The 144,179-nt window shown below is 45.8% G+C and overlaps 2 protein-coding genes across 2 annotated transcripts; both read right to left on the reverse strand.

Moving 5' to 3' along the window:
* Positions 1–19,717: 19,717 nt before the first annotated feature.
* On the reverse strand, positions 19,718–42,348 carry LOC148506080 (uncharacterized). Its single transcript, XM_088447285.1, has 9 exons — positions 41,993–42,348; positions 39,661–41,410; positions 38,168–38,229; positions 35,987–36,141; positions 32,592–32,819; positions 32,281–32,338; positions 30,087–30,976; positions 29,780–29,877; positions 19,718–19,777 (listed from the first exon to the last, which is right to left on the reverse strand). The coding sequence occupies exons 1-9, from the start codon at positions 42,346–42,348 to the stop codon at positions 19,718–19,720; spliced, it is 3,657 nt and encodes a 1,218-aa protein (XP_088303411.1).
* Positions 42,349–42,493: 145 nt separating this feature from the next.
* On the reverse strand, positions 42,494–95,787 carry LOC148506081 (uncharacterized). Its single transcript, XM_088447286.1, has 25 exons — positions 95,741–95,787; positions 95,211–95,551; positions 92,347–92,596; positions 90,538–91,029; positions 89,592–89,982; positions 86,281–86,420; positions 84,934–85,806; positions 84,070–84,237; positions 83,643–83,973; positions 82,370–82,550; positions 81,373–81,826; positions 81,009–81,192; positions 80,685–80,820; positions 79,506–79,741; positions 77,482–78,254; positions 77,185–77,358; positions 76,997–77,067; positions 70,708–71,323; positions 70,319–70,608; positions 68,964–69,412; positions 56,183–56,244; positions 50,027–50,184; positions 49,057–49,265; positions 48,814–48,860; positions 42,494–42,572 (listed from the first exon to the last, which is right to left on the reverse strand). The coding sequence occupies exons 1-25, from the start codon at positions 95,785–95,787 to the stop codon at positions 42,494–42,496; spliced, it is 7,152 nt and encodes a 2,383-aa protein (XP_088303412.1).
* Positions 95,788–144,179: the final 48,392 nt, after the last annotated feature.

The following is a 144,179-nucleotide window of genomic DNA, read 5'->3' on the forward strand; positions in this document are numbered from 1 at the left end:
AGGCATGACCAAGGTCGGATAACCCGGGTTGCACCGTTTACACTGCACCATTACCTGGGTCCATCCTGGGTCCAACCCTGGTAACCCAGGTTATTTTTCAGGGACCCTTTTACACTGAGCTGCGACCCGGGTAGACCCAGCAAAAACCCAGGTTTTTGCTCTGGTGTAAAAGGGGTATAACTGACAATTTCCCCATGTACACAGGGCAATCTGACTATATAAACCAACAAGTTTATACAGCAATCTGTATAATTAGTCATTTTAATATGCGTGTGTGTTTGTGTTTCTCTATCAAACTCTGGGCCTGATTCACTATGTAACGCAGCTGCGAATGCAATAGCGATTATGCACACAGTTGAACTGTGATAGTATGCTAATCCACTGCGATTGCAATGCCGCAGCACAACATAAGGACGCTTACTGTAACTTACACACTAGTAATGTTTAGCAAGACTGCGAAACCATCGGTACAATCGAGTACCATCCCAGCCTCACGCACACTTGCACAAGCCCTGACCTTACTCAGGAATTGCTAACTTCCTCGCAGGCTGCTAGGGTGTCGCAGTGGATAATTTATGCACGCCCCTGCAGCGGCGTTCAAACGCACTGGCACGCCTGCGTTTTCGCCGACCACCCCCTGTCACCACCCACAAACGGCACTTCCTGTCAATCACTCTGCAATGGGTCTGCGTAGTCACTGCGATCGCAGTCCCGATCGCAATGGCTAGTTCGCGCACTGCGATACATGCGCAGTATGCAACAATCGGACCATTGCATTCGTATTAGCAACTGCGATACTTGCTGAATCAGGCCCTCTATATATTTATATCTATATAATAATGCTGTAAGCTCTGTACCATCTTCAGCATGCACGCGCAGTGGGATATGCAAGGCGCACTGCCCCTTCAACAGTTCCCATTGCTGAGGAGACAGGACAGACCTAGCCGTGGAGAAAGAGGTCCAGCTAGCCTGCCGGGAACGTATTAAGTATGGGGTGGGGGGCAGAACAGAAGAGAGGGGAGTGGGACAGAGCAGCAGCAGATATAGGGGGCAGACTGAGGTAACTTGGCATATACTGGATCCATACCCTCCAACATGACCCCTTCCACCGGGTACAGAGTGCTCTGCTCCTGGACTTCCCTCTAAATGTATGATTGCCGTCAACTGTGAGAAACTAATTAATGAGAAGGGTGTTTTTAACACAGGTGCCTGCAATCATAAATAAGGTGAGATATCCTGGATATCCTCTCCTATGGTGCATACACACGGTCAGATTTTTCCTTCAGATATGAACGATAACGATTTAAAAATCGTTCAGTCGTTCATATCTGAAGGAAAATCTGACATATCTGACATGCCTGAACGATGGACGATTTACAATGCGCGTTCCCGTTTGTCAGATAACGATATCTGACATCTGATGTGTTTGCAGTCAGACTTGGACGTTTCCATTCATTTTATGCAGTCAAAAATCGTTCATCTGACAAGTCTGACAAATCTGACCGTGTGTATGCTCCATTAAGCTGCATACACACACAACAATTTTGTTACCAACGATTTTATGAACGATTTTTTAAAGTGTAATGAACGATTTTTATGAACTACAAATGATTTTTGCATATTCCCTTAATGAAAATCATTCAGTTGACAAGTCTGACTGAACTACAAACGTGAACGCGCATGAACGATAATCGTTCATCATTTGACTCAGAAAGTGAACGATTTTTTCAAACGATTATCATTAAACGATATCGTTTAACGATAATCGTTCAAAAAATCATTGTGTGTGTATGCAGCTTTAGAGCCAGAAGCTCACTGGGGCTTGCGGGAACGAGACCCTACCACAAGGGTCTCATCGCAAGCTCGATGGTCGCGACCATCACCTGGCCACTCGCAAAAGCTGTGGGTGGTCACCCACAGCTATGCGAGCGGCCAGGAGGCCGGATTCAGGGCAAACGCTCGCTTTTTGCGAGCGGCTCTGAATCAGGCCCAGTGTTCTGTTCTCTCAGTGGGGGTGGGGAGGGGGAACCGGTGGACATATGTCCTGGGCTTTCCAGCTGCCAACCCTTGGGCCAGAGAATCAGGGTAGCCCTGCCCATCACAAGGGCTAAGTCTGCACTCTATTATCATTATAGTCAGGGCAGTGTTATTAAGAGGGTGTAATATCATTTGCACACACCATGCCCTATCACACTAGGCCACACCCATTTACTTGTCACTTTCTACTTGACTGTACCCAGTTGGCCACTCCCCTTTGGCAGATGGAAAATTAAGAGTGCTGTATGATGTATACAAACTTTTTCTCGAGTTACATTGCAAACAGCAATGAACACCGCCAGGAAAATAGTGCAGCATTGTGATTCATTGATCTTAGTCATGGTGCCTATGCTTTCCCACTGGCAACAATGACATTCTCGTCTCAGAGTTTACTGCGAGAAGATAATGACATAATCGTCATTTCACAATCTCCTCTACTCTGCGCTATTTAATTGCTACACGCGTTATAGGCGGCACGGCTTACATTTAAAGATTTGCTGTAATAATTCTGCATTCCTCATGTTCTCTCATATATGCCAACATACTGACTGTCCCCAGCATTGTAAAGCGAGAGGAGGGACCTCGATGTCCAGAGCACGAATCGCATCATTAAGCCGCCTGGACTAGGTTACCAGCAGGGCGCTGATTGCTACTCTTCCCGGGGTCCAGCAGAGCCAGACTGTATTCTGGAGTCTGACGGATGTTCAGGGAGATCAGGTCGTTATCCATCCCTTCACCACCCAAGAATTGGACACCTCAGCTTTATTATTAGTGCGAACATAGGGCCTGATTCAGTAAGGATCGCAACTGCGATTACGCAACGCAATTGGCTGACTGTTGAGTTCCGCGCATGCCTATGCATCGTAGCGCAAAACACTCCACTGCAATCGGGACTGCGATCGCGGTCACTACGCAGACCCATCGCAGAGTGATTGACAGGAAGCACTGTTTGGGAGGTGGTGACGGGGGTGGTCGGCGAAAAGCAGGCGTGCCAGTGCGTTTGAATGCCGTTGCATGGGCGTGCATAAATTAACCACTGCAATGCCATTCACACTGTGTGCGACAAGGTTAGCAATTCCTGAGAAAGGTCAGACCTCGTGCCAGTGTGCGTGAGGCTGCGATGGTGCTCAATGTTACCGATGGTTTCACAGTCTTGCTGAGTATTACGGATGTGTGTAAAGTAAGGTGGGCGTCCGTATGTTATGCTGCAACGGCATAGCGATTGCAGTGGATTAGCGTATGGCAGTGAGACTGCGTGCGTAATCGCAGCTGCGATCCGTACTGAACCAGGCCCATAGTGCACAGCGCTATACAAGGGTGTTATATCACATAAATATTATGTGCAATGAAATATGGAAACAGGTATAAGAAGGTAGAAGTGGCTTTGTGCATACAATAATACTTTGTAACAGTAAAGGGAAATACGTGACACATTTTAATGGAGAAAAAATTTAACTCGGAGAGCGCTACTGTGCATACTCCATGTTGGCTTCTTTAGCGAGGCTTCAATCCCCTACCAAGATGGCCACCGTCTGTACTTCTGCGCACATGCGGCGCCATTTTGTTGTTCTTTACTGTGTTGGAGTGCTGCAGTGGGGCACAGACGTGTCCTACTTCTCTCCAGAGAGACCCTGCTATACCCATCCTGATACAACCCATACACAGTCACCGGCCAGTGACCTGAACACTCCGTACAAGCTCCGCCCCATTCAGAAAGTGTGTGCATGCATAACTATAAGTACCAATCTGAATGAACCACCACTGGTTAAGTACTGGGCTGTTCATTGACTCAGGGCATCCGCTGGTGTGCACAACTAATCCGCCATACCACCGCCAATAGTACACATTCCAACATATAAATGTCAGCCAGTAACATGCTATATGAGAGCAGTACATGTGAAGTGCCCATTCAAGAGCAGGCCACTCAGCGTGTGCATCTGGATGGGATGCGGTCAGGAAGCCGACGGTCGAAATGCCGACCGATGGCTTCCCAACTGTCTAATCCCGGCAGGGGTCTAATGACAGGCGTCGAGATCCCGACGCCTGTCATGTTACCTACGCTGGGAGCCCGACACCTGGCATACCGATCGAAGGTAAGCTGGGCTTCGGGCGAAGACAGCCGTGAGAGGGTGGGTTAGGTTAGGGGCACCTGGGGGGGACTTAGGGTTAGGCACCCCCTGTGAGGGTTAGGCCAGTGAAAGGGGGTTGTTAGGAGGTTAGATTTAGGCACCCACCCGGGAGGGTTAGGTTTAGGCAGCGGGGAAGGGGGTGTTAGGTTTAGGCACTTAGAGGGGGGTTAGGGTTAAGCACTAGGGAGCAAGGTTAGGGTTAGGCACCCCTAAAGGAGGGTTAGGGGGGGTGGTTAGGTTAGTTAGTACTTACCTTTAGCACAGTCGAGTTCTTCACTGGTGCCGGGCTTGCAGCATCCAGATTTGAACCGCCGGACATGGGTCCAGTGGTATTTCATACTGATCCCATCTGGATTTATGTCCAATTAGGATTTACATGTGTGTCCAAATCTCAAATTACTGAACTGATCCTACAGGGCACTGTTCACGTGGTTGGATGAAGACCATACAAATGATTTATTTATTACCAGTTATTTATATAGTGCACACATATTCCGCAGCGCTATACAGAGAATATTTGGCCATTCACATCAGTCCCTGCTCCAGTGGAGCTTACAATCTATATTCCCAATCACATGCTCACACATACACACGAGGGTTAATTTTGGTGGGAGCCAATTAACCTACCAGTATATTTTTGGACATAATACAGTAGATCGTGGAGCGTCATACATTGGACAGCAAATGGAGACCCAATTCACAGGTGCAGAGCTTTCATGTAGACACAAACCAGCCTTTAAGGTCCAGCAGTCTTTTCAGTAGATTTTGTGCATATGTGCTTAAGAAATCTAAACTATGTGCCAGTTGTCCAAAATAAAGTGTAGTAATTGTTTATTTAGATATGTATTACCAGTGTATTGGAGAGCTGTATGCATGCACTGTATAATACCTGTGTATTGGCAAGGTGTATCGCAGTGTATTGCCTGTGTATGTGTGTGTATTACCTGTATATTGGATGGGTGTACGGTGAGCTTTATATGTCTATTGGTGAGATGTATAGGTTTGTAACATATGTGTATTGGAGCCCTGTGTATTAATAAGGTGTATGGGTGTGTATTACCTGTGTATTAATGAGGTGTATGGGTGTGTATTACCTGTGTATTAATGAGGCGTATGGGTGTGTATTACTTGTGTATTGGTATGGTGTATGGGTGTGTATTACCTGTGTATTAGTGAGGTGTATGGGTGAGTTTTACCTGTGTATTGATGAGGTGTATTGGTGTGTATTACCTGTGTATTGATGATGTGTGTGGGTGTGTATTACCTGTGTATTGATGAGGTGTATGGGTGTGTATTACCTGTGTATTGATGAGGTGTATATTACCTGTTTATTGGTGAGGTGTATGGGTGCGTATTACCTGTGTATTAATGAGGTGTATGGGTGTGTATTACCTGTGTATTGGTGAACCTTATGGGTGTGTATTACCTGTGTATTGGTGAGATGTATAGGTGTGTATTACCTGTGTATTAGTGAGGTGTATAAGTGTGTATTACCTGTGTAATGATGAGGTGTATGGGTGTGTATTACCTGTGTATTAGTGAGGTGTATAGGTGTGTATTACCTGTGTATTAATGAGGTATATGGGTGTGTATTACCTGTGTATTAATGAGGTGTATGGGTGTGTATTACCTGTGTATTAATGAGGTGTATGGGTGTGTATTACCTGTGTATATGTGAGGTGTATGGGTGTGTATTACCTGTGTATTAATGAGGTGTATGGGTGTGTATTACCTGTGTAATGATGAGGTGTATAGGTGTGTATTACCTGTGTATTAGTGAGGTGTATAAGTGTGTATTACCTGTGTAATGATGAGGTGTATGGGTGTGTATTACCTGTGTATTAGTGAGGTGTATAGGTGTGTATTACCTGTGTATTAATGAGGTATATGGGTGTGTATTACCTGTGTATTAATGAGGTGTATGGGTGTGTATTACCTGTGTATTAGTGAGGTGTATAGGTGTGTATTACCTGTGTAATGATGAGGTGTATAGGTTTGTATTACCTGTGTATTAGTGAGGTGTAGAGGTGTGTATTACCTGTGTATTAGTGAGGTGTATAGGTGTGTATTACCTGTGTATTAATGAGGTGTATAGGTGTGTATTACCTGTGTATTAGTGAGGTGTATAGGTGTGTATTACCTGTGTATTAGTGAGGTGTATAGGTGTGTATTACCTGTGTATTAATTAGGTGTATAGGTGTCTATTACCTGTGATTTATCTGTGTACACTTTGTATTGTGTATGACATTTTGTATGTCATAAACTTGATGTGCAAGTGTGGGCAGTGTGCTGATTCTGGTGAGATCTGCCGTAATTGGAAGAGTGATTTTAACTTTTGAACATACAGATGATCTATGTCATAGTGATTCCTGAAAACCTATATTTCACCATTAATAAGGTCGGGAAAGTAGAGTATGAATTCTCAGAAAGAGAAGTCCTATGCAATGATCCTGGACAGGATAAAGTATATTCCTTAAAAAAGTGGTGTTTCCTACCACATTGGGTTACATTGTGGGACTATAAGGAATTGATTTGTTAAACAAATTATGGCACAAGGAAGTTATTGCTGGAGATTAATTACTGAGGCTAGTTATGTAAGTTATATAAATTGTATGAATGGAGTAATGAATGTGAAATACCAGAATGTGGGGATACCAGAAGTTCTGAAATACCATTAGAAGAAAAATGTAACAGTAGTAAATATCCTGCGTATCCAGAAGAGCAGGAAGCATAGTCAGGGCACGATTCAGAGTTGCACACATGGCCGATATTCACGCAAATCGCTGATGTTTGTCAACCGCACATGTCTAAGTTACTAAGAGTTGCACAATGCATACTGCCAAAGATTTCTAAGCAATCATTTTTTCCTTTTTTATTTTCTTAAATGTACTGTGTAATAATGCTATTGTTTTTTTTGTTAGAAGTGTGTGTGTTTGTGTGTGTGTGTGTGTGTGTGTGTCTGGGTCGATTGTGTTTAAAATAGTTTAAGAAGACTGGTATCTATTGTCATCACTATCGATGAGGATGTGTCTGAATATGTATATTGTTACTGTATCATAGCATCTGCAGATGGTCCCAGCATTTGAACTCATTATTAACGGTAGAGTTTATTGGTATATATATGACGGGTTAATTTAAATGTTTTAACGTGTGCATATTTTTTATCTAGTTTTTATGTATTAATTTTTTTTATTTTTATTTTTTTATGGACACAGGATCTTGAACATTCCTGATTTAATCTGATTATTGTTTCCTTTATTTTTCAGTGTTTAAAGCGATTAATTTCAATATGACTTAACATAGCATATGGAAAAGTTTTAACATCTTGAAATACATAAAATGATGTCTGAGCTGTTTTTCTTTGTGTTATGTTGTACAATAATTATAGTGTCGTTTTTTTAAGTGAACATGTATCAAAATCATTAGAGTTAATTATGTGTTAATTTTTGTGTACATATTAGGTTTATATAAGGAAAAATATATTATTTATGTTTTATTGAGATACAATATATAACTTTTTATAGTCAGATTTGCAAAATGGAAAATTTTCATTTTACTGTCTCCATATGTTGATCTCATTAGGTGTAATGTATTAAATCTTGACAATAACTAATGATGCTTTTAGTGAGTATCAGAGACAGGAAATAAGTAGATTATTTGGGGATGTGACTTCTGTTTTTTCTTTATTTTTATTTTTCTTGCAAAATTATGGGGTGTTATACATTCCAGGTTTTCCCCTCTCACCAAAATGACGCTGGCCTGGTTTGTGTTTGCAAGCAGAATCCGGGCTAATTTGTATGGACATAGGAACTGACCAGTGACCTCAGGCCGCTGTGTGTGATGGGGATGGGATCTGACACCCAGATAGGGATAAACACCATAACCACATCAGTGGTGTAACTCCCAGAGGTATTGGAAGCATTGAGCTCCGGGCACCTGCTGTCGGGGTGGCACTTAGGACTTATCTCCGTCCATGCCTCCTCCTGCTTCATTCATTCTGCCTCCCACTTCTACATTCTCCCACTTCTGGGGTGGGGGCTGCCTGATGACTCTTCATATTTCTCAGCCAGTGATCCGAGGAGTCTGAAATAAGTTGAACTACCCATTACTTCAGACTTCTCAGATCACTGGCTGATAGATCTGAGGAGTCTTCAGGCATCGTTGCCCTCACCCCAGTGCTCAGCGCCTCCATCCCAGCAGCAAACCCCAGGGGCGCCTTTCCAGCTGTCGTACAGAGGTCAACCAAGTGTACCCCAGTGGGAGTTTGAGCTGTGTGATGATGATGAAGAGCCAGGGGGAATCACATTACATACAATCACTTTATTTTCTACTTTGCCCCCTCAGTTGTGCTACTACGCATGCTCAGACGGACATTGGTGCATGCTCAAGCTGGAGCCACCAGGGAGGGGGAACCACTGTCTATTTCGCTTTTAGGCACCTGGTATGAACTTATTCCCTTATCCCACATACAAACTTTGTACAATTCTTGGGAGCCAGTCTGACATTGGGAATTGCTCCATCTTCTTGATTCTCCCAGAAAACAGGATCATGTCAGTGAGACTGTTCTGTTGTTTTTCTCCTTTTTTTTATATTTTATTTATTCGGCTTAAACTATCTTTGTATGTCATTCTAATTAATTGTTTTTCTATATACTTTAAGTATGATGAGTGTCTTTCTCATATTAAACTTCATTTAATAAGATAGGTCTCTGTGATTCTTATCGGATCCATTTTACCTCTGGATTTGGCTAATTAATGCTACATATCTGTACTAAAGGTACTGATTTGGGTAATGATAACTGGGACTGACTGAAGGTCTAATTGTAGTGTGTAGGGAGAACTTGAGACTTCATATTTGGAGTGTGCCGATCCTAAAACAAACTTAAAATCAACAACTAGCACTTTTGTTGTAGCAGCATTTAGGAGCAAATGATTATTCCTGCTCTACTCTGCCAACTTTATAGTTGGAGGTATGGGTGTGTGTAAGTGATAAGTAACTGTAAATTTTGTTGTGCGTACAAAAAATTATTCCAGACTGATCTTTTGCATGGTGTAATGGTGGGTACACACTATACAGATATATCTGCAGATGATGGTTGTTCGTACAGACTGAACAACCATCATCTGTGTCTGCCCGCAGGTCCCGGGGACCAGGGGGCATGTCCTGCCGCTGTGTGTGTATGGGCTGTCTGCCGACTGCCCGTACTCATCTGCCGATGGACAGATATGTCTGCAGACATATCTGTCTATCGGCTGTGCAGCACAGCCAATGCGATATGTCGGTGAATGCCGACGTTCACCGACATATCACGGGTACACACTGCCCGACAGGCAGCAGATACATTGGCCGATCAATTGATCGGCCAATGTATCTGTCAGTGTGTACCCAGCTTAAGTGCGTACTGATGATGATGGCTATGAAACCAAATATACAGATGGGGTGGCCTGGCGTAAGAGGTGTGTGTAACTAGACATGTAGGCAAATATACTCATTTAGTTCTGTGCACGCAAAGTGGGAGGAATTACCGCTGAATTGCGTTTTACTGTGCATCAGTGTCAGTATGTCTTAGGACTATGGGAGAGTCTCTGGTCTATTTATTTTTAAACAACATACTTTATTAAAAATTGTCTCTTAGTGTCTGCAAGTTCTCCAATATTAGTGTTGTCTTTTTGAAGTGTTATCACAACTCATAATTGGATTATAACATACCAGTTTTGTAGAAATAATCTTAGATATTTGTTGTAACTTCAGAGCAGCCCAGTAGCAGTGTTAATATTAGATTTTAAATGGGGCAGGGTGCCGATAATGAAAGAAGGCGTTCAGAAAGGGGGCATGGCCTCTCAGGAGTGGGCTGCCCCCAAGTTCTCCCCACACTGTGAACAGATGGTGTGTGCATGTGAGTGTTCATCCACAACTCCCTTAATTATAGATATTTTTGCGCATCCATTCCATTTTCCAGGGTCGGACTGACCATCGGGCACTTCTGGCAAATGCCAGAAGGGACGATGGCTGCGTGGGCCGGTCTGTCCGTCTACATGGATACAGTACTATTGAAATTGTCTCCCCCAAAATGGCCGCCGCCTCATAGGAGACATCGTAGCACATTGACATTTGATAGGTCTTCATTTGCCATGTTCTGCTGCCAGACGCTAGAGGACCAGCTGTACCTCTAGTAACAGGGAGCAGCTAGTTCGGCAAAATCCCGGGCAAGACCTGCATGCTGCCTCCCCTGCCTTTCAGGTAAGTGTTTTTTTTTTCATTATGTGTGTGTCTACTGGGGGGTGGCACTACTGTGGGGGGATTACTACTAGGGGGACTACTACTACAAGGGGGGGGACACCTACTAGGGACCCTGCATCGGGGGTGGTACTACTGTAGGGGGATTACTACTAGGGGGATTACTACTACAAGGAGGGGGGACAACTACTAGGGACACTGCATCGGGGGTGGTACTACTGTGGGGGGATTACTACTAGGGGCACTACTATTACAAGGGAGGGGACAACTACTAGGGGTACTACTGTGGGGGGATTACTACTAGGGGGGACTACTACTACAAGGGGGGGCTACTAGTAGGGGCACTGCATCGGGGGACCACTACTGGGGGTACTGCATATGGGGGATCTACTAATAGGGGAACTACAAGGGGGGACTACTACTAGGGGCAACACAAGGGCTACAAGGGGGGACTACGACTAGGGGCACTACAAGGGGAGGGGACTACTACTAGGGGCACTGCATAGGGGGGAGACTACCACTGGGATCACTGCACCACTACTGGGAGCTCTATATAAAGGGCAATACTGGGGGCACTACATTGGGGGATCACTACTGGGGCCTCTATATAAAAGGCAATACTGGGGGTACTGCATAGGGGGGACTACCACTGGGGGGACTGCATCGTGGGACCACTACTGGGGGCTCTATATAAAGGGCAATACTGGGGATACTGCATAGAGGGGGGACTACAACTGGGGCCACTATTTAAAGGGCACTGCATAAGGGGTTCCACTATTGGGGGCACTGCATGGGGGGACTACCACTGGGGGCACTGCATAGGGTGTACCACTACTGGGGGCACTGCATAGGGGGCACTACTACTGGGGACACTATATAAGGGGCTTACTACTGGGGGCACAAGGGGCACTGCACAAGGGGGACCACTACTGGGGCACTGCATAGGGGGGATCACTACTGGGGGCACTGAATAGGGAGGATCACTACAGGGGGTGCTGTATAAGGGGTACTGTATAGGGGGGACCATTGCTGGGGGCACTGCATAGGGAGGGACTACTACTGGGGGTATTATATAAGGGGCACTACTGGGAGACTGCATAAGGGGGACCACTCTGGGGGCACTGCATTGCACAGGGGGGGACAACTACTGGGGGCACAGTATAAGGGGGATCACTACTGGGGGCCTGCATAAGGGTGACCACTACTGGGGGCATTGCATACTGGGAGTACTGTATAACGGGAACTACTGGGGGGACTGCATTAAGGTACATATGGAAAGGACTGTTCCCAGAGTGACGAGAAAGGGGTATGTGTAATGATTATGGCTTTTTCCATGAGACCACGGCCCCTTAATTTGTTTGGGCACGTGCAATAATATGCCTGGGGACACCAAAAAATATATTTGCTTACCAAAAAATTTTGGCTAGGGCCGCCCCTGTCTATATGGCTGGGATTCTACAAGCTGCTGGTGACTGGGCAGGATAGAGGAGGAGGCGTGTGTACTGTACCATATGGTTATTTATGTATCCACAACATGTTCTATTGGATTGCTGCAACAGCCCTCTCTGAGTGTTGGTTACTGTGTGCCTTGGACACATTACAGCTAGTGTGAACTATATATATACATATTGTTTCCCATATTTATCTCACTTTTCCCCAAATTTTTTTTGTTTGTTAAAAACTGAGCTTTTCATACTTACCCTCCCCCCTTCTTCCCCTACCCCTCCCCATTAGTGCCTAAACCTACCCCCCCTTCGTGCCTAGACTTAACCCTCCACCCTTCGTACCTAACCCCCCCCTTCGTGCCTAGACCTAACCCTCCACCCTTCGTACCTAAATCTAACCCTCCCCCTATTTCTGTACTCATTCTGCTCTCCAGCTCCATTATGCCCCCTGTTCCCCTCTCCCCATGTCTGTACATGTTCTGCTCTCCCCTCCCACCTGTGCCCCCTGTTCCCCTCTCCCCATATCTGTACATGTTCTGCTCTCCCATGTACTCTGCCCTCCCACCTGTGCCCCCTATTCCCCTCTCCCCATGTCTCTACATGTTCAGCTCTCCCGTGTACTCTGCTCTCCCATCTTTGTGCCCCCTGGTCCCCTCTCCCCATGTCTGTACCCCTTCTGCTCTCCCGTGTACTCTGCCCTCCAACTCTGTGCCCCCCTCTCCCCATGTCTGTACCCCTTCTGCTCTCCCGTATACTCTGCCTCCCACCTCTGTGACCACTGTTCCCTTCTCCCCATGTCTGTACCCCTTCTGCTCTTCCGTGTATTCTGCCCTCCCACCTTTGTGACCCCTGTTCCCCTCTCCCCATGCCTGTACCCCTTCTGCTCTTCTGTGTACTAAATACCCCCTATTCTCCTCATGTCTGTACCCTTTATGTTGTTCTGTGCTTTTTTATGTGCTACACGCAGTGAGGCATAAATTGTCATAGGACCCAGACACTATGGAGTAGGACCCCATTTTTGTTAAAGTGAGGGGTCCCTGGGACCCACACTTTTCATTTTGCGCGATCACCGGGTGTAAGGGGCATTACTGTGTGTAACTTGAATGAGGGGCACTACTCTGCAGTGTAATATGACAAAGGGGCACTATGGTATGGAATCATTTGAATTGGGGGTACTATTGTGTGCTCATGCCCCTTCTCAGCGAACACACAACTGTTTTTTTCTATGCGCACACTACCATATTCTTTTGTGTCGGGGGAAACCAAAGCTCTTTATGTCTACAGGGCATCAAAATGTGTAGTACCAGCTCTGCTTTGGTGGCACAGACGTGTCCTCCTCTGCTCAGCTCCCCTGCCCTAAAAAATTCCTATAGTGATCACCATCTAATCCTCTACAACTGCTAGGCTAGGCCTTGGTCATTTGGGAAAATGCCTTTCCTTTACTTTGTGCGTGACATATACCAATGTAGCGCCAGCTTTACCTAACAGAACTAACCAAATACCAAATGTTTAAATGGCACATGTATGAATCCCCTGCAGGATGTGCTCTTTTGTGTGTATTTTAATACAGAGAATGATGTACACTTTTATGTTCTAATATTAATTATATGTGTAAGCGCATAGATTAAGATGTGGGAGGAGTCAGGATTAGTAAGGGGAGGAGTCTATGCCAGGAGCCAGGTGCTGACGCGAGGTGGGCCTGTGTGCTTTAAAATGCCAGGGCCTATTTTTAGTCCCAGTCCGGCCCTGCCGTTTTCTATTTCATAGCTCCACCTTCTGCTCAATGAGTCCTGCGGCTATTCAGTAAACGTATTTATTGTATATCTGTAATGTCGTCATGATTTCCTGCAATAAGTGTTTTACTTTTATGCTGTGAATTTTTGTATAAATCTGGTTTCACTAATATCCGGTTGGCCAAGCTGGTATTTACCAATCTAATGTTTGTAAAGATAATGTCGTCTTTACACAACATCATTGAAAGGGGGTTTCTGTTACTCTATAGACTACAAGCCTGCCTCTCCCACTTCTGCACAGACCAATATGGATAGATATTCTGTACATACAGTTTGGCATAGGCAGTGATAGCAACAGTTTTAAAATCGAGCGCTGGTTTTATAATCTTTAATATATTTTTGCGCTGCAGTGAGATATCAAAGAGGCTTTTCTCAGTAATAAAGATACTGGCCCTCATTCAGAGCCACTCGCTAGCGGCAGTACGCTCGTTCCGAGCGATGTTCGCACATCTGCGCATGCATACGGTTTTTAGTACGCATGCACAAACCAGTCAGTGCGGCCGAAAATCGTTAGTACGCAATATAGCGAGGGCCTGCTATTTTGAGGGACAGAATGAGGCGTATGTGGGTGGTAACAGGGGAAGGTGCTTGAAAACGGGGAGTGGAGATCCGAACGCAGGCGTGCTTAAAGGTCAAAACGGGCGTTTTAAGGGAGTGCATAATTAATACAGCAGCGTCATTGACCACGTCACTTGGTTTTTTTTAACTCAGAACTGCTCGCAAAATAGCGGTTGAAAACACCAACCACAAGAATAGCGAGCAGTTCATACGCTGTACGATGTACTCGATTAATCTAATAAATAGCGGACATGACGTATGGTGCGTGCGGCCAGGGGGCGTTTTTATCAAATAAACGAGCGTATGTTTTGCTCGCTCGTTCAGACTTAGAGGTGGGAACAGACTGCAATTTGCGAACGGATCATTTGAATAGCCACCCCTTGTTTTTGAACGAACGACCACAAATAGCGAACGGCTCTGAATCAGGCCCACTGTCATTAGTGTTCTATTTTAAATATATAATTTTTAGTGTGCTTAGCAATTAGAAACTAGCAATATATTATATAACCAGCTTTGTTTTCAGTTCCATTGTGTAAAGATGTGGACATTTTTATTTATTTATTAATTTATAAACAAATATTAGTTTTAATTATACATTTCTGGGGAAAAAAATATTAAGGAAAATAAAACATATAGTTGCAATTTGTTATATAAATATTATAAATATAAATATATTGTTTTAATAAATTAATATAGCGACTCAGATTGTGTAACATGGCAGTAACGGGCACCAGGAGGAAAGAGGGGAGATTGTGGTCCTTTGTAAGAACATGTAATTTTCTCGGGAGGTCTCCTTTGTGGAACATATGGGACTGAGTTCATTCTGAAAAAATACCATGATATAATGTATTTATTAGTACCTGAATCCATCAGAAAAACAAAAGGATATTTTCTATTTATATAGATCAAATTCTATTCAACTAGATGTAGTCAGTAATGGGATGTCACCCCCAACTTACGCCCTCTGTCCGCTTCCTACCTAGTTTGTGGGTTTATTACTCAACTTACACTGTACCTATAATGTGTCACTGTTACATTGTATATTTGCTTTACGGCATTGTGGAAACTATTTGGGATCTTAAGAATAAAATTATAATAATAATGGAAAAGTTGCACACCTAAAAGTATTTAAGTAAAGTTTTGCAACAGTGTTTCACATTAATGTTACATTGTATACACTGGGCTTTGTGGTATTGTGTAATATTATACACTGCAGCTGTGTGAATGTACCTCACTTCAATTTTCATCTATTCATTTATTTTTATCTATTTAAAAATAGGAATTAAGGGGCTGATTGAGAGCTGCACCCAAATCGCCCGTGTTGGATGCACGGAACTAAGGGCCTGATTCAGAGCCGGACGCTATTTGCGGTCGTTCGTTCAGAAAAAAGGGGTGGCTATTCAAATGAACCGTTCGCTCTTTGCGGTCTGTTCACGCCTCTAGGTCTGAACGAGCGAACAAAACTTGCGGTCGTTTTTGGGATAATTACACCCCCTGGCCGCTCGCATCCTACGTCATGTCCGCTATTTATTAGATTAATCGAGTACATCGACCAGCGTATGAACTGCTCGCTATTCTTGTGGTTGGTTTTTCCTACCACAATCTTGCGAGCAGTTCTGACTATAAAATAACCCAGTGACGTGGTCAATGACGCTGCTGTATTAATTATGCACACCCATAAAACGCCCGTTTTGACCTTTAAGCACGCCTGCGTTCGGATCTCCACTCCCCGTTTTCAAGCACCTTCCCCTGTTACCACCCACATACGCCTCCTCCTGTCACTCAAAATAGCAGGCATTCGCTATTTAGCGAACAAACGATTTTTGGCCGCACTGACTGGTTCGCGCATGCGTATTACGATCCGTACGCATGCGCAGTTGGGCAAACATCGCTCGGAACGAACGAGCGGCCGCTTACGAGCGGCTCCGAATCAGGCCCTAAAGCCGGATATTCACTAATACAGATGGGTCCTCATACACTTCTCCTTTTTGCGCCATCTGGCGCGAGATGTTTGGCATGATTGCTGTGCAATGTACTTTTTTCTCAATTTTGCTACTTTTTCCTCAAATTTTAATCTTGGGGCCTGATTCAGAAATGGACAGTATTGCACAGCATACCAGGCCTGTCCTGCTCACTATTTCATCAGCTTTGCTACTTTTTCTTCACATTTGCTTATTAATTTGCTTATAGTGTCCTAGGTACTTCTTAGGATTAAGTATTTTTGTAGCAAAGGAATCGGTATAAAGTGTCAGATTAAGCATAAGGGATGCATGGCACGGGTCACTCGTATCGGACCTGTCTTTTACCTTTTTACCATGTCTTTTTCAACCGGTGTGCCGCGAGCAGTCCCTAAGTGTGCCGCGAGAGAATCGCCGCCCCGGAGATGCCCCCCGCAGCTTATCTTTTAACTTTGTGCTCGGGCAACGCTGAGCTATTCCAGGTGGCTCAGCCGCTACCCGAGTCGTACCAATGGAGACGTGGCGGCGTGACATCATAGGTCACGCACGCCGCCTTGCTACCCCGCCTGCACAGTACTGCTCACTGCTGATAAGCAGTAAATGTGACAGGCTGCTGCAAGCCTGCACCAACCGTGCCTGAAGGACTGAAGGTGTCAGATCTGCCCAGAAAAAGGGCATCCAGGTAGGGGGGCAATGTATATTATTTTGCTGTCTGTGGGGGCCAGTGTAATTGTGTTATTTATGTGGGGGCAATGTATATTATTTTGCTGTCTTTGGGGGCCAGTGTAATTGTGTTATTTATGTGGGGGCAATGTATATTATTTTGCTGTCTGTGGGGGCCAATGTAATTGTGTTATTTATGTGGGGGCAATGTATATTATTTTGCTGTCTGTGGGGGCCAATGTAATTGTGTTATTTATGTGGGGGCAATGTATATTATTTTGCTGTCTGTGGGGGCCAGTGTAATTGTGTTATTTATGTGGGGGCAATGTATATTATTTTGCTGTCTTTGGGGGCCAGTGTAATTGTGTTATTTATGTGGGGGCAATGTATATTATTTTGCTGTCTGTGGGGGCCAATGTAATTGTGTTATTTATGTGGGGGCAATGTATATTATTTTGCTGTCTGTGGGGGCCAATGTAATTGTGTTATTTATGTGGGGGCAATGTATATTATTTTGCTGTCTGTGGGGGCCAATGTAATTGTGTTATTTATGTGGGGGCAATGTATATTATTTTGCTGTCTGTGGGGGCCAATGTAATTGTGTTATTTATGTGGGGACAATGTATATTATTTTGCTTTCTGAAGGGGATAGGTTGATTTTTTTTTTTTTTAATCATTTGTGGACCAGTGTCTTTTATTCTGTCTGGGCGACCAGTGTATTACAGTGGCAAACACAGGATTTCTAGAGGGGGTTTCCAAATGCTTGATTTTAGAGTGAGTGTGGCCTGTCCATGAAGAGAGCATAATCAGCACGTATCCAGCTTTAATATGTTACATACAAAGTATATTGTGTTGCATAATTCCAGCATATACAGGATCACTGTAAGCCATTAGATGCGGCAGTACATCCATCCTGTCTGAGCAGAATGTATTTTTCAGATGTGGGCACCATTCCAGAGCATTGGCGCAAGTCCGGGAGTCTGGGGTAACAGCAGAAGAACCTAGCACTGCCCTGGACATATATGTACATATTGGTCTCCTTATGTACTGGATAGTGTATAATTATACAGTTTTAATTATTAACCCTATTGATGGTCTATAGCAGTGCACCCCTAACAGTGCATGTTTTCCACATCTCCTAGTTGGTGCACAGGTATATTTATTACTGGCTGACACATTAAAAGATTCACAGGTGGTTCTAATAATTTCATTTGTGATACTAAGAAAAACATGCAGCACTAGTAACATTCTATTATATTACTATTTCTATTGTGGTCATGGTGTGTGCTGGGCAGGGGGGTTTCCAGGCAGACGGAAACCCCCCCCTGCATTTGCCTATGTATTATTTTGCCTTCTGTGGGGGCCAGTGTGATTGTTTGTTTTTTTTTTAAATGGGGGCAAATGTGTTTTATTTTTGTTTTATATGGAGGCCAATGTGCTTAATTTTGTTTTCTGGGGAGGCCAAAGAATGTGTTTTTCCCCCCCGTGGGGACCAATTTGAGTGTTTTTCTCCATGGGGGACAGATGGTGTGCCTTGGCAATTTTAAAATCTTGTTCGGTATGCCGTGAGTTCAAAAAGGTTGAAAATCACTGCCCTAGATGTGTACGTCTTCCTCCATTGTGCTACTTTTTATTCCGTTTTTCTTAGCTCACTCCTGGGTACTTAGGATTAGTGATTTTGGGCGGCTAAATGGTAAAGTCTGTAGCGTGCTAAATGGGGCTATTTTTCGTGATTTGAGGATAGGTGCACGTGGACACATCTGTATGCCGGGTTGTACGCCTCTTTCCTACCAATACGCTCAGTTTAATAAGCCTTGTTATTATCACCGTGCAGTTTTACCAACCCTGCTCTTGGTGCAGATGATCAGTCTGACATCAGGTATAATTACACATACTCACTACCCTTCATGGCCCGCAGATCCATCAACACGCCCCCACTGAAATCAGATGGATCTCTGCGTACAGACAACTCAGCATAGGCCGAAATTCTGCCTACACGCTCTTGACGGCTACTTAGCCTATGTGCGAACGTCCCTTTACCACCCAGTTATACCCCTTCAGCCACAAGTGGTGAGGCAACTAATATGCCTACCCTTGGTTAAGAAGCACGAGCAGTGTGAAATATCACAAGATCCGCCCGCAGACTGGACTTATGTACAATTCTTCATCAGCCTCTAATGCTGGGCACACACTTAATGATGTGTACCCAGCCGATGTCACGTGCCGCGGGCCACGGCATCGACACGTGCGTACACGCTTGATGATGCCGGGAGCAACGACGGTGCAACAGCATTGGGCAGCATGGCCCCCGCAGCCGATATCACCCGTCGGACCCGCATGCGGGTCCGACGGGCGATGTAGCTGACAACACACAGGAGCGCACATCCTCAGCGACATAGCAGGTACACGCTGCCAGATGTGGATGGTATGTCATCTAATTAATCAGATTGGACAACATATCGACTAGTATGTACCTAGCTTAAAGGGGAAGTCAATTAGCTGTGGGACTCACTGTGGGTTTTTATCTCCCAATTTAAGAGCCCAGGGCTATGCTACTGCCTCAGGAGGGTGCGATCAGAAATCTGTGTTAAGTGCACCCTCGGGGCTTACAGCGGGCTTATGGAGCGCAGTAATTGCATAGGTCCAGGCACTTAACCCAGAATCTATGCTTTACCGTGCATTACCGCAGAATATAATTGATTAGCTCCGGCCACTTAACTCGGGAGCTATAAGCCCACAGTAATTACTGCAGCTAATTGAATTCTCCCCTAAGAGTGGAAATTACTACTAATATGGAGGATCACAGCTTCCAAGCGGTCATCACTTCTTCAACCTCAGATAATTTGCTGCTGATTTTTTCCTACTCACCCTCTCGCCATTTTCATGTTGATTTTTTTTCAAACGTTTAATCCTCCATTGATATTCACAACAGCGCTAAAACTCCTGGTCTGCGCAGCCTGAAGGGAAAAATCAGGTATCATGAGCCATTTGTTAGAACTGGTGTTTTAATTATACCACCAGGGGTCAGTAAGGGGTTTGCCTCCTGTTACCTGCCCCTGGTAGCGCACTTTATGCCAAAGGCACAGGAAAACTCTGTATAGGATTAGGCAATAGCGTCTAACAGAATAATGGCAAGTAATAGTGGTCTTAGTGGATGGTGGTAATAATGGAGGGTCCCCGCTTGCTACATGGAGGAGCTGGACGAGCAACATGGGATTATCTAAAAACAGAAACCTCTTTAAGAAAAACATAAGAAGGATGTGTTTTTGCTTAATTTAAAGGGGTAATATACTTTCTTATTGAGGCAGGATCGGAATGTAAACTACTGTGAAATGGTTGCTATCATAGGGGCGAGAACAGGATTTTCAAGGACATAGGACCTCATTCAGAGGCGGTCGCAAGAAGCAATCGCTCTCTCTGAATGAGGGCGGGCGCTTCTGTTTTTTTGCTGCGGCCTCCTGGTCGCAAGCTAAGCTGTGGCTTACCACCCACAGTTTAGCTAGCGACCAGGGTCATGGTCGTGATGGTGATCACCATCGCGACCATCGGGGCTTGCGACCAGACCCTATAGTTGGGTCTGGGCACTCGCAAGCCCCAGGGAGCTTCCTGCTCTGATCGAGCAGAAAGCTCCCCACTGACATCAGTGCGGCCGCCCACAAAATGGTAGGCGTTCCTTAAGGAATGCCTCCATTTTGGAAACCACCCCCCTGGCCCGCCTACAAAAAGGGGCGAGCTGTCGATCAACATCGACAACCGCCACTTTTGTAGCGAGCTCTGGAGCCAGAGAGAGTTTCTCTCTCGCTCCGGGGCTTGCGCACGTGCAGTGCGGCCGCTAGGGCCACCCATCGACCCGGTTGCGAGCACATCGGTACTTGCGACCGGTTCTGAATGACCCCCATAGTCCCCCTCTTACACAAGTGCCACATAATATTTACATAGAATACATAGAACATACACAATAGCAGGGCTGTAACTAGTGTGGTGTGACATGCCGCGGCACAGGGGGTCGCAGGGCAGGGGGCACTGTTTGGAGGCACTTGTAGATTTTCTGTTTATAATCAATCTCACTTGTAGCTTCATCTTCTTTTATCCCAGGCATCTCCTGGCTGCTGATCTATGTAGTGTGTGGCTGCAGGGGATTGGATGTGTGGTTGCAGCCACTACATATATCTGCAGAGCTGCAATGGTTTTAAACTGACAATTATAAGTAGCTTTATATAGTTAGAAGAATACACATGCTTACTTTGTAGGAGCAGATAGCTTCAATGTGCCTGACTGCAATGTGAGAGGTGATGGGTTTTAGTCCTGGGTATGCCAGTTTTGAGAAATGTGTGTCTAAAATAAATGGGTTTGTAACTAGAGGTGCACATATGCTTCTGTGCTTACAGGAGTCTTCCTGTCTGTCAATGTGAGAGGTGCTTGGTTAAAGTCCTGGGTATGAGTGCTAAGAAATCTGTGATTTACAATAAAGGATAATATGACTAAATGACCAGGATCTCTCAAGTTAAGTGTATTAATGTGTTATAAGAGGATTGGTGTCCAAATCCACTTTTTTAAAGTATAGCGGGGGAATTCAATTGTTAGCGCTGGGCGTCTAACTAATGGGCGTCTACTGGAGCAATTCAGTTGCTCCAATCAGATGCCCATTACTATTTTACATGCCCGAAAGAGCAGGGTTTAGCCACATAAAGCGGTGATCCTCGTCTAAAATCCTTCTTTGGGTAAAGTCCTGGTTTGGGCGCCAAAAGTAGGGACTTTTCACACACTTTCCTAACACCTACTGAGGCTGCGAGAAAAATGTGATCGCCGCGGCTAATGGGCGTCTGATTACAGCAACAATTGAATTGCTCCGATAGACGCTCATTAGTTAGATGCCCAGCACTAATAATTGAACTCCCCCCTAGGTGTTACACACACACACACAACACATATATATATATATATATATATATACCTGCAGGACGGCGGCACTCACAGGACTTGATATCACAGGAACACTAGGTCAATATATTCCAACGTTTCAATCCCTGAGGAAAGTCTTGATTAAAAGATTGAAATGTTGGAATATATTAACCTAGTGTTCCTGTGATTTCAAGTCCTGTGAGTGCCACCGTCCCGCAGATTTATACATACTGAGTGAGTTGTCTTACCCAGGGAGAGCACCAAGGTAAGCTTTCCTTTACAATATTGGATTAGTGCCGGTCTTTTGGACAGATATATATATATATACCACATAGAGAGATACTGCTGAAGCATGATCGCATCAACCCGCGATCACATGACAAAATACAACTGTCAATCAACCAAAAGTAAAAAACTATAGATGCTAATACCACATCAGATACTGTATAAATATATACCCCTCTGCATATCAAGGGAACTCTGGGCAAGTCAGGACCATAACTAAATAGCGGTATAACCTGCACATTAGCAACCCTAAACACCCTTAAAGCCATGCTTATGTTATATACAATACAAACACATATAAATAAAGTTAATTAGATTGAAAAAGCCAGCCAGCCAGCCCTATAACCAAAATAAATGTAACAATCTATGATGTTTCAAATACCCAGAACACCCAAAAACAATATTAAAGAAATATATATATATATATATATATATATATATATATATGTTGACTTGCCCGTGTTCATTGGTCTATATGTGGCTTACTACTCGGCCGTTTCGGGAACGAATGGCCAATCACAGATGTTCGGTTCGACAAGCCTTGGCCACGGGAGCCACGAATAAACCAGTAGCGCACCATTTTCTCCAGGAAAGGGCACTCACCGGAAACATTAAGGTGCATGGTGATTGACTGGCAACCCCCACTAACATGGGTGGAGATAGAGAACTGGCACTGAAACGCTGGGAGGCTAAATTGATTTTTGATCTTGGTACAGTAGCCCCAAGGGGTATAAATTAACAAATTTCATTTAGTGTATTTTTGTAATGAGTCTATGTTTTATTTCTTTAATATTGTTGTTGGGTGTTCTTGGTATTTGAAACATCATAGATTATTATATTTATTTTGGTTATAGGGCTGGCTTTTTAAATGTTATTAACTTTATATATGTTTGTATTATATAATTCACAGGCTTACTTTGTAGGAGCAGATAACTCCAAGGGTGTGAGAGGTGATGGGTTTTAGTCTTGGGTATGACAGTTTTGTGTGTTAAATAAAGGGGTATAGCTTGGTAAGCTATGCTTATGTTTTATTTAAGGGGGTTGTTTTGAGCAGTTGTTGAGTATTTCTGATGGCTGTGGCTTCTTCTTGACATAATTCTGCCTTGACAAAGATCTGACATATAGACCAAACGTCAGACAATATGCTCTGACACTGGTGGTACGTAACTAATAAGGGATGTTTTATTGTTGCAATGGGGAGTGCCCTCCAAGTACTATATTTTTTCTGCATGTGAATCTCATTAATTTGGTTGTTACACTGAGGTCGCACCTCAGCTTGATGGATACAGGGGGGGGAGAGAGAGAGAGAGACACAGACACACCTTGGGGTAAGTAGCTCAGTAGAGAGGTCAGTGGTGCGGTGAGTGCATAATAAAATAATACAGATCCACACGTGTCATGTGCATTTCATCCTCCTGATGAAGTCCAGCCAGTGCACATGTGATGAAACGCGTTGAGGTGGTACCGTGATGACCTACACACTTTGCTGCCTGGATTATGCATTTGGGCTTCAGCAGATAAGCCCTATTTTCTGATCTTACATGTATGTTTGGATATTATTTATTAAATGTTATTTTTTATATACTACTTCATGGTCGCTTTCTCCATTTTTTTATAACCCCAATCTGAGTAGCATTGTGGACGTCAGGACAAAGTGAATTACGTCCTTGGTACGAGCACATGTACTTTATCTCTGGGACTATGGTTCTCTATTGATCACAGAAAGTTTTCACAAGCACTTAACTCATCACCTTGAGTGGTTTTTCTTTGGGTTACACAAGAGTGCAATGCATTGTTCTCATGCGCCAATAAATTATATAACGTGGGAGTCACCCTAAAGGTTATTTGTCTAAGGACATTTTTTTCAAATGCTTATATATATTTTTTGTTTCCTGGATGTTGTTATCGGGATCCTCTAGGAAAAGACCTGAAAAAAAAAATCTCCACAAATACACAGAGACTCTTTCGTATATTTTATAGTTTTTGTATCTTTTTAAATCACCATTTAAGAATGAACATGCTGCACTAGATGTCGCTGTTTTCTCACACTTTTTTAGATATCTTACCTTTGGACGGCTTGCACAACGGTCCTGTTTGAAGAAATAAGAGCTGACACCCTTATCAGGGGAAGTGTTTGCGCATTGTGTGGACCCAAAGTACTGTAGTCACCACATTTAAGGACTTTCCAAAGATTGGGTCACATTATAAGGATTAAGCGCTGGTCACTATTATTATTGTTTTATAATTTGTTTTATAATAATTTATGTTTTATAAATTTATTTAAAATTATTTATTTTATAAATTATTGTTTAATAATTTATTATTGATTCACAGCTCCCTGATATTTGTAAGTGCAGGAATTTGGGTTTATGTTGGGTGAAAGTGGTGACCTCATCATTAGGTGTCCATGGCCTCATGAGGTCTGCTCCACACTCGAACCCTACCATCAGCCTGAAATAAATGGAACCGTGACTCATCGCAGCACACCACATGTTGCCAGTTCTTCAGGGTCCAATTAGCGACCAGGTGAGGCGCTGTGTCCAGTGTCGTAGTGTTAACAGGGGCACTCTGATGGGTCTTCTGCTCCCATATTCCATAGAAGCTATACAACGCTGCACTGACCTGCTGTATATGCGTCTGGTACCCCCTGCACTGAATGTGGATGTGAGCCAGTGTCGCTTGTCTGCTACCACAGACAGTTGTGGTCACACGCCACTTGTCACGAACATTAAGCACCCGTGGTTGGCCACTGCGCTGTCCACGGTGGGTGGTAATACCTTCCATTCCCGGTACACACATGACACCATAGATTGAGGAATGTTGAATGTCCGCACAATATCGGAAATGGAATGTCCCATCCGTCGGGCACCCACTATCATGCCCCGTTCAAACCCCGATATTTCACATCACCTTTCCATGAGCAGCCTAGCCGGTGCTCAAATTGACTCACGAGATGTCAGATTACAACTGATGCAGGTCTGGGCATTTCCAAAAATCACAGTATGGTGACTTCACCTACCTTTACCTTTACATACTGCTATCCCATGACTTTTGGCACTCCAGTGTATATATATATATATATATATATATATATATATATATATAAATATATATATATGTATATATTTTGACAAGGATAACATACACTGGGTAAAGGCCAAAACGGCAGGTTTTTTATTTTCCACAAGTCAAGTCGTTCACGTGGTACAACAGCAGTTCACAGCAGGTTACAGCATAACACTTGTTCTGGCAAAGTTGTTACAGACTCCAGCGGCTCCTAACGTAACCCCGCACCCCCAGCCTATCACCCGGGCAGCTGGTCTTAGCTGCAGTTCATCTCTGACCTTAACGAAAACCTGGACTGGATCCATGTTCAACTGCTGTTCCACATTTAAACAGGTGAAATCCTGCTGTCCCTGCCACAATATATGTGTTCTGATATTTTTGGGGGGAATTTATATATCTACAGTATATGGTCGGGTTGGGTACGGGATGCCGGCAGTCAGAATCTGGTCACCAGCATCTCCACAGGGATAGTATACTGACACCTGTTGGTCTGTAGATTCCTAACCAGAGGCGGATTCACCGCTATGTAATGCAGGCGCGCGCTTAGGGCCCGGCGGGTCCCAGGGGGCCCAGCCGCGGCCGCCGACAGGGATGTATAATAAATCAGATGGCATTTTGCTTGCTGCCACCGCCGGGAGCTAGATACAGTAGCACCAGCACACTGCCTAGTCAGTGACATGTCCGTCTCCTCCTCCCCTGCACTATGTACACGTGACACGCACGAAGAAGCGGGAGAGAGAGGAGAGGAGCCGGCAACACAGGATGGAAGAAGACAGCGAGGTCACACAGTGCGCGCTGCTCGGCTACTTAATAAAAGGTGAGGTGGCTGCTGTCAGTACCTTTAGTTTTTACGATCTGAGGAGAGCTTATCGCAGGGGGTGTAATTATTATTAATAGTTCTGCTGTTTAACAAATTCCTGGGGGAGGGGAGAACTGCCTTCAGACCCAGCTAGAGCAGGGGCATGGCATGCTCCCTATTAGTTTGCTATAGTGCATTCATAAACCCTACTTTTTCCCCGCATGGTGTGAGCCAGACAGTGGATCTTCCACCTTCCTCTGCACAGCAAGCACGTCCCTCTCCTTCCTCCATGGCCACACTGCCATACTGCCCTGTGTGACTGCACACCTCCCCTTTTCCTGTGCTCACCAGGATTAGGGCTTTACTGCGTAAATCTGTGAGTATGCTGATGTACTTTTGACTGTGCACTGTTATATACTGTAGTAAGAGAGAGGAGGGTGGATTTATTGCTATGCCATGTACAAGGGGAGTACTATTAGCATATGATCTGCTTCCCCACACGTATGTGTAGCTCTATATCGCTGCTCTGATTTATATCTCTGCAGCAGGGAAAGCTACACAAAGGCATTCGTCTCTGTGAAAGGTAGTGATAAGGTTCTGCTAAACTGCTGTCTGTGTATTTATGAGAGTTATACCCCTTTTACACCGGAGCTAAAACCCGGGTTTTTGAAGGGTTAACCCGGGCAGCTCCCTGGTGTAAAAGGGCAGAGGGTTGGATCGCCGGGTCGAGTGACCCGGCAATCCAACCCAGGTAACTAGCAGGGTTTAACACGGGCGTAGCCCGTGAAACCCTGCTATGGGAACAGCGCTCTCCGGGTCACGAAGACCAGGAGTGCGCTGCTAGCTGGCCGATTGGTCCGGCTTCAGTGGCACTTGGAGATGACGTCATCTCCAAGCGTCCACTTTCACTCCACAAAAGCCGGGTCTATGCAGACCCGACTGCGGTGTGAGCGGCGCTGACTCGGGTCAGCGCCGGCAAAATTCCGGGTCTAATCCGGATAGGAACTTTGTTCTAACTCCGGGTCAGACCCGGAATTTAGGTGGAAAAGGGGTATTACTGACCTCAGACCTGCCCCCTCATCTCCTCCCCATCACACCCCTTCTACTTTCCATCCTCTTCTCTTCCCCTGCTTTTATTAATTGATGACTGCCACCCTTAAGCTGCCCATCCACTACTAGATGCGGGGACGACGGCACTATTACGACATCATAATCGTGCCGTCGTCCCCCTAAGGGGTGAAGTGCAGACACTGAACGTTCAGACGTTAAGTCTATGCAGATCAATCATCCCCGAACATGGCAACCTGATGGCAGTCGTCAGGTTGACCATCATGTTCGGGCGATGACAGATGTTAAAAATGACCAGCGGGCACGCGCATTGCTGGTCGTTTTTAACATTTTACTGCCCGATTTGCGGACGATTTGCAAGCGATTGCACGATAACAACGTCGTTATCTTGCAATCGCCTGTCAAAATCACCTAGTGGATGGGCGGCATTATACTAACAAAATGGATTTACCTTTTAGCAGAGCCGTAACTAGACTTTTTGGTGCCCTGTGCCAGAAAGAGCATTGGTGCCCCCCTCATTTTTCAAAGGTTCGGGACATAATGCACCCAAAAAAGGGCCATGGTTCATGGGGAAGGGCCAGGGAAGAGATAGGAGAGGCCAGGAGATGCTGGGGATGAAATTTGAGGAAGCTACAAGCAAGAATGACAATGAACAGAAATTTGACAGGCCCAAACAGCGCCCCCTGACCTGTGGTGCCCTGTGTGATGGCACCGGCCGCACTACCCTAGCTACGGCCCTGCCTTTTAGTGTGGAGCCTAGACAGGTAATAAGGGCTCAATTTAACAACAATCCATATTATCAGTGGCATATTATGTTTAGTATCGCAGTAATGCTAGCAAATATGCTATTGGTATTTAACATTATTGACCCCTCCGGCAAGGTCCAGCGACGTCCTCCACGCTGTTGCTGGCAGCCTAATGCTGCCAGCGATGGGCTGTCGTGTATTGCATATGCCAGGTGGCCAGTCTGTGCATGGGCATTACACTTTCACCTGGCGGTGATTCGGGTAACAAACAGAAGTATACTAAGTTTACTGCTGTTTATTAAATACTGAAAGGATGACATAACCCCTTTAACACCAAATATTAAGTTTCCCCCAGATGTATCACAGAGGGACCAGAGCAGATATCTCCGATACCTGCTGCTATACCTCCATTCCCGCTGGCAGCCGCATCCCCCATAGGTTTCTATGGGGAGATGGTTAGCCCACATCTCCAATTGTTAAAGGACTGCACATGCACAGCTTTCCATCTGCGAGTCCAATGGTCATGATGGTTGCGATGGTGATGCCAGGCTGCAACCACGGTCGCAATGCTGGGATCACAGATGCAGCAGGAGGTGCCTGTTTCCCACAGACACCATGTGCTGCATTTGCATCTGAGATGGACAGAATTGCACAGCTGCTTGTGTGCGGCTCTGCCGTTCCGTCCATCTATGAATCAGGCCCCCTGTCCATGCAGAAAGCATTCAGATGTTACCTATTGGGTAGTTCCCATACTTTTTTGAATCACAGCACCCTAGAGTATCAGCATTTTTTTCACGGCACCCCTAATGTTTAATATTTTAAAAAGTTGAACATAAGGAGGAAAAATTACAAATAATGCAAGGGGAATAACTCAGGAACGTAAATAGTGTTCAGGATTGTTTAAGGAAGGGGGGCCCCAAATCGGTGTCTTGCTTAGGGCCCCATGAGGTCTAAATCCGCCTCTGATCCTAACCCTCCCCCTCTCCCTACCCCTAACCTTCCCTCCCCGCAACCTAAACCTAACTCTCCTCCTTGCAGCCTAAACCTAACCTTCCCTCCCCGCAAACTAAACCTAACTCTCCTCCTTGCAGCCTAAACCTAACCTTACCTCCCCGCAACCTAAACCTAACTCTCCTCCTTGCAGCCTAAACCTAACCTTCCCTCCCCGCAACCTAAACCTCGCTCTCCTCCCTGCAGCCTAAACCTAACCTTCCCTCCCCGCAACCTAAACCTCGCTCTCCTCCCTGCAGCCTAAACCTAACCTTTCATCCCCGCAGCCTAAACCTAATCTCCTTCCCCCCCGCAGCCTAAACCTAACCCTCCCCCTCTCCCAAATACTTACCGTTGGGATGCTGGCGGTCGGAATGCCGAAACCGGGATTTTGACAGGTGTCAGGCTTCCGGCATTGGCATTCTGAGTGCCGGAATCCCTTTCGGTCAGTATTATGACCGTATCCCATATGGTCTAGCCATCACTGAAATAACTATTTCTGTATACAGATTTTATAATAATATATTTTTCTTAGAGTTTGATGTAAATTCAAGACAAATACCAGATTTATTTTTACTTTACAGTAGGTGAGAATATTTTAATCTTTCTCCACTTCTATGACATATTGCACAGTATTTGTGTGAGCAGTGTTTTTCAGAACTTCACTCGCTCCGGGGCTCGCTACAAGACGGGGCGGCTGTCGATGTTGATCGACAGCTCGCCCCGTTTTGTATGCGGGTAGGGGGGTGGCTGGACAAACGGAGGCGTTCCCGAAGAAACGCTTGCCGTTTGTGGGCGGCCCTACTGACATCACTCGTGATGTCAGTAGTGGACTTCCTGCTCTATTAGAGCAGGAAGTCCACTCGGGCTTGCGAGACCTGAGACCCTACCACAAGGGTCTGCTCGCAAGCCCGATGGTCGCGATAATCACAACCATCGCCAAGCTGCCCGCTAAAGCTGCGGGTGGTCACCCACAGCTTAGTGAGCGGCTTGGAGGCTGGGTTACAAAAAAAAAAAAACGCCCTGATTCAGAGCCCCTCTGAATCAGGGCCATAGTTCATTTTACATTATCAGTTTGTATTCTGAAGTTTACAGTCACTTACCAAGCAGATAATAAGGGGCATCACGACCACTACTGCAACTAACAAGCCAATCAGAGCTCTGGCGTAGACCGGGATTGACTCCTCTGCAGCCACAATGCCTGTTCAAAGACAATAACATATAAACACAATGCAGCAGTTTTGTAACATCCGCAATGTGTCTGTGTTGTGTTTTCTTCACAATAATCTGCAGACATCAGTACAGAGAACTTTACAGTGTTTCCTCTTCTACATTACATTGGTTCCCTCTGTCAATAAAGCATCTTAAAGCAATCATTCCCCATTTCACAGAAATTCATTAGTCTCTTACCTGCAGTTGTCTCTGATGATAAACTTGGTTTCTGGGGAGTAGTGGAAAGTGCATTGTTTACTTGGGTTGTGCGCCTATTCATTTCACTAGTAGCTGTTGTTGTGGTACCGGGATACATGGATGTGAAATTAGGGAGTGCGTTACTTACAGAAGAAGTGCTAGCAGGTGTAGTGATTGCAGTATAAGGCGTAATTGCTTTGTTGTTATTGGTAACAGGCAAAAGTTCAGTTGCCCCAGAGATAGTGGTGAAACGGGCAGGATTCTCTGGTGTAGTAGTTCCTGTAATAGGAGAAGTTGTCGAAGATAGCTGTTCACCTGGTTCCCGTAAAGGAGTAGTTAAGCCAGGTGTAGTGGTACCAGTGAATGGAACAATTGTGCCAGGTGTATTGGTACTAGTGAAAGGGACAGTTGTGCCAGGTGTAGTGGTACCAGTGAAAGGAACAGTTGTGCTAGGTGTAGTGGTACCATTGAAAGGGACAGTTGTTCCAGACGTGGTACCAGTTAAAGGGATGTTTGTGCCAGGTGTAGTGATACTAGTGAGAGGGACAGTTGTGCCAGGTGTAGTGGTACTAGTGAGAGGGACAGTTGTGCCAGGTGTAGTGGTACTAGTGAGAGGGACAGTTGTGCCAGGTGTAGTGGTACTAGTGAAAGGGACAGTTGTGCCAGGTGTAGTGGTACTAGTGAAAGGGACAGTTGTGCCAGGTATAGTGGTACTAGTGAAAGGGACAGTTGTGCCAGGTGTAGTGGTACCAGTTAAAGGGACAGTTGTTCCAGATGTGGTGGTACCAGTGAAAGGAACAGTTGTGCTAGGTGTAGTGGTACCATTGAAAGGGACAGTTGTTCCAGACGTGGTACCAGTGAAAGGGATGTTTGTGCCAGGTGTAGTGATACTAGTGAGAGGGACAGTTGTGCCAGGTGTAGTGGTACTAGTGAGAGGGACAGTTGTGCCAGGTGTAGTGGTACTAGTGAGAGGGACAGTTGTGCCAGGTGTAGTGGTACTAGTGAAAGGGACAGTTGTGCCAGGTGTAGTAGTACCAGTAAAAGGAACAGTTATGCCAGGTGTAATGGTACTAGTAAAAGGGATGGTTGTGCCAGGTGTAGTGGTACCAGTGAGAGGGACGGTTGTGCCAGGTGTAGTGGTACTAGTGAAAGGGACAGTTGTGCCAGGTGTAGTGGTACTAGTGAAAGGGACAGTTGTACCAGGTGTAGTGGTACTAGGGAAATTGACGGTTGTACCAGGTGTAATGGTACTAGCGAAAGGGACAGTTGTGCCAGGTGTAGTGGTACTATTGAAAGGGACGGTTGTGCCATGTATAGTGATACTAGTGAAAGGGATGGTTATGTCAAGTGTAGTAGTACTAGTGAAAGGAACAGTTATGCCAGGTGTAATGGTACTAGTAAAAGGGATGGTTGTGCCAGGTGTAGTGGTACCAGTGAGAGGGACGGTTGTGCCAGGTGTAGTGGTACTAGTGAAAGGGACAGTTGTTCCAGGTGTAGTGGTACTAGTGAAAGGTATGGTTATGTCAAGTGTAGTGGTACCAGTGAAAGGGACAGTTGTGCCAGGTGTAGTGGTACCAGTGAAAGGAACAGTTGTGCTAGGTGTAGTGGTACTATTGAAAGGGACAGTTGTTCCAGATGTGGTACCAGTGAAAGGGATGTTTGTGCCAGGTGTAGTGATACTAATGAGAGGGACAGTTGTGCCATGTGTAGTGGTACTAGTGAGAGGGACAGTTGTGCCAGGTGTAGTGGTACCAGTTAAAGGGACAGTTGTTCCAGATGTGGTACCAGTGAAAGGAACAGTTGTGCCAGGTGTAGTGGTACTAGTAAAAGGGATGGTTGTGCCAGGTGTAGTGGTACCAGTGAAAGGGACGTTTGTGCCAGGTGTAGTGGTACCAGTGAGAGGGACGGTTGTGCCAGGTGTAGTGGAACCAGTGAAAGGGACAGTTGTGCCAGGTGTAGTGGTACTAGTGAAAGGGACGGTTGTGCCAGGTGTAGTGGAACCAGTGAAAGGGACAGTTGTGCCAGGTGTAGTGGTACTAGTGAAAGGTATGGTTATGTCAAGTTTAGTGGTACCAGTGAAAGGGACAGTTGTGCCAGGTGTAGTGGTACTAGTGAAAGGGACAGTTGTACCAGGTGTAGTGGTACTAGTGAAAGGGATGGTTGTGCCAGGTGTAGTGGTACTAGTGAAAGGGACGGTTGTGCCAGGTGTAGTGGTACCAGTGAAAGGGACAGTTGTGCCAGGTGTAGTGGTACTAGTGAAAGGTATGGTTATGTCAAGTTTAGTGGTACCAGTGAAAGGGACAGTTGTGCCAGGTGTAGTGGTACTATTGAAAGGGCCAGTTGTGCCAGGTGTAGTGCTACTAGTGAAAGGGACAGTTGTGCCAGGTGTAGTGGTACTAGTGAAAGGGACAGTTGTGCCAGGTGTAGTGGTACTAGTGAAAGGGACAGTTGTGCCAGGTGTAGTGGTACTAGTGAAAGGGATAGTTGTGCCAGGTGTAGTGGTACTAGTGAAAGGGATAGTTGTGCCAGATGTAGTGATACTAGGTATAAGTGTGGTGGGAGAGCTAAGGGTACCAGTTGGAGATACAGCGGTTGTACTGGTTGTTTTTCCTATCATGGTGGTTCCAGGGCTTATTATTGTAGTAGATGTAGATGGTGAAGTTGTTGAAGTCAGTCTGGTAGATCCAGATGTGCTCATTTCTGTATCTGTAGTTTGCATAGATGTTGTTGGAGCTTTAAAAGTAAAGATACAATATTTTGTTATCCACAATGCCACGTACTATGAGCTCTCTTATCTCATCTAAATTACAAGAGGTTCATTTTTAAATTTATGAATAAAGCGTATATATCGCAGGCACAAAGGCATTCTATATCAAATGACATTTCTGGTAGTTGCCCAAAATGTAATTTTTCCTCTGCAACATTTATACACAATGTATGGCATTGTTCCAAGGTTAAAAAGTTTTGGCGTAAACTCCATAATTTTATTGTAGATATAACTAAAATTAATCTCCCTTTTTCTTGGGCCTCATTGTTACTAGTAGATTTCACTTTGTGGATTGATGCATCTTTACCTAATAAATATATACCGATTATTTCCATTATAATCACAATAGCCAAAAAGAATATTTTACAAAAGTGGTTATATCCTAACCCGCCATCAATTACAATGGTAAGAACTGAATTATTAGCTACTGTATATTATATTTTGAGAGGAGGAGAGCATTGACTAATATAGAGCAAGGAGTTGCCCGATTCCATAAGAAATGGGAATTATATATAGATTATCTTCCATTAGATAAATCTACATATATAATGGAAATTTTCGAAAACACATCATGGTCATTGATGCGTGACCTTACTTGAAAGATATAAAGTATTATACTGTATGATATATAACAGTGTTGGCTAACCTTGACACTCCAGCTGTTATGGAACTACATAACCCAGCATGCACTGCTACAGTTTTGCTATTAGGGCATGCTAAAACTGTGGCAGGGCATGCTGGGATATATAGTTCCACAACAGCTGGAGTGTCAAGGTTAGCCAACACTGATATAAAATATATTTCTCCCTGCTCCACACCTCCTTTATTTATTTATTTATTTTTTATTTTTATTTTTTTCTCTTTCTTTCTTTTTTTTTTCTTTTCTCTGTTATAAATAAAATGTTGGTATAGTACTTCTATTATTTTGAAATTAGTAAATTGTTTATTATAATATAATTATATTAAAATCTCTTTGTTTGGTGTATTGAGATTATTTATATTTTACTATGTGAAATTATATTTCAAGTTGTATTCTCAATATGTTTACTTTTACAATGCTAATAAAAAATTGTTTAAAAAAAAAAAAAGTAAAGATACATTCTTGTTACACATTTATAGCTGTGACACCTCTGGCAATCATTACATCGTTACTCTTGTTTAACCCCATCACCAATGAGGTGGTTTTAACTCCTATACTTAGTGCCTGATTCGGAGATGGACGGACTTGCTCAGCCACACACAAGCGACAGATCAAATACCGTCAGCGGCAGCACGATGGGTCGAAATCCCTACTGCAGCAGGTAAGTACTCTAACCCTCCCCTCTCCCTACCCTAACCCTCCCTTAGTAGTGTCTAACCCTAACCTCCCCCCCAGTGCCTAACCTTAACCTCCCCCCAGTGCCTAACCCTAACCTCCCCCCCGTTAGTGCCTAAACCTAACCCTCCCAGGGTGGTCCCTAACCCCCCCTAGTGATGCCTAACCCTAACCACCCCCTTTCCCTACACTAACCCTCCCTGGGGGTGCCTAATCCTAAATCCCCCCAGGGTCCCTAAAGCTAACCCTCCCACCCCCCCCCCCGCAGCTAGACACTAAAACACCTGGCTTACCTTCGTTCGGTATGCTGGGTTTCGGGATTTCGGTGTGGTGCTAATGAGAGGCATCGGGATTTCGACACCTATCTTTGGTCCCATGCCGGGATGTGAGTGTCAGGATATCGTCAGGCGGGATAGAGCTCGCCGGTATCCTGACCGCATCCCTTATTATTATTACCCTTTATATGGCACCACAAGGAGTCCACGCCTTGCATAGTATGTAAGCAGAAGCAGTGCAAACAACAGAAACAAAAATGCAATAGACATACAGAAGACACATTGCGAAACATTGGGTACAAGCTAACTAACCATTGCTGCACATGGAGTCATAATATCCACAAAGGCAGCGCTGGCTGAACACAAAGGTGTGGTGCTGTTGTTAGCAATGGGGAAGAGATGATGGGAGACTAAAAAACACATGAGGGAAGAGGGCCCTGCTCGTGACAGCTTACAGTTTGGTGAGGAGGGGCCCACTGACTGAGGTGACACAGAGGGGAGAGACAGTGAGTGAGGCGTATAGAGTTGTGGGTTAGGATGAGAGCTGGAAGGCTTTAATAAAGAATTGGTTTTTGAGAACCTGTTTGAAGCTTTGGATAGATTTTGAGAGGAAGAGAGTCCAAGAGGTTCCAGCCGTCTCTCTCTGGCACCTCGCGACCACCAACAGTGCAGGAAATCGTCGATATTAGGTTATCATAGATAGCTGTGATGTGAGTAGTTGCATTTATCACCGCTAATTGAATACCCCCTTAAATTGTAGTGTATTAAAAAGATTTTTCAGTACTATCTACCCCTCACTCAATCATTCATGGGCATAGGGTCACAGCTAAATTGTGACAACAACGCAGACATTGCACAATTTGAAATTTTTAAATGTAACAGAGCATCATATTTTATTAGTTGTATTTTATTTAATAGTTATCAAACCAACTACCCCTACCCGGGCAATTCAGCCCATTTCACCATGCTCATGATTGCCCAGTAAACAGATGTCTGTACATACCAGACTGAGGGGTCTATTTACTAAGCAGTGTTAGGAGACAGAGTGAAAAGTGATAAGGTGCCAGCCAATCAGCTCCTAACTGCCATCTCACAGGCTGTGTCTGAAAAATGACAGTTGGGAGCTGATTGGCTGGCACCTCATCACTTTTCACTCTGTCTCCTAACACTGCTGATGACATCACACAGTGGGGTAGATGTATTGTATGTCGATATGGGGAAAAAGTGGTATCAGCGCACGTTATGTGGGCTGATACCTATTCTCCCCCATGTATTACTGAGGGGTTGGGCAGTAAATACATCCACCTCATTATATCATAAATCACTCTCCAAAAATGATACAGTGATCAAATACAATATGCCAGTACAGCGACCTTAAAGCCTATTCCTATAATATAGACCTCTTTCTACACTAGTGTACAACATAACACATTCCCAAAGGTCAGATAAGGAGCAATGGTGCTGCCAGCCATTAGTATGCAGCAGGAGCTGTATGCAGGTGTGCTCATGGATGTAAACTGTGTATGGGACTCTGATATCTCACCATTAGTTGTGGTATTGGAAGAGACGATAACAAGGTCCATCCTTCCACCATTCTTCTTCACTTGATTCAAAAATTCTTCCTGCAGGATTTCGCTTGATGGCACCACTGAGTTATTTGGGAACGCTGCTTGATTTACTGTTTTCACCGAGCCATTCCTGGGGGGATAAAAACCACAAACGCTTGTTATTATGTACAACTAGTTTCTTGGGGCTCTATTCATCATGTTAATTATCAGGGTCCCCGATAATTAACATTCCATCTCGCAGCAAATCATCATTGCTCCGGTGAGGAGACAGCTGATGCGAAAATCATCTGTCTCTCCCGAGTCCTTCGGAGCAGTGACACTAGTCACTCATACGTGTCTTGTAGGTCATGCATGTGTACAAGAGCCCCAGCAGCCGGCGGAAAAAGCAGGACAAGGAGGGATCTGAAAGTATCCCTTTTTGCGACCCGGGACTCCTTCCCTTAGGGAAGGAGCAGGTAGCGGGAGCACTCACCATCTGAAGATGGCGAATGTTCCCGCAATTAATCTCTGAAAATATTGTATTTTCGGAGCATGATGAATTTCTAGTGTATGGGGACAGCGGGCCATTCCAATAAGCAGGAGATACCCATGATATCTCCTGCTTTACCTTCTTGTTGAATGGCCCAAAAACTTATTTTCTACAATAGCAGGTGAAAATGGTCATTTGTTCATAGAAATGAAGTGATGATGAATAGAGCCCTTGGGCCTGATTCTCTATGGATCGCGGCTGCGATTATGCCCGCAGTCTCACTGCGATAGTATTTTAATCCATTGCGATCGATATGCCATAGCAGCATTACACAAGGACCCCCACCTTACCTTACACACATCCGTAAACATTAGCAAGACTGCAAAACCATCGGTAACATGGAGTACCATCGCAGCCTCACGCACACTTGCACAAGCTCTGACCTTACTCAGGAATTTCTAACTTCATCGCACGCTACGTGTACTCTAGCTGTGTATGGCATCGCGGTGGCTACTTTATGCACGCCCCTGTAACAGCGTTTGAATGCACTGGCACGCCTGCGTTTCGCTGACCACCACCCACAAACGGCAATTCCTGTCAATCACTCTGCGATGGGTCTGCGTAGTCACTGGCCGGTTCGATGAATGCCCAGAATGCAACAATCGGCCGATTTCATGCGTAATCGCAGTAGCGATCCTTGCTGAATCAGGCCCTTAGTCCCTTGCAGCAGTGAGCTCCCCAGTCTGTACTCTTGGCTTAGCACTCGCTAACGTTTCATACATCTGTGTTTTACTGAGTAAACTGAACATAAAGATATTTCACAGTACAAACTGTAGCCTATATTCCCTGGTGCGCAATGCGGCAATTCAGTCTATTGGGTAGCGGAGTGCAGGGACACATTTTCTGAAACAACTTATGTGTGCTTGTGACGGACTCTCTGAAAGTTGGTTGAACATTGGCCTTAGGGGTCAATTCAATTAGCCGTGAGGGGGGCAAGTTGCCGCTGCAACGGCATGGAAACGCTGCCAAAGGCACCGCAACTCAGCCCCTTTGCGACCCAATCTCACCTCAGACTCATGGATTTTTGTACACAGCTGCACTTACACTGTAGGGGGACTTGAATGGACCCCTTAGAGTTGGATGTATGACTGTTATGTCAGATATGTATTTTCGTGCAGTGTATGCACATAACAGAAGTAGGCATTTGGCCATATACCTTATTAGTAGTTTGTGTATGTGTGATGTCCGGGATAATGTCGGGAGTTATGATTTAGTGGCCGTTGTATCATGTACAAACTTAATTGGTGTATCTATAATGGGTGCAGGGTTTGCGGTGCACACAGGCCCCTGGGTCCAGGGGGACCCACTCCGCACACCCTGCACCCATATAATTATTATACTTACCTCTCTGGAATCCCGCATCAGCCGGTGTTGCAGATTGAATTTACTGGAAAATGCTGTGGGTGCCATGTTACCGGAGACCTGTGCATGCGCAGAGTCTACTGCGCTGCCAGATTTATGGGGGGGCCGCACAGAGGCTGCACACAGACCCTCCTCTTATTTTAAACCACCCCTGACACACTTATAAGATAAAATAGTATGGAACCAGAAGACCTATTTAATACAGGTGGAATATAAATTAACAATGATGAATTACTGTTTAAATTGTTACAAAGAACATACTTACATGAACGCAGTTGTTACCACATACTGACACAGGGGGTAAATCTCTATTATCACTTGTAGTCCCTGCACGAGAATAATTATATAGAAAATCAGTTATCAGTTACCTGGTAATACAATTGTACCACACAACAACTCTATATAATATATATTGTACATATCGCTATTGTACCACACAACAACTCTATATAATATATATTGTACATATCGCTATTGTACCACACAACAACTCTATATAATATATATTGTACATATCGCTATTGTACCACACAACAAACTCTATATAATATATATCAGGGCCGTAGCTAGGGTAGTGCGGCTGGTGCCATCGCACAGGGCACCACAGGTCAGGGGCGCTTTTTGGTCCTGTCAAATTTCTGTTTATTATCATTCTCACTTGTAGCTTCCTCCTATTTCATCCCCAGCATCTCCTGGCCTCGCCTATATCTTCCCTGTCCCTTCCCCATGAGGCCATTCCCCTTTTTGGGTGCATTATGTCTCTTTGAAAAAATAAGGGGGTGCCAATGCTCTTTCTGGCACAGGGCACCAAAAAGTCTAGTTACGGCTCTGATATATATTGTATACATCGCTATTGTACCACACAACAAACTCTACAAATATATAAACAATTTGTAAAGTTCAGTTACATTTTATATTATACTATTGTCTCCCTGACAGTACTCTTCATGTCAGAGTTTATCCATATTGCTCAGGCAGAGACTAATGACTCTTGGCCTGATTACTGAGGTAGGAATAAAGCAAGAAAGAGCAAGTAATTGTACCTGGACAAGCCATGCTGCACTGCAATACAAGGGGTTGCAAATACATTTATTTTTTTTACATGCAGGGTAAATACCGGCTGCTATTGCATGTAGCCCTCAAATGCTGGACAGCTTTATTATTACACTGCAAATTAGATGTCAGTTTGGACACACCCCTCCCACATCTAACTCTCTCTGCACATTTTAAATCTGCCCTACATGCAGTGCAGCATGATATTACCATGTTGCAGTTAAATCCCTTTTCTAACTAACCTCAAAATCCTGTTTTATTGCACGTGAGCGCCCATTAACCCAGGATTTTTGTCAGTGGAAATGGGTCAACCTGGGTCCAGTCTCAGGGGAATCCAACCCTGGTAGCTAGCAGGGTTTTACCTGGGAAGGACCCAGGTTGTGCGCAGTGGAAACGAGTATCCCGGGTCATCCAAACCGGGTCCCGTTTCCAGCATGGGGAGATCGGCACTTGGAGATGATGTCATCTCCAAGTGCCGCCTGAAGAATTCTACTGCACACAAGTGCAGTGTGAACGGTGCCAACCCGGGAATAAACCAAATCGATGCCACAGTGTAAAAGGGGCTGTCCACGGTATGACCCAGTTTGGAACCATGTTCCAAATCCAGGGTCAGATCAGAGACTTTAATGTAAAGAGGCATGACTCGCCTTTTCTTGCTTTATTCCCGACTTAGAATCAGGCCATCTAGATTCATCGCAGACTCACCAGTGTTTCAGTCTTATTCCTTAGCATAATGTAGTATGGGTCCTCTGGGTTTAATAGTCTTGAATCAAACTCCATATTTATGATTGTATAGTTGAAATTTACAAAAGTAGTAGTAGTAGTAGTAGTTGTCTCAGGTTTTGGCTCAGTCGTAGTTGCAGGTGTTTGTTTCATTGTTGTCTCTTGTGATATAGTCATAATTGAAGCTGGTGAAGTGATCGCTGATGTAATGGTAGAGATAATTGTTGTTGGTAGTTTCATAGTTGTGTGTGTACCAGTTGTCATTGTTTTTGGTGCTGAGTATACAGCACTTGTCAATCTTCCTGTAGCTGTTGGTGCAGAGGTTGTTGCCATTGTTGCCGTGGGTGTAGTAGTTGTTGCTGTTGTTTCTGCAGTTGTGGGTACAATGGTTGTTGCCATTGTACCTGTAACTGTGAGTGTAACAGTTGTTGCCATAGTTCCTGTGGCTGTAATTTTAGTTGTCAGTTTTTCTGTAGCTGTGGATGCAGCAGTTGTTGGCATTGTTCCTGCAGCTGTGGGTGCAGCAGTTGTTACTGTTGTTCCTGTAGCTTTGGGTTCTGTGATGGTCAGTGTTAATGTAGTTGTGGTTGCAGCAGTTGTCAATGCTTCAGTAGCTGTGGGTGCAGCAGTTGTCAGAGCTACTGTGGTGGTGGGTGAAGAGGTTGTTGCTGTTGTTTCTGTAACTGTGGGTGCAACAATTGGTTCCATTGTTTGTGTTTCAGCAGTTGTTGCTGGTGTTCCTGTAGCTGTGGTTTCAGCACTTGTCAGTGCTTCTGTAGCTGTGGGTGCAGTAGTTATTGCTGTTGTTTCTGTAGCTGTGGGTACAACAGTTGTTGCCATTGTACCTGTGGGTGTAGCAGTTGTTGCTATAGTTGCTGTAGTTGTGGTTTTAGTAGTTGCCAGTGTTCCTGTAGCTGTTGTTACAGCAGTTGTCAATGCTTCAGTATCTGTGGGTGCAGCAGTTGTTGACATTGTTCCTGTAGCTATGCTTTCAGCTGTTGTTGGCATTGTACTTATAGATATGTATGTAGTTACTGTTGTTCCTGTAGCTTTGGGTGCCATGGTGGTTAGTGTTCCTGTCGCTGTGGGTAAAGCACTTGTCAGTGTTGTTGAATCTGTGGTTTCAACAATTGTCAGTTCTTTTGTGGCTGTGGGTAAAGAAGTTGTTGCTGTTGTTTCTGTGGCTGTGGGTGAAACGGTTGTTGCCATTGTAACTGCAGGTGGGGCAGTTGTTGCCATAGTTCCTGTTTTTGTGGTCTCAGCAGTTGTCAGTGCTGAAATAGCTGTGGGTGCAACAGTTTTTGCTGGTGTTTCCATAACTGTGGATTCAGTATTTGTCAGGGTTCCTGTAGCTGCCGGTGTAGCAGTTGTTGCCATTGTTCCTGTAGCTGTGGGTGCAGCAGTTGTTGGCATTGTTCCTGTAGCTGAAGGTGTAGCGGTTGTTGGCATTGTTCCTGTAGCTGTGGGTGCAGCAGTTGTTGGCATTGTTCCTGTAGCTGAAGGTGTAGCAGTTGTTGCCATTGTTCCTGTAGCTGTGGGTGCAGCAGTTGTTGGTGTTGTTCCTGTAGCTGCAGGTGTAGAAGTTGTTGGCATTGTTCCTGTAGCTGTGGGTGCAGCAGTTGTTGGCATTGTTCCTGTAGCTGCAAGTGTAGCAGTTGTTGACATTGTTCCTGTAGCTGCAGGTGTAGCAGTTGTTGCCATTGTTCCTGTAGCTGTGGGTGCAGCAGTTGTTGGCATTGTTCCTGTAGCTGTAGCAGTTGTTGCCATTGTTTCTGTAGCTGTAGCAGTTGTTGGCATTGTTCCTGTAGCTGCAGCAGTTGTTGCCATTGTTCCTGTAGCTGTAGCAGTTGTTGGCATTGTTCCTGTAGCTGTAGCAGTTGTTGGCATTGTTCCTGTAGCTGCAGCAGTTGTTGCCATTGTTCCTGTAGCTGTAGCAGTTGTTGGCATTGTTCCTGTAGCTGCAGGTGTAGCAGTTGTTGCCATTGTTCCTGTAGCTGTAGCAGTTGTTGGCATTGTTCCTGTAGCTGCAGGTGTAGCAATTGTTGTCATTGTTCCTGTAGTTGTGGGTGCAGCAGTTGTTGGCATTGTTCCTGTAGCTGCAGGTGTAGCTGTTGTTGCCATTGTTACTGCAGTTGTGGTTTCAGCATTTGTCAGTGTTTCTGTAGCTGTGGTAAAAGCAATTGTCAGTGTTTCTGTAGCAGAAGCAGTTGTCATTGCTTCTGTAGCTGTGGCAGAAGCAGTTGTCAGTGCTTCTTTAGCTGCAGTAGAAGCCATTGTCAATGTTTCTGTAGCTGCCAGTGTAACAGTTGTTGCCATTGTTCCTGTAGCTGTGGGTGCAGCAGTTGTTGGCATTGTTCCTGTAGCTGCAGGTGTAACTTGTGTTGCCATTGTTACTGTAGCTGTGGTTTCAGCAGTTTTCTGTGTATCTGTAGATGTGATAGAAGCAGTTGTCAGTGTTTCTGTAGCTGTGGTAGAAGCAGTTGTCAGCATTTCTGTAGCTGTGGTAGAAGCAGTTGTCAACATTTCTGTAGCTGTGGCAGAAGCAGTTGCCAGTATTTCTGTAGCTGTGGTAGTAGCACTTGTCAGTATTTCTGTAGCTGTGGCAGAAGCAGTCGTCAGTGTTTCTGTAGCTGTAGCACCTGTAGCTGTTGGTAAAGCAGTTTCTGCCATTGTTTCTGTAGCTGTTGTCTCAGTAGTAAGAGTACCAGATGGTGGTGCAGTGGTTGTACTGTGTCTGGTTAGTGTGGTAGGTGTAACAGTTGAACTGTTTCTAATTGTTGTTCCAGTCATGACAGTTTCAGTCCTTAGTATTGTACTAGAAGTAGGTGTACTCAATCTGGTCAAACCAGATGTACTCATATCTGTAGCTGTAGTTTGCATAGATGTTGTTGGAGCTGTAGAATTAACATAAAATCATGTTAAACATTTATGGATGTGGAACAAAATGTCAATGTTGACATGTTAAATGTCGATATTGTTGTTATGCTGTGCAAAGTATAATAGTTACATGAATGGTTCTCTGCTGTGTATACTAGCCACCAGAACAGTGCTCTGCTGTGTATTCTAGCCACCAGAACAGTGCTCTGCTGTGTATACTAGCCACCAGAACAGTGCTCTGCTGTGTATAATAGTTACATGAATGGGTCTCTGCTGTGTATACTAGCCACCAGAAGAGTGCTCTGCTGTGTATACTAGCCACCAGAACAGAGCTGTGTTATGTATAATAGTTACATAAATGGGTCTCTGCTGTGTACACTAGCCACCAGAACAGTGCTCTGCTGTGTATACTAGCCACCAGAACAGTGCTCTGCTCTGTATACTAGCCACCAGAGCAGTGCTCTGTTGTGTATAACAGTCACCACAACAGTGCTATGCTATGTATACTAGTTACATGAATGGGTCTCTGCTGTGTATACTAGCCACCAGAACAGTGCTCTGCTGTATATAACACATGGTTGCCGACTTTCTGGCTGCCCCTTTCGGGAGGGAGCAGCCAGATCGGCAGGGCAATGGGACGTGGCCGGCACAAGGGGGCGTGGCCAGACAGAGGATGACCATTTGTGTGCGGGGTGGAGGGCGGGGTCATGCAATCGCATCATTTTGGCCCTGCTCCTGCTACACAATGCCGATATTATAGGCATTGTGAAGCAGGGGGTGGGGCCTACATGGCGTGATTCAGCGTGAATCGTGTCACCAAATAGGGAAGGGCAGGCAAGTATGGTATAACAGTCACCAGAACAGTGCTATGCTATGTAGATTAGTAACATGAATGGGTCTCTGCTGTGTATACTAGCCACTAGAATGTTTACTGCTGTGTATACTAGCCACTAGTATGTTTACTGCTATGTATACTAGCCACTAGTCTTGTTACTGCTGTGTATACTAGCCACTAGTATGTTTACTGCTGCGTATATTAGCCACTAGTATGTTTACTGCTATGTATACTAGCCACTAGTATGTTTACTGCTGTGTATACTAGCCACTAGTATGTTTACTGCTGCGTATACTAGCCACTAGTATGTTTACTGCTGCGTATACTAGCCACTAGTATGTTTACTGCTATGTATACTAGCCACTAGTATGTTTACTGCTGTGTATACTAGCCACTAGTATGTTTACTGCTGCGTATACTAGCCACTAGTATGTTTACTGCTGCGTATACTAGCCACTAGTATGTTTACTGCTGCGTATACTAGCCACTAGTATGTTTACTGCTGCGTATACTAGCCACTAGTATGTTTACTGCTGCGTATACTAGCCACTAGTATGTTTACTGCTGCGTATACTAGCCACTAGTATGTTTACTGCTGCGTATACTAGCCACTAGTATGTTTACTGCTATGTATACTAGCCACTAGTATGTTTACTGCTGTGTATACTAGCCACTAGAATGTTTACTGCTGTGTATACTAGCCACTAGTATGTTTACTGCTGTGTATACTAGCCACTAGAATGTTTACTGCTGCATATACTAGCCACTAGTATGTTTACTGCTGCGTATACTAGCCACTAGTATGTTTACTGCTATGTATACTAGCCACTAGTCTTGTTACTGCTGCGTATACTAGCCACTAGTATGTTTACTGCTGCGTATACTAGCCACTAGTATGTTTACTGCTGTCTCTAGAATTAGATCTGCTATATAGAGACCAGAATGCTGCCCTACTGTATATGCTGGTGATCAGAATGTGGATCTTCAGAATATATTAATGCCTAGGAAATGGAATGTGACTGTTTTCTACATTAGTCCCTAGAATTCAGGTTTAGGATTATGCATAGATTCTAACGGATTTTCCAGAACAATCTAACCCTTATTCAGTCACCAGCATAGGGTCAGCACTATATTGCAACTGAATTGTGACCCCTAAAGCAGAATTTGTACAATTTGTTGCTCTAAAACAAGATGGCATAACTCATCATGGGAATGATTGTGAGTTGGATGCGGCTCCGTTCACAGCTGCAAACTGCAGGTTGTGTAAACTGATCATGAGCTGAATCGAATTTACGCCTTATTACGTATCTTCCGTGCGTTTCAGAAGGACCATGGCCAGATCTCTCTTTGTATGAAATGGGCGTTACTGGCCAGCGACCCCACGATTGCTCGGAACTATTCCCTGTAGTAGTAGTAGAGTTAATAATTTGATAATGGTTTGTAGTTCCCATTGAGGTTTGAAAAGGAGATTGCAATCATGCAGTTCTAGTCTGCACATTTTTAGAGAATGGTCAGTGTAACCTTTAGGGTCAGACAAGATATTAATTGAAAGGACAACTTTCCTGTGTCTGCTTGTACCTAAAGTAGGGTACACACTGATAGTTATATCGCCTGTTCCAATGATCAGGCAATATATCTATAGTGCATCTGCTAGTGTGTACAGCGGGTATGTTTGTGAATGACGTCGTTCACAGACATATCTGATCTCCTTTGTAGCACAGCAGATGAAGCTATATCTTGCAGATATATCGTTTCATCTGCTGGTGTGCATGGGCGACCTGTCGATTGCCCGTACACATTCTGCAGGGATTGGGCGGGCAAATTTAAATACCCACCCAGTATGCTTGCCAATCGTTAGGTAGGTCAGCGAGTTGACCTTGGGCCTGATTCAGCACGGATCGCTATTGCGATTGTAGCTGCGATTATGCATGCAGGTCTACTGCGAAAAGATGCTAATGTTTGCAATCGCAAAGCCGTCGCACGGCCAGCATAGAGACGTGCCCACATCCGTAATAATGCTGCATATACATCGGGAACGTCGAGTAACATCGGCCCCTCATGCACAATTACAACAGGTCTGACCTTACTCAGAAATTGCTAATGATGAACAGATAGGAGTAGGCTGTAGATGTCATTATATTTTCGCTAAATGCAGTACAATAACACAACCAACACCATGGTAGCTTTTTTCTTTTGTTATTTCAACAAGCAAAAGGCGAATTGACGTGTTCATTTGGGCTTTTATGACACATTGTTCAGTTTGGATGCTGTGTGTAATCCTCATGGGGCCAGGAACCAGTCTATGAGATTACAGATCCCACCACTAAACATCCCTGGTTGTAAGCCAGTGGTCCGCGCTTACAGCAAGTCACAGCAACACACAAACTTCCTTTTATGTTCTTTTTTTAAAGATGACAGTAGAGAATAATAAGACCCACATCCACGCAGCGGCGTCTTAAGAGAGGAGGGGGCCTCTCCGTGCGGGACCCCCTCCTCTCTCCCCAGTGGCTGGCAGCCGACTGATGCGGCTGGACAGCCACCGGAGCATTAGGAGACTCCAGGCACTAGAGTGTGCCCAGAGTCTACTGCTCATGCGCAGAACGCCGGAAAAATGGCCGCGGCGACCATTTTTACGGTGTTCTGAGCAGCGCAGACAACCGACGCGGTACCACGGACAGGTCAGTTTAAAAAAATATGGGTGCAGTGTGTGCGGTGCGGAATCCCACTGGACCCGGAGGCCGTTTGCTCCGCACACAGGGCCTGATTGAGAGCCGGACGCTATTTGCGGACGGTCGTTCCAAAAAAGGGGCCGGCGATTTAAATTGAGCGCTCGCTCTTTGCGTTTTTTTGACGCCTCTATGTCTGAGCGAGCGAATGAAAAATGCGCTTGCTATTTTGTAAAGACGCCCCTTTGCCGTTCGCAACACACGTCATCTCCGGTATTTATTAGATTAATCGAGTACATCGAAAGGTATCTGAACTGGTAGGATTTTCTTACCACTATCACTGCGAGCAGTTCAGGCTAAAAGACAACCAAGTGACGTGGTCGATGACGCTCCTTTACTAATTATGCACTGCCATTAAACGCCCTTTTGACCGTTTGGCACGCCTGCGTTCGGATCTCCACTCTGCCGTATTCAAGCACCTTCCCCTGTTACCACCCACAAACGGTACATTCTGTCAATCATATTAGCAGCCCCTCGCTGTTTTGCGAGCGCACGATTTCCTACCGCAATGACTGGTTGGTGCATGCGCATTACGACCCATATGCATGCGCAGTTGTGCGAACTTCGCTCAGAGCGAACGAGCGGCCGCTTACGAGCAGCTCTGAATCAGGCCGACGCTGCACCCATTATTTACCACATATCACGTGGATGCAGTGGCGTAAACCACTGCATCCACGTGATATGTGGTAAAGGATTACATAATATGCAGAGAGATCTTAATACGAGGGAGGTTTAATGAATTAGTTAACAAGATCTCTCATAATGTAAATTTATTCAACTCGTACATATATGTATAAATAGTATGGCCTTGGTACAGATTATTTTTCCTCATAGTCTCCATACTTCTCTAAGCATTTGTTCCAAGGGTACTCCAAGGCATCTATCCCGGCATAGAAGAAATCAGTGTCAAGCGCCTGAAGCCAGGACATGGCGGCTTGCTGAATTTCACCGTCAGTTTCAAATCGCCTTCCACCCAGGTGCTTCTTCAATGGTCTAAAGAGATGAAAATCACTCTGTGCCAGGTCAGGGCTGTAGGGAGGATGGTCAGTACCTCCCCATTAGTGCCGTAACAACTCACGCGTGCGGTTGGCTGAGTGTGGCCTGGCGCTATCATGCAGCAATACAACACCTGTTCGCTGCAACCCAGGTCGTTTTCGACTAATTTCCCTCCGCAATCGGCTCAATGTGTCACAATAATGGACAGCGTTCACAGTATCTCCCTTGATGAGGACATCAACAAAAAGCAGCACGCCCTTGTGCTCCCAAAACACAATGACCTTTGCTGATGGAGTGGTTTTGAATTTCTTCGAAGGTAAGGACTGTGCGTGTTTCCATGTCATGGATGCTTGTTTCGGCTCCCGTGTCACATGATGCACCCACATTGCATCGTCTGTAACAATACGCTGCAGGAACTGCTCTCCCTCCTCATGGTACCACATCAAGTGTATGAGCGACAAACCCATCCTATTGGTTTTGTGAACCTCTGTGAGTTGCTTCGGTACCCAGCGTGAACACTTTTTCCTGTACCCCAGCTGCTCATGAACGATGTTGTGCACAGCACCCACTGAGATGTTCAGTTCGTCGGCAATATCATTAATTTGATTGCATCTGTCTGATCACACTACGCACCTCAATGTGTGACCATGATTTCGCCAGCCCCGCCATCTTACACCTGATGTTGGGACAGTATGACTGTTATGAGACTGTGGGTCTATTTACTAATCAGTGTTAGGAGACAGAGTGAAAAGTGATAAGGTACCAGCCTATCAGCTCCCAACTGTCATTTTTCAAACACAACCTGTGACATGGGAGCTGATTGGCTGGCACCTCATCACTTTTCACTCTGTATCCTAACACTGCTTAGTAAATAAACCCCATTATATGTCTCTAACGATAATGTACAGTTAATGTACGAAAAAGTGCTTAAGGGCCCTTTTTACTTAAGCTAACTAATATAGTCCTTTTCTCGGGTTGCCCATAGCAACCAATCAGATTCTAGCTATTATATTCTAGAAGGTGCTAGTTAAATGTTAAGTAGAATCTGATTGGTTGCTATGGGCAACATCGCTTCTAAAAACTCTCACTTTAGTAAATTCACCTACATGGTTGAGATGGACATCCTCCATCAATGGTTAGAAACCCACTGATGGTCTGATATCTATGGTTTTGCCATTGGCGGATGTTCACTGATGGTGACCATCGGTTATGGAAGTCCAGTGGCAGATGGTGTCTGTGCATGCACAACCATGGATCGTAGATGGTTAGACCTGCCATGCTTTCTAGCCAATCGATGGCTGAACGGCAGCATTCACCATCGGTTAAGAAACACTTAAATATGGTGCCTGCATCCGAGACTGCACATACGCAGCCAAAAGGTCAGAGTGGAAAGGAATGAGTAAGTCTCCCACTGGCGTGGAGAGTGAAGCCCGGGAATTCAGAATGTGTGTGTGTGTGTGTTTGGGAGAGACAGACTCTTGGCAGCTCCCTGCACCATGTGACCACAGGCAGCAGAGGGGAGAGATCTATGTACTATAAAAAGAGAGCGGGCGTTGAGCAGAGGCGTGAGGAGCTAATGAGATTGAGCAAGGGAGGTGCTGAGATGCCCCAGAGGAGAGTGACTGTGCAGCTGCCCAGACCTAGGAGCTGGGAGAGAGGATATTGTGGGGAACCCCAGTATCCATCAGTTGAAGGGAGTACCAATTGGTCATCAGCTTCTGCTGCCTGTGGAACCAGCCGGCCACTACCTACAATTTCAGATAAAGGAGTTGCTGAGACTCCAGACCTTGCTATCTTCTGTGTGAGCCTGACAGACTTTCAAGTGAATCTCCTTTCCGGGAGGCAGGGCTGTATCGAGTGGTGTGAGACTGGTGCAACTGGTGAAGGGAATCACAGGTGTCATGCCGATAGCACCTTGGAGAGGCACATTGCAACCTTTCTCACCTTGCTACATAGAAAGGCAAAGGGCATTTCCTTAGGATGACTGGCAACCATATTCCAGTGCTTGTTGTGTGATATCATGATGTCACGTGTGCCAGGTAGTGGGTACCCATCCAGGGTGTAGAGGCGCCCTACTGGGAAGGAGACTCTGCGTTTCAGTGAAATGCAGGGGATGGACATGTGAAATGGTCTGATGGCATGTGGAGGGACACCTAGCAAGAAGAGAAGGGCCTGGAACAGTCATTGCAGAGCTGCTTAATAAAATCACCTAACCAGTGTCAGATAAGTCACCATTTACTACTGTTACTATCGTTGGAGATCACTCTGTAAATCCTAGCTTAATATATACCAGGATATTTGTCTGCTCAACATTTAACATTGAAGCTGATTAAATACTTTGAAGGACCTGGGTCCCTTCTTAAATTACATGACAAACACCCAAGTTTACATGATTTTAGTAAATAAAAAAAAAAGATTGATAAATATAATCCTTTGGGGCAGATGTACTAAGCTCTTGAAAGTTATACATTGGAGAGTGATAAACTACCAACCAATCAGCTCCTAACTGTCATTTTTCAAACACAGCCTGTAACATGACAGTTAGGAGCAGAGTGGCTGGCAGTTTATCACTCTCCAGAGCTTAGTACACCCCACTACTCCCCCCCCCCCCCCCCAATGAGCTCACACGTATTTATTCTGGGGTTGACTTTAGTCAGCTGTAATTTGCTGTTATTGAGTGGTAGATAGAAGTTCTATTTTTTTTTTAGCCAGCATAGGGCTGATGTATCATTGAGAGGGGTGTATGCCCGCTTACAACAAGAGACTGATGTTTCGGGTGGTGGCACAATTGCCAAGAAGAGAGAGGTCACTGACACTTACCAGGGGCTGCTACTTATCACAACATCCTTCTGGCAGCACAGAAAAGAGTTTTCAGTATGAGGCTTAAATTTCTCTTACAAATAATCCAACTCACCAAATCCAGAAATACTTTCAGGAGCAATAGAAAAGTTTCCTATTCTGTTGTTCTTCTCTGCAAGTGCTTCAGTAAAGTTCCTTTCCAGAACCGCTTCAGAAGGCACATCAGTAGCATTTTGGAAGTAAAGGTCGGTTTCTGTTACCACCGAACCCTTCCTGTAACAACAGGAAAGAAATATTTGATTCAGCTCAGAGTCGTGCATGCACATCCATGCAGTTGCTTAGTAATTGGTATGGCAACGGGGCATTTTAAGACATTATGGAGCACATGTGTGGGACCCTTCCTCCTGGAAATATGGCACCGGCAGCAACAGAGAAGATAGCTAAGGCTCTGCCAGAGTCTTACCTGTCTCCTGTGCAGCTGTCTCCATATATGCAAAGAGAGCACTGGAACCCACAGCAGTTGGGTCAGACTCTGCTCTGGGTGTAGGGTGGACCCTCTTGGGTCTAGGGACTTGGGCCCTCATTCAGAGCCGTACGCTCTGAGCAGAGTGCACGCTCTGAATGAGGGCCGGGCTCCATTTTCATGGAGCGTCCTCCTGGACGCTCGTATAGCTGTGGGTCACCACCCACAGGCTATACGAGCGTGCTTTGTGATGGCCGCGATGGTCGAGACCATCGCGACCATCGAAATTGCGAGCCGGAGCCTGCGGTTGAGGTTTTCAACCGCAAGCTCCGGAGTGATTTTGGCTCTATCAGAGCCAAAACCACTCCCACTGACATCACTAGTGATGTCAGTGGGCCGGCTTCTGACGGGAGGCGTTCCCGTGGGAACGCCCCCGTCAGGGAGGCACGCCCCCGGCACGCCCACCAAAGGGGGCGTGCTGTCAATCAACATTGACAGCACGCCCCCTTTGATCGGACACAACGAGCGAAGGACTTTCCTTCGCTCGTCGCGTCTGGCGCATGCGCACGACGGAGCTCCCTCCGTCGTGCGCATGCTCAGTGCATAACATCGACCCACTTGCGAGCGGACAGCCGCTCGCGAGTGGGTCTGAATCAGGCCCTTGATTCAGATCTGCTCGCTAGATGCGTTTGCACACACCCAGCGTATGCAAATTCAGCTAAGTGACAGTAAGGCGGGCGATCGCACGGCAAGGCATAAGCACGCCCACTATGTGTTGGCGTGCGATCACCCTGTGTTTGCAGATGCCCAGAAGCCTGTCTTAAGATGCCCACTTGCGCATTTCATCTCCAGGATTTGTTTGCAACCATCGGTACATCGAGTACCATCGAAAGCGAACGCAACACTTGAGGTTGACTATACCCTACCGCAAGCTCTGAGATCACTTCAGTGTGAAAATCAACCAGGTGACGTGTACAATGACGCTGCCTGTTAATTATGCACACCTCTGAAATGGCGTTATGACGCTCAGGCACGCCTGCGTTCGCACCTCCACTCCCCCATTTTTCTTACCGCTATCACTGCGAGCAGTTCAGGCTAAAAGACAACCAAGTGACGTGGTCGATGACGCTGCTTTGTTAATTATGCACACCCATTAAACGCCGTTTTGACCGTTTGGCACGCCTGCGTTCGGATCTCCACTCCCCCGTTTTCAAGCACCTTCCCCTGTTACCACCCACAAACTGTACATTCTGTCAATCATATTAGCAGCCCCTCGCTGTTTTGCGAGCGCACGATTTCCGACCGCAATGACTGGTTTGCGCATGCGCATTATGACCCATACGCATGCGCAGTTGTGCGAACATCGCTCAGAGCGAACAAGCGGCCGCTTACGAGCGGCTCTGAATCAGGCCCTCGGTCCTTAAGGCATCCTAACAGTCCAGATTTTAAGGATATACATACATACTTGACCACTGGTGACTTCATTAGTACCTCAGTCAATTTGATTTAACCACCTGTGCTCAACCATGGATAATTCTAAAACCTGAGCTGTTGGGGAGCCTAGAGGACCACGTTTGGGAACCTCTGGTATAAAAACTGTTATTCATTTACCTGGATAGATGACCTGGTCCCCCTGCTACCATCAACTGTGTTCATGCACAACTCCACCTGCCTCCTCTGCACTGAGGCCTGATTCAGCATACAAGCAGCTTCGCAATTCCATCCTTGCAATTATGGTAATGCAGCAGGAGGTGTCACGCCTTATGCATATTTCACTTATCTGAGATGCGTCCAAGGATGCAGCATTATGATAATCTGCGATACCATCAGCTGGCTAAGTGACACATGGGGTCACACAAACCAGCCGCCGCATATACAACAAAGAGGCCAGGAAATCTCCATCAGCCGACATAGATCAAGGCTTCTTCCCTCCCTCCCGGGCCGGATTAACAATGGGGCGGGTGGAGCTTCAGCTCCAGGCCACCCCATGAAAATAGGCCCACAGGAGGACCCACAGCAGTGCAGTGCTGACAGGAAAGAAAAAACTTTTTTCCTGTCACCAACACAACAGCATTCCTGCTGCCATTCTACTCAGGGTCGTCTCTTCCATTGGGCTTTTAGGGCAGCTGCCCAAGGGCCCAAAGCTTCAAGGGGCCCTCCAGTCCCCTGCAGCCGCAGCCAGTTAGTACATTTTTTTTTTTAAAGGAGTGTCCGATCCGCAGGGCCTCCCCCTGTGACGAGCGACTATCCCTTTCCCCAGCCTCGGCTGCGACCATGCGGGCCGCGGGCAGACTGTGTCTCTGTGACACAGCTGCACCGCGCGTGTAGTGCTGACCGGACGGAGTTTGGTCAGCACTACACAGTCACAAGCACACAGCAGCCGGCGCCTGCAGCTGTTTGTTTGTTTTAATTAGCAGCCAATGAGAGTCTGTCAGACTCTCTCTGAATGCTGCGCCCACTGCCAGAGCCGGGCTGGAGCTCACTTATGAGCTCCATCTTCCGACTCCCGCAGTGGGTAATGGGAGATACACCATGACGTCTCTCCCATAATGCAGAGTGGGCTGGCCCGGGAGGACGGACAGAGGAGCGGATGGCTGCAGCGGGAGCAGGATCTGGGCCACTACTGGGGGCACTACAAGGGGGGGACTACTACTGGGGGCACTACAAGGGGGGGGGACTACTACTCGGGGCACTGCATAGGGGTGGACCTCCACTGGGGCCACTACAAGGGGGGAACTACTACTAGGGGCACTACAAGGGGGTACTACTACTAGGGTCACTACAAGGGGAAAGGATTACTACTAGGGGCACTGCATAGGGGAGGACTACCATGGGGGGCACTGCATCGGGGGCCACTACCGGGGGCTCTATATAAAGGGCAATACTGGGGGTACTGCATAGGGGGGGACTACAACTGGGGCCACTATTTAAAGGGCACTGCATAAGGGGTACCACTATTGGGGGCACTGCATGGTGGGGACTACTACTGGGGCCACTATATAAGGGGCACTGCATTGCAGGTACCACTACTGTTGGCACTGCATAGGGGGGATTACTACTGGGGGCACTATATAAGGGGCTTACTACTGGGGGCACAATGGATGGGTAGGGCCCCCAGTGCATTGCTTTGCCCAGGGCCCACACTGCTGTTAAGACAGCCCTGATTCTACTGGCTGACAGAATCTCATTGTCATCGCCCATTCCACCCCACGCCGCTCGGAGATCCACCTACCCTTGGGCCTGCTCTCAAACTCCGCCCACAGACTGCCCAAAACTCTGCCCCCGGGCTGTTTGAAAGCCCGTCCTGAGTGCAGTTAAGCTCCGCCCCTAATTTGCCATAAGCTCCGCCCATAAAGTTGTTAACACTGGAATGTCCAAAGCTCAGTCCCTGTGTTTTCTAAAGCCCCGCCCATTCACTCCTCACCCTTCCCTGGCAACTACAGGCGGACACTAGTTGTGAGAAAACTCAGGAAGGTGGGTGTAATATCAGGCACCTGCATAGCAGCATGTGCATATGTGTGTGTAACTGTAATATATTATATATATATATATATATATACATATATATATATATATACAGTATAGTGTCTATATAGTATAAATATGTGAATGTGTGTATATATGTATAAACATATGTCTATATGTCTGGGTATGTAAATATGTATATATATTTATGAGGGAAGTATATATTTGTGTGTGTATATATATATATATATATATTTTTTTTTTTTTTTTGTGTACATATATGTATATATTTTCTTTTTGTGTATATATATATATATATTTTTTTTTTTTGTGTATATATATGTATATATTTTCTTTTTGTATATATATATATATATATATATATATATATATATATATAGACATAGATAGATATATAATATATATACACACACACACAGTTGTAAATTGGGTGGCTATAGGAGCTTGAGGCGCACATTACAGGACCAATTGTCACCAAGGGGACCAGAGTTGGGAGTGCAAAGGGTGGCGAGCCATATGGATGGCTTCACATGCCCTCCCTGCATCGTATAGAGTAACAGTGCATGCTTCTCCTCTGCGTCCCTGCTGCACTTCACAGTCACAGCATAATCACACTGTGTGCAGGGTCTCAGAGCCATTGTGCCAAAGTAGGGGCTATATGTGGGGTGCCTCCATGTGTGACCACCCTATACGCTCTGCCGTTAATCTGGCACTACAGAGAGAGCAGCTCCATCAAGCTGGCCTCCTTGTGACTGACTGACTGAGCCATGTCACCTGAAAGAGGTGAGAATGAGGTAGATAATAATGAATTCTCCTCAGGTTTTTTTTATCATAATAGTATGTGGGGTCTGGAGGGGATATTTATGTGTATATATATGTATGTGTGTATATATGTACGTACGTATACACATATATATATCTCCGACAGATCCCACCTATTATAAATAACATGTATATGTATGTATGTGTGAAAATATATAGGGCAGGGTGTAGGAGATCTGGTCATAGTGTAGGGTGTAATAGAACTGCAAGATGTATCTGTAATTGGCTATTGCAACATGCCATGACTGTTTATTGTTGCTAAGGGGTCAATTTGTCATTTCCCACATTTTAAATGTGGATGAGATATGATAATTTTGCTTACATTTTAAAATTAAAATTTTCACGCAAATTTAGGAATAATCTCTTGCCGGGACACTGGCTCTGTCTGTGCGTGTACTGTGCGTGCGCATTCGTTGGCCTGTGCATGCGTCATCAGGGGCAGATGGAAGATCACTCTGGCATACCGTAGCCCATAGGCTACTCTAGGCATCACTTTTCAGAGCTTGGTAAATACGTATTGCAACCTATGGGAGCTGCTTTGTAGTCAGAAATGGAGGGAACGCGACAGATATCGGTACACATTAGTAGCCGGTACACATTAGAATATTTAATGAACGACGGAATTATGTAGTTCCATCCTTCATTAATATGCACTGCATATGTTGCTGCATTACAGGCAGATCAGAGGATGTGATGAACGAAGCACAGGAGAGCGCAATAGTGCGCACACAGTAGACAATGTGGACGATTTGTTGTTTCAACTCGTCTAAAATCGTGAAATGTTCAAATCTACTGTCTAGTGTGTACCCAGCTTAACACATAACACCATCTCTGGATAGCGTAATGTGCGCCCTCAGGGTAGATAAGCAGGAAGAGACCGTTCTCTTCCTGCTCTCATTCATACTACATAGCGCCCCAACCCTGGGCCCCAACCCGGCTCATGCATGCACAGCTAAACAGCAGTAAGTAAACCCCGCCCTGGTCCAGTATTACCATTGCAGTTTTGTTTGTTAAAAAGGAACAGCTAAAGATGGCAGTTCATTTATTAATTTGCTGCAGTGATTAGGGATGTGGGATGAACACTTATGGAAATATGGCAATAATCAGTGAACATTTTTTTTTTAATTAAACTAAACTGTACTAGCAGTCGAGGAAAGGCAGACAATACAGTTCACACCCTTTCACAAAAAACAAACAAACCAGTTTTCTTGCTATTTCTCTACTATAAAGTGGTTGAAGGTAGGCACTAGCTACGTCCTCCATGAAGATAGCCACACCCATGGCACAGGTCACACCCCCTGTGTAGACCACTCCACAGTGGTCATGCCCCCACATCATCGCAGCGATTGTCACACCCCCTGCAGTGACAAACTATATTGCCTTCATGAATTTCAGCTCCAGGCCCATGTGGACATTAATCTGGCACTGCCTCCCTCCCAGCCCGCAAACAGCAGCAAACTGTCAATAAGGCCCTGAATCCATCCAAGTTTTACAAAGTACCTGAACCCAGTGATTTTCAGTCTTTCACAGTGCGGGAATGCCTTCTTTGCAACCACAAATGCCTGCAGGAAAAAACATGTATAGGTTTTATACAGGTGTCATATATTCATTCATTTATTCATTCATTCATTATTATTTAGAAAGTCTTGAAAAATATGCAACTATAGATAATTATCACAGGTACTTTGCTAGATGGTTCAGATGAGGTCTAAAGTGTGATTTTATTGGAGAATTTATAGGTTTTAGGGAATTGAGGGGTCGATTTACTAAACAGTGTTAGGAGACAGAGTGAAAAGTGATCAGGTGCCAGCCAATCAGCTCCCAGCTGTCATTTTCAAACACAGCCTGTGAGATGGCAGTTAGGAGCTGATTGGCTGGCACCTTATCACTTCTCACTCAGGGGTATTCAATATGAAAGGTTAACTTCCCTGGCGAAGTTAACGTTTCATATCGGAGTTTTTTTCTGTGTAAAGGTATGGTGCGCGCTCCCGCTTATCCCCGTATTCAAAATAAAATTAACGAAAACGGGAAACTCCAAAGTTGGATTTGCGTAAAGTTACAAATTTTCCTTAAAATAATTGTAAGACCCCCCTAAAGTTGTAAAAACATGGGGGAACACTATGGATACCCGCATTTTAGCCTTTAATTGAAAGTCGGGGATTTAAATAGCCGCAGCAGGTGCTTTTTTCCCGACATTGAAGAAGTGATGCAGAAGAGCACTTAGGTTATTTTTTTCGTTTTTTTAAGTGGTCCCATCAAATTTGGGCTACATGAAAATGGGTACTAGCATATTTTTAAGTCCCTAAAGTAAGTTTTTAAAAATTCTGCATTTGTGCACCTGCCGCTATAATTCTATTCTAGAAAACACCTCCCTATTGTTTAACAATTTTTTCCCATTTTTTTTTTGCACCCCAATTTTTAAATTAATTTTTTGGGGTGTCCCTATTTTTTTAAAAAACTTTTTTTTGACACAGTTCTTTTTTAAATGTCAATCTCAGGGGTGCAGGCTATTTTTTTTAAGCTTGCACCCCTAAACCCCAATTCTGCACTTTTTTTCGACACCTATTCAATGGTGAAAAGTTATCACCGTTTTTTATCAAAGACTTGTCAAAACTGCGATAAGTCTTTGAAATTGAATACGGTGTAAAACTAAAACAAGTGATATTAACGCAAAACCGTTAAAAGTGCGATATTAATGCAAAAAACGATGTTATCGCACCCATATTGAATACCCATATTTGTCTCCTAACACTGCTTAGTAAATAGGCCGCTAAGGTTCTATTTACCATTGGTGGTAATGAAATGGTAGTAACTATCATTAGGCATCATGACCGTCCTTGTATCTTTTGCCGCAGCTGCGATTTTATGCTAATGCTGCTGCAAAGCCCTTCCCAGAGGTTCGATGTTTCCGATGTTCCCGCTTTTGTACGTGAGCGGCGGATATCAGATGCCGTAGGTGGGCGCCTCAGTGCACAAGACATCAGCTAAGTCATTACCATATTTTCACAAGTCCTCTGTGTACGGAATCGCAGTTAAGTCTTGTTGATCATCGTGGTGTACGGCTACCTCAGACGTCCCATCTTATACCACCCTCAACTCTAGTCTGACCTCTTTCAGTCAAATAGCTTTCCAAATGTTAGCCTAAATTACTGCTTGGATTATCCTCATTTATAGTGTAATCTATATATTGTAGTGTTTATTTTCATGGGTCCATACACAATATACAATACAGAATAGTGCACATCATTTCGATGTCAGTGATACACCTAAAATCATATGGTACATATAATAGTGTAGCTTCAATATATTGCGACATTTGGTAGTCCCTGTTTATTCGTACTTTTACTTCTTTATATTAACAAATATTTCACCATTTTATGGGTCTTTATTTTTGGGAGAACCAATAATTTTATTAGTCATAAATTAAAGTTATAGGAAAAAGAAAAGTTCTAAATAATTTTTCAGGCACCACTTGGAGCTGTGGGCTCAATTCAGACCTGCTCGCTAGATGCGTTCGCACGCAGCAAGCGTATGCAAATCCCACGATCACACGGCAAGGCATTAGTACGCCCACTATGTCTTAGCGTGCGATCGTGGTGTGTAACTAGACACCCACTAGCCTGTCTTAAGACATCCGCTAATGCACGTCATCTCCAGGAAGTGTATGCAACCATCGGGAACATCGAGTACCATCGGATGCATACGCAGCACTTGTGGTTGACCATACCCTACCGCAAGCACTGCGAGCGCTTCAGTGTAAAATTCAGCCAAGTGACGTGTACTATGACACTGCGTCTTATTTATGCACGCCTCTGAAACGGCGTTAAGATGCTCAGGCACGCCTGCGTTCGCACCACCACTCCCCCGTTTCCAGCGACCAGCCCCTGTCACCACCCACAAACTGCTTCTCCTGTCACTCATTCTAGCGAGGTGGCTATGCTCAGTGAGCGCTTCGCGATCGCATGGACTGGTTCACGCATGCACAAAATGCAAACATCGGCTGTCTGCGTGCGAACGCATCTTAGCATCCGGGTCTGAATCGGCCCCTGTGTTTTCTATATTGCAGCTGTTATGAAATGGGAATCAGTCCTCTATGGGTGACCATGGACACATTAGCACCTCGGTCAGGATTAACAGGTACCTGGTGTCTCTAGACATTGGATGCTTGGTGAGTCCATTATATGTCACCATACATAGGGGTCTATTTACTAAGCAGTGTTAGGAGACAGAGTGAAAAGTGATAAGAAAGTGATAAGTTGCCAACCAATCAGCTCCCGACTGTCATCTCACAGGTGTGTTTGAAAAATTATAGTTGGGAGCTGATTGGCTGGCACCTTATCACTAACTTATCACTTTTCACTCTGTCTCCTAACACTGCTTAGTAAAATAGACCCCATAGGCTTTCACTTATTTTACTTTTCATATACCAGTTTACATATAGGCTGGTGGGTCAGGAATCTTATCTATTGTTCCCTTAGGAAGAACAAACAAGGAACGGTGCTTATTGATGCAAATTATTACCACTGAATATTGGGACAGTCAGCTTTTTTCCTTCTGTTATTAATACGTTCCTTTACCCATCAATAGATACATTGTTTCTACACTAGAAGCACAAATGGATATTTTTATGTTACTTTTTATGCCAATTTGTATGAATCATTTTCGCACTGTGCACATGTGCTTTCTGTATTTTATATTGTATCTTTAAAAGTTGCTTTTTACTGACTGTGAAATAGGATATTTTAATCTATTTATATATATATATATATATATATTGGCCAACAGATGCCCCCAATGTGCGCTTGTTGATACTAATAGTAGTAAAAACCAAAATATACCAGAACTAATACTGGATGGTTGCTCCTTTCACTAAATATCTCTGTTAGACAGATATACGGTAGATAGTGGCAAAAAATGGAGTGAAAGGGCGCTCATACGTAAATACTTCTATATATTTAAAAGAGAAAACTGACAAAAATACAGTACAATATATATAAATTACGAGCTATCTAGGTACTGAATTAATCAGTCCCAAAAACAGGAGTAGATGGTGAAATATTTCTTCAAGAAACTTCTTATTGTTTCACTTTGGTTGATCTTTTTGGCTTAAATAAGCGTTGGAGATGGTGGCGACAGCGTTCTCAAGATGTCTACTTAATCTTTGTGGTCTCACTGCAAAATACCCTTGCACCAAAATACACCTGGACATAATGGGCCACATGGGCCACAATTAGTAATGAATAGAAAACTTCCTTAGAAGCACAAGTATTGAAAAAAAAACTTCTTTGGAAGCAGAAGTAGTATAAAATACAATATTTAACCTTTAAAACACAGTAAAAACCATCAGATATTGCTTACATTAAATGTTAGTTCATATACATTGATGGAATTCCAACGCAATTCAGCCTGAAAAGATCTTCATCAGGGGTGCATCATCATAATACTGAACCATCAGTCTTAACTTATAGCCAGAAAGGATCACGGCTTAGTAGTCAGATGATCACAACCACTAAGTTTAGGTGGTACAGAAAAAACACTTTCAACTTTGTGGTCAATATTAAGTCTGTGGATAGGATGTAATCATTTGTGATGTTGCTTACATTCCACTCCTTCATGTCACGGCTTGGCGTGCGCTTGGACCCGGAGTGGAGTCGGATGAGGAATGAGGACTTGTTTGCTGGTACTTGAAGGCAGCCGGCCTTAGGGGAGTATGACTCATGAAGCAGTGGCACGCGACGGGATCAGAACCAGGCTGCGAGACTGGCGGAACTTAGAGACCCGGGGTAGGCTGGTTATAGCAGGTAGACGGGATCAGGAGACAGGTAGTAACAGGAGCAAACTGCACCAAGGCTGAGAGGGGAGTCTGCAGAAACACACTGGTACTGACACTTTAAATGAGCAAAGGAGCACAGAGAACTAGCTCACAGCATACGCTGTGATAGATGTTGCACTGGCAACTAAAGAGCCTCTGGACAGCCCTTTAGTACCCTCAGGTAATGCAGGATTGGTTGCTAGCCTCCCCAGCCCAGACTGAACCTGATTGGCCAGAAACGACATGTGACCCAAATCCAAGATGGCCGCGCCCAGTGGTCACAGCATGGAAGCTCTGCCAGTCTCAGCCCCTCTCACCTGCCTCCAGATGGAAGCCCTTGGTCTGTGGAGACTCACAGCACCCAGCGCTATTCTCCAGGAACCTGCACCTCTGCTGGAAACACCATGCCACAGCGCCCGGAGCGGTAAGCGCTGCGATCTCAGCAGCCTGTCACCCCTGGTCGTGACAGTACCCCCTCCTTTAGGAGTGGCCTCTGGACACTTCTTGGGTTTACCAGGATTCTCAGAGTGAAACTTAAGCACTAGACGAGGAGCGTAGACATCCTCAGCTTTCACCCAGCAACGTTCTTCGGGACCGTAACCTTTCCAATCCAGTAGATATTGGAGTTGCCCATAATGAAAACGAGAGTCCAGGACCTGTTTGATCTCGAACTCTACACCCCTCTCAGTCAAGACTTTGGGGGAGCGTGGCAGACTTTTGCGAAAGCGATTCAGGATGAGAGGTTTCAGCAGGGAAATATGAAAGGAATTTGATATTTTGAGGTAGGACGGAAGTTTTAATTTATAGGCTACTGGATTGATCACTTGAACGATGGGAAAAGGACCGATGAAACGAGGAGCAAATTTCATAGACGGCACTTTAAGGCGAAGGTTACGAGTGGATAGCCATACTAAGTCACCTGTTTTTAGGTTGGGCACCGCTCTCCTTTTTTTGTCCGCTGTTAATTTATATCGAAGAGAGGCTTTTTGTAAGAAGGAATGGACCTGAGTCCAAATCTGAGAGAATTTCTGTAGGATGGAGGTCACTGCTGGTACATCGAAGACTGGCAATTCTTGAAACTCTGGTACTCTGGGATACAGTCCAAAAACTACAAAGAATGGGGTTTGCCCCGTAGATGAATGATAGGAGCTGTTATGGGCAAATTCGGCCCAGGGTAAGGTGTCCGCCCAGTTGTCTTGTGATGAAGACATGTGAATTCTTAAGAAAGTCTCAAGGTCTTGATTGACCCTCTCTGTAGACCCGTTAGACTGAGGATGGTAAGCTGTTGAAAAATTCAGTTTGATTTGAAAGATAGAACATATAGCTCTCCAAAATCTGGCTACGAACTGTACCCCTCTATCAGAAACAATCTCAGTTGGAAGTCCATGGAGACGGAAGATGTTGTCGACGAATAACTGAGCCAACTCTGGAGCAGACGGCAACTTCTTGAGGGGAACGAAATGAACCATTTTGGAGAAACGATCCACTACTACCCAGATGGTGGTAAACCCATTAGAAACAGGTAGATCCATTACAAAGTCCATGGAAAGGTGTGTCCAAGGATGGGTTGGTACTGACAGAGGTAGGAGTGTGCCGGCAGGAACCTGTCTGGATGTTTTATGTGGACAGGAGGCGATAAAAGCTTCAATTTCCGACTTCATAGCAGGCCACCAGTATGATCGTTGCAGGAATTCCAAGGTCTTGCGTATGCCCGGGTGTCTGGCAAAACGAGAGGTATGAGCCCACTTCAAAAGCTGCTTGCGCATATCTGAGGCCACAAATGTCTTCCCGGGAGGAGGTTGAATGCAAGTGGTAGTGAATACTCTGGAGTCTAGAACTGGAGTTTCCTTATGACTTTCGGAAGATGCGTCGGAGGAGAGTGATCGAGAGAGGGCATCTGCTTTTTGATTTAGTGAGCCTGGGCGAAAAGTTTAAATAAAATTGAAACGAGAAAATAATATTGACCATCGAGCCAGGCGGGAACTCAGGCACTGAATATTTTTTAGGTATAGGAGATTCCGATGATCTGTATAAACGGTGATGGGATACATCGCGCCCTCAAGAAGATAACGCCACTCTACAAAAGCTAGTTTCACAGCCAATAATTCCTGCTTTCCAATGGGATAATTCTTTTCTGCTTGGGAAAATTTCTTTGAGAAGAAGCCACAGGGATGAAACTTGCTATCCTCGAGTTTCTGGGATAGTACTGCCTTACCGCTTCAGAAGAGGCGTCTACCTCAAGAAAGAATGGGTAGTTAATGTTGGGTTGTCTCAGCACGGGGGCGGAAATTAAGGCTTGCTTTAAGAGTTGAAAGGCAGTTTCAGCCTCTGGAGGCCATCGGGATGGATTTGCCCCCTTGCAAGTTAGGGCGGAAATGGGTGCCATGAGAGTGGAAAATCCTTTGATAAACCTTCGATAATATTTTGCGAAGCCCAAAAATCTTTGTACTGCCTTCAAAGAATTCGGACGAGACCAGTCCAATATTGGCTGAACTTTCTGGGGATCCATTTCAAGGCCGGCACCTGAAATGATGTAACCTAAAAAGGGAACTGAAGGAACTTCAAATACGCATTTTTCAGCTTTGCAGTACAGGTGGTTCTTTCGTAGGCGAGTTAACACCTCCTTGACTTGGGATCGATGTCTGACAATGTTGGAGGAGAATATCAGAATATCGTCGAGGTATACTACCACAGAGATATATAGTAAGTCCCTCATTCACAAAGTTTTGGAACACAGCAGGAGCATTACAGAGACCAAAAGGCATTACCAGGTATTCAAAATGCCCGTCTCGAGTATTGAATGCTGTTTTCCATTCGTCCCTGGCTCGTATCCTAATGAGATTGTAGGCCCCTCTTAAATCCAGCTTGGTAAAAATAGTAGCACCTTTTACTCGATGGAATAGTTCGGTAATGAGGGGTATCGGGTAGCGATTTTTGATCGTTATATCGTTTAAGCCCCTGTAATCGATGCAAGGACGCAGGCCTCCATCCTTCTTAGACACAAAAAAGAATCCTGCCCCTGCCGGTGAGGAGGATGGTCGAATGAACCCCTTTTGCAGGTTCTCCTGGATGTATGCTGACATGGCTTCAGTCTCGGGTAGGGAGAGTGGGTAAGTACGACCTCGCGGAGGAGTTTTGCCAGGAATCAACTCAATAGGACAGTCCCACTCCCGATGAGGAGGCAGAATATCGGCTCCGGTCTTACAGAAGACATCGGAGAAGGAGCGATACTGGTAGGGAAGTGGAGTAGTGGTTGCAATGTAACTACCTTTGACGGGTTTGATTTGAGGAAGGCAGGATACTTGACAAGTTTCTCCCCGGGACAAGATCTGCATGGTGCCCCAATCAATATTGGGGGAGTGCTTGCGTAACCAGGGGTATCCAAGGATGACCTCATGGGAGGCTTTGGGAATTACTAGGAATCGGATAGTTTCAGTGTGGAGAGCTCCGATACGAACTGGCACAGGGAGGGTACTTTGAGAGACGATTCCGTTGGTAATCTGAGTGCCATCTACAGCAGATAGAGTGATGGTGTGGTCGAGAGAGGAGACAGGAAGCCGGAGCCTCTGGACAAGTTCAGCGGTGATAAAATTTTCAGCGGCCCCTGAATCGAGGAGAGAAAGAACAGTTTTAGAACCAGTGGAGATCTCAAAAGTAATGGAGAGGGTAGATTAATTTTTTGACGGAGACGGAGACATCACTCCTAACCTGGTGTCTCCGGCACAGATTAGGATCGGGAGTTTCCCGGACGACGTGGGCAGGCTGCAACCATATGACCGGTCTCCCCGCAGTACATGTATAGATTTTCTCGTTAGCGTCTTTGCCGTTCTTCTACCGTGAGGCGGGCCCGGTTAATCTGCATGGGTTCGTCACCCGCAGGTTCAGACGGAGGGAGGGTTGGAGTAGTGGTCGGCCGGAACCTAAAGCGATCTCCCCTAGTTTTTTCACTCTGGCGTTCTCTGTACCGCAAATCCACTTTATTGCAAAGGGAGATAAACTCATTGAGGGTAGCCGGCGGATCACGAGTGGCGAGGTCATCTTTTATGCGATCTGTCAATCCATTCCAAAAGGTGGAAGTCAGGGCTTCATTCCATTTTAGTTCCGAAGCCAGCGTTTGAAATTGAATGATATACTGACTGACTGGTCGGTTCCCTTGGCGAAGTCACAGGATTTCCGTCGCCGCGGAGGTTGTTCTGCCAGGCTCGTCGAAAATCCTCCGGAAGGACGTGAGGAATCCAGAGTAGTTGTCTAGTAACGGGTCGGACCTCTCCCAGAGAGGCGAAACCCAGTCCAGGGCAGAACCGGTCAGTAGAGACACTATATATGCCACTTTGGATTTTGGAAATGGAAAGTTCGCAGGCTGTAGTGTGAAGTGGACGTCACACTGGTTGAGAAACCCTCGGCACAACTTGGGGTTCCCGTCAAACTTATTGGGAGTCGGAAGGTGCAAATGAGATGGTGCAGGTGGAACAGGGACAGCTGGAGCTGCTGGCTGGTTGGTGGCGGCAGGCAAATTAACAGTAACCAGGGAAGCTTGCAGCGTATCCTGACGAAGAGACATTTCCTGCAGGAACTGAGCCATTTGGCGCTGAGACGCCTCTAGTCCCTCTAGGCGACTGGCGATACCCTGGAGCAAGTCGGCCCTCAGATCCTGTCCACTGGCCGAATCCATCTGGCCAGTGCAAACTGTCACGGCTTGGCGTGCGCTTGGACCCAGAGTGGAGTCGGATGAGGAATGAGGACTTGTTTGCTGGTACTTGAAGGCAGCCGGCCTTAGGGGAGTATGACTCATGAAGCAGTGGCACGCGACGGGAGCAGAACCAGGCTGCGAGACACTGGCGGAACTTAGAGACCCGGGGTAGGCTGGGTATAGCAGGTAGACGGGATCAGGAGATAGGTAGTAACAGGAGCAAACTGCACCAAGGCTGAGAGGGGAGTCTGCAGAAACACACTGGTACTGACACTTTAAATGAGCAAAGGAGCACAGAGAACTAGCTCACAGCATACGCTGTGATAGACGTTGCACTGGCAACTAAAGAGCCTCTGCACAGCCCTTTAGTACCCTCAGGTAGTGCAGGATTGGTTGCTAGCCTCCCCAGCCCAGACTGAACCTGATTGGCCAGAAACGACATGTGACCCAAATCCAAGATGGCCGCGCCCAGTGGTCACAGCATGGAAGCTCTGCCAGTCTCAGCCCCTCTCACCTGCCTCCAGATGGAAGCCCTTGGTCTGTGGAGACTCACAGCACCCAGCGCTATTCTCCAGGAACCTGCACCTCTGCTGGAAACACCATGCCACAGCGCCCGGAGCGGTAAACGCTGCGATCTCAGCAGCCTGTCACCCCTGGTTGTGACACTTCAGACCTTTGAATCTATTTGTTTAACATACTGCACATATAGTGGTTGTGATCATCTGACTACTAAGCCGTGATCCTTTCTGGCTATAAGTTAAGACTGATGGTTCAGTATTATGATGATGCACCCCTGATGAAGTCCTTTTCAGGATGAAATGCATTGGGTTTCCATCAATGTATATGAACTAACATTTAATGTAAGCAATATCTGACGGTTTATACTGTGTTTTAAAGATTAAATATTGTATTTTACTCTACTTGTGCTTCCAAGGAAGTTTTTGTTCAATACTTATTGTCACTTGTGCTTCTAAGGAAGTTTTCTGTTCATTACTAATTGTGGCCCATGTGGCCCATTATGTCCAGGTGTATTTTGGTGTAAGGGTATTTTGCATTGAGACCACAAAGATTAAGTGGACATTTTGAGAACGCTGTCACCACCATCTCCAACGCTTATTTAAGCCAAAGAGATCAACCTAAGTGAAACAATAAGAAGTTTCTTGAAGAAATATTTCATTGATGGTCGATGGCCATCCGTAGACCTGCGGCAACAGAGTAGGACCAGAGGGACCCAACAGGTGGGCACCACAGACCCAATGCTGCATGCCAGTGTGGTGGCCCTGGATACCCCACAGGCGGTAGGTACCACCCAGTCTGGGGGTACGATAGTGGGTGAAAATGCTTGCAACACATATATGACAAGTGAATCAGGTGCTTTTTTTGATGCATGCAAACTAGGCACGTGAGCGTACATATTACTGCACCCACATGCAACAAGATTGTGTCCTAATATCCCCTCACTATTAATTTAAGATATATGAGAAACCAAGCAGTAATTTAGGAAAACATGTAATGGTGCATACACACGGTCAGATCTGTCAGATGAACGATGAACGACTGAACAATTTTTACCATTTATTTGAACGATTTTACCAATGATTTGAATGATTGAACGATTTCAGACAGTTTTAAAATGAATGGAATCATCAAAATCTGACTGCAAACACAGACGATGTCAGATATCGTTATCTGAGAAGCGGGAACGCGCATCATTGCAGGCTCACATGTCAGATTTTCTTTCAGATATGAACGATTTTTAAAATCGTTATCGTTCAGATCTGACAGAAAATCTGACTGTGTATGCACCATAAATGTTTAAATGAAGTGCTTTTAGGTTGAATTTTGAACTGACATGTTATTCCACAAGCACATGTTCAGGCGTATCCACAAACCAACAGATTTGGAGCACAGGGCCTGATTTAGACCCGCTCACAAGCGCTGAGCGCTCGCAAGCGGGTCGATGGTGCCCTAGTGCGCATGCGCGAGACCCGCATTGCGATGGCCAAGCCGTCGTTATGGGTCTCGCACCAAGGGGGCGTGCTGTCGATGGTGAGTGACAGCACGCCCCCTTTGGTGGGCGTGCCGGGGGCATTGCTGCCCAGACGGAGGAGTTCCCATGGGAACACCTACCGTCTGGGTCCGGCCCCACTGACATCACTAGTGATGTCAGTGGGAGTGCTTTTGGCTCTGATAGAGCCAAAAGCACTCCTGGGCTTGCGGCAGCGCGACCCTACTGCAGGGTCTCGTCGCAAGCCTGATGGTCGCGATGGTCTTGACCATCGCGACCATCTTTTTGGCCGCTCACATATGCTGTGGGTGGTCACCCACAGCTATGCGAGCGGCCAGGAGGCCGCTCCAATTTTAGGTAGGAGGGCCCTGATTCAGAGCAAGTGCTCTGGTCAGAGCGTCCGGCTCTGAATCAGGCCCACAGTCACTTGGGGCAGTTCCAAAGAAATTGAGGTGGACCTTGAAATGCTGTAGAGAAGGACAAGTACTGTAGGTGCACTTGCACAAATAAGAAGGGACATTTTTGGTCAGTGTCATGGGCCTTATTGCAGAAAATCTAGAAATTTGGAAATCTCATATTGGTGCAAAATCATATTAAGTTTAAAATATTATGAATAAAGGCCCTCATTCAGAGCCACTCGCTAGCGGCAGTACGCTCGTTCCGAGCGATGTTCGCACATCTGCGCATGCGTACGGATCGTTATACGCATGCGCGAACCAGTCAGTGCGGCCGAAATTCATGTGCTCGCAATATAGCGAATGCCTGCTATTTTGAGTGACAGAATGAGGCGTATGTGGGTGGTAACAGGGGAAGGTGCTTGAAAATGGGGAGTGGAGATCCGAACGCAGGCGTGCTTAAAGGTCAAAACGGGCGTTTTATGGGTGTGCATAATTAATACAGCAGCGTCATTGACCACGTCACTGGGTTATTTTATAGCCAGAACTGCTCGCAAGATTGTGGTAGCAAAAACCAACCACAAGAATAGCGAGCAGTTCATACGCTGGTCGATGTACTCGATTAATCTAATAAATAGCGGACATGACGTATGGTGCGTGCGGCCAGGGGGCGTTTTTAACAAATAAACGAGCGTATGTTTTGCTCGCTCATTCAGACTTAGAGGTGTGAACAGACTGCAATTTGCGAACTGATCATTTGAATAGCCACCCCTTGTTTTTGAACGAACGACCGCAAATAGCGAACGGCTCTGAATCAGGCCCAAAGTGTCTAAGCTAACTATCTGTTACTTATTCGTCATACACAGAGCATTATGGGCATGATTCAGGGGTGGACGCAGTTTCGATTAGTTCTCAAACAACCGAAGATTTGTCTACTGCGCACGCACCTGAGCCGCACTGCACATCTGCCGCGGTGATCTTGTGACATTAGTCGTAGTGTGAATCAGACAGCGAACGTTTAAGGTGGGTAACAAGGGTGGCGACAGAAATGCAGGCATGTCACGACTGTTTCAGGGACGAGTCACAGCCAGTGTCACTGGCCCTGTCGGCTTAGTTTCCATAGATATTGTAAGCAACCATAGGGTTGCTCTTTTTCTGGTGGTGGGACCGATGTTCATCCGATGCTGCGCCTTTTGTATGCAACGGCGGATCTGAGAAGCCGGAGCTAGGCATCTCTATACAAAAAATGGCGGCTTGGACTTATGCATAACTTTTCAGATCCGCTGCGTAACAAGACGCAATATTGACGCCCTTTGTGTCGACCTCCGAACCAAGCCTTACAGCAAGTTCAGTCTCAGGGAATAGGGAAAACTTACCACTGGCTCAAGTATAGCCACTAGATATTTGTAGTAATCTGAAGAACTGTCATAAAGACTTATAGTGAACTCTATTTTGATAATTCTGAACTCCATATAAACAATTTTTCCAGCATATTTAGGTGTGGGAATATATAGAGTTGTAGCTGCTGGGACTCTTCTGATTGTGGATGGAGCTGTAGTTGTCTGATTTACTGGAGCTCTGAGTGCAGCTGACGCCTGAGCTCCTTTAGCTATGAAGGAAGATGTTGGTGCCCCAGTAGTTATGGTTTGAGGACGTGTTGGTGACTCTGTAGTGGTGACAACCATTGTTCTTGGGACTGCTGTACTTGTGGGTGATTTTCCTGTTTGTGCTTCTGTAGTTGTTACTAGTATTTCTGTATTTTTCCTATAAAGAGTTGCTGTTGATTCTTTAGTTGTGGGTACAGCCGTTGATGCAAGTGTTGCTCCTGTGGTTGTAGATAGAGAAGTTGTGGTGTACACAGCAGTTGTTGTAGGTGCAGTTATTGTGGATGCAGAAGTTGTGGGTGTAGTAGTTGATTTTGTTGCAGCAGCAGTTGTTGCTGGAGTAATAGTTGTGAGTGCAGCAGTTGTGGGTGTAGTAATTGTTTTTGTGGATGCAGCAGTTTTGGGTGCAGTGGTTGTGATTGTAGTTGTGGGTCCAGCAGTTGTGATTGTTGTGGGTGCAGCAGTTTTAGGTGTAGTAGTTGTAGTAGTTGTTGTTGTGGGTGTTGTAGATGTTTTGGTTGCAGCAGTTGTTGCTGGTGTAGTAGCTGTGGGTGCAGCAGTAGTGGGTGTAGTAGTTGTGGTTGTAGTAGTTATGGGTGTAGTAAATGTTGCTGGTATAGTAGTTGTGGGTGCACCAGTTGCGGGTGTAGTAGATGTTGTAGGTGTAGTAGTTGTTTTTGTGGGTGCAGCAGTTGTGGGTGTAGTAGTTGTGGGTGCAGTAGTTGTGGATGTAGTTGTAGTTATGGATGCAGCCGTTGTAGTTGTGGGTTCAGCAGTTGTAATTATTGTAGATGTTGTGGGCACAGTAGTTGTGGCTGTAGTAGTTGTTGTGGGTGCAGCAGTTGTACGTGTAGTAGTTGTGGCCGAAGCAGTTATGGGTGTAGTAATTGTTGTGGGTGTAGCAGTTGTTGCAGGTGTAGTAGTTGTTGTGGGTACAGTAGTTGTTGCGGGTGTAGTAGTTGTGGGTGCAACAGTTGTGGGTGTAGTAGTTGTTGATGTAGTTGCAGCAGTTTTGGGTGTAGCAGTTTTAGCTGTAGTGCTTGTTGTGGGCTCAGCAGTTGTAGCTGTAGTAGTGGTGGGTGAAGTAATTGTGGGTGTAGTAGTCGCTGTGGGTGCAAAAATTGTACGTGTAGTAATTGTTTTGGTGGGTGCAGCAGTTTTGGTTGTTGTAGTTTCTGTGGATGCAGCAGATGTGGATGCAGTGGTTGTGGGTGCAGCAGTTGTAATTGTTGTAGATGTTGTAGGTGTAGTAGTTATGGTTGTAGTTGTTTTGGGTGTTGTAGATGTTGTGGGTGCAGCAGTTGTTGCTTGAGTAGTAGTTGTGGGTGCAGTAGTTGTGGGTGCTTTAGTTGTGGGTGTAGTTGTTGTTGGTGTAGTATTTTCTGTGTGTGCAGCAGTTGTGGGTGCAGCAGTTGTGGTTGTAGAAGTTGCAGTTGTTTTGAGTGTTGTAGATGTTGTGGGTGCAGCAGTTGCTGTTGTAGTAGTTGCTTGTGCAGCTGTTGTCAGTGGAGTAGATGTGGGTGTAGTGGTTGTGGTAGTTGTGGGTGTAGTATATGTTGTGGGTGCAGCAGTTGATAGTGGAGTAGAAGTTGTGGGTGCAGCAGTTGTGGGTGTAGTTGTTGGTGTAGTAGTTGTTGTGGGTGCAGCAGTTGTGGGTGTAGTTGTTGGTGTAGTAGTTGTTGTGGGTGCAGCAGTTATGGGTGTAGTAGTTGTGGTTGTAGTAGTTGTTGTGGGTGTTGTAGATGTGGGTGCAGCAGTTGTTGCTGTTGTAGTAGTTGCTTGTGCAGCAGTTGTGGGTGGAGTAGATGTTGTGGGTGTAGAAGTTGTGGGTGTAGTAGTTGTTGTGGGTGCAGCTGTTGTGGGTATAGTAGTTGTTGTGGGTGTTGTAGTTGTTGTGGGTATTGTAGATGTTATGGGTGCAGCAGTTGTTGCTGGTGTAGTAGTTGCTTGTGCAGCAGTTGTGGGTGGAGTAGATGTGGGTGTAGTAGTTGTTGTGGGTGTAGTTGTTGTGGGTGTAGAATTTGTTGTATGTGCAGCAGTTGTGGGTGTAGTAGTTGTGGTTGTAGCAGTTTTGGGTGTTGTAGATGTTGTGGGTGCAGCAGTTGTTGCTGTTGTAGTAGTTGCTTGTGCAGCTGTTGTGAGTGGAGTAGATATTGTGAGTGTAGTAGTTGTGGTTATAGCAGTTGTGAGTGGAGTAGATGTTGTGGGTGTAGTAGTTGTGATTGTAGTAGTTGTTGTGGGTGTAGTATATGTTGTGGGTGCAGCAGTTGATGCTAGAGTAGTAGTTGTGGGTGCAGCAGTTGTGGATGTAGTAGTTGTTGTGGGTGGAGCAGTTGTGGGTGTAGTAGATGTTGTGGGTGCAGCAGTTGTGGGTGTAGTTGTTGGTGTAGTAGTTGTGGGTGCAGCAGTTATGGGTGTAGTAGTTGTTGTTGTAGTAGTTGTTGTGGGGGTTGTAGATGTTGGTGCAGCAGTTGTTGCTGTTGTTGTAGATGCTTGTGCAGCAGTTGTGAGTAGAGTAGTTGCTGTTGGTGTAGTAAATGTTGTGGGTGCAGCAGTTGTTGCTGTAGTAGTTGTGGGTGCAGCAGTTGTGGGTGTTGTAGTTGTTGTGGGTGCAGCAGTTGTGGGTGTAGTAGTTGTGGGTGTTGTAGATATTGTGGTTGCAGCAATTGTTGCTGGTGTAATAGTTGTGGGTGCAGCAGTTGTGGTTGTAGCAGTTGTGGGTGTTATAGATGTTGTGGGTGCAGCAGTTGTTGCTGTTGTAGTAGTTGCTTGTGCAGCTGTTAGTGGAGTAGATGTTGTGGGTGTAGTGGCTGTGGTAGTTGTTGTGGGTGTAGTATATGCTGTGGGTGCAGCAGTTGATGGTGGAGTAGTAGTTGTGGGTGCAGCAGTTGTGGGTGTAGTTGTTGGTGTAGTAGTTGTTGTGTGTGCAGCAGTTGTGGGTGTAGTTGTTGGTGTAGTAGTTGTTGTGGGTGCAGCAGTTATGGGTGTAGTAGTTGTGGTTGTAGTATTTGTTGTGGGTGTTGTAGATGTGGGTGCAGCAGTTGTTGCTGTTGTAGTAGTTGCTTGTGCAGCAGTTGTGGGTGGAGTAGATGTTGTGGGTGAAGAAGTTGTGGTTGTAGTAGTTGCTGTGGGTGTAGTAAATGTTGTGGGTGCAGCAGTTGATGCTGGAGTAGTAGTTGTGGGTGCAGCAGTTGTGGGTGCAGCAGTTGTGGGTGTAGTAGTTGTGGGTGCAGCAGTTGTGGGTGTAGCAGTTGTGGGTGTTGTAGTGTTTGTGGGTGCAACAGTTGTTGCTGTTGTAGTAGTTGCTTGTGCAGCTGTTGTGAGAGGAGTAGATGTTGTGGGTGTAGTAGTTGTGGTTGTGGTATTTGATGTGGGTGTAGTATATGTTGTGGGTGCTGCAGTTGATGCTGGAGTAGTAGTTGTGGGTGCAGCAGTTGTGTGTGTAGTACTTGTGGGTGCAGAAGTTTCGGGTGTAGTAGATGATGTGGGTGTAGTAGTTGTGGGTGCAGCAGTTGTGGGTGTAGTTGTTGTTGTAATAGTTGTGGGTGCAGCAGTTATGGGTGTAGTAGTTGTGTTTGTAGTAGTTGTGGGTGTTGTAGATATGGGTGCAGCAGTTGTTGCTGTTGTAGTAGTTGCTTGTGCAGCAGTTGTGGGTGGAGTAGATGTTGTGGGTGTAGAAGTTGTGGTTGTAGAAGTTGTGGTTATAATAGTTGCTGTGGGTGTAGTTAATGTTGTGGGTGCAGCAGTTGTTGATGGAGTAGTAGTTGTGGGTGCAGCAGTTGTGGGTGTTGTAGTTGTTGTGGGTGCAGCAGTTGTGGGTATAGTAGTTGTGGGTGTCGTAGATATTGTGGTTGCAGCAGTTGTTGCTGGTATAATACTTGTGGGTAAAGCAGTTGTGGGTGTAGTAGTTGTGGTTGTTGTAGTTGTTGTGGGTATTGTAGATGTTATGGGTGCAGCAGTTGTTGCTGGTGTAGTAGTTGCTTGTGCAGCGGTTGTGGGTGGAGTAGATGTGGGTGTAGTAGTTGTTGTGGGTGTAGTATTTGTTGTATGTGCAGCAGTTGTGGGTGTAGTAGTTGTGGTAGTAGCAGTTTTGGGTGTTGTTGATGTTGTGGGTGCAGCAGTTGTTGCTGTTGTAGTAGTTGCTTGTGCAGCTGTTGTGAGTGGAGTAGATATTGTGGGTGTAGTAGTTGTGGTTGTAGCAGTTGTGAGTGGAGTAGATGTTGTGGGTGTAGTAGTTGTGATTGTAGTAGTTGTTGTGGGTGTAGTATATGTTGTGGGTGCAGCAGTTGATGCTAGAGTAGTAGTTGTGGGTGCAGCAGTTGTGGGTGTAGTAGTTGTTTTGGGTGGAGCAGTTGTGGGTGTAGTAGATGTTGTGGGTGCAGCAGTTGTGGGTGTAGTTGTTGGTGTAGTAGTTGTTGTGGGTGCAGCAGTTATGGGTGTAGTAGTTGTTGTTGTAGTAGTTGTTGTGGGGTTTGTAGATGTGGGTGCAGCAGTTGTTGCTGTTGTTGTAGTTGCTTGTGCAGCAGTTCTGAGTAGAGTAGTTGCTGTTGGTTTAGTAAATGTTGTGGGTGCAGCAGTTGTTGCTGTAGTAGTTATGGGTGCAGCAGTTGTGGGTGTTGTGGGTGTAGTAGTTGTTGTGGGTATGGCAGTTGTGGGTGTAGTAGTTGTGGGTGTTGTAGATGTGGGTGCAGCAGTTGTTGCTGTTGTAGTAGTTGCTTGTGCAGCAGTTGTGGGTATAGTAGATGTTGTGGGTGTAGAAGTTGTGGATGTAGTAGATGCTGTGGGTGTAATAAATGTTGTGGGTGCAGTAGTTGTTGCTGGAGTAGTAGTTGTGGGTGCAGCAGTTGTGGGTGTAGTAGTTGTGGGTGCATCAGTTGTGGGTGTAGTAGTTGTGTGTGCAGCAGTTTTGGGTGTAGTAGTTGTGGGTGTAGTTGTTGTGGGTGCACCAGTTGTTGCTGTTGTAGTAGTTGCTTGTGCAGCTGTTGTGAGTGGAGTAGATGTGGGTGTAGTAGTTGTGGTTGTGGTAGTTGATGTGGGTGTAGTATATGTTGTGGGTGCTGCACTTGATGCTGGAGTAGTAGTTGTGGGTGCAGCAGTTGTGTGTGTAGTACTTGTGGGTGCAGAAGTTGTGAGTGTAGTAGATGATGTGTGTGTAGTAGTTGTGGGTGCAGCAGTTGTGGGTGTAGTTGTTGTGGGTGCAGCAGTTGTGGGTGTAGCAGATGTGGGTGTTGTAGTGTTTGTGGGTGCAGCAGTTGTTGCTGTTGTAGTAGTTGATTGTGCAGCTGTTGTGAGTGGAGTTGATGTTGTGGGTGTAGTATTTGTGGTCGTGGTAGTTGATGTGGGTGTAGTATATGTTGTGGGTGCTGCAGTTGATGATGCTGGAGTAGCAGTTGTGGGTGCAGCAGTTGTGGGTGTAGTAGTTCTGGGTGCAGCAGTTGTGGGTGTAGCAGTTGTGGGTGTTGTAGTGTTTGTGAGTGCAGCAGTTGTTGCTGTTGTAGTAGTTGCTTGTGCAGCTGTTGTGAGTGGAGTAGATGTTGTGGGTGTAGTAGTTGTGGTTGTTGTAGTTGTTGTGGGTATTGTAGATGTTATGGGTGCAGCAGTTGTTGCTGGTGTAGTAGTTGCTTGTGCAGCAGTTGTGGGTGGAGTAGATGTGGGTGTAGTAGTTGTTGTGGGTGTAGTTGTTGTGGGTGTAGTATTTGTTGTATGTGCAGCAGTTGTGGGTGTAGTAGTTGTGGTTGTAGCAGTTTTGGGTGTTGTAGATGTTGTGGGTGCAGCAGTTGTTGCTGTTGTAGTAGTTGCTTGTGCAGCTGTTGTGAGTGGAGTAGATGTTGTGGGTGTAGTAGTTGTGATTGTAGTAGTTGTTGTGGGTGTAGTATATGTTGTGGGTGCAGCAGTTGATGCTAGAGTAGTAGTTATGGGTGCAGCAGTTGTGGGTGTAGTAGTTGTTTTGGGTGGAGCAGTTGTGGGTGTAGTAGATGTTGTGGGTGCAGCAGTTGTGGGTGTAGTTGTTGGTGTAGTAGTTGTTGTGGGTGCAGCAGTTATGGGTGTAGTAGTTGTTGTTGTAGTAGTTGTTGTGGGGGTTGTAGATGTGGGTGCAGCAGTTGTTGCTGTTGTTGTAGTTGCTTGTGCAGCAGTTCTGAGTAGAGTAGTTGCTGTTGGTTTAGTAAATGTTGTGGGTGCAGCAGTTGTTGCTGTAGTAGTTGTGGGTGCAGCTGTTGTGCGTGTTGTGGGTGTAGTAGTTGTTGTGGGTGTTGTAGTTGTGGGTGTTGTAGATGTGGGTGCAGCAGTTGTTGCTGTTGTAGTAGTTGCTTGTGCAGCAGTTGTGGGTATAGTAGATGTTGTGGGTGTAGAATTTGTGGTTGTATTAGTTGCTGTGGGTGTAATAAATGTTGTGGGTGCAGCAGTTGTTGCTGGAGTAGTAGTTGTGGGTGCAGCAGTTGTGGATGTAGTAGTTGTGGGTGCAGCAGTTGTGGGTGTAGTAGTTGTGTGTGCAGCAGTTGTGGGTGGAGCAGTTGTGGGTTTAGTTGTTGTGGGTGCACCAGTTGTTGCTGTTTTAGTAGTTGCTTGTGCAGCTGTTGTGAGTGGAGTAGATGTGGGTGTAGTGGTTGTGGTAGTTGATGTGGGTGTAGTATATGTTGTGGGTGCTGCTGTTGATGCTGGAGTAGTAGTTGTGGGTGCAGCAGTTGTGTGTGTAGTACTTGTGGGTGCAGAAGTTATGGGTGTAGTAGATGATGTGTGTGTAGTAGTTGTTGTGGGTGCAGCAGTTGTGGGTGTAGTTGTTGTGGGTGCAGCAGTTATGGGTGTAGAAGTTGTGGTTGTAGTAGTTGTGGGTGTTGTAGATGTGGGTGCAGCAGTTGTTGCTGTTGTAGTAGTTGCTTGTGCAGCAGTTGTGGGTGGAGTAGATGTTGTGGGTGTAGAAGTTGTGGTTGTAGTATTTAAAGTGGGTGTAGTTAATGTTGTGGGTGCAGCAGTTGTTGATGGAGGAGTAGCTGCGGGTGCAGCAGTTGTGGGTATTGTAGTTGTTGTGGGTGCAGCAGTTGTGGGGATAGTAGTTGTAGTGGGTATTGTAGATATTGTGGTTGCAGCAGTTGTTGCTGGTATAATACTTGTGGGTGCAGCAGTTGTGGGTGTAGTAGTTGTGGTTGTTGTAGTTGTTGTGGGTATTGTAGATGATATGGGTGCAGCAGTTGTTGCTGGTGTAGTAGTTGCTTGTGCAGTGGTTGTGGGTGGAGTAGATGTGGGTGTAGCAGTTGAGGGTGTAGTAGTTGTGGTTGTAGCAGTTGTGGGTGTTGTAGATGTTGTGGGTGCAGCAGTTGTTGCTGTTGTAGTAGTTGCTTGTGCAGCTGTTGTGAGTGGAGTAGATATTGTGAGTGTAGTAGTTGTGGTTGTAGCAGTTGTGAGTGGAGTAGATGTTGTGGGTGTAGTAGTTGTGATTGTAGTAGTTGTTGTGGGTGTAGTTGTTGTGGGTTTAGTATTTGTTGTATGTGCAGCAGTTGTGGGTGTAGTAGTTGTGGTTGTAGCAGTTTTGGGTGTTGTAGATGTTGTGGGTGCAGCAGTTGTTGCTGTTGTAGTAGTTGCTTGTGCAGCTGTTGTGAGTGGAGTAGATATTGTGAGTGCAGTAGTTGTGGTTGTAGCAGTTGTGAGTGGAGTAGATGTTGTGGGTGTAGTAGTTGTGATTGTAGTAGTTGTTGTGGGTGTAGTATATGTTGTGGGTGCAGCAGTTGATGCTAGAGTAGTAGTTGTGGGTGCAGCAGTTGTGGATGTAGTAGTTGTTGTGGGTGGAGCAGTTGTGGGTGTAGTAGATGTTGTGGGTGCAGCAGTTGTGGGTGTAGTTGTTGGTGCCGTAGTTGTGGGTGCAGCAGTTATGGGTGTAGTAGTTGTTGTTGTAGTAGTTGTTGTGGGGGTTGTAGATGTGAGTGCAGCAGTTGTTTCTGTTGTTGTAGATGCTTGTGCAGCAGTTGTGAGTAGAGTAGTTGCTGTTGGTGTAGTAAATGTTGTGGGTGCAGCAGTTGTTGCTGTAGTAGTTGTGGGTGCAGCAGTTGTGGGTGTTGTAGTTGTGGGTGCAGCAGTTGTGGGTGTAGTAGTTGTGGGTGTTGTAGATATTGTGGTTGCAGCAGTTGTTGCTGGTGTAATAGTTGTGGGTGCAGCAGTTGTGGTTGTAGCAGTTGTGGGTGTTATAGATGTTGTGGGTGCAGCAGTTGTTGCTGTTGTAGTAGTTGCTTGTGCAGCTGTTAGTGGAGTAGATGTTGTGGGTGTAGTGGCTGTGGTAGTTGTTGTGGGTGTAGTATATGCTGTGGGTGCAGCAGTTGATGGTGGAGTAGTAGTTGTGGGTGCAGCAGTTGTGGGTGAAGTTGTTGGTGTAGTAGTTGTTGTGGGTGCAGCAGTTGTGGGTGTAGTTGTTGGTGTAGTAGTTGTTGTGGGTGCAGCAGTTATGGGTGTAGTAGTTGTTGTTGTAGTAGTTGTTGTGGGGGCTGTAGATGTGGGTGCAGCAGTTGTTGCTGTTGTAGTAGTTGCTTGTGCAGCAGTTGTGAGTAGAGTAGTTGCTGTTGGTTTAGTAAATTTTGTGGGTGCAGCAGTTGTTGCTGTAGTAGTTGTGGGTGCAGCAGTTGTGGGTGTAGTAGTTGTGGTTGTAGTATTTGTTGTGGGTGTTGTAGATGTGGGTGCAGCAGTTGTTGCTGTTGTAGTAGTTGCTTGTGCAGCAGTTGTGGGTGGAGTAGATGTTGTGGGTGTAGAAGTTGTGGTTGTAGTAGTTGCTGTGGGTGTAGTAAATGTTGTGGGTGCAGCAGTTGATGCTGGAGTAGTAGTTGTGGGTGCAGCAGTTGTGGGTGCAGCAGTTGTGGGTGTAATAGTTGTGGGTGCAGCAGTTGTGGGTGTAGCAGTTGTGGGTGTAGTTGTTGAGGGTGCACCAGTTGTTGCTGATGTAGTAGTTGCTTGTGCAGCTGTTGTGAGAGGAGTAGATGTTGTGGGTGTAGTAGTTGTGGTTGTGGTAGTTGATGTTGGTGTAGTATATGTTGTGGGTGCTGCAGTTGATGCTGGAGTAGTAGTTGTGGGTGCAGCAGTTGTGTGTGTAGTACTTGTGGGTGTAGTAGATGATGTGTGTGTAGTAGTTGTGGGTGCAGCAGTTGTGGGTGTAGTTGTTGTAGTAGTTGTTGTGGGTGCAGCAGTTGTGAATGTAGCAGATGTGGGTGTTGTGTTTGTGGGTGCAGCAGTTGTTGCTGTTGTAGTAGTTGATTGTGCAGCTGTTGTGAGTGGAGTTGATGTTGTGGGTGTAGTATTTGTGGTCGTGGTAGTTGATGTGGGTGTAGTATATATTGTGGGTGCTGCAGTTGATGCTGGAGTAGCAGTTGTGGGTGCAGCAGTTGTGGGTGCAGCAGTTGTGGGTGTAGTAGTTCTGGGTGCAGCAGTTGTGGTTGTAGCAGTTGTGGGTGTTGTAGTGTTTGTGGGTGCAGCAGTTGTTGCTGTTGTAGTAGTTGCTTGTGCAGCTGTTGTGAGTGGAGTAGATGTTGTGGGTGTAGTAGTTGTGGTTGTGGTAGTTGATGTGGGTGTAGTATTTGTTGTGGGTGCTGCTGTTGATGCTGGAGTTGTAGTTGTGGGTGCAGCAGTTGTGTGTGTAGTACTTGTGGGTGCAGAAGTTGTGGGTGTAGTAGATGATGTGGGTGTAGTAGTTGTTGTGGGTGCAGCAGTTGTGGGTGTAGTTGTTGTTGTTGTAGAAGTTGTGGGTGCAGGAGTTATGGGTGTAGTAGTTGTGGTTGTAGTAGTTGTGGGTGTTGTAGATGTGGGTTCAGCAGTTTTTGCTGTTGTAGTAGTTGCTTTTGCAGCAGTTGTGGGTGGAGTAGATGTTGTGGGTGTAGTAGTTGCTGTGGGTGTAGTTAATGTTGTGGGTGGAGCAGTTGTTGATGGAGTAGTAGTTGTGGGTCCAGCAGTTGTGGGTGTTGTAGTTGTTGTGGGTGTAGTAGTTGTTGTGGGTATTGTAGATATTGTGGTTGCAGCAGTTGTTGCTGGTATAATACTTGTGGGTGCAGCAGTTGTGGGTATAGTAGTTGTTGTGGGTATTGTAGATATTGTGGTTGCAGCAGTTGTTGCTGGTATAATACTTGTGGGTGCAGCAGTTGTGGGTATAGTATTTGTGGTTGTTGTAGTTGTTGTGGGTATTGTAGATGTTATGGGTGCAGCAGTTGTTGCTGGTGTAGTAGTTGCTTGTGCAGCTGTTGTGAGTGGAGTAGATATTGTGGGTGTAGTAGTTGTGATTGTAGTAGTTGTTGTGGGTGTAGTATAAGTTGTGGGTGCAGCAGTTGATGCTAGAGTAGTAGTTATGGGTGCAGCAGTTGTGGGTGTAGTAGTTGTTTTGGGTGGAGCAGTTGTGGGTGTAGTAGATGTTGTGGGTGCAGCAGTTGTGGGTGTAGTTGTTGGTGTAGTAGTTGTTGTGGGTGCAGCAGTTATGGGTGTAGTAGTTGTTGTTGTAGTAGTTGTTGTGGGGGCTGTAGATGTGGGTGCAGCAGTTGTTGCTGTTGTAGTAGTTGCTTGTGCAGCAGTTGTGAGTAGAGTAGTTGCTGTTGGTTTAGTAAATGTTGTGGGTGCAGCAGTTGTTGCTGTAGTAGTTGTGGGTGCAGCAGTTGTGCGTGTTGTGGGTGTAGTAGTTGTGGGTGTTGTAGTTGTGGGTGTTGTAGATGTGGGTGCAGCAGTTGTTGCTGTTGTAGTAGTTGCTTGTGCAGCAGTTGTGGGTATAGTAGATGTTGTGGGTGTAGAAGTTGTGGTTGTATTAGTTGCTGTGGGTGTAATAAATGTTGTGGGTGCAGCAGTTGTTGCTGGAGTAGTAGTTGTGGGTGCAGCAGTTGTGGATGTAGTAGTTGTGGGTGCAGCAGTTGTGGGTGTAGTAGTTGTGTGTGCAGCAGTTTTTGGTGTAGTAGTTGTGGGTGTAGTTGTTGTGGGTGCACCAGTTGTTGCAGTTGTAGTAGTTGCTTGTGCAGCTGTTGTGAGTGGAGTAGATGTGGGTGTAGTAGTTGTGGTAGTTGATGTGGGTGTAGTATATGTTGTGGGTGCTGCAGTTGATGCTGGAGTAGTAGTTGTGGGTGCAGCAGTTGTGTGTGTAGTACTTGTGGGTGCAGAAGTTGTGGGTGTAGTAGATGATGTGTGTGTAGTAGTTGTGGGTGCAGCAGTTGTGGGTGTAGTTGTTGTAGTAGTTGTTGTGGGTGCAGCAGTTGTGAATGTAGCAGATGTGGGTGTTGTGTTTGTGGGTGCAGCAGTTGTTGCTGTTGTAGTAGTTGATTGTGCAGCTGTTGTGAGTGGAGTTGATGTTGTGGGTGTAGTATTTGTGGTCGTGGTAGTTGATGTGGGTGTAGTATATATTGTGGGTGCTGCAGTTGATGCTGGAGTAGCAGTTGTGGGTGCAGCAGTTGTGGGTGTAGTAGTTCTGAGTGCAGCAGTTGTGGTTGTAGCAGTTGTGGGTGTTGTAGTGTTTGTGGGTGCAGCAGTTGTTGCTGTTGTAGTAGTTGCTTGTGCAGCTGTTGTGAGTGGAGTAGATGTTGTGGGTGTAGTAGTTGTGGTAGTTGATGTGGGTGTAGAATTTGTTGTGGGTGCTGCTGTTGATGCTGGAGTTGTAGTTGTGGGTGCAGCAGTTGTGTGTGTAGTACTTGTGGGTGCAGAAGTTGTGGGTGTAGTAGATGATGTGGGTGTAGTAGTTGTGGGTGCAGCAGTTGTGGGTGTAGTTGTTGTTGTAGAAGTTGTGGGTGCAGGAGCTATGGGTGTAGTAGTTGTGGTTGTAGTAGTTGTGGGTGTTGTAGATGTGGGTGCAGCAGTTGTTGCTGTTGTAGTAGTTGCTTTTGCAGCAGTTGTGGGTGGAGTAGATGTTGTGGGTGTAGTAGTTGCTGTGGGTGTAGTTAATGTTGTGGGTGGAGCAGTTGTTGATGGAGTAGTAGTTGTGGGTGCAGCAGTTGTGGGTGTTGTAGTTGTTGTGGGTGTAGTAGTTGTTGTGGGTGCAGCAGTTGTGGGTATAGTAGTTGTTGTGGGTATTGTAGATATTGTGGATGCAGCAGTTGTTGCTGGTATAATACTTGTGGGTGCAGCAGTTGTGGGTATAGTATTTGTGGTTGTTGTAGTTGTTGTGGGTATTGTAGATGTTATGGGTGCAGCAGTTGTTGCTGGTGTAGTAGTTGCTTGTGCAGCGGTTGTGGGTGGAGTAGATGTGGGTGTAGTAGTTGTTGTGGGTGTAGTAGTTGTGGTTGTAGCAGTTTTGGGTGTTGTAGATGTTGTGGGTGCAGCAGTTGTTGCTGTTGTAGTAGTTGCTTGTGCAGCTGTTGTGAGTGGAGTAGATGTTGTGGGTGTAGTAGTTGTGATTGTAGTAGTTGTTGTGGGTGTAGTATATGTTGTGGGTGCAGCAGTTGATGCTAGAGTAGTAGTTATGGGTGCAGCAGTTGTGGGTGTAGTAGTTGTTTTGGGTGGAGCAGTTGTGGGTGTAGAAGATGTTGTGCGTGCAGCAGTTGTGGGTGTAGTTGTTGGTGTAGTAGTTGTTGTGGGTGCAGCAGTTATGGGTGTAGTAGTTGTTGTTGTAGTAGTTGTTGTGGGGGCTGTAGATGTGGGTGCAGCAGTTGTTGCTGTTGTAGTAGTTGCTTGTGCAGCAGTTGTGAGTAGAGTAGTTGCTGTTGGTTTAGTAAATTTTGTGGGTGCAGCAGTTGTTGCTGTAGTAGTTGTGGGTGCAGCAGTTGTGCGTGTTGTGGGTGTAGTAGTTGTTGTGGGTGTTGTAGTTGTGGGTGTTGTAGATGTGGGTGCAGCAGTTGTTGCTGTTGTAGTTGCTTGTGCAGCAGTTGTGGGTATAGTAGATGTTGTGGGTGTAGAAGTTGTGGTTGTATTAGTTGCTGTGGGTGTAATAAATGTTGTGGGTGCAGCAGTTGTTGCTGGAGTAGTAGTTGTGGGTGCAGCAGTTGTGGATGTAGTAGTTGTGGGTGCAGCAGTTGTGGGTGTAGTAGTTGTGTGTGCAGCAGTTGTGGGTGGAGCAGTTGTGGGTTTAGTTGTTGTGGGTGCACCAGTTGTTGCTGTTTTAGTAGTTGCTTGTGCAGCTGTTGTGAGTGGAGTAGATGTGGGTGTAGTGGTTGTGGTAGTTGATGTGGGTGTAGTATATGTTGTGGGTGCTGCTGTTGATGCTGGAGTAGTAGTTGTGGGTGCAGCAGTTGTGTGTGTAGTACTTGTGGGTGCAGAAGTTATGGGTGTAGTAGATGATGTGTGTGTAGTAGTTGTTGTGGGTGCAGCAGTTGTGGGTGTAGTTGTTGTAGTAGTTGTTGTGGGTGCAGCAGTTATGGGTGTAGAAGTTGTGGTTGTAGTAGTTGTGGGTGTTGTAGATGTGGGTGCAGCAGTTGTTGCTGTTGTAGTAGTTGCTTGTGCAGCAGTTGTGGGTGGAGTAGATGTTGTGGGTGTAGAAGTTGTGGTTGTAGTATTTAAAGTGGGTGTAGTTAATGTTGTGGGTGCAGCAGTTGTTGATGGAGTAGTAGCTGCGGGTGCAGCAGTTGTGGGTGTTGTAGTTGTTGTGGGTGCACCAGTTGTGGGGATAGTAGTTGTAGTGGGTATTGTAGATATTGTGGTTGCAGCTGTTGTTGCTGGTATAATACTTGTGGGTGCAGCAGTTGTGGGTGTAGTAGTTGTGGTTGTTGTAGTTGTTGTGGGTATTGTAGATGATATGGGTGCAGCAGTTGTTGCTGGTGTAGTAGTTGCTTGTGCAGTGGTTGTGGGTGGAGTAGATGTGGGTGTAGCAGTTGAGGGTGTAGTAGTTGTGGTTGTAGCAGTTGTGGGTGTTGTAGATGTTGTGGGTGCAGCAGTTGTTGCTGTTGTAGTAGTTGCTTGTGCAGCTGTTGTGAGTGGAGTAGACATTGTGGGTGTGGTAGTTGTGGTTGTAGCAGTTGTGAGTGGAGTAGATGTTGTGGGTGTAGTATTTGTGATTGTTGTAGTTGTTGTGGGTGTAGTATATGTTGTGGGTGCAGCAGTTGATGCTAGAGTAGTAGTTGTGGGTGCAGCAGTTGTGGGTGTAGTAGTTGTTGTGGGCGGAGCAGTTGTGGGTGTAGTAGATGTTGTGGGTGCAGCAGTTGTGGGTGTAGTTGTTGGTGTAGTAGTTGTGGGTCTAGCAGTTATGGGTGTAGTAGTTGTTGTAGTAGTTGTTGTGGGGGTTGTAGATGTGGGTGCAGCAGTTGTTGCTGTTGTTGTAGTTGCTTGTGCAGCAGTTGTGAGTAGAGTAGTTGCTGTTGGTGTAGTAAATGTTGTGGGTGCAGCAGTTGTTGCTGTAGTAGTTGTGAGTGCAGCAGTTGTGGGTGTTGTGGGTGTAGTAGTTGTTGTGGGTGCAGCAGTTGTGGGTGTAGTAGTTGTGGGTGTTGTAGATATTGTGGTTGCAGCAGTTGTTGCTGGTGTAATAGTTGTGGGTGCAGCAGTTGTGGTTGTAGCAGTTGTGGGTGTTGTAGATGTTGTGGGTACAGCAGTTGTTGCTGTTGTAGTAGTTGCTTGTGCAGCTGTTGTTAGTGGAGTAGATGTTGTGGGTGTAGTGGCTGTGGTAGTTGCTGTGGTTGTAGTATATGCTGTGGGTGCAGCAGTTGATGGTGGAGTAGTAGTTGTGGGTGCAGCAGTTGTGGGTGTAGTTGTTGGTGTAGTAGTTGTTGTGGGTGTAGTTGTTGGTGTAGTTGTTGTTGTGGGTGCAGCAGTTGTAGGTGTAGTTGTTGGTGTAGTAGTTGTGGGTGCAGTAGTTATGGGTGTAGTAGTTGTGGTTGTAGTAGTTGTTGTGGGTGTTGTAGATGTGGGGGCAGCAGTTGTTGCTGTTGTAGTAGTTGCTTGTGCAGCAGTTGTGGGTATAGTAGATGTGGATGTAGAAGTTGTGTTTGTAGTAGTTGCAGTGGGTGTAATAAATGTTGTGGGTGCAGCAGTTGTGGGTGTAGTAGTTGTCGGTGCAGCAGTTGTGGGTGTAGCAGTTGTGGTTGCAGCAGTTGTGGGTGTAGTAGTTGTGGGTGCAGAAGTTGTGGGTGCAGCAGTTGTGGGTGTTGTAGTTGTGGGTGCAGCAGTTGTTGCTGTTGTAGTAGTTGCTTGTGCAGCTGTGAGTGGAGTAGATGTTGTAGGTGTAGTAGTTGTGGTAGTTGATGTGGGTGTAGTATATGTTGTGGGCACAGCAGTTGATGCTGGAGTAATAGTTGTGGGTGCAGCAGTTGTGGGTGTAGTAGTTGTGGGTGCAGATGTTGTGGGTGTAGTAGATGATGTGGGTGTAGTAGTTGTTGTGGTTGCAGCAGTTGTGGGTGTAGTAGTTGTGGTTGTAGTAGTTGTGGGTGTTGTAGATGTGGGTGCAGCAGTTGTTGCTGTTTTAGTAGTTGCTTGTGCAGCAGTTGTGGGTGGAGTAGAAGTTGTGGTTGTAGTAGTTGCTGTGGGTGTAGTAAATGTTGTGTGTGCAGCAGTTGTTGGCGGAGTAGTAGTTGTGGGTGCAGCTGTTGTGAGTGGAGTAGATATTGTGGGTGTAGTAGTTGTGGTTGTGGTAGTTGCTGTGGGTGTAGTAAATGGTGTGGGTGCAGCAGTTGTTGCTGGAGTAGTAGTTGTGGGTGCAGCAGTTGTAGGTGTATTAGTTGTGGGTGCAGCAGTTGTGGGTGTAGCAGTTGTGGGTGTTATAGTGTTTGTGGGTGCCGCAGTTGTTGCTGTTGTAGTAGTTGATTGTGCAGCTGTTGTGCGTGGAGTAGATGTTGTGGGTGTAGTAGTTGTGGTTGTGGTAGTTGATGTGGGTGTAGTATATGTTGTGGGTGCTGCAGTTGATGCTGGAGTAGTAGTTGTGGGTGCAGCAGTTGTGTGTGTAGTACTTGTGGGTTCAGAAGTTGTGGGTGTAGTAGATGATGTGGGTGTAGTAGTTGTTGTGGGTGCAGCAGTTGTGGGTGTAGTTGTTGTTGTTGTAGTAGTTGTTGGGGGTGCAGCAGTTATGGGTGTAGTAGTTGTGATTGTAGTAGTCGTGGGTGTTGTAGATGTGGGTGCAGCAGTTGTTGCTGTTGTAGTAGTTGCTTGTGCAGCAGTTGTGGGTGGAGTAGATGTTGTCGGTGTAGAAGTTGTGGTTGTAGTAGTTGCTGTGGGTGTAGTTAATGTTGTGGGTGCAGCAGTTGTTGATGGAGTAGTAGTTGTGGGTGCAGCAGTTGTGGGTGTTGTAGTTGTTGTGGGTGTTGTAGTTGTTGTGGGTGCAGCAGTTGTGGGTATAGTAGTTGTTGTGGGTGTAGTAGTTGTGGGTGCAGCAGTTGTTGCTGTTGTAGTATTTGCTTGTGCAGCTGTTGTGAGTGGAGTAGATGTGGGTGTAGTAGTTGTGGTTGTGGTAGTTGATGTGGGTGTAGTATATGTTGTGGGTGCAGCAGTTGTGGGTGTAGTAGTTGTGGGTGCAGCAGTTATGGGTGTAGCAGTTGTGGTTGTAGTAGTTGTGGGTGTTGTGGATGTGGGTGCAGCAGTTGTTGCTGTTGTAGAATTTGCTTGTGCAGTAGTTGTGGGTGGAGTAGATGTTGTGTGTGTAGTATTTAATGTGGGTGTAGTTAATGTTGTGGGTGCAGCAGTTGATGGAGTAGTAGTTGTGGGTTCAGCAGTTGTGGGTGTTGTAGTTGTTGTGGGTGCAGCAGTTGTGGGTATAGTAGTTGTAGTGGGTGTTGTAGATTTTGTGGTTGCAGCAGTTGTTGCAGGTGTAATACTTGTGGGTGTAGTAGTTGTGGTTGTAGCAGTTGTGGGTGTTATAGATGTTGTGGGTGCAGCAGTTGTTGCTGTTGTAGTAGTTGCTTGTGCAGCTGTTGTGAGTGGAGTAGATATTGTAGGTGTAGTAGTTGTGGTTGTAGCAGTTGTGAGTGGAGTAGATGTTGTGGGTGTAGTAGTTGTTGTGAGTGTAGTGGTTGTGGGTGTTGTAGATATTGTGGTAGCAGCAGTTGTTGCTGGTGTAATAGTTGTGGGTGCAGCAGTTGTGGTTGTAGCAGTTGTGGGTGTTGTAGCAGTTGTGGGTGCAGCAGTTGTTGCTGTTGTAGTTGCTTGTGCAGCTGTTGTGAGTGGAGTAGATGTTGTGGGTGTAGTGGCTGTGGTAGTTGTTGTGGGTGTAGTGTATGTTGTGGGTGCTGTAGTTGATGCTGGAGTAGTAGTTGTGGGTGCAGCAGTTGTGGGTGTAGTAGTTGTGGGTGCAGCAGTTGTGGGTGTAGCAGTTGTGGGTGTTGTAGTTGTTGTGGGTGCAGCAGTTGTTGCTGTTGTTGTAGTTGCTTGTGCAGCTGTTGTGAGTGGAGTAGATATTGCGGGTGTAGTAGTTGTGGTTGTAGCCGTTGTGAGTGGAGTAGATGTTGTGGGTGTAGTAGTTGTGATTGTTGTAGTTGTGGGTGTAGTATATGTTGTGGGTGCAGCAGTTGATGTTAGATTAGTAGTTGTGGGTGCAGCAGTTGTGGGTGTAGTAGTTGTGGGTGGAGCAGTTGTGGGTGTAGTAGATGTTGTGGGTGCAGCAGTTATGGGTGTAGTTGTTGGTGTAGCAGTTGTTGTGGTTGCAACAGTTATGGGTGTAGTAGTTGTTGTTGTTGTAGTAGTTGTTGTGGGGGTTGTAGATGTGGGTGCAGCAGTTGTTGCTGTTGTTGTAGTTGCTTGTGCAGCAGTTGTGGGTAGAGTAGTTGCTGTTGGTGTAGTAAATGTTGTTGGTGCAGCAGTTGTGGGTGTTGTGGGTGTAGTAGTTGTTGTGGGTGTAGTGGTTGTGGGTGTTGTAGATATTGTGGTTGCAGAAGTTGTTGCTGGTTTAATAGTTGTGGGTGCAGCAGTTGTGAGTGTTGTAGCAGTTGTTGCTGTTGTAGTAGTTGCTTGTGCAGCTGTTGTGAGTGGAGTAGATGTTGTGGGTGTAGTTGCTGTTGTAGTTGTTGTGGGTGTAGTATATGTTGTGGGTGCAGCAGTTGATGCTGGAGTAGTAGTTGTGGGTGTAGTTGTTGGTGTAGTAGTTGTTGTGGGTGTAGTTGTTGGTGTAGTAGTTGTTGTGGGTGTTGTAGATGTGGGGGCAGCAGTTGTTGCTGTTGTAGTAGTTGCTTGTGCAGCAGTTGTGGGTATAGTAGATGTTGTGGGTGTAGAAGTTGTGGTTGTAGTAGTTGCAGTGGGTGTAATAAATGTTGTGGGTGCAGCAGTTGTGGGTGTAGTAGTTGTGGGTGTAGTAGTTGTGGGTGCAGCAGTTGTGGGTGTAGCAGTTGTGGGTGTAGTAGTTGTGGGTGTAGTAGTTGTGGGTGCAGCAGTTGTGGGTGCAGCAGTTGTGGGTGTAGTAGTTGTGGGTGTAGTAGTTGTGGGTGCAGCAGTTGCTGGAGTAGTAGTTGTGGGTGCAGCAGTTGTGGGTGTAGTAGTTGTGGGTGCAGCAGTTGTGGGTATACTAGTTGTAGTGGGTGTTGTAGATACTGTGGGTGCAGCAGTTGTGGGTGTAGTAGTTGTGGTTGTTGTAGTTGTCATGGGTATTGTAGATGTCATGGGTGCAGCAGTTGTTGCTGGTGTAGTAGTTGCTTGTGCAGCGGTTGTGGGTGGAGTAGATGTTGTTGTGGGTGTTGTTGTGGGTGTAGTATTTGTTGTATGTGCAGCAGTTGTGGGTTTAGTAGTTGTGGTTGTAGCAGTTGTGGGTGTTGTAGATGTTGTGGGTGCAGCAGTTGTTGCTGTTGTAGTAGTTGCTTGTGCAGCTGTTGTGAGTGGAGTAGATATTGTGGGTGTAGTAGTTGTGGTTGTAGCAGTTGTGAGTGGAGTAGATGTTGTGGGTGTAGTAGTTGTGATTGTTGTAGTTGTTGTGGGTGTAGTATATGTTGTGGGTGCAGCAGTTGATGCTAGAGTAGTAGTTGTGGGTGCAGCAGTTGTGGGTGTAGTAGTTGTTGTGGGTGGAGCAGTTGTGGGTGTAGTAGATGTTGTGGGTGCAGCAGTTGTGGGTGTAGTTGTTGGTGTAGTAGTTGTTGTGGGTGCAGCAGTTATGGGTGTAGTAGTTGTTGTAGTATTTGCTCTGGGGGTTGTAGATGTGGGTGCAGCAGTTGTTGTTGTTGTTGTAGTTGCTTGTGCAGTAGTTGTGGGTAGAGTAGTTTCTGTTGGTGTAGTAAATGTTGTGGGTGCAGCAGTTGTTGCTGTAGTAGTTGTGGGTGCAGCAGTTGTGGGTGTTGTGGGTGTGGTAGTTGTTGTGGGTGCAGCAGTTGTGGGTGTTGTAGATATTGTGGTTGCAGCAGTTGTTGCTGGTGTAATAGTTGTGGGTGCAGCAGTTGTGGTTGTAGCAGTTGTGGGTGTTGTAGCAGTTGTGGGTGCAGCAGTTGTTGCTGTTGTAGTAGTTGCTTGTGCAGCTGTTGTGAGTGGAGTAGATGTTGTGGGTGTAGTGGCTGTGGTAGTTGTTGTGGGTGTAGTATATGTTGTGGGTGCAGCAGTTGATGGTGGAGTAGTAGTTGTGGGTGCAGCAGTTGTGGGTGTAGTAGTTGTTGTGGGTGCAGCAGTTGTGGGTGTAGTTGTTGGTGTAGTAGTTGTTGTGGGTGCAGCAGTTATGGGTGTAGTAGTTGTGGTTGTAGTAGTTGTTATGGGTGTTGTAGATGTGGGGGCAGCAATTCTTGCTGTTGTAGTAGTTGCTTGTGCAGCAGTTGTGGGTATAGGAGATGTTGTGGTTGTAGAAGTTGTGGTTGTAGTAGTTGCAGTGGGTGTAATAAATGTTGTGGGTGCAGCAGTTGTGGGTGCAGCAGTTGTGGGTGTAGTAGTTGTGGGTGCTGCAGTTGTGGGTGTAGCAGTTGAGGGTGTAGCAGTTGTGGGTGTAGTAGTTGTGGGTGCAGCAGTTGTGGGTGTTGTAGTTGTGGGTGCAGCAGTTGTGGGTGTTGTAGTAGTTGCTTGTGCAGCTGTTGTGAGTGGAGTAGATGTTGTGGATGTAGTAGTTGTGGTTGTGGTTGTTGATGTGGGTGTAGTATATGTTGTGGGCGCAGCAGTTGATGCTGGAGTAGTAGTTGTGTGTGCAGCAGTTGTGGGTGCAGCTGTTGTGGGTGCAGATGTTGTGGGTGTAGTAGATGATGTGGGTGTTGTAGTTGCTGTGGTTGCAGCAGTTGTGGGTGTAGTAGTTGTGGTTGTAGTGGTTGTGGGTGTTGTAGATGTGGGTGCAGCAGTTGTTGCTGTTGTAGTAGTTGCTTGTGCAGCAGTTGTGGGTGGAGTAGATGTTGTGGGTGTAGAAGTTGTGGTTGTAGTAGTTGCTGTGGGTGCAGCAGTTGTTGATGGAGTAGTAGTTGAGGGTGCAGCAGTTGTTGTGGGTGCAGCAGTTGTGGGTATAGTAGTTGTGGGTGTTGTAGATATTGTGGTTGCAGCAGTTGTTGCTGGTATAATACTTGTGGGTGCAGCAGTTGTGGGTGTAGTAGTTGTGGTTGTTGTATTTGTTGTGGGTATTGTAGATGTTATGGGTGCAGCAGTTGTTGCTGTTGTAGTAGTTGCTTGTGCAGCAGTTGTGGGTATAGTAGATGTTGTGGGTGTAGAAGTTGTGGTTGTAGTAGTTGCTGTGGGTGTAATAAATGTTGTGGGTGCAGCAGTTGTTGCTGGAGTAGTAGTTGTGGGTGCAGCAGTTGTGGGTGTAGTAGTTGTGGGTGCAGCAGTTGTGGGTGTAGCAGTTGTGGGTGTTGTAGTTGTTGTGGGTGCAGCAGTTGTTGCTGTTGTAGTAGTTGCTTGTGCAGCTGTTGTGAGTGGAGTAGATGTTGTGGGTGTAGTAGTTGATGCTGGAGTAATAGTTGTGGGTGTAGTTGTTGTGGGTGCAGATGTTGTGGGTGTAGTAGATGATGTGGGTGTAGTAGTTGTTGTGGTTGCAGCAGTTGTGGGTGTAGTAGTTGTGGTTGTTGTATTTGTTGTGGGTATTGTAGATGTTATGGGTGCAGCAGTTGCTGTTGTAGTAGTTGCTTGTGCAGCAGTTGTGGGTATAGTAGATGTTGTGGTTGTAGTAGTTGCTGTGGGTGTAATAAATGTTATGGGTGCAGCAGTTGCTGTTGTAGTAGTTGCTTGTGCAGCAGTTGTGGGTATAGTAGATGTTGTGGTTGTAGTAGTTGCTGTGGGTGTAATAAATGTTGTGGGTGCAGCAGTTGTTGCTGGAGTAGTAGTTGTGGGTGCAGCAGTTATGGGTGTAGTATTTGTGGTTGTTGTAGTTGTCATGGGTATTGTAGATGTCATGGGTGCAGCAGTTGTTGCTGGTGTAGTAGTTGCTTGTGCAGCGGTTGTGGGTGGAGTAGATGTGGGTGTAGTAGTTGTTGTGGGTGTAGTATTTGTTGTATGTGCAGCAGTTGTGGGTTTAGTAGTTGTGGTTGTAGCAGTTGTGGGTGTTGTAGATGTTGTGGGTGCAGCAGTTGTTGCTGTTTTAGTAGTTGCTTGTGCAGCTGTTGTGAGTGGAGTAGATATTGTGGGTGTAGTAGTTGTGGTTGTAGCAGTTGTGAGTGGAGTAGATGTTGTGGGTGTAGTAGTTGTGATTGTTGTAGTTGTTGTGGGTGTAGTATATGTTGTGGGTGCAGCAGTTGATGCTAGAGTAGTAATTGTGGGTGCAGCAGTTGTGGGTGTAGTAGTTGTTGTGGGTGGAGCAGTTGTGGGTGTAGTAGATGTTGTGGGTGCAGCAGTTGTGGGTGTAGTTGTTGGTGTAGTAGTTGTTGTGGGTGCAGCAGTTATGGGTGTAGTAGTTGTTGTAGTAGTTGCTCTGGGGGTTGTAGATGTGGGTGCAGCAGTTGTTGTTGTTGTTGTAGTTGCTTGTGCAGTAGTTGTGGGTAGAGTAGTTTCTGTTGGTGTAGTAAATGTTGTGGGTGCAGCAGTTGTTGCTGTAGTAGTTGTGGGTGCAGCAGTTGTGGGTGTTGTGGGTGTGGTAGTTGTTGTGGGTGCAGCAGTTGTGGGTGTAGTAGTTGTGGGTGTTGTAGATATTGTGGTTGCAGCAGTTGTTGCTGGTGTAATAGTTGTGGGTGCAGCAGTTGTGGTTGTAGCAGTTGTGGGTGTTGTAGCAGTTGTGGGTGCAGCAGTTGTTGCTGTTGTAGTAGTTGCTTGTGCAGCTGTTGTGAGTGGAGTAGATGTTGTGGGTGTAGTGGCTGTGGTAGTTGTTGTGGGTGTAGTATATGTTGTGGGTGCAGCAGTTGATGGTGGAGTAGTAGTTGTGGGTGCAGCAGTTATGGGTGTAGTAGTTGTGGTTGTAGTAGTTGTTATGGGTGTTGTAGATGTGGGGGCAGCAGTTGTTGCTGTTGTAGTAGTTGCTTGTGCAGCAGTTGTGGGTATAGGAGATGTTGTGGCTGTAGAAGTTGTGGTTGTAGTTGCAGTGGGTGTAATAAATGTTGTGGGTGCAGCAGTTGTGGGTGTAGTAGTTGTGGGTGCAGCAGTTGTGGGTGTAGTAGTTGTGGGTGCTGCAGTTGTGGGTGTAGCAGTTGTGGGTGTAGTAGTTGTGGGTGCAGCAGTTGTGGATGCAGCAGTTGTGGGTGTTGTAGTTGTGGGTGCAGCAGTTGTGGGTGTTGTAGTAGTTGCTTGTGCAGCTGTTGTGAGTGGAGTAGATTTTGTGGATGTAGTAGTTGTGGTTGCTGATGTGGGTGTAGTATATGTTGTGGGCGCAGCAGTTGATGCTGGAGTAGTAGTTGTGTGTGCAGCAGTTGTGGGTGCAGCAGTTGTGGGTGCAGATGTTGTGGGTGTAGTAGATGATGTGGGTGTAGTAGTTGTTGTGGTTGCAGCAGTTGTGGGTGTAGTAGTTGTGGTTGTAGTGGTTGTGGGTGTTGTAGATGTGGGTGCAGCAGTTGTTGCTGTTGTAGTAGTTGCTTGTGCAGCAGTTGTGGGTGGAGTAGATGTTGTGGGTGTAGAAGTTGTGGTTGTAGTAGTTGCTGTGGGTGTAGTAAATGTTGTGGGTGCAGCAGTTGTTGATGGAGTAGTAGTTGAGGGTGCAGCAGTTGTGGGTGTTGTAGTTGTTGTGGGTGTAGTAGTTGTTGTGGGTGCAGCAGTTGTGGGTATAGTAGTTGTGGGTGTTGTAGATATTGTGGTTGCAGCAGTTGTTGCTGGTATAATACTTGTGGGTGCAGCAGTTGTGGGTGTAGTAGTTGTGGTTGTTGTATTTGTTGTGGGTATTGTAGATGTTATGGGTGCAGCAGTTGTTGCTGTTGTAGTAGTTGCTTGTGCAGCAGTTGTGGGTATAGTAGATGTTGTGGGTGTAGAAATTGTGGTTGTAGTAGTTGCTGTGGGTGTAATAAATGTTGTGGGTGCAGCAGTTGTTGCTGGAGTAGTAGTTGTGGGTGCAGCAGTTGTGGGTGTAGTAGTTGTGGGTGCAGCAGTTGTGGGTGTAGCAGTTGTGGGTGTTGTAGTTGTTGTGGGTGCAGCAGTTGTTGCTGTTGTAGTAGTTGCTTGTGCAGCTGTTGTGAGTGGAGTAGATGTTGTGGGTGTAGTAGTTGTGGTTGTGGTAGTTGATGTGGGTGTAGTATATGTTGTGGGCACAGCAGTTGATGCTGGAGTAGTAGTTGTGGGTGCAGCAGTTGTGGGTGTAGTAGTTGTGGGTGCAGAAGTTGTGGGTGTAGTAGATGTGGGTGTAGTAGTTGCTGTGGTTGCAGCAGTTGTGGGTGTAGTTGTAGGTGCAGCAGTTATGGGTGTAGAAGTTGTGGTTGTAGTAGTTGTGGGTGTTGTAGATGTGGGTGCAGAAGTTCTTGCTGTTGTAGTAGTTGCTTGTGCAGCAGTTGTGGGTGGAGTAGATGTTGTGGGTGTAGAAGTTGTGGTTGTAGTAGTTGCTGTGGGTGTAGTAAATGTTGTGGGTGCAGCAGTTGTTGATGGATTAGTAGTTGTGGGTGCAGCAGTTGTGGGTGTTGTAGTTGTTGTGGGTGCAGCAGTTGTGGGTATAGTAGTTGTTGCGGGTGTTGTAGATATTGTGGTTGCAGCAGTTGTTGCTGGTGTAATACTTGTGGGTGCAGCAGTTGTGGGTGTAGTAGTTGTGGTTGTTTTAGTTGTTGTGGGTATTGTAGATGTTATGGGTGCAGCAGTTGTTGCTGTTGTAGTAGTTGCTTGTGCAGCAGTTGTGGGTATAGTAGATGTTGTGGGTGTAGAAGTTCTGGTTGTAGTAGTTGCTGTGGGTGTAATAAATGTTGTGGGTGCAGTAGTTGTTGCTGGAGTAGTAGTTGTGGGTGTAGTAGTTGTGGGTGCAGCAGTTGTGGGAGTAGTAGTTGTGGGTGCAGCAGTTGTGGGTGTAGCAGTTGTGGGTGTTGTAGTTGTTGTGGGTGCAGCAGTTGTTGCTGTTGTAGTAGTTGCTTGTGCAGCTGTTGTGAGTGGAGTAGATGTTGTGGTTGTAGTAGTTGTGGTTGTGGTAGTTGATGTGGGTGTAGTATATGTTGTGGGCGCAGCAATTGATGCTGGAGTAGTAGTTGTGGGTGCAGCAGTTGTGGGTGTAGTAGTTGTGGGTGCAGAAGTTGTGGGTGTAGTAGATGATGTGGGTGTAGTAGTTGTTGTGGGTGTAGTTGTTGTTGTAGTAGTTGTTTGTGCAGCGGTTGTGGGTGGAGTAAATGTGGGTGTAGTAGTTGTTTTTGGTGTAGTATTTGTTGTATGTGCAGCAGTTGTGGGTGCAGCAGTTATGAGTGTAGTTGTTGTGGGTATTGTAGATGTTGTGTGTGCAGCAGTTGTTCCTGGTGTAGTAGTTGCTTGTGCAGCAGTTGTGAGTGGAGTTGATTTGGGTGTAGTAGTTGTTGATGTTGTTGCAGGAGTTTTGGATGTAGCGGTTGTGGGTAGAGTGTTTCTTATGGGCTCAGCAGTTGTGGGTGTAGTAGTTGATGTGGGTACAATAGTTGTGGGTGCAGCAGTTGCTGTTTTAGTTGCTATGGTTGCAGTTGTGGGTGCAGCAGATATGAGTTTAGTAGTTGTGGGTGTTGTAAATATTGGTGAAGTAGATGTTGTGGGTGTAGTGCTTGTTATGGGCTCAGCAGTTGTGGGTGTAGTAGTTGCTGTGGGTGTATCAGTTGTGGGTGGAGCAGTTGTGGTTGTTGTAGTTGCAGTTGTAGTTGCAGCAGTTGTTGGTGTAGTAGCTGTGGTTGTAGTAGTTGTTGGTGCTGTAGACATTGTGGTTGCAGCAGTTGTTGGAGTAGTAGTTGTGTGTGAAGCAGTTGTTGCTGGTGTAGTCATTGTGGGTGTAGTAGTTGTGGTTGTAGCAGTTGTGGGTGTTGTAGATATGGGAAAAGTAGTTGTAGCTGGAGTAGTTGTGGGTATAGAATATGTTGTGGGTGTAGTAGCTTTTGTTGTAGTAATTGTGGGTGTAGTACTTGCTGTGGATACAACAGTTGTGGGTGTAGTAGTTGTTTTGGTGGGTGTAGCAGTTGTGGTTGTGGTCATTTCTGTGGATGTTAGTGTGGTTGCAGCAGTACTGAGTGTAGTAGTTGTTTTGGGCACAATAGTTGTGGGTGCAGTAGTTGTGGATATAGCTGTAGTTGTTGTGGATGCAGCAGTTGTGGGTGCATTTTTTGTGGTTGTAGTTGTGGGTGTAGCAGTTGTAATTGTTGTAGATGTTGTATGTTTAGCAGTTGTGGCTGTAGTAGTTGTTTTGGTGGGTGCAACAGTTGTGATTGTTGTAATTGTCGTGGGTGTAGTAGTTGGTGTAGTAGTTACTTGTGCAGCAGTTGTGGGTGGCGTAGATGTGGGTGTAGATGTTATGGTTGTAGTAGTTGTAGTTGTTGGTGTTGTAGTTATTGTGGTTGCAGCAGTTATTGCTGGTGTAGTAGTTGTGGGTGTAATAGTTGTGGTTGTTGTAGTTGTTGTGAGTGTTGTAGATGTGGGTGTAGTAGTTGCTTGTGCAGCTGTTGTGGGTGGAGTAGATGTTGTGGGTGTAGTAGTTGCTAATGTGGTGGCAGCAATTTTGGATGTAGCGGTTGTCGGTGTAGTGCTTGTTATGGGCTCAGCAGTTGTGGGTGTAGTAGTTGATGTGGGTGCAACAGTTGTGGGTGCAGCAGTTGTTGTAGTTGCAATGGCTACACTTGTGGGTGTAGTAGTTGTGGTTGTAGTAGTTGCGGGTGTTGTAGATATTGGTGAAGTAGATGTTGTGGGTGTTGTGCTTGTTATGGGCTCAGCAGTTGTGGGTGTAGTAGTTACTATGGGTGTAACAGTTGTGGGTGCAGCAGTTGTGGTTGTTGTAGTTGCTATATTTGCAGTTGTGGTTGCAGCAGTTGTTTCTGGAGTAGTAGTTGTGTTTGTAGCAGTTGTTGCTGATGTAGTCATTATAGGTGTAATAGTTGTGGGTGCAGCAGTTGTTGCTGGTGTAGTTGCTGTTTGTGCAGCAGTTGTGAGTGTAGTAGATAATGTAGCAGTTGTCGTAGGTGTATATTTTGATGCGGGTGCTGCAGTTCTTAATTTTGCTGTCGCTGATATGTGTGCTGAGGTTGACGATGATTCTGTCACTGTGGATGTTGTAGTCGTTGCCGCTGATGATGATACTGTATTAACAGAAAATTAATTTTGTGGTAAAGTTACTTTTCTCAATTAATAAACCCCGTACCTATTGAACGGCCTCTCCATAAATTGCTATTTCTGAAACAATATATCTGAATCCAATTTCATGCAGAATGGAGCAATGTATGCACAACGGTTTACCAGTATTATGTGGTCTGATAGAGAAATTTTACCTGCAGAGAAATGTTACAATTTTGTGACTTTGCTCTATGGGTAACATAGTGATTTGTGTTATATTTTTATTGGCAGCTCAGGGGTAGGTCTGATGCACTGCTTAATATGCTGGCGCTATATGTAATAATGGTAAAAATATATTACATAGCGTAATACTAAATAAATCAACAGCGTAATACTGTAAGGAAATCTATGGTGTTACTAGTTCCTTGTGAACTGTTAGGTGCTGATTCATACATTGTAAAGTGGCTGCAGTTCCTGGCAGATGTGGAAGCCCATAGGACTAATGTGGGGGTTTGTGCATCTGGAATATATATACATATATAAACCCATGCCAAGAAGTATGTGTGTGTACAATATCTGTGTGATACCTGGTGGCAAAGGATGCAGAGCAGTTCTCATGTTTTTGTGAGTCAGTGTAGGGACTTTGGCGGAGTTGGTCGGCTTAACAATTCATTGCAATATTTTGGAACAAACATTTTATGAGATAAAATGAAATACAGTTTGCAGTGTAATTGGTTTTGCAGAGCATGAACGATTAGTTTATTTAAATGGTGTAGTCACATACCTTAGGCACCACAGATAGTTAAGTGCTGTGGATTAAAACCTAGGGCTAAATGTAAAATGGAAGATAGATTGAGCGCTTGATGTGGTGACAATGAGTCGCCTAGTTTACGTTTTGAAAGGGTGAATTAAACGTGGTAGGAGAGTAGACAAAAAGTAGAAAAAGAAATAAGAAAAATGGTAAAAGTTAAAATAAAATAAGGAAAACAAAAGACAAGTACTAAAATAAAAAAAATAAAAAAATAATCCAATACAGTAGTGTTTATATACTTTTGCAGAGCCACTAGTGGTATCTTTCCTTGGGCCTCATTTATCAAAGAGTTTATCACTCAAAACTAGTGATAAATATCACTTTGTATGATAAATGGTGCTTAGCCAATCAGCTCCCAACTGTCAACTGTTAGAAAAATGACAGTTGAGAGCTGATTGGCTGGAGCACCATTTATCATAAAAAGTGATATTTATCACTAGTTTTGAGTGATAAACTCATTCATAAATGTATCTCTTACCTTACTTGGTCCAGGTTGTTCAGATTGATGCTGCAGTCCTCCCCGGCCCGGCTTGGAGCTTGGTGCCGCGTGTATCGCAGCCGCAGCTACTTGTGATGACGTCAGATGCCTCGTCCCGCTTGTCTGTTCACACTATCAGTCGGCTGTGTCTTGGCTTGCCCGGTCACGCCCAACGCGTTTTGTAGCACTTGGCTACTTTGTTGTAGGATGTGACTGGGCAAGCCAAGACAAAACAGCCGCAGTCGAAACGCGTGTTGGCGTTTTACACTTTACCACTGGTTTAATACAAATAACATTAGGTTGGCTTAAATATGAGTAATTGACCAACACGAACTGCAGCATATGTGTATTCACTACCAGGAGTGACAGTGTGTAGATCATACATTATCACGCTGTCATGGAGATGAAAGGGGAACAGTGCATATTTCCTGAGTAATTAAATACTAGGCGGAGCATGTGAGCTCATAAATCAATGTGACAAATTGTAATTCCCTCTCAGCAGTAGATGTGAAATGTTACTATAGTAACAGGACCACAACATTATTTGCAGCAAAATATGAAATGTATCAATAAAGGTGCATACACACGTAACAATTTTTTTACCGATTTGTCGTTAACGACGTCGTTATCGTTCAATCGTTCAAAAAATCGTTCAGTTTCTGAGTTATAACGATGAATGATAATCGTTCAAGCACGCTCCCGTTTGTAGTTTGAATTTTGTAGTTCATCGTCCATTTCAGATTGTCCAACATAACAATTTTCATTTCAGGGAAGGAACGTTTTTAGTTCATCGTTGTAAAAATCGTTCACTACACTTCAAAAAATAGTTCACTTTTTCAAGGGAAAATCTGACAGAAAATTGTTGGTTACAAAATGGTTACGTGTGTATGCTCCTAAAGTGGGTCACAATTGGTTATATATACATAGCTGCAGAATAGTGAACTCATCTGAGAAGAATTTTGGTTTTACTACTGTGTAGTAAGTGGATTAATAACCTGCATATGACAGGCAGATGATACCACATTATTATAGTAACCATAGAGATTTGGTAAGACAATCCCCACGTGAAACGATATATATACAAACCAGCGGTATAAAGATATAAATTTAGAAACACATCTATATTTTCTTTCTTTGTACACGAATATTTCTTTACTTTATTCTTTGTATATTTTAATATTTTGCCTAATATATGGTACCCTAATAACAACATATTAGTAATAATGGATTAATAAAGATTATAGAAGTTTTAACAGTAATTTTGTGCTATAAAAATATGTGGACTGTACAACTATGATAAAGTGCACCATACAAAACACTCCACTTTTTTCTCTCTTTGTTTGCATTGACATATATAGACGTATATATGTATATTTATATATATATATATATATGTATATATATATATATATTAGGGTATATATATATATATATATATATATATATATATATATATATTAGGGATGTGCAGGCTCGGATTAGTTTGATTTTCCCACCAAATCCAGGTTTTTCCCGCCAAAAATCGGGTCTCGGAAAGAGGCAAAACGTCATCTTCCATGGACAAACATCATCATTCCTGGGCAAAAGTCCATGAAAGGTGATGGTTTGCCTCTGTCTGAGATCCGATTTTTGGCTGGAAAAAAAATCAGAATTTGGCGGGAAAATCAGAACTAATCCGAGCCTACACATCCCTGATATGCACACACACACACACACACATATATATATATATATATATATATATATATTTGTCAGAGTTTGTTTTCAGTATGTAGTTCTGGCATTGCTGATATCCATTATGTTGTGATATACTTGGCAGTTACAGTAGGCTACAAGGTCAGAATCACCTACCCAGAATATCAAGATTAATTTCTCTTTGATTTAAATTCCTTACACACCCATAAAACATTGACTAATATAATGTATTGTAATCCTTGTTTTAAGGAATCATTAATTATGTATTCAGTTAAGGGTATACAGCACTTCTCTTACCTGTCAGGAGCGCAAGACACGCCCACAGCGACATATTTCTGTCCATCCCAAGGCTGGTGTCACCCTGCACACGATCAAACAAAACTAACATTATTCCTATTATTTAACAAATAACATTATCCCACTTAAAAATGTGTAACTTATAAAGATCAACAAGTAAAGTGATTTTATACAGATCACAGAGATCTGAGCAGACTTATTCCATCATGCGACATATAAAATATGTCACAGTATGTGACATAGAACACATGACTAAGCAAATAGCAAAGAATGACCTGGTCAGTTATGTCCAAACATAGCAGCATTGCAGACAGAGGGTGTCAATCTCCAATATACAGTAGGTTACAAGCAAGATACGAACTAAGTAAAAGCGCTGATGTATTTATATCACATATTAATAAGATATTACCAGCATACATTACAAAATAAACCTCTTGGTTGAGTAAAAATTTTATTATTTAATCAAAAGTCAGGTACCAGTCTTTTTATTAAATAATTCAATTTTATTTCAACCAAGCTCTTTATACTGATATTTATTTATATTGGTAATATCTGATTAATATATTATAGTTTTATATTAACGCTTTTCCTTTATTTTATCCTGAAAGACAACACTAAACACTAAATATAAGTTTTTTTTTTTACAGGTTCTACTTAAATGCATAGAACATTTTAAACAGCACTGTACACATCTGTCTAATTTGGTGCAAATTATAGATTTGTACATTTCCAATCCCAGTAAGAAGCAGGATTTTTTTTATCAGAACTTAGCACAGGGTTAAAATAATTCTCTGTTTTCCCTTAAAACTTAAAATAGCTATTGGGGAGGGGGGGGGGCTGTCTGAGACCTTTTCTTTGCACTAGTAGCAAATTACCAATAGTAGCAGTGAGGATGCCGTACAGCCAACTGTAGCTGTGAGATGCCATACTGCCAACGGTACAAGTGATATGACATACCGCCAACAGCACCAGTGAGATGTCATACTGCCAACTGTAGCTATGAGATATCATACTGCCAACTGTAGGTGTGAGATGTTATACCGCCAACTGTAGCTGTGAGATGTTATACCGCCAACTGTAGCTGTGAGATGTTATACCGCCAAATGTAGCTGTGAGATGTTATACCGCCAAATGTAGCTGTGAGATGGTATACCGCCAACTGCACCAGTGAGATGCCATACCACCAACAGTACCAGTGAGATGACACACCACCAACAGTACCAGTAGGATATCATACTGCCAACTGTAGCTGTGAGATATCATACTGCCAACAGTACCAGTGAGATGTCATACCGACAACTGTAGCTGTGAGATGTCAAACCGCCAACTGTAGCTGTGAGATGTTATACCGCCAACTATAGCAATGAGATGCCATACCACCAACTGTAGCTGTGAGATATCATACCACCAACAGTACCAGTGACATATAATACCACCAACAGTACCAGTGAGATGTCATACCACCAACAGTACCAGTAAGATATCATACTGCCAACTGTAGCTGTGAGATATCATACTGCCAACAGTACCAGTGAGATGTCAGACCACCAACAGTACCAGTAAGATATCATACTGCCAACTGTAGCTGTGAGATATCATACTGCCAACAGTACCAGTGATATGTCATACCGCCAACTGTAGCTGTGAGATGTCATACCGCCAACTGTAGCTGTGTGATGTCATACCGCCAACTATAGCAATGAGATTCCATACCACCAACTGTAGCTGTGAGATATCATACCACCAACAGTACCAGTGAGATATCATACCACCAACAGTACCAGTGAGATATCATACCACCAACAGTACCAGTGAGATGTCATACCACCAACTGTAGCTGTGAGATGCCATACTGCCAACTGTAGCAATGAGATCCCATAACACCAACTGTAGCAATGAGATGCCATACCACCAACTGTAAATGTGAGATGTCATACTTATCGCCAACTGTAGCTGTGAGATGTCATACTGCCAACTTGTAGCTGTGAGATGTTATACCACCAACTGTAGCAATGAGATGCCATACCGCCAACAGTACCAGTGAGATGCCATACCGCCAACTGTAGCTGTGAGATGTCATACCACCAACTGTAGCTGTGAGATGCCATACTGCCAACTTTAGCAATGAGATCCCATAACACCAACTGCAGCAATGAGATGCCATACCACCAACTGTAAATGTGAGATGTCATACTTATCGCCAACTGTAGCTGTGAGATGTCATTCTGCCAACTTGTAGCTATGAGATGTTATACCACCAACTGTAGCAATGAGATGCCATACTGCCAACAGTACCAGTGAGATGCCATACTGCCAACTGTAGCTGTGAGATGTCATACCACCAACTGTAGCTGTGATATGTTATACAGCCAACTGTAGCAATGAGATGCGATACTGCCAACTGTAGCAATAAGATGTCATACCGCCAACTGTAGCTGTGAGATGTCATAACGCCAACTGCAGCTGTGAGATGTCATACTGCCAACTGTAGCTGTGAGATGCCATACCCCCAACTGTAGCAATGAGATGCCAAACCGCCAACTGTAGCTGTGAGATGTCATACCATCAACTGTAGCTGTGAGATGCCATACGTCCAACTGTAGCTGTGAGATGTCATACTTATCGCCAACTGTATTTGTGAGATGTCATACTGTCAACTGTATCTGTGAGGTGTTATACCACCAACTGTAGCAATGAGATGCCATACTGCCAACAGTATCAGTGAAATGCCACACCGCCAACTGTAGCTCTGAGATGTTATACCACCAACTGTAACTGTGAGATGTTATACCACCAACTGTACCAGTGAGAAGCCATACCAACAACAGTACCAGTGAGATGACACACCACCACCTGTGGCTGTGAGATATCACACCGCCAACAGTACCAGTGAGATATCATACCGCCAAATGTAGCTGTGAGATATCATACCGCCAACTGTACCAGTGAGATGTCATATCGCCAACTGTAGCTGTGAGATGTCATACCGCGAACTGTAGCTGTGAGATGTTATACCGCCAACTATAGCAATGAGATGCTACACCACCAACTGTAGCTGTGAGATATCATACCACCAACAGTACCAGTGAGATATCATACCGCCAACAGTACTAGTGAGATGTCATACCACCAACTGTAGCTGTGAGGTGTTATACCACCAACTGTAGCAATGAGATGCCATACTGTCAACAGTACCAGTGAGATGCCATACCACCAACAGTATCAGTGACTTGCCATACCGCCAACTGTAGCTGTGAGATGTCATACCACCAACTGTAACTGTGAGATGTTATACTATCAACTGTAGCTGTGAGATGCCATACCGCCAACTGTAGCAGTGAGATGCCTTACCGCCAACTGTAGCTGTGAGATGTCATACTACCAACAGTACCAGTGAGATGTCATACATGCCGCCAACTGTAGCTGTGAGATGCCATACCAGCAACTGTAGCAGTGAGATGCCTTGCTGCCAACTGTAGTTGTGAGATGTCATACCACCAACAGTACCTGTGAGATGTCATACATACCGCCAACTGTAGCTGTGAGATGCCATACCAACAACTGTAGCTGTGAGATGCCATACCGCCAACTGAAGCACTGAGATGCCATACCACCAACTGTAACAGTGTGATGCCATACTGCCAACTATAGCAATGAGATGCCATACCGCCAACTGTAGCAATGAGATGCCATACCGCCAACTGTAGCAATGAGATGCCATACCGCCAATTGTAGTATTGAGATGCCATACTGCCAACTGTAGCTGTGAGATGTCATACCATCAACAGTACAAGTGAGATGTCATACCGCCAACTGTATGTGTGAGATGCCATACCGCCAACTGTAGCAGTGAGATGCCATACCGCCAAGTGTAGCAGTGAGATGCCATGCTGCCAACAGTACCAGTGAGATGTCATACCTCCTACTATAGCTGTGAGATGTCATGCCACCAACAGTACCAGTGAAATATCATACCGCCAACAGTACCAGTGAGATGTCATACAGCCAACTGTAGCAATGAGATGCCATTCCGCCAACTGTAGCTGTGAGATGCCATACCGCCAACTATAGCAATGAGATGCCATACCACCAACTGTAGCTGTGAGATGCAATACCGCCAACTGTAGCTGTGAGATGCCATAACACCAACTGTAGCAATGAGATGCCATACCACCAACTGTAGCTGCGAGATGTCATACCGCCAACTGTAGCTGTGAGATGCCATTCCGCCAACTTTATCAGTGAGATGCCATACCGCCAACTGTAGCTGTGAGATGTCATACCGCCAACTGTAGCTGTGTGATGCCAAACCGCCAACTGTAGCTGTGAGATGTCATACTTATCGCCAACTGTAGCTGTGAGATGTCATACCTCCAACTGCAGTTGTGAGATGTTATACCACCAACTGCAGTTGTGAGATGTTATACCACCAACTGTAGCAATGAGATGCCATACCGCCAACAGTACCAGTGAGATGCCATACTGCCAACATTACCAGTGAAATGCCATACCGCCAACTGTAGCTGTGAGATGTCATACCACCAACTGTAGCTGTGAGATGTTATACCGCCAACTGTAGCAATGAAATACCATAATGCCAACTGTCGCTGTGAGATGTCATACCACCAACTGTAGCTGTGAGATGTTATACCGCCAACTGTAGCTGTGAGATGTTATACCGCCAAATGTAGCTGTGAGATGTTATACCGCCAACTGTAGCTGTGAGATGGTATACCGCCAACTGCACCAGTGAGATGCCATACCACCAACAGTACCAGTGAGATGACACACCACCAACAGTACCAGTAGGATATCATACTGCCAACTGTAGCTGTGAGATATCATACTGCCAACAGTACCAGTGAGATGTCATACCGACAACTGTAGCTGTGAGATGTCAAACCGCCAACTGTAGCTGTGAGATGTTATACCGCCAACTATAGCAATGAGATGCCATACCACCAACTGTAGCTGTGAGATATCATACCACCAACAGTACCAGTGACATATAATACCACCAACAGTACCAGTGAGATGTCATACCACCAACAGTACCAGTAAGATATCATACTGCCAACTGTAGCTGTGAGATATCATACTGCCAACAGTACCAGTGAGATGTCAGACCACCAACAGTACCAGTAAGATATCATACTGCCAACTGTAGCTGTGATATGTCATACCGCCAACTGTAGCTGTGAGATGTCATACCGCCAACTGTAGCTGTGAGATGTCATACCGCCAACTGTAGCTGTGTGATGTCATACCGCCAACTATAGCAATGAGATTCCATACCACCAACTGTAGCTGTGAGATATCATACCACCAACAGTACCAGTGAGATATCATACCACCAACAGTACCAGTGAGATATCATACCACCAACAGTACCAGTGAGATGTCATACCACCAACTGTAGCTGTGAGATGCCATACTGCCAACTGTAGCAATGAGATCCCATAACACCAACTGTAGCAATGAGATGCCATACCACCAACTGTAAATGTGAGATGTCATACTTATCGCCAACTGTAGCTGTGAGATGTCATACTGCCAACTTGTAGCTGTGAGATGTTATACCACCAACTGTAGCAATGAGATGCCATACCGCCAACAGTACCAGTGAGATGCCATACCGCCAACTGTAGCTGTGAGATGTCATACCACCAACTGTAGCTGTGAGATGCCATACTGCCAACTTTAGCAATGAGATCCCATAACACCAACTGTAGCAATGAGATCCCATACCACCAACTGTAAATGTGAGATGTCATACTTATCGCCAACTGTAGCTGTGAGATGTCATTCTGCCAACTTGTAGCTATGAGATGTTATACCACCAACTGTAGCAATGAGATGCCATACTGCCAACAGTACCAGTGAGATGCCATACTGCCAACTGTAGCTGTGAGATGTCATACCACCAACTGTAGCTGTTATATGTTATACAGCCAACTGTAGCAATGAGATGTGATACTGCCAACTGTAGCAATGAGATGTCATACCGCAAACTGTAGCTGTGAGATGTCATAACGCCAACTGCAGCTGTGAGATGTCATACTGCCAACTGTAGCTGTGAGATGCCATACCCCCAACTGTAGCAATGAGATGCCAAACCGCCAACTGTAGCTGTGAGATGTCATACCATCAACTGTAGCTGTGAGATGCCATACGTCCAACTGTAGCTGTGAGATGTCATACTTATCGCCAACTGTATTTGTGAGATGTCATACTGTCAACTGTATCTGTGAGGTGTTATACCACCAACTGTAGCAATGAGATGCCATACTGCCAACAGTATCAGTGAAATGCCACACCGCCAACTGTAGCTCTGAGATGTCATACCACCAACTGTAACTGTGAGATGTTATACCACCAACTGTACCAGTGAGAAGCCATACCAACAACAGTACCAGTGAGATGACACACCACCACCTGTGGCTGTGAGATATCACACCGCCAACAGTACCAGTGAGATGTCATACCGCCAAATGTAGCTGTGAGATATCATACCGCCAACTGTACCAGTGAGATGTCATATCGCCAACTGTAGCTGTGAGATGTCATACCGCCAACTGTAGCTGTGAGATGTTATACCGCCAACTATAGCAATGAGATGCTACACTACCAACTGTAGCTGTGAGATATCATACCACCAACAGTACCAGTGAGATATCATACCGCCAACAGTACCAGTGAGATGTCATACCACCAACTGTAGCTGTGAGATGCCATACTGCCAACTGTAGCAATGAGATCCCATAACACCAACTTTAGCAATGAGATGCCATACCACCAACTGTAACTGTGAGATGTCATACTGCCAACTGTAGCTGTGAGATGTTATACCACCAACTGTGGCAATGAGATGCCATACCGCCAACAGTACCAGTGAGATGCCATACCGCCAACAGTACCAGTGAGATGCCATACCGCCAACTGTAGCTGTGAGATGTCATACCACAAACTGTAGCTGTGAGCTGTTATACTGCCAACTGTAGCAATGAGATGCCATACCGCCAACTGTAGCTGTTAGATGTCATATCGCCAACTGTAGCTGTGAGATGTCATACCGCCAACTGTAGCTGTGAGATGCCAAACCGCCAACTGAAGCTGTGACATGTCATTCCATCTCTGTATCTGTGAGATGTCATACCACCAACTGTATCTGTGAGATGCCATACTGCCAACTGTAGCAATGAGAGGCCATACCACCAACTGTAGCTGTGAGATGCCAAACTTATCGCCAGCTGTAGTTGTGAGATGTCATACTGCCAACTGTAGCTGTGAGGTGTTATACCACCAACTGTAGCAATGAGATGCCATACTGTCAACAGTACCAGTGAGATGCCATAACACCAACAGTATCAGTGACTTGCCATACCGCCAACTGTAGCTGTGAGATGTCATACCACCAACTGTAACTGTGAGATGTTATACTATCAACTGTAGCTGTGAGATGCCATACCGCCAACTGTAGCAGTGAGATGCCTTACCGCCAACTGTAGCTGTGAGATGTCATACTACCAACAGTACCAGTGAGATGTCATACATGCCGCCAACTGTAGCTGTGAGATGCCATACCAGCAACTGTAGCAGTGAGATGCCTTGCCGCCAACTGTAGTTGTGAGATGTCATACCACCAACAGTACCTGTGAGATGTCATACATACTGCCAACTGTAGCTGTAAGATGCCATACCAACAACTGTAGCTGTGAGATGCCATACCGCCAACTGAAGCACTGAGATACCATACCACCAACTGTAACAGTGTGATGCCATACTGCCAACTATAGCAATGAGATGCCATACCGCCAACTGTAGCAATGAGATGCCATACCGCCAACTGTAGCAATGAGATGCCATACCGCCAATTGTAGTATTGAGATGCCATACTGCCAACTGTAGCTGTGAGATGTCATACCATCAACAGTACAAGTGAGATGTCATACCGCCAACTGTATGTGTGAGATGCCATACCGCCAACTGTAGCAGTGAGATGCCATACCGCCAAGTGTAGCAGTGAGATGCCATGCTGCCAACAGTACCAGTGAGATGTCATACCTCCTACTATAGCTGTGAGATGTCATACCACCAACAGTACCAGTGAAATATCATACCGCCAACAGTACCAGTGAGATGTCATACAGCCAACTGTAGCAATGAGATTCCATTCCGCCAACTGTAGCTGTGAGATGCCATACCGCCAACTGTAGCAATGAGATGCCATACCACCAACTGTAGCTGTGAGATGCAATACCGCCAACTGTAGCTGTGAGATGCCATAACACCAACTGTAGCAATGAGATGCCATACCACCAACTGTAGCTGCGAGATGTCATACCGCCAACTGTAGCTGTGAGATGCCATTCCGCCAACTTTATCAGTGATATGCCATACCGCCAACTGTAGCTGTGAGATGTCATACCGCCAACTGTAGCTGTGTGATGCCAAACCGCCAACTGTAGCTGTGAGATGTCATACTTATCGCCAACTGTAGCTGTGAGATGTCATACCTCCAACTGCAGTTGTGAGATGTTATACCACCAACTGCAGTTGTGAGATGTTATACCACCAACTGTAGCAATGAGATGCCATACCGCCAACAGTACCAGTGAGATGCCATACTGCCAACATTACCAGTGAAATGCCATACCGCCAACTGTAGCTGTGAGATGTCATACCACCAACTGTAGCTGTGAGATGTTATACCGCCAACTGTAGCAATGAAATACCATAATGCCAACTGTCGCTGTGAGATGTCATACCACCAACTGTAGCTGTGAGATGCCATTCCGCCAACTGTAGCAATGAGATGCCAAACCACCAACAGTACCAGTGAGATGTCATACTGCCAACTGTAGCTGTGACATGTCATACCACCAACTGTAGCAGTGAGATGCCATACCGCCAACTGTAGCAGTGAGATGCCTTACTACCAACTGTAGCTGTGAGATGTTATACCGCCGACAGTACCTGTGAGATTTCATACATACCGCCAACTGTAGCTGTGAGATGCCATACCACCAACTGTAGCTGTGAGATGCCATACCGCCAACAGTAGCACTGAGATGTCATACCGTCAACAGTACAAGTGAGATGCCGTACCGCCAACTGTACCACTGAAATGCCATACCGCCAACTGTAGCAATGAGATACCATACCGCCAACTGTAGCTGTGAGATATCATACCACCATCAGTACCAGTGAGATGCCATACCGACAACAGTACCAGAGAGATGTCATACCTCCAACTATAGCTGTGAGATGTCATACCGCCAACAGTACCAGTGAGATGTCATACCGCCAAATGTAGCTGTGAGATGTCATACCGCCAACTGTAGGTGTGAGATGCCATATCACCAACTGTAGCAATGAGATGCCATACCGCCAACTAGCTGTGAGATGTCATACCACCAACAGTACCAGTGAAATATTATACCGCCAACAGTACCAGTGAGATGTCATACCGCCAACTGTAGCAATGAGATGCCATACCGACAACAGTAGCAATAAGATGCCATACCGCCAACTAGCACTGAGATGTCATACCACCAACAGTACCTGTGAAATATTATACTGCCAACAGTACCAGTGAGATGTCATACCGCCAACTGTAGCAATGAGATGCCATACCGCCAACTGTAGCAATGAGATGCCATACCGCAAACTGTAGCTGTGAGATGTCATACCGCCAACTGTAGCTGTGAGATGCCATACCGCCAACAGTAGCTGTGAGATGGCATACTTATCGCCAACTGTAGCTGTGAGATGTCATACCACCAACTGCTGTTGTGAGATGTTATACCACCAACTGCAGTTGTGAGATGTTATACCACCAACTGTAGCAATGAGATGCCATACCGCCAACAGTACCAGTGAGATGCCATACTGCCAACATTACCAGTGACATGCCATACCGCCAACTGTAGCTGTGAGATGTTATACCGCCAACTGTAGCAATGAAATACCATAATGCCAACTGTCGCTGTGAGATGCCATTCCGCCAACTGTAGCAATGAGATGCCAAATGACAAACAGTACCAGTGAGATGTCATACTGCCAACCGTAGCTGTGACATGTCATACCACCAACTGTAGCAGTGAGATGCCATACCGCCAACTGTAGCAGTGAGATGCCTTACTACCAACTGTAGCTGTGAGATGTTATACCGCCAACAGTACCTGTGAGATTTCATACATATCGCCAACTGTAGCTGTGAGATGCCATACCGCCAACAGTAGCACTGAGATGCCATACCGCCAACAGTAGCACTGAGATGCCATACCGCCAACTGTAGCAGTGAGATGCCATATCGTCAACTGTAGCAATGAGATGCCATACTGCCAACTGTAGCAATGAGATGCCATACCGCCAACTGTAGCAGTGAGATGTCATACCGTCAACAGTACAAGTGAGATGCCGTACCGCCAACCAACTGTACCACTGAAATGCCATACCGCCAACTGTAGCAATGAGATGCCATACCGCCAACTGTTGCTGTGAGATATCATACCACCATCAGTACCAGTGAGATGCCATACTGCCAAATGTAGCTGTGAGATGTCATACCGCCAGCTGTAGGTGTGAGATGCCATATCACCAACTGTAGCAATGAGATGCCATACCGCCAACTAGCTGTGAGATGTCATACCACCAACAGTACCAGTGAAATATTATACCGCCAACACTACCAGTGAGATGTCATACCACCAACTGTAGCAATGAGATGCCTTACCGACAACTGTAGCAATGAGATGCCATACCGCCAAGTAGCTGTGAGATGTCACATCACCAACAGTACCAGTAAGATATCATACTGCCAACTGTAGCTGTGAGATATCATACTGCCAACAGTACCAGTGATATGTCATACCGCCAACTGTAGCTGTGAGATGTCTTACCGCCAACTGTAGCTGTGTGATGTCATACCGCCAACTATAGCAATGAGATTCCATACCACCAACAGTACCAGTGAGATATCATACCACCAACAGTACCAGTGAGATATCATACCACCAACAGTACCAGTGAGATGTCATACCACCAACTGTAGCTGTGAGATGCCATACTGCCAGCTGTAGCAATGAGATCCCATAACACCAACTGTAGCAATGAGATGCCATACCACCAACTGTAAATGTGAGATGTCATACTTATCGCCAACTGTAGCTGTGAGATGTCATACTGCCAACTTGTAGCTGTGAGATGTTATACCACCAACTGTAGCAATGAGATGCCATACCGCCAACAGTACCAGTGAGATGCCATACCGCCAACTGTAGCTGTGAGATGTCATACCACCAACTGTAGCTGTGAGATGCCATACTGCCAACTTTAGCAATGAGATCCCATAACACCAACTGTAGCAATAAGATGCCATACCACCAACTGTAAATGTGAGATGTCATACTTATCGCCAACTGTAGCTGTGAGATGTCATTCTGCCAACTTGTAGCTATGAGATGTTATACCACCAACTGTAGCAATGAGATGCCATACTGCCAACAGTACCAGTGAGATGCCATACCGCCAACTGTAGCTGTGAGATGTCATACCACCAACTGTAGCTGTGATATGTTATACAGCCAACTGTAGCAATGAGATGCGATACCGCCAACTGTAGCAATGAGATGTCATACCGCCAACTGTAGCTGTGAGATGTCATAACGCCAACTGCAGCTGTGAGATGTCATACCGCCAACTGTAGCTGTGAGATGCCATACCGCCAACTGTAGCAATGAGATGCCAAACCGCCAACTGTAGCTGTGAGATGTCATACCATCAACTCTAGCTGTGAGATGCCATACGTCCAACTGTAGCTGTGAGATGTCATACTTATCGCCAACTGTATTTGTGAGATGTCATACTGTCAACTGTATCTGTGAGGTGTTATACCACCAACTGTAGCAATGAGATGCCATACTGCCAACAGTATCAGTGAAATGCCACACCGCCAACTGTAGCTCTGAGATGTCATACCACCAACTGTAACTGTGAGATGTTATACCACCAACTGTACCAGTGAGAAGCCATACCAACAACAGTACCAGTGAGATGACACACCACCACCTGTGGCTGTGAGATATCACACCGCCAACAGTACCAGTGAGATGTCATACCGCCAAATGTAGCTGTGAGATATCATACCGCCAACTGTACCAGTGAGATGTCATATCGCCAACTGTAGCTGTGAGATGTCATACCGCCAACTGTAGCTGTGAGATGTTATACCGCCAAATATAGCAATGAGATGCTACACCACCAACTGTAGCTGTGAGATATCATACCACCAACAGTACAAGTGAGATATCATACCGCCAACAGTACTAGTGAGATGTCATACCACCAACTGTAGCTGTGAGATGCCATACTGCCAACTGTAGCAATGAGATCCCATAACACCAACTTTAGCAATGAGATGCCATACCACCAACTGTAACTGTGAGATGTCATACTGCCAACTGTAGCTGTGAGATGTTATACCACCAACTGTGGCAATGAGATGCCATACCGCCAACAGTACCAGTGAGATGCCATACCGCCAACTGTAGCTGTGAGATGTCATACCACAAACTGTAGCTGTGAGCTGTTATACTGCCAACTGTAGCAATGAGATGCCATACCGCCAACTGTAGCTGTGAGATGTCATATCGCCAACTGTAGCTGTGAGATGTCATACCGCCAACTGTAGCTGTGAGATGCCAAACCGCCAACTGAAGCTGTGACATGTCATACCATCAACTGCATCTGTGAGATGTCATACCACCAACTGTATCTGTGAGATGCCATACTGTCAACTGTAGCAATGAGAGGCCATACCACCAACTGTAGCTGTGAGATGCCATACTTATCGCCAGCTGTAGTTGTGAGATGACATACTGCCAACTGTAGCTGTGAGGTGTTATACCACCAACTGTAGCAATGAGATGCCATACTGTCAACAGTACCAGTGAGATGCCATACCACCAACAGTATCAGTGACTTGCCATACCGCCAACTGTAGCTGTGAGATGTCATACCACCAACTGTAACTGTGAGATGTTATACTATCAACTGTAGCTGTGAGATGCCATACCGCCAACTGTAGCAGTGAGATGCCTTACCGCCAACTGTAGCTGTGAGATGTCATACTACCAACAGTACCAGTGAGATGTCATACATGCCGCCAACTGTAGCTGTGAGATGCCATACCACCAACTGTAGCAGTGAGATGCCTTGCCGCCAACTGTAGTTGTGAGATGTCATACCACCAACAGTACCTGTGAGATGTCATACATACCGCCAACTGTAGCTGTGAGATGCCATACCAACAACTGTAGCTGTGAGATGCCATACCGCCAACTGAAGCACTGAGATGCCATACCACCAACTGTAACAGTGTGATGCCATACCGCCAACTGTAGCAATGAGATGCCATACCGCCAACTGTAGCAATGAGATGCCATACCACCAATTGTAGTATTGAGATGCCATACTGCCAACTGTAGCTGTGAGATGTCATACCATCAACAGTACAAGTGAGATGGCATACCGCCAACTGTATGTGTGAGATGCCATACCGCCAACTGTAGCAGTGAGATGCCATACCGCCAAGTGTAGCAGTGAGATGCCATGCTGCCAACAGTACCAGTGAGATGTCATACCTCCAACTATAGCTGTGAGATGTCATACCACCAACAGTACCAGTGAAATATCATACCGCCAACAGTACCAGTGAGATGTCATACAGCCAACTGTAGCAATGAGATGCCATTCCGCCAACTGTAGCTGTGAGATGCCATACCGCCAACTGTAGCAATGAGATGCCATACCACCATCTGTAGCTGTGAGATGCCATAACGCCAACTGTAGCTGTGAGATGCCATAACACCAACTGTAGCAATGAGATGCCATACCACCAACTGTAGCTGCGAGATGTCATACCGCCAACTGTAGCTGTGAGATGCCATACCGCCAACTTTATCAGTGAGATGCCATACCGCCAACTGTAGCTGTGAGATGTCATACCGCCAACTGTAGCTGTGTGATGCCATACCGCCAACAGTACCAGTGAGATGCCATACTACCAACATTACCAGTGACATGCCATACCGCCAACTGTAGCTGTGAGATGTCATACCACCAAATGTAGCTGTGAGATGTTATACCGCCAACTGTAGCAATGAAATACCATAATGCCAACTGTCGCTGTGAGATGTCATACCACCAACTGTCGCTGTGAGATGCCATTCCGCCAACTGTAGCAATGAGATGCCAAACGACCAACAGTACCAGTGAGATGTCATACTGCCAACCGTAGCTGTGACATGTCATACCACCAACTGCAGCAGTGAGATGCCATACCGCCAACTGTAGCAGTGAGATGCCTTACTACCAACTGTAGCTGTGAGATGTTATACCGCCAACAGTACCTTTGAGATTTCTTACATACCGCCAACTGTAGCTGTGAGATGCCATACCGCCAACTGTAGCTGTGAGATGCCATACCGCCAACAGTAGCACTGAGATGCCATACCGCCAACTGTAGCAGTGAGATGCCATATCGCCAACTGTAGCAATGAGATGCCATACCGCCAACTGTAGCAATGAGATGCCATACCGCCAACTGTAGCAGTGAGATGTCATACCGTCAACAGTACAAGTGAGATGCCGTACCGCCAACTGTACCACTGAAATGCCGTACCGCCAACTGTACCACTGAAATGCCATACCGCCAACTGTAGCAGTGAGATGCCTTACTACCAACTGTAGCTGTGAGATGTTATACCGCCAACAGTACCTGTGAGATTTCTTACATACCGTCAACAGTACCAGTGAGATGCCATACCGACAACAGTACCAGTGAGATGTCATACCTCCAACTATAGCTGTGAGATGTCATACCGCCAACAGTACCATTGAGATGTCATATTGCCAAATGTAGCTGTGAGATGTCATACCGCCAGCTGTAGGTGTGAGATGCCATACCGCCAACTGTAGCAGTGAGATGCCTTACTACCAACTGTAGCTGTGAGATGTTATACCGCCAACAGTACCTGTGAGATGTCATACATATCGCCAACTGTAGCTGTGAGATGCCATACCGCCAACTGTAGCTGTGAGATGCCATACCGCCAACAGTAGCACTGAGATGCCATACCGCCAACTGTAGCAGTGAGATGCCATATCGCCAACTGTAGCAATGAGATGCCATACCGCCAACTGTAGCAATGAGATGCCATACCGCCAACTGTAGCAGTGAGATGTCATACCGTCAACAGTAGAAGTGAGATGCCGTACCGCCAACTGTACCACTGAAATGCCATACCGCCAACTGTAGCAATGAGATGCCATACCGCCAACTGTTGCTGTGAGATATCATACCACCATCAGTACCAGTGAGATGCCATACCGACAACAGTACCAGTGAGATGTCATACCTCCAACTATAGCTGTGAGATGTCATACCGCCAACAGTACCAGTGAGATGTCATACTGCCAAATGTAGCTGTGAGATGTCATACCGCCAGCTGTAGGTGTGAGATGCCATATCACCAACTGTAGCAATAAGATGCCATACCGCCAACTAGCTGTGAGATGTCATACCACCAACAGTACCAGTGAAATATTATACTGCCAACAGTACCAGTGAGATGTCATACCGCCAACTGTAGCAATGAGATGCCATACCGCCAACTGTAGCAATGAGATGCCATACCGCCAACTGTAGCTGTGAGATGTCATGCCGCCAACTGTAGCTGTGAGATGCCATACCGCCAACTGTAGCAGTGAGATGGCATACCGCCAACTAGATGTGAGATGTCATACCACCAACAATACCAGTGAAATATTATACTGCCAACAGTACCAGTAAGATGTCATATCGCCAACTGTAGCAATGAGATGCCATACCGCCAACTGTTGCTGTGAGATGCCATACCACCAACTGTAGCAATGAGATGCCATACCGCCAACTGTTGCTGTGAGATGCCATACAGCCAACTGTAGCTGTGAGATGCCATACATACTGCCAACTGTAGCTGTGAGATGCCATACCGCCAACTGTAGCACTGAGATGCCATACCGCCAACTGTATCAATGATATGCCACAGTGCCAACTGTAGCAATGAGATGCCATACCACCAACTGTAGCTCTGAGATGCCATACCTCCAACTTTAGAAGTGAGATTCCATACCACCAACTGTAGCTGTGAGATGTCATACCGCCAACTGTAGTTGTGAGATGCCATACCGCCAACTGTAGCTGTGAGATGTCATACTTATCGCCAAATGTAGCTGTGAGATGTCATACCGCCAACTGTAGCAATGAGATGCCATACCACCAACTGTAGCTCTGAGATGCCATACCTCCAACTTTAGAAGTGAGATTCCATACCACCAACTGTAGCTGTGAGATGTCATACCGCCAACTGTAGTTGTGAGATGCCATACCGCCAACTGTAGCTGTGAGATGTCATACTTATCGCCATATGTAGCTGTGAGATGTCATACCGCCAACTGCAGCTGTGAGATGTCATACTGCCAACTTGTAGCTGTGAGATGTTATACCACCAACTGTAGCAATGAGATGCCATACCGCCAACAGTACCAGTGAGATGCCATACCGCCAACTGTAGCTGTGAGATGTCATACCACCAACTGTAGCTGTGAGATGCCATACTGCCAACTTTAGCAATGAGATCCCATAACACCAACTGTAGCAATGAGATCCCATACCACCAACTGTAAATGTGAGATGTCATACTTATCGCCAACTGTAGCTGTGAGATGTCATTCTGCCAACTTGTAGCTATGAGATGTTATACCACCAACTGTAGCAATGAGATGCCATACTGCCAACAGTACCAGTGAGATGCCATACTGCCAACTGTAGCTGTGAGATGTCATACCACCAACTGTAGCTGTTATATGTTATACAGCCAACTGTAGCAATGAGATGTGATACTGCCAACTGTAGCAATGAGATGTCATACCGCAAACTGTAGCTGTGAGATGTCATAACGCCAACTGCAGCTGTGAGATGTCATACTGCCAACTGTAGCTGTGAGATGCCATACCCCCAACTGTAGCAATGAGATGCCAAACCGCCAACTGTAGCTGTGAGATGTCATACCATCAACTGTAGCTGTGAGATGCCATACGTCCAACTGTAGCTGTGAGATGTCATACTTATCGCCAACTGTATTTGTGAGATGTCATACTGTCAACTGTATCTGTGAGGTGTTATACCACCAACTGTAGCAATGAGATGCCATACTGCCAACAGTATCAGTGAAATGCCACACCGCCAACTGTAGCTCTGAGATGTCATACCACCAACTGTAACTGTGAGATGTTATACCACCAACTGTACCAGTGAGAAGCCATACCAACAACAGTACCAGTGAGATGACACACCACCACCTGTGGCTGTGAGATATCACACCGCCAACAGTACCAGTGAGATGTCATACCGCCAAATGTAGCTGTGAGATATCATACCGCCAACTGTACCAGTGAGATGTCATATCGCCAACTGTAGCTGTGAGATGTCATACCGCCAACTGTAGCTGTGAGATGTTATACCGCCAACTATAGCAATGAGATGCTACACCACCAACTGTAGCTGTGAGATATCATACCACCAACAGTACCAGTGAGATATCATACCGCCAACAGTACCAGTGAGATGTCATACCACCAACTGTAGCTGTGAGATGCCATACTGCCAACTGTAGCAATGAGATCCCATAACACCAACTTTAGCAATGAGATGCCATACCACCAACTGTAACTGTGAGATGTCATACTGCCAACTGTAGCTGTGAGATGTTATACCACCAACTGTGGCAATGAGATGCCATACCGCCAACAGTACCAGTGAGATGCCATACCGCCAACAGTACCAGTGAGATGCCATACCGCCAACTGTAGCTGTGAGATGTCATACCACAAACTGTAGCTGTGAGCTGTTATACTGCCAACTGTAGCAATGAGATGCCATACCGCCAACTGTAGCTGTTAGATGTCATATCGCCAACTGTAGCTGTGAGATGTCATACCGCCAACTGTAGCTGTGAGATGCCAAACCGCCAACTGAAGCTGTGACATGTCATTCCATCTCTGTATCTGTGAGATGTCATACCACCAACTGTATCTGTGAGATGCCATACTGCCAACTGTAGCAATGAGAGGCCATACCACCAACTGTAGCTGTGAGATGCCAAACTTATCGCCAGCTGTAGTTGTGAGATGTCATACTGCCAACTGTAGCTGTGAGGTGTTATACCACCAACTGTAGCAATGAGATGCCATACTGTCAACAGTACCAGTGAGATGCCATAACACCAACAGTATCAGTGACTTGCCATACCGCCAACTGTAGCTGTGAGATGTCATACCACCAACTGTAACTGTGAGATGTTATACTATCAACTGTAGCTGTGAGATGCCATACCGCCAACTGTAGCAGTGAGATGCCTTACCGCCAACTGTAGCTGTGAGATGTCATACTACCAACAGTACCAGTGAGATGTCATACATGCCGCCAACTGTAGCTGTGAGATGCCATACCAGCAACTGTAGCAGTGAGATGCCTTGCCGCCAACTGTAGTTGTGAGATGTCATACCACCAACAGTACCTGTGAGATGTCATACATACTGCCAACTGTAGCTGTAAGATGCCATACCAACAACTGTAGCTGTGAGATGCCATACCGCCAACTGAAGCACTGAGATACCATACCACCAACTGTAACAGTGTGATGCCATACTGCCAACTATAGCAATGAGATGCCATACCGCCAACTGTAGCAATGAGATGCCATACCGCCAACTGTAGCAATGAGATGCCATACCGCCAATTGTAGTATTGAGATGCCATACTGCCAACTGTAGCTGTGAGATGTCATACCATCAACAGTACAAGTGAGATGTCATACCGCCAACTGTATGTGTGAGATGCCATACCGCCAACTGTAGCAGTGAGATGCCATACCGCCAAGTGTAGCAGTGAGATGCCATGCTGCCAACAGTACCAGTGAGATGTCATACCTCCTACTATAGCTGTGAGATGTCATACCACCAACAGTACCAGTGAAATATCATACCGCCAACAGTACCAGTGAGATGTCATACAGCCAACTGTAGCAATGAGATTCCATTCCGCCAACTGTAGCTGTGAGATGCCATACCGCCAACTGTAGCAATGAGATGCCATACCACCAACTGTAGCTGTGAGATGCAATACCGCCAACTGTAGCTGTGAGATGCCATAACACCAACTGTAGCAATGAGATGCCATACCACCAACTGTAGCTGCGAGATGTCATACCGCCAACTGTAGCTGTGAGATGCCATTCCGCCAACTTTATCAGTGATATGCCATACCGCCAACTGTAGCTGTGAGATGTCATACCGCCAACTGTAGCTGTGTGATGCCAAACCGCCAACTGTAGCTGTGAGATGTCATACTTATCGCCAACTGTAGCTGTGAGATGTCATACCTCCAACTGCAGTTGTGAGATGTTATACCACCAACTGCAGTTGTGAGATGTTATACCACCAACTGTAGCAATGAGATGCCATACTGCCAACAGTACCAGTGAGATCCCATACTGCCAACATTACCAGTGAAATGCCATACCGCCAACTGTAGCTGTGAGATGTCATACCACCAACTGTAGCTGTGAGATGTTATACCGCCAACTGTAGCAATGAAATACCATAATGCCAACTGTCGCTGTGAGATGTCATACCACCAACTGTAGCTGTGAGATGCCATTCCGCCAACTGTAGCAATGAGATGCCAAACCACCAACAGTACCAGTGAGATGTCATACTGCCAACTGTAGCTGTGACATGTCATACCACCAACTGTAGCAGTGAGATGCCATACCGCCAACTGTAGCAGTGAGATGCCTTACTACCAACTGTAGCTGTGAGATGTTATACTGCCGACAGTACCTGTGAGATTTCATACATACTGCCAACTGTAGCTGTGAGATGCCATACCGCCAACTGTAGCAATGAGATACCATACCGCCAACTGTAGCTGTGAGATATCATACCACCATCAGTACCAGTGAGATGCCATACCGACAACAGTACCAGAGAGATGTCATACCTCCAACTATAGCTGTGAGATGTCATACCGCCAACAGTACCAGTGAGATGTCATACCGCCAAATGTAGCTGTGAGATGTCATACCGCCAACTGTAGGTGTGAGATGCCATATCACCAACTGTAGCAATGAGATGCCATACCGCCAACTAGCTGTGAGATGTCATACCACCAACAGTACCAGTGAAATATTATACCGCCAACAGTACCAGTGAGATGTCATACCGCCAACTGTAGCAATGAGATGCCATACCGACAACAGTAGCAATAAGATGCCATACCGCCAACTAGCACTGAGATGTCATACCACCAACAGTACCAGTGAAATATTATACTGCCAACAGTACCAGTGAGATGTCATACCGCCAACTGTAGCAATGAGATGCCATACCGCCAACTGTAGCAATGAGATGCCATACCGCAAACTGTAGCTGTGAGATGTCATACCGCCAACTGTAGCTGTGAGATGCCATACCGCCAACAGTAGCTGTGAGATGGCATACTTATCGCCAACTGTAGCTGTGAGATGTCATACCACCAACTGCAGTTGTGAGATGTTATACCACCAACTGCAGTTGTGAGATGTTATACCACCAACTGTAGCAATGAGATGCCATACCGCCAACAGTACCAGTGAGATGCCATACTGCCAACATTACCAGTGACATGCCATACCGCCAACTGTAGCTGTGAGATGTCATACCACCAACTATAGCTGTGAGATGTTATACCGCCAACTGTAGCAATGAAATACCATAATGCCAACTGTCGCTGTGAGATGCCATTCCGCCAACTGTAGCAATGAGATGCCAAATGACAAACAGTACCAGTGAGATGTCATACTGCCAACCGTAGCTGTGACATGTCATACCACCAACTGTAGCAGTGAGATGCCATACCGCCAACTGTAGCAGTGAGATGCCTTACTACCAACTGTAGCTGTGAGATGTTATACCGCCAACAGTACCTGTGAGATTTCATACATATCGCCAACTGTAGCTGTGAGATGCCATACCGCCAACAGTAGCACTGAGATGCCATACCGCCAACTGTAGCAGTGAGATGCCATATCGTCAACTGTAGCAATGAGATGCCATACTGCCAACTGTAGCAATGAGATGCCATACCGCCAACTGTAGCAGTGAGATGTCATACCGTCAACAGTACAAGTGAGATGCCGTACCGCCAACCAACTGTACCACTGAAATGCCATACCGCCAACTGTAGCAATGAGATGCCATACCGCCAACTGTTGCTGTGAGATATCATACCACCATCAGTACCAGTGAGATGCCATACCGACAACAGTACCAGTGAGATGTCATACCTCCAACTATAGCTGTGAGATGTCATACCGCCAACAGTAACAGTGAGATGTCATACTGCCAAATGTAGCTGTGAGATGCCATATCACCAACTGTAGCAATGAGATGCCATACCGCCAACTAGCTGTGAGATGTCATACCACCAACAGTACCAGTGAAATATTATACCGCCAACACTACCAGTGAGATGTCATACTACCAACTATAGCAATGAGATGCCTTACCGACAACTGTAGCAATGAGATGCCATACCGCCAAGTAGCTGTGAGATGTCACATCACCAACAGTACCAGTAAGATATCATACTGCCAACTGTAGCTGTGAGATATCATACTGCCAACAGTACCAGTGATATGTCATACCGCCAACTGTAGCTGTGAGATGTCTTACCGCCAACTGTAGCTGTGTGATGTCATACCGCCAACTATAGCAATGAGATTCCATACCACCAACTGTAGCTGTGAGATATCATACCACCAACAGTACCAGTGAGATATCATACCACCAACAGTACCAGTGAGATGTCATACCACCAACTGTAGCTGTGAGATGCCATACTGCCAACTGTAGCAATGAGATCCCATAACACCAACTGTAGCAATGAGATGCCATACCACCAACTGTAAATGTGAGATGTCATACTTATCGCCAACTGTAGCTGTGAGATGTCATACTGCCAACTTGTAGCTGTGAGATGTTATACCACCAACTGTAGCAATGAGATGCCATACCGCCAATAGTACCAGTGAGATGCCATACCGCCAACTGTAGCTGTGAGATGTCATACCACCAACTGTAGCTGTGAGATGCCATACTGCCAACTTTAGCAATGAGATCCCATAACACCAACTGTAGCAATAAGATGCCATACCACCAACTGTAAATGTGAGATGTCATACTTATCGCCAACTGTAGCTGTGAGATGTCATTCTGCCAACTTGTAGCTATGAGATGTTATACCACCAACTGTAGCAATGAGATGCCATACTGCCAACAGTACCAGTGAGATGCCATACCGCCAACTGTAGCTGTGAGATGTCATAACGCCAACTGCAGCTGTGAGATGTCATACCGCCAACTGTAGCTGTGAGATGCCATACCGCCAACTGTAGCAATGAGATGCCAAACCGCCAACTGTAGCTGTGAGATGTCATACCATCAACTCTAGCTGTGAGATGCCATACGTCCAACTGTAGCTGTGAGATGTCATACTTATCGCCAACTGTATTTGTGAGATGTCATACTGTCAACTGTATCTGTGAGGTGTTATACCACCAACTGTAGCAATGAGATGCCATACTGCCAACAGTATCAGTGAAATGCCACACCGCCAACTGTAGCTCTGAGATGTCATACCACCAACTGTAACTGTGAGATGTTATACCACCAACTGTACCAGTGAGAAGCCATACCAACAACAGTACCAGTGAGATGACACACCACCACCTGTGGCTGTGAGATATCACACCGCCAACAGTACCAGTGAGATGTCATACCGCCAAATGTAGCTGTGAGATATACCGCCAACTGTACCAGTGAGATGTCATATCGCCAACTGTAGCTGTGAGATGTCATACCGCCAACTGTAGCTGTGAGATGTTATACCGCCAAATATAGCAATGAGATGCTACACCACCAACTGTAGCTGTGAGATATCATACCACCAACAGTACAAGTGAGATATCATACCGCCAACAGTACTAGTGAGATGTCATACCACCAACTGTAGCTGTGAGATGCCATACTGCCAACTGTAGCAATGAGATCCCATAACACCAACTTTAGCAATGAGATGCCATACCACCAACTGTAACTGTGAGATGTCATACTGCCAACTGTAGCTGTGAGATGTTATACCACCAACTGTGGCAATGAGATGCCATACCGCCAACAGTACCAGTGAGATGCCATACCGCCAACTGTAGCTGTGAGATGTCATACCACAAACTGTAGCTGTGAGCTGTTATACTGCCAACTGTAGCAATGAGATGCCATACCGCCAACTGTAGCTGTGAGATGTCATATCGCCAACTGTAGCTGTGAGATGTCATACCGCCAACTGTAGCTGTGAGATGCCAAACCGCCAACTGAAGCTGTGACATGTCATACCATCAACTGCATCTGTGAGATGTCATACCACCAACTGTATCTGTGAGATGCCATACTGTCAACTGTAGCAATGAGAGGCCATACCACCAACTGTAGCTGTGAGATGCCATACTTATCGCCAGCTGTAGTTGTGAGATGACATACTGCCAACTGTAGCTGTGAGGTGTTATACCACCAACTGTAGCAATGAGATGCCATACTGTCAACAGTACCAGTGAGATGCCATACCACCAACAGTATCAGTGACTTGCCATACCGCCAACTGTAGCTGTGAGATGTCATACCACCAACTGTAACTGTGAGATGTTATACTATCAACTGTAGCTGTGAGATGCCATACCGCCAACTGTAGCAGTGAGATGCCTTACCGCCAACTGTAGCTGTGAGATGTCATACTACCAACAGTACCAGTGAGATGTCATACATGCCGCCAACTGTAGCTGTGAGATGCCATACCACCAACTGTAGCAGTGAGATGCCTTGCCGCCAACTGTAGTTGTGAGATGTCATACCACCAACAGTACCTGTGAGATGTCATACATACCGCCAACTGTAGCTGTGAGATGCCATACCAACAACTGTAGCTGTGAGATGCCATACCGCCAACTGAAGCACTGAGATGCCATACCACCAACTGTAACAGTGTGATGCCATACCGCCAACTGTAGCAATGAGATGCCATACCGCCAACTGTAGCAATGAGATGCCATACCGCCAACTGTAGCAATGAGATGCCATACCACCAATTGTAGTATTGAGATGCCATACTGCCAACTGTAGCTGTGAGATGTCATACCATCAACAGTTAAAGTGAGATGGCATACCGCCAACTGTATGTGTGAGATGCCATACCGCCAACTGTAGCAGTGAGATGCCATACCGCCAAGTGTAGCAGTGAGATGCCATGCTGCCAACAGTACCAGTGAGATGTCATACCTCCAACTATAGCTGTGAGATGTCATACCACCAACAGTACCAGTGAAATATCATACCGCCAACAGTACCAGTGAGATGTCATACAGCCAACTGTAGCAATGAGATGCCATTCCGCCAACTGTAGCTGTGAGATGCCATACCGCCAACTGTAGCAATGAGATGCCATACCACCATCTGTAGCTGTGAGATGCCATAACGCCAACTGTAGCTGTGAGATGCCATAACACCAACTGTAGCAATGAGATGCCATACCACCAACTGTAGCTGCGAGATGTCATACCGCCAACTGTAGCTGTGAGATTCCATACCCCCAACTTTATCAGTGAGATGCCATACCGCCAACTGTAGCTGTGAGATGTCATACCACCAACTGTAGCTGTGAGATACCATACCACCAACTGTAGCTGTGAGATGTCATACTTATCGTCAACTGTAGCTGTGAGATGTCATACCACCAACTGCAGTTGTGAGATGTTATACCACCAACTGCAGTTGTGAGATGTTATACCACCAACTGTAGCAATGAGATGCCATACCGCCAACAGTACCAGTGAGATGCCATACTGCCAACATTACCAGTGACATGCCATACCACCAACTGTAGCTGTGAGATGTCATACCACCAACTGTAGCTGTGAGATGTTATACCGCCAACTGTAGCAATGAAATACCATAATGCCAACTGTCGCTGTGAGATGTCATACCACCAACTGTAGCTGTGAGATGCCATTCCGCAAACTGTAGCAATGAGATGCCAAACCACCAACAGTACCAGTGAGATGTCATACTGACAACTGTAGCTGTGAGATGTCATACCACCAACTGTAGCAGTGAGATGCCATACCGGCTACTGTAGCAGTGAGATGCCTTACTACAAACTGTAGCTGTGAGATGTTATACCGCCAACAGTACCTGTGAGATTTCAAACATACTGCCAACTGTAGCTATGAGATGCCATACCGCCAACTGTAGCTGTGAGATGCCATACCGCCAACTGTAGCAATGAGATGCCATATCACCAACTGTAGCAATGAGATGCCATACCGCCAACTGTAGCAATGAGATGCCATACCGCCAACTGTAGCAGTGAGATGTCATACCGTCAACAGTACATGTGAGATGCCGTACCGCCAACTGTATCACTGAAATGCCATACCGCCAACTGTAGCAATGAGATGCCATACCGCCAACTGTTGCTGTGAGATATCATACCACCATCAGTACCAGTGAGATGCCATACCGAGAACAGTACCAGTGAGATGTCATACCTCCAACTATAGCTGTGAGATGTCATACCGCCAACAGTAACAGTGAGATGTCATACTACCAAATGTAGCTGTGAGATGTCATACCGCCAGCTGTAGGTGTGAGATGCCATATCACCAACTGTAGCAATGAGATGCCATACCGCCAACTAGCTGTGAGATGTCATACCACCAACAGTACCAGTGAAATATTATACCGCCAACAGTACCAGTGAGATGTCATACCGCCAACTGTAGCAATGAGATGCCATACCGACAACTGTAGCAATGAGATGCCATACCGCCAAGTAGCTGTGAGATGTCACACCACCAACAGTACCAGTAAGATATCATACTGCCAACTGTAGCTGTGAGATATCATACTGCCAACAGTACCAGTGATATGTCATACCGCCAACTGTAGCTGTGAGATGTCTTACCGCCAACTGTAGCTGTGTGATGTCATACCGCCAACTATAGCAATGAGATTCCATACCACCAACTGTAGCTGTAAGATATCATACCACCAACAGTACCAGTGAGATATCATACCACCAACAGTACCAGTGAGATGTCATACCACCAACTGTAGCTGTGAGATGCCATACTGCCAATTGTAGCAATGAGATCCCATAACATCAACTGTAGCAATGAGATGCCATACCACCAACTGTAAATGTGAGATGTCATACTTATCGCCAACTGTAGCTGTGAGATGTCATACTGCCAACTTGTAGCTGTGAGATGTTATACCACCAACTGTAGCAATGAGATGCCATACCGCCAACAGTACCTGTGAGATGCCATACCGCCAACTGTAGCTGTGAGATGTCATACCACCAACTGTAGCTGTGAGATGCCATACTGCCAACTTTAGCAATGAGATCCCATAACACCAACTGTAGCAATAAGATGCCATACCACCAACTGTAAATGTGAGATGTCATACTTATCGCCAACTGTAGCTGTGAGATGTAATTCTGCCAACTTGTAGCTATGAGATGTTATACCACCAACTGTAGCAATGAGATGCCATACTGCCAACAGTACCAGTGAGATGCCATACCGCCAACTGTAGCTGTGAGATGTCATACCACCAACTGTAGCTGTGATATGTTATACAGCCAACTGTAGCAATGAGATGCGATACTGCCAACTGTAGCAATGAGATGTCATACCGCCAACTGTAGCTGTGAGATGTCATAACGCCAACTGCAGCTGTGAGATGTCATACCGCCAACTGTAGCTGTGAGATGCCATACCGCCAACTGTAGCAATGAGATGCCAAACCGCCAACTGTAGCTGTGAGATGTCATACCATCAACTGTAGCTGTGAGATGCCATACGTCCAACTGTAGCTGTGAGATGTCGTACTTATCGCCAACTGTATTTGTGAGATGTCATACTGTCAACTGTATCTGTGAGGTGTTATACCACCAACTGTAGCAATGAGATGCCATACTGCCAACAGTATCAGTGAAATGCCACACCGCCAACTGTAGCTCTGAGATGTCATACCACCAACTGTAACTGTGAGATGTTATACCACCAACTGTACCAGTGAGAAGCCATACCAACAACAGTACCAGTGAGATGACACACCACCACCTGTGGCTGTGAGATATCACACCGCCAACAGTACCAGTGAGATGTCATACCGCCAAATGTAGCTGTGAGATATCATACCGCCAACTGTACCAGTGAGATGTCATATCGCCAACTGTAGCTGTGAGATGTCATACCGCCAACTGTAGCTGTGAGATGTTATACCGCCAACTATAGCAATGAGATGCTACACCACCAACTGTAGCTGTGAGATATCATACTGCCAACTTGTAGCTGTGAGATGTTATACCACCAACTGTAGCAATGAGATGCCATACCGCCAACAGTACCTGTGAGATGTCATATCGCCAACTGTAGCTGTGAGATGTCATACCGCCAACTGTAGCTGTGAGATGCCAAACCGCCAACTGAAGCTGTGACATGTCATACCATCAACTGTATCTGTGAGATGTCATACCACTAACTGTATCTGTGAGATGCCATACTGCCAACTGTAGCAATGAGAGGCCATACCACCAACTGTAGCTGTGAGATGCCATACTTATCGCCAGCTGTAGTTGTGAGATGACATACTGCCAACTGTAGCTGTGAGGTGTTATACCACCAACAGTACCAGTGAGATGTCATACCGCCAACTGTAGCAATGAGATGCCATACCGACAACTGTAGCAATGAGATGCCATACCGCCAACTAGCTGTGAGATGTCATACCACCAACAGTACCAGTGAAATATACTGCCAACAGTACCAGTGAGATGTCATACCGCCAACTGTAGCAATGAGATGCCATACCGCCAACTGTAGCAATGAGATGCCATACCGCCAACTGTAGCTGTGAGATGTCATGCCGCCAACTGTAGCTGTGAGATGCCATACCGCCAACTGTAGCAGTGAGATGGCATACCGACAACTAGATGTGAGATGTCATACCACCAACAATACCAGTGAAATATTATACTGCCAACAGTACCAGTAAGATGTCATATCGCCAACTGTAGCAATGAGATGCCATACCGCCAACTGTTGCTGTGAGATGCCATACCACCAACTGTAGCAATGAGATGCCATACCGCCAACTGTTGCTGTGAGATGCCATACAGCCAACTGTAGCTGTGAGATGCCATACATACTGCCAACTGTAGCTGTGAGATGCCATACCGCCAACTGTAGCACTGAGATGCCATACCGCCAACTGTATCAATGGGATGCCACAGTGCCAACTGTAGCAATGAGATGCCATACCACCAACTGTAGCTCTGAGATGCCATACCTCCAACTTTAGAAGTGAGATTCCATACCACCAACTGTAGCTGTGAGATGTCATACCGCCAACTGTAGTTGTGAGATGCCATACCGCCAACTGTAGCTGTGAGATGTCATACTTATCGCCAAATGTAGCTGTGAGATGTCATACCGCCAACTGCAGCTGTGAGATGTTATACCACCAACTGTAGCAATGATATGCCATACTGCCAATAGTACCAGTGAGATGCCATACCGCCAACTGTAACAGTGTGATGCCATACTGCCAACTATAGCAATGAGATGCCATACCACCAATTGTAGTTTTGAGATGCCATACTGCCAACTGTAGCTGTGAGATGTCATAAAATCAACAGTACAAGTGAGATGTCATACCGCCAACTGTATGTGTGAGATGCCATACCTCCAACTGTAGCAGTGAGATACCATACCGCCAACTGTAGCAGTGAGATGCCATACCGCCAACAGTACCAGTGAGATGTCATACCTCCAACTATAGCTGTGAGATGTCATACCACCAACAGTACCAGTGAAATATCATACCGCCAACAGTACCAGTGAGATGCCATACCGCCAACTGTAGCAATGAGATGCCATTCCGCCATCTGTAGCTGTGAGATGCCATACCGCCAACTGTAGCAATGAGATGCCATACCACCAACTGTAGCTGTGAGATGCAATACCGCCAACTGTAGCTGTGAGATGTCATACCGCCAACTGTAGCAATGAGATGCCATACCGCCAACTGTAGCAATGAGATGCCATACCACCAACTGTAGCTGCGAGATGTCATACCACCAACTGTAGCTGTGAGATACCATACCACCAACTGTAGCTGTGAGATGTCATACTTATCGTCAACTGTAGCTGTGAGATGTCATACCACCAACTGCAGTTGTGAGATGTTATACCACCAACTGCAGTTGTGAGATGTTATACCACCAACTGTAGCAATGAGATGCCATACCGCCAACAGTACCAGTGAGATGCCATACTGCCAACATTACCAGTGACATGCCATACCACCAACTGTAGCTGTGAGATGTCATACCACCAACTGTAGCTGTGAGATGTTATACCGCCAACTGTAGCAATGAATTACCATAATGCCAACTGTCGCTGTGAGATGTCATACCACCAACTGTAGCTGTGAGATGCCATTCCGCAAACTGTAGCAATGAGATGCCAAACCACCAACAGTACCAGTGAGATGTCATACTGACAACTGTAGCTGTGAGATGTCATACCACCAACTGTAGCAGTGAGATGCCATACCGGCTACTGTAGCAGTGAGATGCCTTACTACAAACTGTAGCTGTGAGATGTTATACCGCCAACAGTACCTGTGAGATTTCAAACATACCGCCAACTGTAGCTGTGAGATGCCATACCGCCAACTGTAGCTGTGAGATGCCATACCGCCAACTGTAGCAATGAGATGCCATATCACCAACTGTAGCAATGAGATGCCATACCGCCAACTGTAGCAATGAGATGCCATACCGCCAACTGTAGCAGTGAGATGTCATACCGTCAACAGTACATGTGAGATGCCGTACCGCCAACTGTATCACTGAAATGCCATACCGCCAACTGTAGCAATGAGATGCCATACCGCCAACTGTAGCTGTGAGATATCATACCACCATCAGTACCAGTGAGATGCCATACCGACAACAGTACCAGTGAGATGTCATACCTCCAACTATAGCTGTGAGATGTCATACCGCCAACAGTACCAGTGAGATGTCATACCGCCAAAAGTAGCTGTGAGATGTCATACCGCCAACTGTAGGTATGAGATGCCATATCACCAACTGTAGCAATGAGATGCCATACCGCCAACTAGCTGTGAGATGTCATACCACCAACAGTACCAGTGAAATATTATACCGCCAACAGTACCAGTGCGATGTCATACCGCCAACTGTAGCAATGAGATGCCATACCGACAACTGTAGCAATGAGATGCCATACCGCCAACTGTAGCTGTGAGATGTCATGCCGCCAACTGTAGCTGTGAGATGCCATACCACCAACTATAGCAGTGAGATGTCATACCACCAACTAGATGTGAGATGTCATACCACCAACAATACCAGTGCAATATTATACTGCCAACAGTACCAGTAAGATGTCATACCGCCAACTGTAGCAATGAGATGCCATACCGCCATCTGTAGCAAGGAGATGCCATGCCGCCAACTGTTGCTGTGAGATGCCATACCGCCAACTGTAGCTGTGAGATGCCATACATACTGCCAACTGTAGCTGTGAGATGCTATACCGCCAACTGTAGCACTGAGATGCCATACCACCAACTGTATCAATGAGATGCCATAGTGCCAACTGTAGCAATGAGATGCCATACCACCAACTGTAGCTCTGAGATGCCATACCTCCAACTTTAGAAGTGAGATTCCATACCACCAACTGTAGCTGTGAGATGTCATACCGCCAACTGTAGTTGTGAGATGCCATACCGCCAACTGTACCTGTGAGATGTCATACTTATCACCAACTGTAGCTGTGAGATGTCATTCCGCCATCTGCAGCTGTGAGATGTTATACCACCAACTGTAGCAATGAGATGCCATACTGCCAATAGTACAAGTGAGATGCCATACCGCCAACAGTACCAGTGACATGCCATACCGCCAACTGTAGCAATGAGATGCCATACTGCCAACTGTAGCTGTGAGATGTCATACTTATCACCAACTGTAGCTGTGAGATGCCATACTGCTAACTGTAGCAGTGAGATGCCATACCGCCAACTAGCTGTGTGATGTTATACCACCAACAGTACCAGTGAAATATTATACCACCAACAGTACCAGTGAGATGTCATACTGCCAACTGTAGCAATGAGATGCCATACCACCAACTGTAGCTGTGAGATGCCATACCGCCAACTGTAGCTGTGAGATGCCATACCACCAACTGTAGCAATGAGATGCCATACCGCCAACTTTAGCTGCGAGATGTCATACCGCCATCTGTAGCTAACAGATGTCATACCGCCAACTGTAGCTGTGAGATGCCATACCGCCAACTGTAGCAATGAGATATCATACCGCTAACATTACCAGTGAGATGTCATATCGCCAACTGTATCTGTGAGATTTCATACTGCCAACAGTACCAGTGAGATGTCATATCGCCAACTGTAGCTGTGAGATGTCATACTGCCAACTGTAGCTGTGAGATGTTATACCACCAACTCTACCAATGAAATGCCATACCGCCAACAGTACCGGTGAGATGCCATACTGCTAACAGTACTGGTGAGATGCCATACCACCAACTGTAGCTGTGAGATATCATATCACCAACAGTACCAGTGAGATGTCATACCGCCAACTGTAGCAATGAGATGCCATACAGCCAACTGTATCAATGAGATGCCATACCGCCAACTGTAGCTGTGAGATGTCATACTGCCAACTGTAGTTGTGAGATGTCATACCGCCAACTGTAGTTGTGAGATGTCATACCACCAACAATACCAGTGCAATATTATACTGCCAACAGTACCAGTAAGATGTCATACCGCCAACTGTAGCAATGAGATGCCATACCGCCATCTGTAGCAAGGAGATGCCATACCGCCAACTGTAGCTGTGAGATGCCATACATACTGCCAACTGTAGCTGTGAGATGCTATACCGCCAACTGTAGCACTGAGATGCCATACCACCAACTGTATCAATGAGATGCCATAGTGCCAACTGTAGCAATGAGATGCCATACCACCAACTGTAGCTCTGAGATGCCATACCTCCATCTTTAGAAGTGAGATTCCATACCACCAACTGTAGCTGTGAGATGTCATACCGCCAACTGTAGTTGTGAGATGCCATACCGCCAACTGTACCTGTGAGATGTCATACTTATCACCAACTGTAGCTGTGAGATGTCATACCGCCATCTGCAGCTGTGAGATGTTATACCACCAACTGTAGCAATGAGATGCCATACTGCCAATAGTACAAGTGAGATGCCATACCGCCAACAGTACCAGTGACATGCCATACCGCCAACTGTAGCAATGAGATGCCATACTGCCAACTGTAGCTGTGAGATGCCATACCGCCAACTGTAGCTGTGAGATGTCATACTTATCACCAACTGTAGCTGTGAGATTCCATACTGCTAACTGTAGCAGTGAGATGCCATACCGCCAACTAGCTGTGTGATGTTATACCACCAACAGTACCAGTGAAATATTATACCACCAACAGTACCAGTGAGATGTCATACTGCCAACTGTAGCAATGAGATGCCATACCACCAACTGTAGCTGTGAGATGCCATACCGCCAACTGTAGCTGTGAGATGCCATACCACCAACTGTAGCAATGAGATGCCATACCGCTAACAGTACTGGTGAGATGCCATACCACCAACTGTAGCTGTGAGATATCATATCACCAACAGTACCAGTGAGATGTCATACCGCCAACTGTAGCAATGAGATGCCATACAGCCAACTGTAGCAATGAGATGCCATACCGGCAACTGTAGCTGTGAGATGTCATACTGCCAACTGTAGTTGTGAGATGTCATACCGCCAACTGTAGTTGTGAGATGCCATACCGCCAACTATAGCAGTGAGATGCCATACCGCTAACTAGCTGTGAGATGTCATACTACCAACAGTACCATTGAAATATTATACTGCCAACAGTACCAGTGAGATGTCATACCGCCAACTGTAGCAATGAGATGCCATACCGCCAACTGTAGATGTGAGATGCCATACCGCCAACTGTAGCTGTGAGATTCCATACCGCCAACTGTAGCAATGAGATGCCATACCGCCAACTGTAGCTGCGAGATGTCATTCCGCCAACTGTAGCTATGAGATGTCATACCGCCAACTGTAGCTGTGAGATGCCATACCGCCAACTGTAGCGCTGAGATGCCATTCCGCCAACTGTAGCAGTGAGATGTCATACCGCCAACAGTACCAGTGAGATGCCATACCGCCAACTTTAGCAATGAGATATCATACCGCTAACATTACCAGTGAGATGTCATATCGCCAACTGTAGCTATGAGATTTCATACCGCCAACAGTACCAGTGAGATGTCATACCACCAACTGTAGCTGTGAGATGTCATACTGCCAACTGTAGCTGTGAGATGTTATACCACCAACTGTAGCAATGAAATGCCATACCGCCAACAGTACCGGTGAGATGCCATACCGCCAACAGTACCAGTGAGATGCCATACCACCAACTGTAACTGTGAGATATCATACCACCAACAGTACCAGTGAGATGTCATACCGCCAACTGTAGCTTTGAGATGCCATACTGCCAACTGTAGCAATGAGATGCCATACCGCCAACTGTAGCTGCGAGATGTCATACCGCCAACTGTAGCTATGAGATGTCATACCGCCAACTGTAGCTGTGAGATGCCATACCGCCAACTGTAGCTGCAAGATGTCATACCGCCAACTGTAGCTGTGAGATGTCATACCGCCAGCTGAGGAGATCCCGAATGAACCAAGATGCGGTTCTGTTTTTCCCACTGTTCGGAGTTTGAATTTTAAATCTGACTTTCAGGTTTTCGTGTGCTAAAATTACACAATTTTATCCAAAACCAAAACACAGTACAGTACTATATAAATGTTATCTTAGTTAATTGTTTGATGCATTATGCATTGTACTAGTCAGCAAATCTCAGAAGCAACTTTTATTCAAAGATAAACAAAATTATTGTATAGGAATGTAGTGGGTTAACCCTGGTAGGCTGGTGACGGGCCTATGCAGAGCATCAGGTGATTAGTTGGTCCTATGAGAGTTAGGGGGTATATGTTTTAAAATGTATATTATGATTTGCTGGAGGATGGGTCAGCCTCTTTTGTCCTGTCTTCCCTCCCTCCCTCTCTATTTTGTATGTGTTTTTTTCTTTTTCTTTGTTAGCTCTTGTAGGTGGGAAAGAATAGCAGATTACCTATTATTGTTTTTGATCTTGGTTTGCATTTGATTGGTTATTAGTTCCTAGCTGTGATCACCTTTGTTGACTGTTTATGTCTGCTGGAGCCCCCTTTTAGGGGCAGCATGATCACCCTACTGGGTGGGTAGTCAAGGTAGCAGGATTGAGTGGGTACCTTTTGCAGTTTAAGTTTGTAGGATTGTGGGTTAATTAGAGTGGTTGTATTGTTTTGAGGTTTAGGCTGCTTTAGCCATTCTTTCTTTGCAAATAGAGGGAGATGGGCCAACAGTACAGGGTGTAGGATACATAGAAGCTGTCTCCTAGAAAGATTACCCCATACAGGTCTTAATTTATTTTTCCCAACTAATAATATGATTTGCAAAATTTTCTTTGTATTTTCTGCTGTATTTTTGTTGGAAGAATAAACATATATTAAAATAACTTAACCCCCCAACTTGTAAGCTTGAGACTTCAGATAAGGGCCCTCATTCAGACCCGCTCGCAAGCGGGTAGATGATGGGGCACTGCGCACGCGCTGCTTGCGCATTGCACGTGCGCAAGCCCTGGAGCGAGAGAGAAATTCTCCCGCTCCGGGGCTCGCTACAAACGCGGCTGCTGTTGATGTTGATCGACAGCTCGCACCATTTTGTAGGCGGGGAAGGGGGTTGCTGGCCAAACGTAGGTGTCCCGAAGGAACGCCTGCCATTTGGGGGCGGCCCAACTGACATCACGAGTGATGTCAGTAGTGAGCTTCCAGCTCTATTAGAGCCGAAAGCTCACTGGGGCTTGCGGCAGACGAGACACAAGGGTCTCGTCGCCAGCCCGACTATTGCGACCATCACCTGGCCACTCGCTAAAGCTGTGGATGTTCACCCACAGCGTAGCGAGCGGCCAGGAGGCCGGCTAAAAAAAAAAAAAAGCGGCCGCCCTCATTCAGAGCGAGTGCGCTCGCTTTTTGCGAGCGGCTCTGAATGAGGTCCAAGGTGTATCTAGTGAATCTAAAACTATACTGGTCTGAGATCTTTCATTCCCTTCCCTTCCTCTGCTGCAGAACTTGGCAGAACATAAAACAAGGTGTCACTCTGTGGCAACAAGTTCATTTCACTGCTGCAGGGCATCAGATAATGATGAATGTTACATTTCAACAAATATATTCCTGGCAAAAGTCTTAGGATAGACACCTGGTATCGTGTAAGACCCCCTTTAGCCCGGCAAGTGGACGGAAGATGTCTGGAGAAATGTAGACCCATGCCGTCTGTACAGCTTCCCACATGTGTGTGTATATGTGTGTATATATATATATATATATATAAAGACTTTTGCTATCGGCGCTAACAATAATATACTGCAAATTAATGTGTGTGCAGCAAATAAAACAAAGGGGATTTTGTTAAGATTTGATCAAAGCATTTAAGCCTGCAGCCCAGCATCAAGGGACCCCACCTTTCTGCAGGTCCCTAACACTAGCATATATGCCCAGCACGTCATTACATTGCAGTTAAATGTACTCACCTCCTAGATACAGAAGGACACCGAGCGCGGGCATATTTCTTTTCTGTTTTGTTTCAAAATTTTCCCTTGTGCTATCATGGCAGCTTTCAAATAAGGCTATAAAAAGCCTAGTTGGGTGTGGCTAATAGCCAGTCCCTGTATAGATGTGTCCCTCTGTATCTAGGAGGTGAGTACATTTAACTGCAATGTAATGATGTGCTAGGCATATATGCTAGTGTTAGGGACCTGCATAGAAATGGGGTCCCTTGATGCTGGGCTGCAGGCTTAAATGCTTTGATCATATCATGACAAAATCCCCTTTGTTTTATTTGCTGCACACACATAAATTTGCAGTATATTATTGTTAGCGCCGATAGCAAAAGTTTTTCTGTTTTGTATACATATATGGCATTAATATTGCCATGCTGCTGGTATCATGTTTGATATGGGTAAACCCGAGCGCGGGCATATTTCTTTTCTGATATATATATATATATATATGGAACATTTTTGTTAGTATGTATGATTCTGATTAACTCGAGAACTACTAAACCGATTTTGATCGGGTTTTCACTGAAATGTTCCTTCGCATCCTATGAGTAACAGGCTGTGAGTCATCTTGCTATCATGTTATTGGCTATACACACATACACCAGCCAGCTATTGCTCTGTCTCCCACACTCTCCTCTCTGCTTTCTCCCACTTCCTCATTGGCTGGCTGTAGCAGCGAGCAGACAGGGTGTAAGGCTTCCCCAAGAACAACACTTGGAGGGTGACGATTGCTTCCTGCGTCTAGCGATGTCATGACAACACATTGGGACAGTGGTTTGGCGAGTGGCTGTAATGCGCCTTGCCTAGCATGGCTGGGGCAGGGCCAGGCTCTGGTTAGCTGGAGGCGTGTGAAACTGCATGTTAATGTAACCAGTTGTGGGGAGATGAGGGATGCCTGAGAGACGTTTGTGTCTCCAGAGAGGAGAATCCCGCACAGCCGCTTCCAGGTGTCAGTCTCCGCCAGGGCCCGGAGCCCATGCCCCATCACACCAAGTGCCCCAATACGGATGACGGCTGCATGGTGTGCTGGAAGAAGTTTGTGTGATGGGTCTGCGCTGCCTGGCTATGGTGCTCTGTGCCCGGGGAGGCGGAGGTGGGGCCAACTGCAGCTCAGTGCTGTTATTGTGTCTCTTCTGCCTGTCTGTTTCCTGGTACCAGCCGCGCAGGATATGTGCCCCCCCATCAGCCTCTTTCAAGTGGATGTTCACGGACCGCTGCTGGGTCTCATCCACACAGGATCCATCAGACGGCAGCGCATGTGTATTAAGTAAGGTGGGTATGAACTAGGGGTGTGCACCGGCCACTTTTCGTGTTTTGTGTTTTGGTTTTGGATCTGGATCTTTCTTCGTGTTTTGAATCTGGATTGGTTTTGCCAAAACCACCCTTCCGTGTTTTGGGTTCTGGGTTTTGTGTTTTGGATCTGTATTTTAAAAAAAAAAAAAGCATAAAAACACCTAAAATCACAGAATTTGTGGGTTTTTCTGCTCCTTTGCTATTATTAACCTCAATAACCTTAATTTCCACTCATTTCCAGTCTATTCTGAACACCTCAAACCTTATAATATTGTTTTTATGTCCAAAAGGTTGCACCGAGGTAGATGGATGACTATGCTAAGCAACACGAGTGGGCGGCACAAACACATGGTCCATCTAGGAGTGACACTGCAGTGGCAGACAAGATGGCAGTTTGAAAAACTAGGCCCCAAACAGTACATAATGCAAAGAAAAAAAAGAGGTGCAAGATGGAATTGTCCTTGGGCCCTCCCACCCACCCTTATGTTGTATAAACAGGACATGCACACTTTAACAAAGCAATCATTTCAGCACCAGGGTCTGCCACACGACTGTGGCTGAAATGATTGGTTCGTTTGGGCCCCCACAAAACAAGCTGGCAATTAATCTGTCCCTGCACAAACTGGCTCTACGGAGGCAAGATGTCGTCCTCATCCTCCTCATCCACCGATTCCTCACCCTCTTCAGTGTTGTGTACATCCTCATCCTCACAGAGTATTAATTCGTCCCCGCTGGAATCCACAACCACAGGTCTCTCTGTACCTTCTGGAGGCTGGTCTCCCTGGAAGAGTTGATAATTAATTTTATGAACATCATCTTCTCCACAGTTTGTGGAAGAAACCTCCTACGCCTTTTGCTGACAAGGTTCCCGGCTGCACTAAACACTCTTTCGGAGTACACACTGGAGGGGGGGGCAACTCAGTTAAAATAGAGCCAGTTTGTACAGGGGCCTCCAAATTGCCTCTTTTTCCTGCCAGTACAGGTACGGACTGTCTGACATGCCTACTTGGATGCTGTCACCGATGTAATCCTTTAACAGACAGACGCATGCTTGTCGCTGCTGCTTCGAGGATGCAGGTGCGGCTACAGCCCACACAATTCACAAAGACAGAAAAAAAAGAAGAAATTTAAATTTTTTGTGGAGCGCACTTTGAGGGTTACACATCCCTTTAACAGACAGACGCACGCTTGTCGCTGCTGCTTTGAGGATGCAGGTGCGGCTACTGCACATACATTTCACACACAAACACCGAAAAAAAGATTATTTTATTTTGTTGGGAGCGCACTTTGGGGGTAACACCACCCTTTAACAGACAGACGCACGCTTGTCACTGCTGCTTTGAGGACAGTATCATATGCAGTGACAGTAGACTTGTCAGAAATTGTTGGCACGTCCTTCAGTCCGGACCAGATGTCCAAACCGGCCCTTGACTTATGACACAGGTGCACGCTTGGCACTGCTACTGTGTTGATGCACGTGCGGCTACATCGCACACAAGTCACAAACACAGAAAAAAAATAGTTTTTTATTTTTGGAGCACTTTGGGGGTTACACCACCCTTTAACAGACTTATGGGACACAGGCGCACGCTTGGCGCTGCTCCTTTGTTGAAGCACGTGCAGCTACAGTGCACACAATTCACAAAGACAGAATTTTATTTTTTTTTTATTGTTTGTGGAGCGCACTTTGAGGGTTACACCACCCTTTAACAGACAGACGCACGCTTGTTGCTGCTGCTTTGAGGATGCAGGTGGAATCTAGACGGGATTTGGAACCGGGGACACACTACCTCCATCAATTGTCTAAATCCCACTGCACTAATGGCGGATACCGGACGCACGTCTAACACCAACATAGCAGTCAAGGCCTCAGTTATACGTTTTCCTTCAGGATGACTGCCTGTCGTACTTCATCCTCATCGCTAGGGACTGTTGGAGGGTCAATTGTTTAGTAAAAGTAGTGGTGTTCCTACTTCCTCTCTGGGATGATGAACAACTCCCAGCAGCAGCAACAGCACTAGGAGGAAGTGGTTCTTGATCTTTCCCTATTTTATTTTTATCGGAGAAAGTTTGGTCCTCCAATTATGTTATATTGATATATATGTGCGGCTACGGCGCACACAAACACAGAAAATAATTTTTTCTTTTTGTTGGAGACTAGTGCACTTTGTGGGTTACACCACCCTTTAAGAAATGAGCCAGCCGGCCCTTTACTTATGGGACACAGGCGCACCCTTGGTGCAGCTCCTTTTATTGATGCACGTGCAGCCACAGTGCACACAATTCACAAACACAGAAAATATTTTTTTATTTTGTTTGGAGTGTATTTTGAGGGTTACAGCACCCTTTAATGGACAAGCCAGCCGTCCTTTTACTTATGGGACACAGGCGCACGCTTGGCGCTGCTCCTTTGTTGATGCACGTGCAGCCACAGTGCACATAATTCACAAACACAGAAAATATTTTTTTATTTTGTTTGGAGTGTACTTTGGGGGTTACAGCACCCTTTAACGGACAAGCCAGCCGGCCTTTTACTTATGGGACACAGGCGCACGCTTGGCGCTGCTCCTTTGTTGATGCACGTGCAGCCACAGTGCACACAATTCACAAACACAGAAATATTTTTTTATTTTGTTTGGAGTGTACTTTGGGGGTTACAGCACCCTTTAACGGACAAGCCACCCGGCCCTTTACTTATGGGACACAGGCGCATGCTTCGCGCTGCTCCTTTGTTGATGCACGTGCAGCCACAGTGCACACAATTCACAAACACAGAAAATATATATTTTTTTTGTTTGGAGTGTTCTTTGGGGGTTACAGCACCCTTTAATGGACAAGCCAGCCGGCCCTTTACTAATGGGACACAGGCGCACGCTTGGCGCTGCTCCTTTGTTGATGCACATGCAACCACAGTGCACACAATTCACAAACACAGAAAAAATATTAATTTTTTTGCACTTGGGGGGAGCACCCCTGATGGACAGAGCACCCACTGGACAACACTACAGCACCCCTTTAGGACTGGGACACTGCACAGGACTTTGAAGTGGACACAGCCCCTATGGACATCTGAGTGCACAATACAGTCCAGCCAGCCCCTATGGACAACAGCAGCACAGTGCAGCACAGCACAACACTACACTGCACTACACTACACAGCCCAGCCAGCCCTAACTCCCACCCTCTCTCTTCACTGTCCACAGCCGAGTGAGAAAATGGCACCGATGCGGGTACCTTATATAGGATCCAAAACCCGCGAGACCCGGAAGGCCGGATGATGACGTTTTGCCTCGATTTCAGATCCGAGTCAGGCGGGAAAAGTCGAGCCTGACTCGGATCGGCCTCGGATTGTGGGGGGCGTGGGGGGGTTCGGATTTCAGAAATCCGAACCCGCTCACCCCTAGTATGAACCCGGCAGTAAAATGATAGCCACTGTCACTGCAAGACAATCTTCATAAATTGCACCAGACACGGTATGCAGCGAGAAGAACTGAGAGTCGTCAGGGCTAAAATGATAAATTGGGCCCTTTGATCTTTGCAGTGGAGGGCTAACTCTGACCCTAGCTTACAGTATAGTAGTGTTGAATGGCTATGGACAGCTTGCAATGCCCTTGTTTTATCTAAAGGAAGAAGCCAGTTGGGGAACAGGGGTTGTACCAATATACAGTACAATGGGGAAGGCATGTTGTAATTAAGGGTACCACAGCTATGCGAGCGGCCAGGAGGCCGTTCTAAAAAAAAAAAGACCGGCCCTGATTCAGAGTGAACGCTCTGTCAGAGCGTCCGGTTCTGAATCAGGGCCTCTGTCCCATACTAGTGTATGGGGACAGCGGGCCATTCCGGGAGAGGAAGGTAAGCAGGAGATATCTGTGATACTAGTGCATGGGGACAGCGGGCCTTTCCGGAAGAGGAAGGGAAGTAGGAGATATCTGTGATACTAGTGTATGGGGACAGCAGGGCATTCCGGGAGAGGAAGGTAAGCAGGAGATATCTGTGATACTAGTGTATGGGGACAGCGGGCCATTCCGCAAGAGGAAGGGAAGTAGGAGATATCTGTGATACTAGTGTATGGGGACAGTGGGCCATTCCGCAAGAGGAAGGGAAGCAGGAGATATCTATGATCCTAGTGTATGGGGACAGCGGGTCATTCTGCGAGAGGAAGGTAAGCAGGAGATATCTGTGATACTAGTGTATGGCGACAGCGGTCCATTCCGGGAGAGGAAGGTAAGCAGGAGATATCTGTGATACTAGTGTATGGGGACAGCGGGCCATTCTGCGAGAGGAAGGTAAGCAGGAGATATCTGTGATACTAGTGTATGGGGACAGCAGGCCATTCTGCGAGAGGAAGGTAAGCAGGAGATATCTGTGATACTAGTGTATGGGGACAGTGAGTCATTCCGGGAGAGGAAGGTAAGCAGGAGATATCTGTGATACTAGTGTATGGGGACAGTGGGTCATTCCGCGAGAGGAAGGTAAGCAGGAGATATCTGTGCTTTATCTTCTTGATGATGGCGCGATAACGTAATTTGACAATGTGGATTTTCTCTTGCTTTTGTGAAAATTAAGTGATGATGAATAGGCCCCTGAGTATGAGTTGCTTACTGAGCATTTAAAGTGCATTAAAGCCTGTTGTACATGCACACATAACTAATACTTTGTTACTGTGCTTTCATGACATCCAGATGCTGCAAACATTTCATGCACGATATAAGAGGAAGCCAGAAGTCAGTTGCTATATTCTTGGCATGAATTCTCCTTATTGTCTTTCAGGCTTAGGTTATATTGGTATTGTGAGAGCACTGACTCACTTCTGATATGTTTTTATACAACACACCCTTTTCAATAAGATGAGCAGGGCCCTCTGGCATCATCAGGATTAGTTGTCTGACACCTCCTGCTGCATCAGCGATCCCAGCGCTGTGATCGAGGTCACAACCTGAGATCACCATTACATCTATCACAATAGCATTGCGAGGGCCCCTTCTAAGCACGTGTTGTCTAGTACATGAGCCAGCTCTGCTGTTTTGAGGGGAAGCTGGGCAACCCAGCATGGCCACCCACTGCGCCACTTGCAAACCCTTGCTTTCTATGATGCCTGTAATTGTCAAACTAATAGATCCTGTCTTCTGCACTATGGACCTGATTCAGACTTGCTCGCTAGCAAGCGATCGTTCGTTGCTGGCGATGTTTGCAAATGTGCGCATGCATATAGTTTGCAGTGCTTGTGCAAAAAACTAGTACGAACGATCGGGATACTCTCGCTCGCCCTGCAAAGACAGCCCAGTTGAATGAGTGACAGGAGAGGCCGTTTGTGGGTGGTAACAGGGGCAGGGCAGTAGTAACGGGGGAGTGAAGTTGCGGGCGCAGGCGTGCCTAAGTTTTTAAAGGCCGTTTCAGAGGCGTGCATAATTAACAGCCAGCGTCATAGGACACGTCACTTGCTAGAAATATAGACTGAAGTAACCGATGGTGCTCGATGTACCATTGGTTTCATGCACTTCCTAGAGATGACGTACGCAAGTGGGCGTCTTTAGACAGGCTGGTGGGTGTCTACAAACAAAAAGTGATCGCTCGCCAAAACAAAGTGGGAGTGCTTATGACTTGCCCTGTGAGCGGCTGCCATGATGTCACTTAGCTGAATTTCCATACGCTCGGAGCAAGCGATCGCATCTAGCGAGCAGGTCTGAATGAGCTCCAATGTGTTCTCCAACTCCTTCCCCCTGTGGCCTTTCTATTTACTCTAGTGGAAAGCTAACAAGGGACAGAGGGCCTGATTCAGAGCCGGACGCTATTTGCGAACGGTCGTTCAGAAAAAGGGGCCGGCAATTTAAATTGAGCGCTCTCTCTTTGCGGTCTGTTGACGCCTCTATGTCTGAGCGAGCGAACGAAACATGCGCTCGCTATTTTGTAAAGACGCCCCCTGGCCGTTCGCATCATACGTCATCTCCGCTATTTATTCGATTAATCGAGTACATCGAAAGGCGTCTCAACTGCTCGCAGTGCTTGTGGTAGGTTTTACTTCCCGCAATCACTGCGAGCAGTTCAGGCTAAAAGACAACCAAGTGACGTGGTCGATGACGCTGCTTTGTTAATTATGCACACCCATTAAACGCCTGTTTTGACCGTTTGGCACGCCTGCGTTCGGATCTCCACTCCCCGTTTTCAAGCACCTTCCCCTGTTACCACCCACAAACGCCTCATTCTGTCACTCAAATTAGCAGGCCCTCGTTGTTTTGCGAGCGCACGATTTCCGACTGCAATGACTGGTTTGGCATGCGCATTATGACCCATACGGAACGAGCGAGTGGCCGCTTACAAGCGGCTCTGAATCAGGCCCAGAGGCCCTGATTCAGAGCCGGTCGATCTGACATAGCGCTCGCTCTGAATCAGGGCTGTCCCTCTTCATTTTTAGAGCGGCCTCTTGGCCGCTTGCATAGCTGTGGGTGACCACTCACAGCTATAGCGAGCGGCCAAAAAGATGGTCGCGATGGTGAAGACCATCGCGACCATCGGGCTTGTGACGAGACCCTTGTGGTAAGGTCTCAGTGCTGCAAGCCCTGGAGTGCTTTTGCCAAAAGCACTCCCACTGACTTCACTTGTGATGTCAGTGAGGCTGGCTCCAGACGGTAGGCGTTCCCATGGGAACGCCTCTGTCTGGGCAGTCACGCCCACCAAAGGGGGCGTGCTGTCACTCACCATCGACAGCATGCCCCCTTTGGTGCGAGACCCATAGCGACGGCTTGCCCGTCGCTAAACGGGTCTCGCGCATGCGCACGACGGAGCCGGCTCCCTCGTGCGCATGCGCACTGGTCCAACATCGACCCGCTTGCGAGCGCGTCTGAATTAGGCCCAGAGCTTGACACCAATAAGAGTTTAGAAAAGCCTGTTCAAAGCCACAAACAGGATTTTGTGCTTGGCCCGTTCAAGGCATCATGGGATGTGCCAGATTGGGGGAGCGCAGGCAAGTGAGAGTTTATCATGTTATTTACCTTACGTATTTCCATCCAAAACAAATAGTTGTGTTGTTTTAGTATTTGGTAAAGTAAACCTTTAACATTCATGATTACCAATTATGCTACAAATCATCATGTGACTTAATTTATTTTTACCGGGTATAAATTGAGCGCACTGTTAATGTGAGACGAAGGGCCTGATTGAGAGCCACACGCAATCTGCACGCAATGCCGACATTAACGTATATGAGCGATTTTTTTTCAACTGCGCATGTATGAAAGTGTCTGGAAAACCCCAGTGACACATGTGCTGCACAGAGTGTATACACATGAAGGTGCTGCTGTGACTGGGACAGGCGGATTCAGAATTGTAACTCAATAATGCTGGGCATTCTTAAAGGTGGCTAGAAATTATTGCAAAAATGGGCCGCGCAGTGTGCGTGTTATGGGAGTGTCGGGGGAGTGTCAGCGTAAGTGGCTGCATTACATGACTGCAGGTATATGAAGACATAGTCAGACAGAGAAACTGCACGTAGTATAGGACTGGTGCAAGTTTCAATTGGTCGAGCAGTGGTGGCATATAAGGATGCACCGATCGGTATCACAGCGCGTATAGATGCTGATTTAGGGGTCTCAGTTGTTGTACATTCAGCCGCACGGATGCAAACAAGGGAAGGAGCTCATGGCGACATTTGTCTAAAGTCACAGACGGGCAACCGTTAAAACCGCATACACAGTAGACGATAAAAGTGAATGATAACGATATCATTCAACGATATATCGTACATATCGTCCAGTGTGTGCTCCAAACACTCCAGCGGATAGTTAACGATGTTTGCTGTCGTGTGCCTGTTCAGGGATGTGGCAGGATGACGTCACTGAACGATATCGTTAACTATATCGTTCAGTGTACTCCCAATATCTTTCACCAATATCTTTCACCAATATCTTTCAGCACATCGTCTAGTGTGTATGAGCCTTAAGAGATGCTGATGGGTGCACTTTTGCGTGTGACTCAGAATCAGGCCCGTAGTGTGGAATAACCAACATAATACAGACAGAACAACATAATACACACAGTATAAC

The sequence above is a fragment of the Taudactylus pleione genome, unplaced genomic scaffold, assembly GCF_031769625.1.
Source record: "Taudactylus pleione unplaced genomic scaffold, aTauple2 ptg000428l, whole genome shotgun sequence".
NCBI lineage: Eukaryota > Metazoa > Chordata > Amphibia > Anura > Myobatrachidae > Taudactylus > Taudactylus pleione.

Bases quoted from the DNA above. Each gene is read 5' to 3' on its own strand.
- LOC148506080 (XM_088447285.1), bottom strand. From the start codon at position 42,348: ATGGCAGAAACTGCTTTACCAACAGCTACAGGTGCTACAGCTACAGAA. The intron at 32,820-35,986 runs GTGAGATATCAG...TTACTTTTAAAG, and splicing joins TTCCAATACCACAACTAATG to CTCCAACAACATCTATGCAA. The intron at 19,778-29,779 runs GTAAGTGACTGT...TTTTCCCTTCAG, and splicing joins TGCCCCTTATTATCTGCTTG to GCTGCGCAGACCAGGAGTTT.
- LOC148506081 (XM_088447286.1), bottom strand. From the start codon at position 95,787: ATGTTACCCATAGAGCAAAGTCACAAAATTGTAACATTTCTCTGCAG. The intron at 84,238-84,933 runs ATATACTACACC...TGCACAAGCAAC, and splicing joins TCAACTGCAGCACCCACAAC to TACTACAACAGCAACAACTG. The intron at 56,245-68,963 runs GTAAGTTTTCCC...TTTTTCCTGCAG, and splicing joins TGGCTATACTTGAGCCAGTG to GCATTTGTGGTTGCAAAGAA.